Source organism: Gadus chalcogrammus, chromosome 9 (genome assembly GCF_026213295.1).
Source record: "Gadus chalcogrammus isolate NIFS_2021 chromosome 9, NIFS_Gcha_1.0, whole genome shotgun sequence".
Taxonomy (NCBI): Eukaryota; Metazoa; Chordata; class Actinopteri; order Gadiformes; family Gadidae; genus Gadus; species Gadus chalcogrammus.
The window spans coordinates 20,939,322-21,054,321 of record NC_079420.1 but is presented as its reverse complement, the minus strand read 5'-3'; the positions used below and the strand labels follow the sequence as shown (position 1 = coordinate 21,054,321).

At 47.4% G+C, this 115,000-nt stretch overlaps 2 protein-coding genes across 9 annotated transcripts; one reads left to right on the top strand and one right to left on the bottom strand.

The window, feature by feature from the left end:
• Positions 1-19,380: 19,380 nt before the first annotated feature.
• On the bottom strand, positions 19,381-25,321 carry c2cd4a (C2 calcium dependent domain containing 4A). 5 transcript variants are annotated; one of them, XM_056599450.1, is made up of 4 exons: positions 24,889-25,321; positions 24,468-24,546; positions 22,571-22,694; positions 19,381-22,397 (listed from the first exon to the last, which is right to left on the bottom strand). In XM_056599450.1, exon 4 carries the CDS (start codon positions 22,387-22,389, stop codon positions 21,061-21,063), a length of 1,329 nt encoding a protein of 442 aa, XP_056455425.1. In that variant the 5' UTR covers positions 22,390-22,397; positions 22,571-22,694; positions 24,468-24,546; positions 24,889-25,321; the 3' UTR covers positions 19,381-21,060. The 5 variants fall into 5 exon arrangements, with proteins under 5 accessions (XP_056455425.1, XP_056455427.1, XP_056455426.1 ...); XM_056599452.1 differs by having other exon boundaries at positions 23,152-25,321; XM_056599451.1 differs by having other exon boundaries at positions 24,468-25,321.
• Positions 25,322-25,459: 138 nt separating this feature from the next.
• On the top strand, positions 25,460-108,723 carry tln2b (talin 2b). 4 transcript variants are annotated; one of them, XM_056597983.1, is made up of 57 exons: positions 25,460-25,555; positions 47,669-47,834; positions 47,939-48,036; positions 48,178-48,307; positions 48,831-48,983; positions 49,514-49,656; positions 54,188-54,315; positions 54,694-54,757; positions 54,932-55,036; positions 57,237-57,392; positions 58,175-58,276; positions 59,265-59,341; positions 60,826-61,009; positions 61,962-62,075; positions 62,851-62,959; positions 63,934-64,142; positions 64,623-64,721; positions 65,305-65,472; positions 66,437-66,746; positions 68,472-68,638; positions 69,736-69,864; positions 71,245-71,358; positions 71,535-71,648; positions 71,754-71,888; positions 72,068-72,196; positions 72,696-72,798; positions 74,183-74,391; positions 74,834-74,953; positions 75,230-75,427; positions 76,096-76,235; positions 76,737-76,830; positions 77,583-77,672; positions 77,766-77,888; positions 78,341-78,484; positions 78,770-78,931; positions 79,256-79,396; positions 80,076-80,257; positions 80,475-80,607; positions 80,708-80,809; positions 81,011-81,181; positions 81,814-81,960; positions 83,711-83,812; positions 84,140-84,259; positions 86,130-86,276; positions 88,941-89,107; positions 90,257-90,440; positions 92,085-92,210; positions 93,552-93,668; positions 95,356-95,541; positions 98,277-98,381; positions 98,790-98,895; positions 100,751-100,875; positions 103,761-103,886; positions 104,472-104,534; positions 104,619-104,801; positions 105,629-105,754; positions 107,602-108,723. In XM_056597983.1, the coding sequence occupies exons 2-57, from the start codon at positions 47,699-47,701 to the stop codon at positions 107,728-107,730; spliced, it is 7,644 nt and encodes a 2,547-aa protein (XP_056453958.1). In that variant the 5' UTR covers positions 25,460-25,555; positions 47,669-47,698; the 3' UTR covers positions 107,731-108,723. The 4 variants fall into 4 exon arrangements, with proteins under 4 accessions (XP_056453958.1, XP_056453957.1, XP_056453955.1 ...); XM_056597982.1 differs by having other exon boundaries at positions 98,274-98,381; positions 103,764-103,886; XM_056597980.1 differs by having other exon boundaries at positions 98,274-98,381.
• Positions 108,724-115,000: the final 6,277 nt, after the last annotated feature.

The following is a 115,000-nucleotide window of genomic DNA, read 5'->3' as shown; positions in this document are numbered from 1 at the left end:
CCGCAGGCCTCTCACCCGGTCGCCGCTCCAGCCAGGGCACTGGGTGGTGTGAGGAGGTCCACGGAGGAGCGCTCGTTTTGGGGTGTTTGGAGAGCGCCGTGCCTGTGGCCTCCTTCCCTCCTTCCCAAGGATACTATGCGACGCCCAAGGAGACTTGAGAAAAATTGAGTTCCACCAAAATAAACCTGTCTTCTAAGATGCATGTGCTGCAAGCACAAATTGGCCTACTTAAAGGCATATCCATAGACAGACTTTGAATAATATTGACTTGCAAAGCGAGCTGTAGGTCAAGGACACCACGCGGCGCTGTGCTACTTGGAACAGAGGGAAGACAGAAGAAAGCTCAACAGGTAGAAAGGTCCAGAGCAAAGTTACGCACTGACATTCATTAATTTCCTGGGTGACTCTTATCAATTAATTTAATAACTTTCTGACAGCACTGTGGATTTGTTTTCCTAAAAACGTGTTTCACGCTTCAATGAGACGCACTTTCCTCGATATAATTAATTTTAAATTAAATGATTTGTCTAGAATCCATAACTCATTAAGTTCTTCAGACCAAAATCTCCTGATAATACTCAACACTTCATCTAGCTTGATTAATTGTTGTCAATGTCAGTCTTCTATTAGAACGATATATAGCGTGAATTATCTGCTAAATGAGTAGCCGACATACATTCAATACCCCCTTAACGGTGGTGATATAGGCCTATTTTAGCAAGCTCTCCAGAGCTCAAGAACCCCTCTTCAAATAGGTTTTTAAAATACATCAACCAGAGAATTCACATGGCGTCTAAAATGGGTAATTATTACACTACACTTCAGGCCTACCTATGTACCACACAGCTGATCACATAGCCAATGAGACGCAAATGTTTGCTTCACATTTGTATTCATTTAACTTTACTTGATAATTAATTACAGGGAATACCTTTATATATACGTGGATGAAACTGTATTTGAATAGTGGATGAAACTGTATTTGAATATTTTACCACAAGAAGAGGGAACAAATTATATTCTATTTACATGTTTTCATTGTGTGCTACGTTGTACATTTTACACATTGTGTCTTTTTTATTATTAAGGGCCTGGCAAGCATCACTTGAGCACAAGCTACAACATGGTGAGGGAGGAATGCTTATTGTGGGTTTGATATATCCTGAGCTTGATTGTTACTTAATCTTGATTATATTGTGGTGTTGTTGCTACTCCGGCCTTGTACTCATGTTTGGCCCTTTGTCTGCAGGTCCATTCCTTTAAATGTGTTGACATAATTGTGCCCTTCCTGTGTGGACTTAGATGCTGTTACAAACTAAATAAGGTAACCTGCTACTTTTACTTTGGCCCTTCGTCCTATTTACTGTAGACCCATAGGCCTACCTATTTCTGAATCACTCATCCAAGGTTGCCATCTATTACGGTCATATTCACTATTACGCAAACATTACGTGGCATTAACGAGGGGAAAACCTTCACCTCTCATTTCCATTAAGGTCACACTTTTTGTTGTTATTCGTAAAATAATGATTGAATGATTTCATGAAATAAGACCAGGATGTTACACCACCACCCCACGCTCAGTGTTCAGGCCTATCGGACTCACCGACCAACTGTCTGTCTGAATCACTGCTGTCTATCTGAATCATTGCTGTCACGCTGCAAACAACTGCGCACAGCCGAGCGCCATATCCATATTCATGCGCTTTTTCGGCCAGAAGGCATTTGTGTGGACTAAAAATAGCGCAGTGAGCGTACACGGCTCCGACACCGTGCGTCCCAGCATTCATGAGCTCGGTCCTCCGAGGAGCGATCGGCTGTAAACAAGCGTGTCCTCGCCGAGACCATCTCTCACGGTAGAGAGTAAACACACGTAAATAATGGCTGTCGGGCCAAAATAAAAGACATAACAGAGTTCCCACCGCATGAATCAACAAAGTTTGCATGCATTGGGGCCTCGGCGGAGATACGTTGATGTTTGTTTTGGTGAATATCTTCTAATGAGGAGATAATGAAGTGACCGCGCGTCCGTGCAAGTGCGCGTCGGGGAGGAGCGCATGTGCGCAAGTGCGTTTGTTCGGTGGATAACAGCACACAAGTAGGCTATACAAGGATTGGGATTGATTTAGTTTAATCTTAATTCAAAAGCTGCATTTTACACTACCTCAAAAAATCGAATGCCCTTTGTGGGTTTATAGTTTATTTGTTGATCTGATAATATCACATTTATTATTAATTATATTATTATAATCAATACTCTACGGTAACAAACATGTTAATAAGTTAACCTGTATTAATTGCCAATGTTGACCATTGTTGTACTAAATCTGCAAAATATAAATTTTGTGTATTTTAACAATTACTGTAATTTTTATATTTCCCAGCAGGTGGCAGTATCTTACACGCCAAGAGGTTTTAGTGAACCACAACAGGCGTAAGAATCACGACCATCTATTGTCCACACAAGTTTCCTTGTATGACATGATGCTTACTTTAAAATTAGCTTCAATTTCTTTGCAGTAGTCAAAAAAATATATACCATTATGTTGACACAGACAAACCATGTTTGGAGGCATGTTTTGAGGCATTCCAACAATCTCATTCAGTACAGATAGAACAGGGAGCCAAACAATATACCACTATAGGTGTCTTTGGGACATTTAAAGCAACACTTTACATATACCAAAATAACTTTACTTTCTATTCCTGGAATCTAAAAGGAGGTCTTTCAATATATGCGCCCTCAGATGAGTGAGGTGCAGGTCACTTCCGTTTGGCAGACTAATAGCTGAGATGCCTGGAGGCTCTGCTTCGACCGCTCCCACAACCACCATGACGACAAGACGTGGAAACTATGAGGCGCATTCCAGTGAGGCAGCGTGTGGGAAGAGGCCCTTTGAATGTGAACACGTGCAAGAAACACTTTTAATGCTGGAAGCAGGCACAAAGACGCCGGTGCCCAAGGAGTTTTCACAAGAAAATAATTCGATTAAATCTTGTAAAATCAATTAATCTTCCCTTAGTGCAGTCTAAGGGCACGCTAAAAGGATACAATGACACAATATTTGCACAGCAGAAAACACCTTGCAATGGCTGGCTTCCAGTTGGGTTTGAGTGTAGTTTAATCTCTTTCCCTCTGTTTACCTGCTATTTCTGTTCAGGGTCGTGACTTGCTACAGTTAGAGCCTGTGTTGAGTGCCAGCTGTCAGGGAGCCACACATACTCTGAATATTCACGTTATTAGATAGTGAGAACCATCAGGGGAATCAACTAGGTTGTGTGTTTCTCTAATGAGTCGTTTTAGATAACAGTCATAATACATTCCAGTATAAGCACCAAAGAATAAAAAAAAAAAAATGTGCCGTTCAAAATGAATAGCGTATAAATTGATATTAAAGTTAATATCAGTTAACTTAAAATTGTAGGTGTACCTAACTACTACAAAACATTATTGGGCACTATGTAAATATTCAATTTGTCAGACAGCAACAGGTCCATACAGAAGAGGTGGAGTGCTGCTATCAAGATTCGATTGATCGCAGCTGATAGAAAGGTTGTTCGGTTTTCTCTCTATAGTTCCAAGGCTAAGAGCGTATTTCAAACCAAACAGTCAACACTCATCATGCTGGTGTTGTGCTTCCACAAGCACAAGACCGGCTCACACCTAAAGAGGTGCAGTGAGGCGTTGCCAATGTTTTAGATACACTAAAGACATTGGCTGTTATATCAGGAAAGGTCAGCCTGATTCCCGGCACCACAGCAGACGTGTCAGGATTTCCATGACTTCACCCTGAAATTCATTAAGTCTGCTGCACGTCAGTTACACGTGATCGTGTAACGTGTCTCAATTACTTCTGTGAAGCATGCATAAACACACATACACGCACACACACACACACACACACACACACACACACACACACACACACCCACACACACACACACGCACACACACGCACACACACACACACACACGCACGCACACACACACACACACACACACACACACACACACACACACACACACACACACTTGCATCCTCCACACACACACACACACACACACACACACACACACACACACACACACACACACACACACACACACACACACACACACACACACACACACACACACACACACACATACACACACACACACACTTGCATCCTCCACTCACACACATAACAGGGACATGTGGCTAGACACACATGTGATCGCTCACATGGTGTAAAGGTGTGCACTGCTGAGGCCTGAGCCTAGTGGCCTTTACAAGACACACCTCCAGATTGTGCACAGTTGTGGACAAGCTGTAACAAAGTAACAACAACAACACGTGAAGGATTGACCCAGCATGCTACCTCTCTGGGATTAAAGTTTTATGATTCTGAGAGTCCGCACTTGTTGGTCGGGTAGCACTTTGAAATAACTTTAATCAAAAGTTAATTACAAAAAAATGATCAAGTAAATTGTGAAATTATAGTGAATTCAGCCTTTTTCTAACCAGTTGAATATTCAACTTTATTCAGTTATATTTTATTAAGATAATGAGAAAATGGTTTGTAAGATAATTTATGAAGCATAAGCTGCAATTCATGATAAGTTCAGGTAAAAACTCTTAGTCGTTTACTTGTGTGAGCTTATATAAAGTGAGTACCATATATGCCTTGCTCCTAACTTATAATTACTTGGTACTGCTGCAAAGATACCTAAGGCATGGCCAGCCTTTAAATGAGATTCATAAATACAGAGTAAACAAAAGATAGTCGCCAGTTTGATGAAATCAGACCCAAGACAATTGGATTGAAATAATCGATCCATGTCCTTTTTACCTGGTAAGGCATAGATTCACAGTATTCTTCACAGGCTCAAACTAAATACTAAACGCTTTTTCTAACGCTTTCTCACACACTATAATGATCACACATAAATTAATGAGGTATTCACTATTTACAGCTCTTTTATTAATGCTGTAAAGCTGCAGCTATTCTTAAATGCTTCTATAGTATTTATTGAGCCTTTTATCAAAGTACGTTATACCAGAATCTACATGAAACAACAGAAATATAATTAAGAACAGACTAACTGCACCTTTTCTTAAAACAAACAAAACTTAAAATGTGATCCATTTTCCTTTCTCACACAGCCAATAATTAATTATTCATTTTGAATAGCATAAACAATCTGAAATTGATCCAGGTGATTATATCTACCTGACTGCATTACAATCAGTTTTGTATCAGTATGTTGACTACTACCCTCAGCAAGGCCTGCCGACATTACTCTTACTGCTTCTGTTCACAAAATACGTGTGGGTGTGTATCACGAGGCCTGCTTCGTACAAGCTAATGTATGATGATATGATATCTACCTCTTAATGATGAATAAAATATGAGATCAAACCTAAACCCAAATAAAACAAATAAATAATAATAAATTATAAATATCACTATGTTGATCGTCAATAAAATCATCATCATGACCGATTTTGAAATGTGCATAAATAATGAACATTAGGGCACTTAATAACTCTGTTATTGACAACAAATAGAAAGATGCGTTGTCATTATGACCTGCTGACCAAAGTTTTTAATTATAATAACAAGCACATTTGAAGCTCATATTCCCTATGTTGAGCCACGAGGAGGTGTTGTACTGCTCACTCACAGAGCACCCTCCCTCAAACCCAGACGGGCCTGATCAACGCATGGGTCGGTACAAAAGGATGTCACACATGAAAGGCACCATCTCCATGGTATCGCTCACAGCGAGCCTGGTTGCCATGGGAGTGGAATGAGCCAAAGCAAACGGAAAAACACACGCACGCACGCACGCACACACACACACACACACACACACACACACACACACACACACACACACACACACACACACACACACACACACACACACACACACAATCCACCATCTAAAGCAAAGGACTTGTATCATATCTGTGCTGCCGCTGCGTTTAAGTTTATAGCACTGCTATATGTGAGCATGCTCTTATTGTGAAGGGAACTTTCAAATGATATTCTCCATATATGAAATTGTAGAGTATTAACCCTCTGGGAAAGTAACTCTATCATAAACCAAGGAGCCAGCGAGAAAGTTACATAACAGCATATTGTGTATTGACGTTAGACAGGGAAATGTGTGCCTTAAGGCGTATCCTCACGACTGTTCATGGATAATATTGTGAAATTCTGAAAGTCTTCATAATGGAATCAACCAAGCAAGCAGCCAGGACATAGAATGGTGGCTCGGATAATACTTAAACCCTCTTCTAAAACTCTAATGCCAGTAGGTCCTACCTGAGACCCACAGAAGATAAGCCTCCTTGTTTCAGTTATTAACGTCCCAGTCAAAAGGTTGTTAACCCTTGTTGTCTAACCCTTTTTCTCAAACATAATCCTAGCCATTGCCTCAGTAACTGTAAAATAAAATCCAATGAGTTCAAACCCATTTACCCCCTTGACCTCAGGTTGTTCAGATGTAAGGTAGCCATAGTGTGTATCAGGGCCGTACAGAGACCTTCAGAGGGGTGAGGAATAGGTAAATTAGTGTTGCCTCTAGGATGCAGTTGTAGTAGCCGAAGGGAAGCATGCCCGCAAACACTCGGTCTGTCGCTGAACACGGCCGTGTCGGGGGTCGTCTGTGTGAACGGGTCTGCTCACTGCGGTCATCTGCTGCAGGGGGACCCTGAGAAGGAAATATAACACGATACAACCAAGTGATTTTAAACACAAATGAAACGACCATGCGAACGTCACTGAGCGTCTGTCCACAGCGTCCCAGGGTTGCAGGTTCAACTCCGCAGGGAAGTTGGGTTCATCATGTGACGCAGCCTCACTGACGGCAGCCAGTTTGTTTTATTTAAAGCTAAATTAATGTTAAATTATTAAATGTTCTTCTTGATAAGGTCCTTTGAAAAACACATGTGACATCAAGGGGCAAAGGGGAAGTTTGCATCAAAGCCCCGCCCCCTCTTTGTGTGTGCACACTGTGCTAGCATGTGCGCTCGCTTGTGTTCTTGTGCGATTGTAAATAAACAACTATACTACCAAAAACTTTGTAGGGTTCTTCCTCCAGGCTTTTTTGTAAATTGAAAGTGTCAGAGATATTCAGGCTTGGCAAGGGTCAGCTACGTAATTAAAAAAAGAAGCATCCAGATACATTCTAGTGGACCTATTCAGAATGCAGTCATCAATGTATCAATGGCGATCGATTCAACAGATTGATGTCCTCCGGGGTTTGGGGGATCACAATCACGCAAGAACCCGTCTTGCCGGACTTTAAGTGACGCACCTGATGTCAAACCACAAGGATTTGGATCAATCTGCGTCCTGTGAGGAACTACCTGATCGCAGGGATAGATGATAGACGGTGATTGACAGATTGTTGTGCCAATCCCCTGCCAAGAATTATCTTCCAAGGAGGAGTTCCCAGATGGTTCTGTGTGACATACCATCTGGAGCGGCTGGTTAGCTGGAGGCATTCCTTACATGCATTCCCACTACAAGTGCAAAAATAATAGGAATCAAATTAATAAATACAATACGAATAAATAAAACTTGGTAAAACAGTCTACATACCAACTTGAGAGAGAAAATGATTTATGAAAAGTGGAGCGGGGGATTGTTACGACCCCAATTAGTATCCAGGGGGATAAGGGAAGCAACAAAGAATATTGTTTTTCTGGGGGGCAAAGAAGAGACACAGACAGAGGTAGAAGTAAACAAAAGGTTTATTAAATGAATCAAGATAACAAAGAATCTTTTTTCCCAAAAGGGAAAATCTCTAAACAAAAACAACTACTAATCATCCAAACTACAACTAAACACTATCTAACCAAAGTAGCTTATTCGACCACTTCCATGAAACAATACGAAACACAGCAGTGCATTCACTAGGTTCCACACACTGGCCCAGGGCCCCGTTTCCCGATAACGATGGATCTTCGCTCGTACGATCATTCTCCCGATGGATAATTTCTTTGTCGCGTTTCCCGAAACTCCTCTTATAACGTGAACGCGCATTCGCTGCACTCACGACGTCGTAGGATTGTAACTGTCTACTGACACGGTGCTGAAATGGGCTCCGTAGGAGGGGGAGACGCAGGAATGTATCAGGAAAATTGTGTTAAAAAGGGTTAAAATATATCAAGGACAACAGCAAAGTAGCCTACGAAAAAAATAGACTGCAATTATATGAATGCTAAAGACATTAAAACACAAATAGGCTTAAACCGACATATATCAGTCCTAATCCTGAATGCACTGTGCGTTTCACGGCATTTTCCCCCCTGAAATAATTCCATATGACAAAAAATTAAAAATAGCTTGTGTGACAACTACATTTATCTTAATGGGCTGATTTCTGAAACATGCTTTGCGCAGCAAAGAGAGCCGACTTAATCTGATTCCGCATAAGGGTTTCCTTGATTGATAATTTGATTGGCTATAAAAGCCCCTCCGGAAATAGGGTAAGGTATGTATTGATGAGGAATACAACGAAGCCCACCGTCTGGCCCGGTGCATCGTTGAGCGCACGATCGGGAGGTGGAAGTTGCGCTTTAGATGCCTTCACAAGTCAGGCGGAGGGCTCCAGTTTTCGCCGGCCAAGTCATGCGCCGTGATATGTGTGACGGCTATGTTGCACAACATTGCAGCTAAGGCTGGGGTGGCATTGCTTGAACCGGAGGACGCTGAGGACGATGACGACGAGGAAGATCGGTGTGAGGACAGCCTCCCTCATAACTACGCGGCTGGTTTTCATGCGCGTCGAAGAGTGATTGAGACTTTTTTTTAACCCCCTCCACCCTCCCACATGTCAGTAAACATTCCCGTCAACGTGACCAATCCCCACCATATCCCAGCCTTTTGCCTGCTCCTTTGCTTGTTTTTTATAATTTATTTTATTTCTTTATTTTTAATTTATTTTATTTTTTTTAATTTTATTTTATTTTTTACATTATTTTATGCTACGTTTTATGAGTAGCCTATGTCAGTCTGCACAAATCCCCCCACTTTCTCTCACACATTTTGAGTGCCCTGCCTGCGCAAACATTTTCTGGACTGTCCCGTTTTATTTTGGCCATTTTAACATCTTTGTTAATACATTAATTCATAATCTTTATTAATTACCAAACTAAGAACATAAAGGCGCAATGCGTTTTAATAAAACGCATCCAATAGACGGAATGTCCGATGGTGACGCCACTGAGGCTATAGCTGACGATGCTCTTAGCGTCCTACGAGTACCTACGAGCACCCCTGGAGTACTCGTTAGCTACGAGCGTTTTCAAGACGTTCGTTCCCAACGATGCTTTCGGGAAACGCGGTGAAACTCTACGATGCCCTTTCGACGCACTTCACGATCCACTTAGGCTAACGACGCTTTCGGGAAACGGGGCCCTGTGCTCCTCTCTGCTCCCAACTTCTATGTATCACACTCTGCTGAGCACAGGTGCACTCGATTACCTGATTGCTAGACTAGCAGGAAGGAGGGGGAAGGGCGGCAGAGAACACAGATAAAGACACTATGACCGTAACAGGGATTGTTTGCCTGTCAATAAGGTGGGGAGCCTTTAAACGTCGCCGTTCATAGAAATGTCGCCTTTTTGAGCCTTTGGATCTTCAAAAATCCACAAATAGTTTGATTGTTCAACTACCAATAGGAAAGATGAGTTGGTGTTTCAGTGTCCAGAGATGTTTTCGCTTTACGGCTGATCAGTAATTGGGGTGTGGGAGGGTTGTGTAGAAAAAATAAATAATAATAGCACGCATAAACATGACAACTGAAAATTGACAAATGCTTCTTTATTCAATAGACAGTGTTGAGCTCCGCTTGCCTGGGCTCAAAAACCTCTACTCCTGACATCCCCCCCAGGGTTGGAGCGGAACGGGTGTTACCGTATCAGCTGAGTGGGCCTTCAGCGCTGCGTGCTGACACTACTGCCTTCTTCACTACTGCCTTCTTGAGGCCTTGCCAGGGGACCCTCGCTTGAATGTGGTCCCTGTTTTTTCGTCCTCACCCCAAATGTGCCCCAAGGAGGTGATAATGTGCCAGCACTACCATGAGTTTTTGTCCACTACTTTCACTCAATTCCTCGCTTGTGTTAGCTTCCAATCCTAGATTTTCCTGTGCCAGCAGTTGCCTCTGGTCACCCCTTCTGGCCTGTCCTCACTTGGGACGAGTTTGCAAACCGATCACATCCCGTGGAGACATCCTGTCGTTTTAGGTGAAGGGCCATTTGGCCGACATCACTGTTTTTTTTTACTTTCGTTTTTTTAATTACTAGCCGCAAATAATTTCCGGTACACCGAGCAGACTCGTTCTAGCTGTAGAGGCAAACGTAAATTTGGCACAACCCCGGTGGTGAAAGGGCATTTACCCCCCTTTGTGGCAGTTAGCGGGAGCTGAGCCACAGAGGGTACGTTTTAGAACCTCCATGCGGACAGAGAAGGTAGCCAGACCTCTGCCAGACCACCAGGTGCAGCTGGACCGGTGCAATTAAGCTTCCCAAGTCTAGCAGCACCGAGGTGGCTTTACTGTTTAAATGCACCAGCAATAACAGTGTTTAAAATAATATGTAGCTTTGTCCTGCTGCACACCATGAAATATTTGTCTACTCCTGATATTTTCTTTATACCCAGACCCATTGTTTACGAGGTCCCACCATTCCTTAGAACTTTTCATTTTTTGGATCCTGGATTACATTTATTTTGTTTTTCTTTGCAGCTTTCATGAGTTTTTGCACTTTGTTTCTCTTCCCTTCTCCCTGCGTCCGTCTTTCCCTACCTACTGGATATTCACTTCCCTAAAGTGTGGTAGGTATTTTTTCCTCTTCATGTGCATGCAGAAATCATGGGCAATGGATAGAATGAAATCTCTCAAGCATCCAGTTGGTGCTGACTGTGCACCAGGCCAAAGCCTTCTTCATGTCCCTTCCTTCCCTATGTCTCTTCCTCCATCCCATTTTCCACTTTCCTGCTCTTTCTGTTTGATCATTTGAGGAAAGGTAATGCTAGCTGGAGCAAGGTGGAGCCAAAAAGGTGTAAGTGTAGGGTCTCTTGAGGTGGGTTATGATCCAAATCCAGGAGAGTCTCATCTGGATATTTAACCACCTGCTTCCTGTCCGGATGGGAGTTTTCAAACATCCTAACAGGCAAGTGGTCAAAACCTCAGCACAGAATAAGGCCCATTAGAGTGCGAGGCCGGTTTGATTATGGCTATGGTGTTGATAAGCTCACACATTCAGAGGAGGATGCTCTAGATCTTTGGAGGTCCATACATGTGCATAAATGCCGTTTGTGTGAATCCATATAACGGCCTAGCTGCATCCTGATCAACAGCCCTTGTGCAAATGCATGTAATCCACACCCTGACCACGTAGGAGGAGGTGGACAACCCAGAGGTGGAGGATCTACACAGGGGATCAGTGGAGGAGGAGTGGACCACCGAGGAGGAGAACGGAAGCCAGCTTACATAAAGAATTTATCTTTGGATGTCTTCGGAAACACAAATAGAAAAATGGACATTGCATGAATTAATTCTGATGCATTGTTTGTTTCCTCAAACAATTGGCTCATCCATCTGCTTCATCTGCTCTCGCTCAGCTCGGGTCAGGCGGCCTCTTTCACCAGCCAATGAGGGGAAACATGGAGGAAAAGCACCAGCATGTGCTGTAAAAAACAAACAAATGAACCCTCAATATTTCACTTATTTAAGTTTGACCAGGTTAAAGCCAGAGTTGCCGGTGCTACTAAGACGTTAAAATGCAACTTTCTGGTGCTTTCTCTACTGTCTGTCATCATCTTCAATTGAGCTCTTGTCAGCTGTGACTGCAAGCAGGTTGCTGCTCAAGGTGTGCCTTCCTTTACCTTCTGTCCATTCGACAGGTTGTGGGCAAAGTCATGTCTGCTGGGAAGATTCAGTGTTGAGACAGGATGGACTGAATGCCCACTGGTCTCCCTGTGTTGGCTCCCTGTCTCCCGGTTTTCTCCACAGACCTGGTGTTGTGGTCTGTCAGCAGGTTCTGGTGGTGCGGGTTCTGAAGGACCCTATGGGCTTGACGATTGGGTTTTCAGTTGTAAGGCCCAATGCAAATATGCGTTGCAAGCTCTTCCCCAAAATCCCCTGTTTATGGACTGTAGCCGTTATGTCTCCGGCACGTTTCTACTGGTTAAATGCGGATCAAACCACTAAAAGGTCAAGAATATAAAAAAGTTTAAAAAAAAAGAATATGTTGGCATCACGGCTAGTGTTCACCTCCAGCCAATTGATGCTCTGAGTTGATATATGGAGGGTTTTCTAACGCCACACAGGTGCAAACATGCTTACAGTTGACTTGGAAAATTCTGTACCGTTTTTTTTGTGTTTAAACCTCATTCACGCAAGATACATTACATCACAATATCTGACACTAATGTAATACAAACACCAGGAATGGCTTATAACATTTCTATGCCAAGAGCCATCTCATCATACAGCCACAATTTGGATTATATTGTTCTGTAAAGCACTTTGTGACCTGCTTTCGAAAGTTGAACACAAATAAAGTTATTTTTACACAGAGTTTGGATGTTGTGGTGATTAGAGACATGTATTTGTTGTTGAAATCACTACATCATCACGTGCTGCTTGGTTGGATGCTTCGTGCAAAGTGCAGCAGATTAAGTGTCTGACGTGTGTGGCTTGCAGGGTTAGCTTAAAAACAAAATCTCTATCTTCCGCCCTTTCAATCTTGCAATCTTAAATCAATAGAATCCAGTGACATTAGCGAATTGTGTATTTGCTTGTGCAATTGCTTACTGATGTGGCAACTCTCCCAGAAGGTGGATATTCTGTAAGACAGTGATCTGCTTTGAACATAACAAACTCACACCATCTGTCCATGCTATTTCAATGTTATTGCACTCATTGCAGCCAATGATTTGGCCCATATTTTATAGCACACCTTATCCTTAAGTATCGTTCATCACAGAACAATGAGCACCAGTTTTGGGCAATGAAATCACCACTGATCACCTTCAGAAATTGTGCCCAATATTTTGTTTCTGTGTGTTTTGTCTTGTAAATAACCGTTTTTGAAACATGTTTAATGCATGCAAAATGGAGGAATAATAATATTAATTCCAGGAAAATAAATCACAAAGTTCTGGTTCTATTTTATTACTTTTATTTTATTGTACTTTCTACTTGGTACCTGCACTTTCGAGGAGAGTTTAGAACACTGGAATTTCATTGCCAGCCATGACTGATACTGCATGTTTCTTGTGCATTTGATTAAATAAAGAACTTGAACTTGAACTTGAACTTACCATATGAGAACACAAGAAGGCTGAAGGTATATTCTAGCGAATACAGACTTCCTTTTTTTGGCCACAATTAAGAGGCCTGGTCAAACAAATTTCATGACAATCAACCTTGTTTAAAGGACTTTAGATTTGACTGGTCCAAATAAATTGTACTTGTTCTGTGGCTTCCAATACATGGTTACCATTGTGTTAAGATAGACAGAACATGTATGGGGGCCATCCAAATAAGACAAGCTGTTTAAATTGACAATCAATAAGATTGACAAACAATATATCACTAAAGGTGACTTTGCTGTGTTTTAAGCAACACTTTACGTATACCAAAATAACTTTTCTTTCTTTTCCCATTATCTAAAAGGAGGTCTTTCAATATATGCGGCCTCAGATGAGGGAGGTGCAGGTCACTTCCGTTTGGCAGACTAATAGCTGTGATGCCTGGAGGCTCTGCTTCGACCTCTCCCACAACCACCATGACGACAAGACGTGGAAACTATGAGGCGCATTCCAGTGAGGCAGCGTGTGGGAAGAGGCCCTTTGAATGTGAACACGAGTCTGAGAAAGGTTTCTATGCTGGAAGCAGGCACAAAGAGGCTGGGCCCAAGGAGTCTTCACAAGCAAACGACTCTATTCAATCCTTAAAAAAACATTGATGAAAGCAATTCCGATTTCCTACTGCAGAAGGACACAATATAAGGATACAATATTTGTACAACAAAAAACACCTTGCAATACATTCCTGTTCCGTTTGTGAGCCTATTTCTCTCTATTGACCTGCTATTGCTGTTCAGAGTTGTGGGTCCTGCTACAGTCTATATACTACTATAGCAGGACTATATATACTATAAAGTCTATAGTATATATAGTATATGATATAGAGCTTCCACAGTTGGATGCCAGCTGAATGTCGGTCAGTGGCAGGGAGAACATTTTTTACTTGGATAAACTACTTGGATTTATACTATCCAAGTAATAGTACATTTCAGTGATTCCAGTGATTTCTGTTGCCTATCAATGTATTTTGATAGTTGCTATTAGTTACAATTTTTGTCGTCAATAATAATTATAGTGAAATATACCTATTTAATTGTTAATATCAGTTAACTTGATGTTGTATGCATGACTAACCAACCACTTTAAAAAATATCTTTAATCTGGTATATGGTTCTGCCTATTGGGTATTATGTAAGCTTTCGATGTGTCAGACAGCAACAGGTTATTACAGAAGAGGTTGCTGCTATCAAGATTCGATTTATCGCAGCTGATAGAAAAGGTTGTTCGGTTTTCTCTCTATAGTTCCAAGGCTAAGAGCGTATTTCAAATCAAACAGTCAACACTCATCATGCTGGTGTTGTGCTTCCACAAGCACAAGACCGGCTCACACCTAAAGAGGTGCAACGAAGCGTTGCCAATGTTTAAGATACACTAAAGACATTGGCTGTTGTATCAGGAAAGGTCAGACTGTCCCCCGCCCAGTATTGTCAATGCACATGGTAGAAGGCAAGGTCGTGATTAATTTGAATTCTGGTTTGAATTGTAAGTGGTCGAAAAATAAAACAGGCAGAGAAATTAAACAACCAGACACCACATTAGACGTGTCAGGATAACCATGACTTCACCCTGAAATTCATTAAGTCAGATGCACGTCAGTTACACGTGATTGTGTAACATGTCTCAATTAGTTCTGTGAAGCAATCGTAAACAAACAAGCGCACACACACACACACACACACACACACACACACACACACCCACACACACACACACACACACACACACACACACACACACACACACACACACACACACACACACACACTTGCATCCTCCGCTCACACACATAACAGGGTCATGTGGCTAGACACATGTGATTTCTCACATGGAGTAAAAGGTGTGCGCTGCTGAGGCCTGAGCCTAGTGGCCATTATAAGACACACCTCCAGCTTGTCCACAGGCTGCATCATGTGGAGGGAAAAAGATGTGCGCAATTCTTCATTATTTAACAAGTAACAACAACATACGAAGGATTCTCTGGGTTCTCTCTGAAAGTGCTATGATTCTGAGAGTCCTCACCTGTCGGTGGTACATGCAAGAAGTATTTCTATAGCCTTCTTACAGAATATTAACCACTGAAAGGTCAAATCTGACAACACAGAGTAAATTAGTTTATTCCTGATAAACATGTGAAAACCATTTAGCTGCCAGCCAAAATGCGGGGATTCATTCATTCAAGTTCATGATGAGTTGGGTTCTTCATAGATTAATGTAATAAGTCATTCCTGGTGTTATGACATTAGTGTTAGATGTTGTATTGATGCATCTCCATGCATCTTGAATGAATTGGGGTTAAACACAAACTAACACACGCAAAATAGGTATCCTCCTTCCAATGAGGCATAAGGGCAATAGGCATTGAACAGACAAGGCATACATAATGGTAGCAAAAATCAATAAAACATTTTGCAGGTTAGACAAAAATATGATCAGGTCAGCCAGATTTCACCTTGATTTAAAAACACAGGGTTTTATCAATATATTACATGCTTCAGGCACTGTGGTTAAGTTTCAACACTATAGCTATAGAAACATTCATTAAAACAGATTAACTGGAATCTATTCTTAATCCTAACAAAACAGAACAAAACACGTTATCCCTTTAACTTCTGTATATTTAATTAAGCCTTTCACAGTGCATATACAATTGGAAATTGATACAGATGATTTTATCTGCCTGGATTGCATTAGCAAGTTTTGCCCCGGCATTTGTCCACAACTCTCCCTCTCTCATTTAGCCTGGGAACCAGACGGTTATCTCCCTGTACCAAGGCCAGAAGTCTCAGGCACAGCTCTATGTGGACCAGATGCTGCAGCTTGGCATGGACTACTCTGTCGAAGGCCTCTGACCTTTTGGCCAGCAGTGGTGTCTTTGGCTGTTTGATAAAAGTGTGCGGCTCGCACCAGAAAAGTTGAAGCACTGGATCGTGGCAGGTAGCCATATTGATTGTTGCACTCGGAAAACACTGTTGCATTGAGTTTCTTCACATGAATGAAACTCCCAGTAACTTGTATATGACACACATTGTTTTCCATGTTGCATAGTGTGGCAGATTGATACATTTTGTGTACTAATCGACCAAATGGGGATACAAGCACCACATTCTGCATATACAATTCATTTGGGTAAAAAAAAAACATTTGGGACACTTTGGGACACATCAAAAGAGAGGCCTTGATATGATATCTGCCGATGAAGATCATTCACAGGAGGTGTGACAAAAGTGCAACCTTGTTGGAGTCCAATACCGGCTCTGAACAGACTATAGGGTCAGCTCTCCCTCTTTGTGTACAAGGAACAAATGGTTTACACAAGTGGCCCCGGCGTACCTTACCTCAACAGTACCAAAGAATCTCACTGGGAATCTCACTTGCTGATATGCTTTCTCAAAATGTACAAAACACATTTCGACATTGCATTGGCGACCTCCAAGGCACCCTAAACATTCTGAGGGAGGATTTAGAGTTGGTCCACTGTCCCATGACCAATGACCACTATCAGCTGGAGCCTAGTCTTTCAGCATCCTGCCATAGACCTTCCTCTCCTCACCCTGCAGTATACCTTCCTCTCCTCACCCTAGAAGTTCCAGGGGCGGCTGAGGAGTAAGACTCTCTCCCTCCAGGGATTGCAGCCTCTCTGGGTGGATCTCGCCCCCTGCGACTGCAGAGCTTCCTCTCCGCAGTGACTTCTGCCAGAAGAGATTGGGTTTGACCCCTGGAAGCATTTCTCGGATTCAGTTCATACACACTTATAGGAGGCTCATTTAGCTATTCACAGTGGTGAACTTGTGTTATTTTATTGGAAAATAATAAATTGTTACAGCAGTGCTATATTTCGTTGATGGTATGTGAGGATACTGTCCGTAGCATAAGCTATGGCACGGTCAATACATAAAATTACATTTGTTCCATTTTTAGAGCCTTATATTTTATATAGCGTATTACAAACCAGAATGAATTTAACTGGCTTTTTAAAGAAAACATCTTGCCGCGACCGTGAGCCAAAGTTATGCGCACGTACAGCCTTTAATTTAGGTTGCCTTACATTTTCATATTTAATTGTATCACATTATATTTATTGAGCATCCAACCAAGCATTGTATGACGCTTGGTTGGATGCTTCGTCTAAGGTGCAGCAGATAAAGTAACTGACCAGGTATGGCTAGCAGGGGTTATCTTAAAAACAAAATCTCTATCCTACGCCTTTTAATCTTGCAATCTTAAATCAATAGAATCCAGTGACATTAGCGAATTGTGTATTTGCTTGTGCAACTGCTTACTGATGCAACTGTCTGCATATTCTGTAAGCCATATCTGCTTTGAACATAACAAAAACACACACAATCTGCACAAGCTATTTGCTTGTGCTACACTCTTAACAGCCAATGATGATGTAAATGACAACACAAAATGACAACATGAAACAACTTGGTTGTCATGATCAGAGTTAGCAAATTGCGATGAAGAATGCAGACATCTTTAATGCATTCAAAACTGAGGGAATTTGAATAACGGTTGCAATATCAATGCAATAATGAAATGTATTCCAGTAACATATATCACTGCAAGTCTTGCCATTAGTTTCTGACAATGAGAACATAACTAGGCTGAAGGTAAACGTAAGAGGCCATTGCAGGCTTCTTGTGGTTGGCCACCATTAAGTGGCCTGTTCAAACAGAATTCCTGATAATAACATTTATTTAATGGACTTATTTAACATTCGGCTGGTCCAAAACATACACAGAAGATAAGGGAGAGGAAAGGAAAAGCTCTGTTTTCTTTCCGATGTGCGACAGCAGGAAGGAGCAGGAACGCGTGTTCTGCGCAAGCGGACCACATCATGAAGGACAAACACTGGGGAGTGGAGCCCCAGGCCGAGCAGGGGGCCACGCCCGTCACTCCGTCCTTTGTATACCACTGCAATGTCTAACTGGAATGCTCACCAGATATTGTGTGTTTGCAGGTATTTTTTGTATTATTATTCTGTATTATTCTGTACAAATAATGGCTAAACTGACTAATATACACGATATTAACGTTTTCTACATCTAATTATTATGAACTCAATGTTTTGCTTTTGCACAGGGTAGGCAATTCTTTTTTTTTTTTGCTCATATTTGTTACAAATCTCGAAAATCTTCCATAAATCTTGTATCTGTATCTGTCGCAGGCCTGTACTAAGGCTGTCCACTCATTATTGGATGGCCTACCTGTCTGTCTACCCATCTACTTGGCTACCATGTATTCCAGAAGGCTGGGCACACCTAATGCTAAAGCACAGGACCAAGCAGGTAATGTGCTTCGGGGAGTGGCTTTAGAGGGAGGCCTGAAGGGAGGGGTACGATACTCTTCAGTACTATCCAAATCTAGCTTACTCTGGTTTCGGGCGGGTTTCTGCACATTGCCCACCCTAGCTTTTATATATCATGGGAAGAGTGTAAGGGTTAGGACATCAGAGGCTGACCCAAGGTATTCTCCCTGGTTCCCATTAACATTCACCATGTTGACCTCCAGGCATGAGATGCCCTGCAAAGGAAGAACATCGTTCATTCAATTCATTAATTCCTTCCTTTGTAGGGCATCTGATACCACAGAGATCCTAAAGGTCAACTTGGTGTTGAACTCTAGGCATGAGATGGCCTGCAAAGGAAGGAATTCATTGAAATAAATGTCTTAACCTATTAGAAATAGGGCAATATTAACTTACAAAAACACAAGCAGTCCAATATGTCACTATATATATATTAGATAATGATGGATTTATAGCAGGATTACATCTGGAGTGACAAATATATTGATATATATGATATGTAACCCGAATGGTATTGCATTCAATGACTGTGGGTATGCCTAATAAACACACACACACACACACATATATATATATATATATATATATATATATATATATATATATATATATATGTATAATATAACATCTGAGTCAACAAAGAATGTTCAATCTGCTTGTTGATCTCAGCCGTATTATTAAAGGAGTATTAACTAAAACATAATATGCACAGTGAAGGCTAAATGCTGCTACATGATCAAAATGGAGTCCTACCACTGTCACAAGTGGCCTGATGTTTATTGAGAAATGAACACCCCCTCAAATCGAGTGACGCACTCCAGCCATTGTGCTCTGCAGAGAGCCATTTTCTGTGGCTTTTTTCACAGAAAATAAATTAGAAAGCTTAGAATGTTATCAGGGGTTGACCAGAGAGGAGAATCCCTGGCTGTTCCTCTTTTATTGCAAGGCACGACACAGCTGAGTCAACACTCAAATACAAATTAATCCAGAGGCTTCAGAAGCACTCCTAACATAAAGGACAAAGAGCTAGCCTGGTTGTAATTACAAAAGAAAAGTAGGTGTTATCAACAAAATCTCTGCCTGGGAATTGGAGGGGACTCCCATTAAATAATGAATAAATACAAAAGATATACAGAGATGACTATTGATGATAGATGATTGTAATTATTTGTACTTTGTTTGTATTTATTTGTGTGTCAGATCAACCAACTGTCTGCAATTATTCTCATAATAGTTTCTATGTTTATTCTCTGAAGCACATGACATCAGTTATGGCTGATAGGCTATACCTGATGAACCTTTAGGCCTTGCATCATCACCACAGTAAGCATCGTTCTGCCTTTGAAAAAAAGAAAACCCAAAAAAATACAATTTGCATTACGCTACGCTGTCAGCCAATGTTATGGATGTCATTGTAAGTGAAAGTCATCAGCCCTTTTATCTCAGAGATTTTGTAAGCCCATGGAAATCTATTAATCTTTAACCAGGAGCAGTAGTGGAAACGGATGCTTTTAAGTCCCTTTTCTCGACCAGTGAGAAAAGCAGGATGTGATTGCCCAAGGTCAATCTCTGTGTAAACACTGACCTATATCATGCACCCTAAAGTCTATATTCTAGATATAATACCATTCATAAGATGTATAGTCAGTGTTCCTCAGGGCGTGCCTGGGAAATGACCTCTTTATCAGTTTGTTCATGCAGACCACGTTGGGCTGGAGCTGCTATAGTGCAGTTTATAAAACACACATCTATCACTTTGTATTTTCATGTCTTTTTACCAAACCACAACTGTTATGGTTGCAGTTCTTTGGGAGATCCACTTATTTAAACATTACAAATTTCAAAAGAGATAACATAGAAAATAAATAAAATAGAGTTAAAAAAAGAAAATATTCACATTGAACCACCAGGTTTGTTACAGCCTGATAAAGCTGGAATCATTTGTTTTTGCTGATTAAATGTATGCCATTGGGTCGAAGCTCGCATTGAAAGTCTCTGGTTGCCAGAAACATTTCATTAAAAGAAAGGTCACGAGGGAAGCAACAGGCTTAAGAGAAACAGCAGAAGGTGAATAATCAAATCCTGACAAATTGGCGGCCTTGTTGATGCTAAGAGATACAGAGGAAACCCAGGGAACCTAAAGACGTGTTTAGACCTCAGGGTTATTTTTGGCCTGACTAATGACATCTGCTTTGGCCCCTCATTTCTTAAAGAGCATTCACCACAATGCCAGGGAGATGTATTTAACTGACAGGTTAGGGATTGTTTAATTAAAAAAAGCGTAAAGTACAAGAAACGACAATGTTTCATATAATTTAATTCATATAAAACTGATGATATAAAACTTAGGTAATAAATAGTAAAAATAAAAAAGTTTAAAAAGTTACAAAGCTAGAGAGAGGCAGATCACAATCCCCCAAAATATAGTCCCTCTTCATGGACGACTTCTTGTTCACCACTTTGAACCGCAGCGAGCGCAGACAGAGGTCTTCTGCGGTGAGGCCGTCGAAGAAGAAGTCCTCGTTGAAAATGGGGTTACGGCTCTTCCGGATCACGGTGCTGCGCTGCTTCTGGAGCTTCCCGGGAATCAGCGAGAGGCTCACGCTGCAGTTAATGCCCTTGGTGTCCGAGCTGGCCGCATACAGCCCCTCTGCGCTGATCAGCCTCAGCCGCAGTCTCTGGTTGTCGGCCGAGTACTCGGCCGAGATTCGAAGGCTGCCGTTGTTCCCGAGCGGCACCGTGCTCTCCCGCATCGCCCTCTCCCGGCTAAGGGTGAGGTCCGAGGGGAAGAAGGCGGGGGGCGCCAGCCTGTAGCCGCTGGACAGGCCCTCCGTCGTCTCCTCGGACAGCCTCCTCATGACGTTGGGGCTGTTGTCGGTGGAGCTGCCTTCGTCCGTGGACAGGGAGTTGTTGCGTGAGGGCAGACCCCTCCTCTGGTTCTGGGTGAGCAGGCGCTCCTGGCTCAGTGTCTTGAAGATGGAAGGCTTGCCGGCCGCCCCGGGGCACCTGCCCAGCAGCGGCGAGCCAAAGGGAGAGGACTCGTTGGAGGAGGTGGTGTCGCTGTCCAGCGTGCTCTGCCGGCTCAGGGTGTAGCTCCGCGGGGACAGCCTGACGGCGAGGGCGTTCAGGCTGTAGGAGGACGGGGAGGTGGAGGGGCTGGGCCGGGGGGACGTCCTCTGGGTGTAGGTGTTGGACCGGCTCCGGGGCAGCAGCAGGGGCAGGGAGCCGGGCTCCACGTGGAACAGGGACTCTTTCCTCCGGGTGTGGGGGCTCTCCAGCAGCGTGCAGAAGCCGTAGCAGGTCTGCGCCCGGGCCACGTGCGGCAGCGACAGGGCCGCCTGGCTGCGGGGGTCGGCGTTGGTGGTCTCCTCTCCGTCGCTGCCCGCGTCCTCGTCGTCCGGTCCCTCCTCCACGCTCTCCACCTGGATGATGTGCGGGCGGGGGGGGGCGCCGGGGGCCTCCCAGGGCTTGGGGCTCCCCCCCTCGCAGGGGGACACCCTGATGCTTGGGGCGGCTCGGGCCTGATCCGAGGGCTTGGCCTTCTGGATGGGCTGGATCTGAGGCGGGATGAAGAAGTCCGGTATGGTGTCCGGGGTGATGACGTTGGGGCACAGCGTGATCCTTTGGGCTCCTTTGGCGGACTTCTCCCCAAACAGGATCATGCTCTTCCCCACCGACTCACAAATCTTTTCAGCCACCCACATGGGATCCCCTGCAGAGGATTAGATTAAAATGAACTGTGAATAAACGTCTGTGCAGGAATACACATGGGTGCATCCGGGTTGTTTGGGTCTCTTTACAAACAATGGTCTTACTAGACAAGTAATACATAAGTACGTATTCAAACCCTTTCAAATAGTGGACTAGAGCAGGGGATTTTCTTACCTTATAAGAATTGATATGCTGATAAATCCATGAATCTGTAGAATTTGTAGTGGAAAAGCGATGGTTCTCTACCGGTCTCCAAATGCCACCGTGAGGTGTTCTCCTGTGATGCTGAGCCGTACCTCTGGCATTAAGAGAGAGGCGGTCGGGTTTAAGTAAAGCCCACCCGCGGGGGAGGCAGCCACCAGGCCTAACACACACCCCCCCACTCCTCAGACAGAACCGTGGTTCCCATGGAAATACCGCAACCGTGTGAGGCAACAATGTCTCCGGCCAGATGTAAGGCACAAAAAGATAAGCCCACTCTTACACACAACTGGGTTCAACAAAAGGAGAAGCATTTTAATTTGTTTGTTTGAGTTTGCGCTCATGTTGGAGATAGTGTGAGCGCGAAGGAGAGACCTTGCTTTAGTTGAGTATAAACAAGGTTAAATTATATGATATGAAGTGTGTGGGACAGATTCGGTGGATGTGATCAGGCCCTGACCTATACGTGGTAAACATAACCTACATTGGCCTCAACTGGAGTTTTGAGTAATATGCCGTTATGTTGTTGTTAAAAGGCTGGTTGTTTAACTCACCTTCTCCTGACGTTGGCTGCTGTTTATTCAATGAAGTCAGTGCATTGTTCATAAATGTTACAGGGAATATTTATTGAACCCGGGCCCCAGGCATTTTATCAACGTGTTTCTTGTTGTCACAGCTAAACTGTGCGTCACTATGAACTCTAATAAGTCACTATAAGTGTCAAAAGGTATTCTGTACTCTTTTAAGTAGTGTTTAAGCACCGTTGTTTACTTTAACAACAGTCCAAAGCAAAGACAAGTCAGTTTGATCAATGGCAGATTCCATTTGACGCATGAGGTTCACGCAAAATGAAACCTGAAATTCTGTGTGAATGGGAAAATAGTTACCCTTATAACTCATAACACATCCAGGCTACAACTTGTTCTTATTTGTATAGGCTGATAATTAAAACGTTGGCTGTTAATATGTTTAACTAATCCAGATAACAAAGGGGTTAGCAGAGTTTAGATGCTACTACATGTTAATACTCCCCTCTTCTGGTGGGACCGTTTAAACTGCACATGGGCACAACCCCATAGCATAGATAGCCTCATACCACCACTATGACATAGAAAAAAATTACAAATATATAAAGCAAGTTGCTACACCTCAGTTTTTACAATGTTTTACGATATACTTTTTACTGTAATGACAATAGTTGACGCTTTACTGTGCTTTAAAAAAAAAAAAAAAAAAAGCCTGACGAGAGAAGAAACACAAGAGAAATATCCCTTTGATCAATCTCTCTGCTCTGCGGCGACCGAGGTTCAAGTGAAATGACTCGGTTGCTAAGTGACACCTTAACAGCCAATGAGGATGCAAGCACTTAGACAGCAGTATCCGAGAAAAAGGTGATTACTGAAAGCCTTTCCTCGTTCCCCGAAATGTTTTCCAAAATGCCCAACGCAAACAAGGACAGGGTGACTAAGATGGCATAATTATCATAAAATCCCATCATTAGGGAATCACCTAAGTAAGTAGCATGGAAAGGATAGGATGGATGGGATGTTTAGAACTAAAGGCCTAAACCTTAAACTAACGGACCATCAACTTAGAATAATTTGAATATAATTTGAATTTGAATACTTAAGGTCAGAGAATGAATTATTGTTGGTCATTTTGTCTTTTATAATAAACGTGTTAAGTAATTGTATTTGGACCGGGGAGCAAATGCAGGCCAATATGCTACCTTGAGGTTTACTTCACATGTTTGTCCATTAGATGGCAGTATACATTAAGAAGCACAAATGCATCCCGGGGGGCCAAAGAGGACTAGTTAAATCCCGTTGTACAGTTAAATCTCCTTCAGCGACTATAGTAGTGGGCCTACCCCATTCCACGGAGATTCACAGGAAGCCAGCATGTGCCTTGACATTCGATTTCTGAATTGATGTACTGTCGCCGCGTCCCTGGTTAGGAGATAATTAGTGAGTGTGAAAATGCAAACATTTGACTAAATGTCATATTCGTGTGCGATAGGTAAATGTTAAGGTTATGGTTGGTTGAAGTATTCGTATCCTTAACATGATTAAGCAGGGCCACAATGTAGGCCTGCACAATGACCTTCCTCTGCCTGTTCCTCATACGCTGCATGGTGACCTCCTGGTCGAGTGTGGACTAATTAGTGAACCCAGATGACGGAGTGTTGGAATGGACCACGCATACCTCTGAGAGTCAGGATTTCACACGGGTTTGTGCCACAGGTCTAGATAAACACGGTTCACCACGTGACATTACTAAACGGATCTAACCTGGTCTCATGTCTCGGGATGTGAGCTCTTGTTCGTATCGTTATTTGCTATCATCATACGGTTAGGCGTGCGGTGTGAGGTGGATGAAAACCGACCGCTAAATCTATATGGACACCGTCAGAACGAGTGTCAGTCGTAGAGCAGTGTCTATTTGGTTTAACTGACAGGCGCTTGGCAGGGAATGTTTCGCTGCCCAAATCAACCCCTGATAGGCGCTGCACGCACGCGGACACGCACGCGCCAGGAAACACTACAATTGGTTCGGCGCGAAAAAATTGACACGATATTCTCTCGGTACAAGACGAGCGCGGCGAAGTGTTAAATTGGGCACCGAATAACGTATCATTGCTTTTTTTTCGAAGCACCGTGAACTCATCGTGCCAACAGGCAGAAAGCCCATGTTCCTCGTGAAGCCCGTGACGCGCTTCCCTTCTCACTGCGCACAGCGACGTGCGCTCGTGTTCCTCCTGCGCTCTCCGCTGTACGGTAATGGGGCGGGGCTTGGTGGAGGCGGGGCTTGGTGGTGCCGTGGTGGAGGCGGGGCTTGGTGGTGCCGTGGTGGAGGCAGGGAGAGGAGCAGGAGTCGGAGGATCGCTTGCAGTGAGCGTAACGCCTACATCCAAGACAGCGTCCATGCAGTAGGACTAACGATTCAAACCAATATCAGGTAGGAATTTGCATTATTGGACCCTCGTGAAACGTTTCGGACAGTGACATCTCGCAGGTAGAAAGTGATGGTGGTCACATGTGATGATATCCAGAAAGGCATCGAAGGTTGTGTGTTAAACACTTGGATCTTTCGGCTTAGTAGTAGTAACGTTGAGACACTTTAGATGCACCATCACGAGACCATCCTTATTTTTGTTGAATAGCTACGTGTTTGACATGTTTTGATTTCTTGCAATTATTGAGCCATTGATTTTATGTATCTTGTGTATCATCCTACTGCCAACATTTGTTTTATCTCCCAGCGCGAGTTGCACCTGACATTGACTTCAGACGGCTATTCCGTTGACCTACATGTTCGTCCATCCTATTTGGGATATGAGTCAATCAATGTCACCCAAGCTCGTCGGTCCTTTACAACAATTACAGTGCAAACTTCAAACGGACAGGCTAGAACCAATGATATCTGTGTTCAAATGCCTAATGTATTGCCAGTGCTCTTTCATATCATACATCATACCGGATTAACGTTTCAGGGCAGCGGTGGTGATCGTCCAGGCAGATAGGCTAAGTCAATAATAATTAAATAGATGAATGAAATCATATATAGTATATCTGCTATAACTCTCAATACAAATCAATATAACGTAATATATTGGAATTTACATTGCCAACGCAGAAAAAAAATGTATATTTCCTTTTTTATTACAATGATAAATTAGCTATTGAAGACTGATTGAAATCACTGTGAAAACTGGACGGTTTGAGGGTATGTTTTTTCGATGATATAACGACATTTTTCGATACAATATCTTTATTCCCTATCACATTATGTACACATGGTTCCAGATTCTAAATTCAAATTATCCTGTGGATTACTATATATTATGATTAATTAATACATTTGATCAAGCAGCACCATATTCACGTAGGATCTAATGTCCAGAAAGAGAACTCATTAAAGATCGGAATAGAAATCTGTCTTGATTGTAATATGATACAAGCCAGTAGGCTTTATACATCTTACTACTGATTGCTTATAGGGTTGATCTGTTTTGGTCCTTGGTTTCAACACAAATTGACCTGATCATGTGATTAACTGATTATACGCATTTATGAATGCTGCAATTGTTCTTGGTAAGAAAATGAATCAAAAATCTGTTTCATTTATTTTATTTAGATATAGACGATATATACATTTCTTTCCGACCATATATGTTGTCAACTGGTCAGCATTTGGGTTAACCATAAGTGGAACATCTTGACTGTATTCATATGAACATGATAATGCAATATCTTACTGGAAGTACTAAGGCCTGACCATACTCTTGGGATTCATAAAAAACATATTCTCATTGTCAAACCAAGAAAACAAGCTGTTTCCAAACTGTAACTGGATTCAATACCAACATATTCAGAACAGTGTGTTCACCTTTGTGTACCAGCTGTTTGTTAGAAAGTGATCCAATGTCCAGTCGGCTGTTTCAGTTACTCAACAATCACAATCCTGGATGGAATTCTCCAGGAAATCTACCTTTTGACAGTTGAGAAGTTAGATTTTATAATACGTACTAGTGTGTGTGTGTGTGTGTGTGTGTGTGTGTGTGTGTGTGTGTGTGTGTGTGTGTGTGTGTGTGTGTGTGTGTGTGTGTGTGTGTGTGTGTGTGTGTGTGTGTGCCTGCTAGCCTGTGGTCTTTTGTGCTATGTTTACCAGTGAAAGCGATCTTCCCCTATGTATATTATCAGTATCTTTGTGATCACATCTCTATAGGGCCTCGCCCGCAGTCCTTTTCTTAGCAGACAGTAGCAGCTGTTCATTTGATACCCCATTGTTGTTGTCAATCATTTCTAACATCATTATGTGAACAAGAATAATAAAAGATGATTAATCATGAAAACCATCCATTCCGAGTGGTGTACTGCAAAACAGCCTTGCAGCCTATGCAAAGAACAGATCATAAATATTCACAAACTAGAAACTCTCATTTCATATATACAATGTCAATGATCAGATTCACCAACCAGACACTTTCATATGTACAATGCCAATGAAAGATCAGTTTAGGACGTTTGTGGAGAAACGTTGAGAACATAATATGATCAGATATTGTTGATGCAATGCCTTCAGTCTTTTTGGCAGGCGTTGAGATGTGTAATGGTATATTGTCTTTTAGTTACAGTAGAGGAGGAAATGGATATGCCAATCTTAATGTTATCATTTCACATCTGTTCTTGTTTCACATGTTTTTTTTATTTGTCTTTTTCCAAACGTTTATCCCACATGCCAGTTCTGATACATTATTTGAATGTCCTACAAGTCCATCGTTTGGCCAAAGAGAGAACTATCTGTCAGAGCAAGGATGAGCTAGCAAAGGCAACTACAAGTGTATTGCATAATGCCACTCGGGCTGACGAAGGTGGCATCAGAGTTTGTGTGACGCTGAGATATGTGGCCCTCACTGCAGGCTGTGGCGCCCGGTCTGAAGGATATTCAGGAAGTAGGTCACCTCATGCACAATTGTGTGGCTTATAGGACACAAATTATGTCACGGACCAGCCAGCCTGCTCATCTGGAGGTCAACTGAGTAGGAAGTCTGAGCCAGCTGCACTTTTGTCATTGTGACATTATCTACCAGACATGGTACCAGTCTTGGGTCCCGGCTTCAAGCATCTGTGGGGCCAAACGAGTGCAGAAGACATGCATGCTATTGGTGTTTGTTTGAATAATAGAAGGATCCTTCTAGTTTTTTCGATGGCTTTGATGATCTCATCAGATGTGAATTAATCCAAAATAAATACTGATGAACATCTCTTGGGTGAGCAGGACTCGTGGCAGCCTACGGTTGAATATATTCATTTCCATAATCGGGATGAACAAACACTCCCTGAAATAGGAATACTTGATCCTATGTTTTTTCGAGTTGGATTTGTTGACAGATTGTGTTGTATTGTCTCTTGTGGTTTCACTAACCATGCATGGTTAATACTGGGTTTAACTGTGCGTTAATGCAAATGGTCATTTTGGCACTGCCATTTACTACTGGAGTTAATAAGAGACTTGGTCATAGACCAGCGGTCGGCCCCGGGTACGGTCCTCGTTCACCTGGTTGGACGGCTGGCTGTGGTCATTGAATAATGGCCATCATGTTGCAACCCAGCCTGCGCTTTTATTTATTGGTTTGTTATCATTGTGTTGCTCAGAACATGATCTACTTGTTTATTTACTTAAAAAAACTTTAGAATTCCCTCCTGAAGGCCCAGACATAATCACATACACTTAATATAATTGGTTGTGCTGCTCTTTGGAAATAGCGGTACTTAGCTCAGACTTGATATCCTGGTACCCAGAGATATAACGAAGTGAGTCTGAGACAGAGGACTGTCGTCTCACTTGACCCGAGGCTCATTTTATTGTGCGTTTCCAGTGACTGCAAATGATCCGATTTCCATTCCCTGCTCAGAGTATGTAAATATGCGTGTACAACTTTGGCAAGGTTTCCATTGCGCCTATTCAAATCTGAGATTGGGCTGGCCTCCATTTTGATTCAGCCCTGGCAGTTCAGGCCTATATCGTGTTTCCCTTGGATTTTAAGCTGAAGGCAGGAAGCTGTCTTGGACAATGTGGGAACACCAGTATCCTAGTGTCGAATACATTAGCTAGAGTGCAGTCAGGTGTTCCAATTGCGATGGCTTCAATGACATGCAAATGACAAACCTCAAGTGACAAGTGTTTCCTGAATCCATATTCCTATAAATTATCCATCCATGCTTCACTATGAATGTGGTTATTCTTTGACCACAAGCAAATGAAAAGCATTCAAATTCCATTGGGTCTCATCTTGGATTGGTTTCCGCCTGTGTTGTTAGCTGTACCGTACAATCCTGATTTTGAACCAATACCAATGTCATTATCATTTGTAATTAATGTGTTGCACCCGATTAGTCAAAATCCTTTATAATATCTAGCCTGCTGTGATAATGCCAACAGCCACCCATGTTGAAGCCCTCACACTGCGTGAGTGTGTTTTGTGTTGACCGATGTCACAATGGGAGCACATAAGAGGCATTAGCGGCGCGCTCCTATCAGGCTGTGTTGATTACCCCGCCCTGTTCTCTCAGCGTGCTGCGAGTGCTCCTCCCTGCCAGCCAAACCTTCCAGCCCCCCAGGGAGCCATGGGGTCAACGGTGGTGGGGCGGAAAGCGTTGCGATGTTCCCACATCTGACAGATCTGCAGAATTGACATGGAACAGGCTAGCATTGCTAAATACGGCCGTGGAGTTATAGTCTGTGTAGTTGTTGGGGGGGGGGGGGGGGGGGGCAGCCATTGTTTACAGGCTCTAATAGGCAAAAGTCCAGAGTTAAGGAGGCTCAGCCACCTTTAGCAGGGTGGGAGGGCAGAGGCTTTGACTTCATTAGAACATGGGTCAGATGAAAACACAACATATCGATCAAACGGCAGGACCTCGTTGTTGAGGCATGCTGCTGCTTTATTTACAAAGTAAATGGAATAATCTGTGCTTTATCATCAAGGTTATTTGGGGCCAGGTAAGGGCTTTTCTGAGTACAGCAGCCTTTGGGTTGTTTCCATGGCTTCCTGGCCAGCAAATTAATGCCGTCCTCTGCTCTGATCCTCTGCATGTCACTGGTGTTGCTGATCGAGCAAAATTTCAAAGCTCTCCAAACCCCCAACCCCAACAGCCTCCCTCTCTCCCTTCCTCCCTCCCTTCCCATCACCCTCCCTCCCTCCCCATCACCCTCCCTCCCTCCCCATCCCCCTCCCTCCCCCTCAGTGCTGTAGCGGTTCTGTGAGAATGTGGATTGTCCTTACAGATTGTGGCCTAAATCCTTCCAAGCCGGACTAGAGGCAGTGCGTCAGGAAGATGCAGCAGGAGGCTGTGAAGCACGAGCCATTGTTACCTGAGCCGTGTTGGGCTCATCAGCGGTGACCTTGTCTTAGCGGCACAGAGACTCTCCAGTTACCCTTGGCCAAGGAAGATAAGATTACAACATGGATCACTATGGCCTTTTTGTTTGGTTTCTTCTTCTGCAGTATGTGTTGCAAATGCTGACACTGTGGTCGGCGCTCTAACATTTTGCATCATAGCATTTCTGGATATGAGGACGGATGAAGGGAACTCAAATAAGGCCCCTCAGTGCAGGACGCAGGGTGCAGTTCTTAATTGGATTGCCGGGCCGCTCGCCTGACTCCCTCGCCAGCACGCGACAGGCCTTACACAACCCGGCTCGTTACTTTACGTTAGAGTCGATGGCAATGACGTGGAGTAATTCACAGCTCTGCCCTGGCCGGCCGCAATCTAATCTCTCATCCCTCCAACCATCCGCTCACGACGCCGCCATCCCAGGATCTCCGGCTGCTGTTTGTGACGTCGCGTGTTGGGTAATGCGGGTCGATCTCTCGACATGCATCGGAGAACCCCGGATTTAGCCCTAATCTGTCCACTTTTGCCTTGGATCCTGTTCATTTCATTCATCAAGGATTGTGTGTTTCACTCACCAAAATAGGCATCTGCAACAGCTAGAAAGATAGTTGCTATCAGAAAATCTGTATTTTAACGCTGAGTATAATAAGGAGCCAGAATGATATGATACCATCAGACTTCTTATGGGCAGCAGATAAAACAACTAGAAGGTAGAGTTTAAGGGTTTAGTTCACTAATTACTGTATAGTCAAATCAATGAGACTGTTATCCCTATCGACCTAGAGATGCATGGCTTTAGGAAGCAGGCATGGGTGACAGTGCTAAGCATGTGGCTGAGGATTCCTCATAAGCTATGGACAGTTAGCTACACCCAAGCTCCTTCGCTACCCTTTCCCTGTAAAAGTCCAGACAACAATGTTATTATAGCTAATCATTTGTGACTGTCATTTAGTGCAATGGTTTCAGAAGGACAGTGACTCACTCGAGCATGTAGTTACCTGTTTTTTGTAGTCTGCAGTTATTTATTGAAAATCAATTGAGTTATTCTAGCAATAAACCCTGTTTCAGGCAATGTAGCCGAGCACAGATGGGAAATTGGAGAACTGATAATGCAATCAGGTGATGTTTAATTGAATGATGCAGTGATTCTGTCTGTATGTAGTCTTGCACCTGTTGGGAACATGTGGGTTCCTCTGGGTACTCCTCTTTCCACCCATCACTCAAAACATGCATGTTAAGATAATTGGATACCCTCAATTGCCCTTGTTGTGGTTGAGAATGGGGTGTGTGTCTGTCTGTCAGTCTCTTCGCTCCTATAGTCAGCAGAGATTGGCTTCAGGCTCCTGTGATCCAGGAATGAATTGCACATCATATTTCTCAACAAAAAACAATTGTCTTGAGTTGACTTCTTTGTCTATTTATAATGATACTGTCATCATTTTTTCGCTGTCGCTCTGCTTGGCTCACAACCAGCCTGCGGGCCTTCCCTGTTCACACAGGTGATTGATGGACCATGAGGTGACACAGGTTGAGCAGCCCACCCACTGCGACTTGCTTTACCCAGGAGGATATTACTAGTTTGTGGGATGCTGATGGTGTAATATAACCCGGCTAAGCTGATGGGCCAGCCTGCGGTCAAAGGTTACACTCACACTGACCACCATCTCCAGATTGTGTCCATGTTGGGCAATGTATCACTGCGCATACGTGTGTCTTGCATTTGTGTCATGTCATGTGTGTTGTGTGTGTGTGTGTGTGTGTGTGTTTGAGAGACGGTGAAAGCTGCGTCTCAGCCATGAATCTTCTTGAACTTATTTTGACCTTTCTTTCAATCTAAACACAGTTTCTGCAGACCTTTCTTTGCCAACCCCAGTCCTGCCCCTCTAGTTTGCCTGTGCCGGACTGAATCTACTCCACCCTTCCTACTACAACCAGCTTTGCTCCATGAAGATTGAGCTAATTTCATTACAACCCCCCCCCCCCCCCTCCCTCTGCTGGCCCTTTTCCCATGGACAGCAAAACTAATGTGGTTAGGAGAGTCTCTGTGTCTCTTTTTTTTCAGGAATGGAGGTGGGGGGCATTGGGCTGTGTCACATAGCTCGTCTCTAGGAAAGGGCGGATGTCTGTGTCCATCGAGGTTGCCCTTCCTAACTTATATCCATATAGATTGGATGAGATGGCATCACACCAGACGTTTCCTCACCCCCTAACCCCTGGATGGCTCTGTCGGACGACAGCTGCTCCCCAGATGTACCCCGCCCCCGCCGCCGCCGCCGCCGCGGTGTATGCGGCTCGTTAATTAGATAAGAGGTCTGTTCAGAAAGTCTGCCTGATGACCTTTAAGCGCATTACTTGATTGAGATGACTTCCACGTTTCACCAAGCGAGATGCCGCGCCTTGACATCACCACCCCTCCCGTGTTCCTTGGCAGGCGAGCTGTGACAAAAAAATCCGTAATGACGTTGTTTTTTCATACGTTTCGGTTGACAGGTGACAAAGCACACCGAAAAATGTGGGTTTGTGTTTAATGTGTGCTGTGTTGAGCAACGCAGCGGAGAATATGGGCGGGCCCCCCGTGTGCCCCCCGTGTGCCCCTCCCTTTCCTAAGCACCCTTTTAGAATGATGGCTCAATTGATTTTTCTGTAGGCTCCTTAGCTTATCAGTTCCCTCTAATTAGAAAATCGGTTACTTTAGTAGAAAATTATTTCCAAGTCACAAGCTTAAAGTATGGGTTCATAAATTACAACACTGTATCGCATTCTGCCTGGGCCCCAAAACCGGGAGGAGATGGGCATGGAATCTGATCCCCTTGTCTGTCCTCTGTCCAAACATTGGTAAATGCGGAAGCGGGGCACAGCGCATTTTTAGTGCCCCTGTCATCCGCAGCTGAATGAATTTCCCTGTCTCTCTGCGGTGCTATCATTGTCGCTCCTTTCATAAATCAGATTTATTGCTACATCTGTAGCGCCCATACTAATGAAGTAACGCCCAGTAATGAGAGCCCGCATTGATTTCATTTCCTGCTTCTCTCTGCAATGTTCTGTGGCTGACGGTGGTGGTGGTGGTGGTGGTGGTGGGGGGGGGGGGGAGGTGAAGGGGAGTGGAGTGGTGTTACAGCAGCAGTGTCCCCAGTACATTGGAGATGCTCTCTTACCATGTGCATGCCATGTAGATCTTCCGAAGCACAGCCTCGGCCTTATTAGCTGCTGCTAGTTGTGCAGGACGACAGGCGCTTGGCGACCCTATTCCCCGCCGTCGGGGAGTCTGTTGATGCCATCCTCGTCAGATGTTGCACAGAGTGGCAGCAGAGGAGCTGGATAGGCTGTGTTTATTGTTCAAGGAGTGGAGGAGCCCATGCAGCAGCATCTGTCCAATAAGGGGAACAAACCTGTTGAGAATTACGACATCCTCCCCTCCTTATGCGGTCTGATGACATATTTTTTTTAATCAGGGGACAGCATGCTTCATGGGAGCTCAATATATAAATAAATAGTTTAAATTAATTGTGTTTTCTTAAGTGGCCATTTAAGATGCAATTTGGACTGCATATTTGTTTTCATGAGCATATGCTGTGCTGGTGTCAAATAAAGAAAAAGTAATAATTATGATGATAAAAAAAGTGCTGTTGCCTTTTTAGAGATGAAGAATTTAATAATAATAATAATAATGTTTATAATTTAATTCTAATAAAATTCACTCTGTTTCTCGTAACATTATGAATATAATTTCCTGGTCTTCATTCAAATAAAATGGCAACATTTACAGAGCTTATTAGACTATTTAAGACGTGTGAAATGAACAGTGACTGATTGGTGATCGCTAATATTTCCATTAGAATATTGATACTCATAACGACACACAACGTAAATATGTATTGATTTTGATTCTGCCAATTTAAGCCTGGAACATCTCTTATATCTCTCAACCTTCTCCGTACTAGCTACTTGATACCTGCTTCTTTAGCACCACTAGAAGGTTGACCTCATACACCCACCCACATTGGACTGACTAATACATCATTTTCCAGCACTCCCAGCATGTCTGCTTAAGCACTGTTGAATGATGCACGAGGATATGAATCACGACTGGATTAAGGTCAATGCAACAGTGATATTTATTGATTAAACAGAGGTCCATGAGATTGTTTTGTAGAAATAAAAAAACATCTACCTAATACAATGCCAATACGTTATATTGCCTGACTATTTGTCGCTTATTTTAATTTGAAAGAGTGCCGAGTTAAGGCATTTGAGGATAGAAGAGCATTTGAGGATAGAAGAGCATTTTCTTGCGTTGTTGATGGATTTAGGCTGGGGTGATGTAAATACCCTGGAAAATTGCATCACTAATAAAACAGATCCATTGTTTTGTATTCTTGGATTTGATCATAATGCATTGAGTTAAAACAGATTATATGTAGCATTAAATCCTTCTTCAGAATCTTTATTGATTATTTAACCTCTTTTTTTCGACCCTTCTATTGAAAAAGAGGGCTTGTAAAACATGTATAACATCCTCCGTTTATATAAGTGCCGAAAGGTTTTGATTGTTGAACAATTCCTTTTAGATAAGAATTTCTTTAGGCCTTTATTATAACCTATTGATTTATGAGGCTCTGCTTCTTGTTTCTTTTCTTGTGTAACGTCTCGGGCTGGTAGACTGAATGCCCCCACTTTACTAATTATAATCCTGTGTCAGCATTAATCAGTTGTGGTATGGTAGTAAAAGAATCGAGTCAATTAACCGATTTCTTGGCACGGCACAGATACCTGCCGTATAAACTTTGGTTTATCATGATGAAGAATGTATAGGCCTATACATAATAAATATATGCAAACAATAAGGCACTTTTGTCTCTAGTAAAGACGTGGATCAGAATATGAATCAGAGTGAAGAGATACTATAAAGATATTGTATCCACAAATATGCTTCTAAATGTAATCTGGCTTTTCAATATGACCATACAACATGTGGTAATCCCATGACGTTGAAATAAACTATTAGTGTTTTTCCGACGTGAACTACTTCACAAGTGTTTTTATCACACTTGCAGAGAGACAGGAGGCACTGGAGTTTTAAGGACTCCTTGGATATCCTGTATGCAATCAGATGACTCATAAAGGAAATAAAAGAAATTGTCCCAGGACAGTACATTAATGCCAAGCAAATAATAGGAATTGTTAGCTAGTATAACAACAGGAAGGGCAAACCCAGAGTGATGGTTACAACTGTGGCAGAATCATTTCTGATTGCCCCCTGGTGAAAAATAAAGACTTAATGCAATTCAATTGTTTTTGTTTATGTGAGTGCGTAGCTACAGCTATTTGACTACTATACATGCTAGACATCTGCTTTAAGCAGTGTAGGGCTGCTTGACGTCATTGTTCATTTTGTGTTGCCTTCTGCTGAAGTATGACACATTAATCCTCACGTTGGCTGGGAATGTGTTCATGGTGACGTGAATCTAGTAGATGCTGGTAGACGCAAGCTAACACATGTTCACTCTTCTCAAACAAATAAATGGTAGAATATTTAACCATTGTACCATCCATAGTCTATAAGGAAGTTGGAGATGTGTCAATTGTGGTTTTCAGGGCAATGTGTCAATTATACATTTATGTTAACATTGTCAATACAGTGGATAGGCCTACAGATAGGCTTCAATGTCCATATAGCAGTTGCAGAAAATGAAATTAGTATTTGGAGAAAAAGACTGATAATGTAAATGGAGTCGATCCCATTTGGGAGCATTTCAGACTCTCCCCAACGGAGATGAAAGAATGCCATGCAGTCAATGATTGCTGGGAGAATTGAACCGTGTCACCAACGGAGACAAAAGGATCTTTTATCTCAGCGGGGCTTCAATAAGGTTACCCTCGAGATGCAGTGTCACATGTACAGAGCCTGAATTCCATCCACTCAGTGCTGCTATCTGGCACAGATAACAGCACAGCTTTTTACTTTTACTTTAAACCACCTTCAGAGGACTACGGAGAGGAAGCCTGCTCTTCTATACCCAAGGTTAGTAACACGAAAACGGGCTCGTTTTCAGGGAGTGCGGCGACACTTTAGTATCGACGACGGCTGCCGAGCACTTGATTAAAAGGGAGGTGGAGACTCAAAATGGGAGTTGCACATCGCTGTTTGTGAGAGTTGAGAACATCTGTCACGGCTGGGCTGCCTTGGGGAGCACCTCTGGGGACGCTCCATACATCACAGGCATAACGGAGCCGCAGCCCACGTCAGGAATGATGCGCTGCTTGTCCACGCTAGAAGCAAGCCATCATTTCAACCGCTCCCAAAATACATTTGTGGAAGCGGTTCTTTCCATCACTAACAACTATATATTTCAAAGGGGAACGGTGGTAGCATGAGCTACTGCGGTGTTGTATTGTGACCCTACGCGTACATTTCTACCCTGGGATGAATATAGGTCAATAACACAAGAAGTTGCTTTCTCTTTTCCCATTGATTTCAAGAGTCCTTCACTTGTAATTGCTTTTATTATTGAAAACCAATGTACAAAACGTATTGATCCTCCGAGGGCTAGCTCGACACCAGCTATTTCTGCCATAAAGCCCCTGGTTCAGATAATTAAAAAAGATCTCTGCACAGCCTCGAGATAGTACCGTTCTTTATTTATGAAGGTCACACATCAAAAGCCGTGAGTTTCTTGAAAAAAAAAAAGACACAATAAACCAATATTTCCCAGCTCCGTTCTACTGTCACAAGCGTTGGCAACTTGATCTGGGTGAAGTATGACTTCCCCTACCCGTATTAAACTAAGTAACTCGCCTCTTTAACCTTCTCATCCACTGAACTGTCCCTAGTGGACAGCCCTGCCTAATGAGCCACGCGGATATGCGTGAGATCTGAGGCTGACGATGCAGTTTGCATTCATCATCGTCCCAGCAAGAGCCGGCGAGCGGCTAATGGAGTAAGCGAAGCAGCCCGTCGTGCTGCATGTGTGTTTGATGCTGGGCAGTCAACAGCCTCTATAAGCATATGAACGTAATCAGGTGGAGGGCGGAACTGTGCCTGGGGGTTGGCCTTGCTCAGGGGCAGGCTCCCTCTGGCGTCTGCCCACGTGAGATACAGAGAGCTCTGGTTGTGTGACTGGGATCCACCCACTCATCGTCGCTTCTCGCCGGTCCTCTGTTTGTACAAATCATCCCATGCTATCATAACGACTGGCTTGTAATTGCAGGGTCTATTCAGATCTGACGCCCCCACCCCTCACTATCTATGCATCCCACTGACACTAAACATGCCCCTCTCATCTCAATCATTCCCCTAATGTCTCTTCACTGATGAACACTGCTATGCAAAGGCGTACGCCAAGCCCCCTTTTTAGAAGGAACGTTGTACGTATACATGTCATATTCCTTAACGCTCAGACACACAGAGCTCATTCAAGCCAGCATGGCTTCGGGAGATCGTTCCTGAAAGGGGGGTTGTCATGGCAACCGGGCGGACATGGTGGCACATGGAACAGTGCGGCAGCCGTGCGGCTCCACACACGCATCACTCCTAATCCCATCCCCGTCCTGTTTTATGGGGACGTGTGTCCAGGAGCTGCAGGAGAGGGCCTGGCTACAACGGGAGCCGGGCAGATATACATGCAGCAGGGGTACCATCACCACCACCACCACCACCACCAGGCTAGCTTTGTGGCTCTGTACGCCAGGCAGTGCTCTCCGTGTATCTGGGCCACCAGTCTCTGAGGCGAAAAGTGTTGTGTTGGAGCAGATCTTAACAACAGCATGAGTGTCATAATAAGAACCATTTGGGAAGGGGAGGGGAAATGGCCTTTAAGGGAATACAGTTTGACGACACCAGTACTTTTAAAATATCTGATTTATAAACAGCTGCATCCAGTACAGCATTTTATGTACAAAGGCGAACTTGTGTAAACAACCGAAAACAAAAGGGTTCCGGAGTGGACATAAGACCCAAACACAGTCGGTTTAGAAGATTCCGGATGTCATTGTTTCAAATGCATATGCATGCATGCAGATGGGGGCTTTGGCAATGTTATGTCATCACAATCTGTTGTTTGCTTGGTGTAATGTTAGCTTTTTGCCACCAAGTGTATTTCGTGTGTTCACCCAAACCTTTTAGAGGGGAGGCAATGATTGAAGACAGGGTGTAATCAGCTGTAGCCCTCACAGAGTGACTGCATTGTGGGACGTCTTAATATCAAATATGTTCATCTGTCACATCTGGACTAGCTTTTGAAAGACATTCTTGCCAAATTGTCTCTGGGCCTAATGCTGGGGAGGAACCAGCGTGGTTTGATGTGTTGGTTGAGGCACTGTGGTCGTATACAGCTTTCAATGATTTCTGTTTTATTCTTCAATAAATGTAGTTCGAGCTGAAAGAACAAGGCAAGAGAAAAAGGGGCTAACGAGAGTCATTTTTTGTTCATATATACTCCAAAGAATATGGCCAATCACGTCTCAGCTTTTTGCTAATGAAAAATCGTCTTGGAGTCGGGCATCTTCATTGCAAATGAAGAGCATGGAGTGAGACTTGCATTAGCGCTATCGCTTTAGCCTTTGTCCCGCTGATATGATAAGCTTCGGGCTACCTCTGTACTAGGAGAATAGCATCGTCCAGGAATTCACCAGGGGCTAATTAACAGCCCCATTACATTCTTAGTGATTTTGTTCAGGTGATCTGTCCTTTGGCAAACAATTACTTTCACGTACAGCCCTTTTGGTTAAAGAATGGTGTTGTCCTTCAAACCACCTTAAAAGGAATTGTAAGAGGCTGCAGTGTAATGCCTGCTATTCAGAGAGTTATAGTGCGGATACACTCGCTGTTTTTTCTCCCCTCTCCTGTGCATTCACATGCACTGAATACCCTCTTTAATCTTTTATTTAGGTAAAACCTGCCAACCTGCTTCTGATGATGAATTGTCTGAGAAGAGAGCATGGTTCTGCTATTGAATCTGTTATTTTAAAACAGTTTTAAGGCTCATTCACTCGGTTGCTAACAGCAACAACGTTTTTGGTGAACAACGACCACCTCTATTAAAGTCAGCACCCAAGTTCTGTTGCCCGCCTCTACCTCGAACAGTTAACAACAGGGCTTCATTTTTTTTAGGGCAGTATTTCATCCAGAAATTCTCGCCCATACTAAAACTACTGCCAAGTGACATTTCACTGCCAGTTCCTTCTACTTTTACTAAAGGGGTTGCCATTTGCAATTGGAAAAGAAAATGTGTGGTTGGCCCTTGAAGGAACATCAAAATGGTTCACCAAAGAAAGCAGCCTTAAATTGCGGCAGCCATCTCTGACCTTCTCCACGTGACATTTGAAAGGTGGCTCATCCCCCATGAAGCTGACCTTGAAACGGGGAGGGCAGCTAGGGAGAACTTGGCTGCAGCCGCCGTGCAGCCTTATATGTCCAGGAAAAGGTGGGCATGATGTCAGCAGCCAAGCGACTGTGAGCAGGCTCACTGACCAGGATTGAACGGGCAGACAGGCACGTCCTCTCCATGAACCGCTTCGACACTGCGCTGAGAGAGGTCCATACTTCCTTCCTGTGCACACTTCAATAATAGATGTGCTACCAGGTGTCACTGAGCCAACAAAAGATCCATCAAACCGCACACGTCTTTACGTTCCACCGAAATAACAAAAAGCTGCCAACGTCTGTGATGCTTAGCCACTAACTGAAGGCCTGCAATTTGTTCTTGGAGTGACAAAAAGGGATAAAAAAAGAAGCGAACATCGATTCTCTTTAATTGTTTTTATCTTTGAATTATGACATTGTTCGATCCAACACTTGGTGGTGGATATCCCACTCACCCGGGCCTGTCAGGGCACAGCACCTTGGAGCGTGGCCAGCTTCTGTTCCGTCCCACTGCTCCTGATACTGTAATCAGCATCCCAGTGTCAGGTGGTGGTAGGAGGCAGACTACAGAGGCCTACTGGGGCATGGGTAGTTCTGCGTGTGGCTCAGCAGCAGTGCCGAGGCGAGAGAGATCGCCCGGACAGGAGATTGCAGTCACCTGATTTAGTAGACATGACCCTCAAGGCAGGATTTATGTGGTCGCTGTGGGGGCTGTGAGCGTGCTGTTTAGTGCTACTGCTTACAGGCCGCCCCACCGCAAGATCATCCATAATGACTACAGATGTGAATGAAAAACATGTTATGGTTGTGTCTTTTTGTGCATGCATGTGTCTGTGTGTGTCTGTGTCTGTGCATGTGTTTGTTTGTGTGTCTGTTGTAAACGCTTCATTTGATTAATCTATCCTGGGTTTATAAATACACCCTATTGGTGTTATCCACAGTGGCAGGATCGGGCTACATGTTTTGTGGTTTGCTTATGTAAAACAGAATCAGGGAAGTAAAGAGTTTCAGACATCCCATAATACCGATGGAAAACCTTATGACACATGAAGGATTTCAACTGATTTGAAAAATAAATATCCAAATGATTATAATTTAATGAAATTGTTGTGTGTGTGTGGTTGGTAAATAATGAAGAGAAAATAACGGGATAACAGCATAACAAACATGGAACAAAAAGGCGTCTTCTGTGAGCCTGCCTGCTGGTTTCCAGGATATGGCTGAAAGAGCATTGACCGTAATTTGATTTCACTTTGCAGAATAATCTCATTGTCTCCCGACATGATGCATTTTAATGGATACAAATATTGTTCTTCTGACGGGTAAATATGCCTGCTACTGCTGGCTGAGCCATCTTGTCAATGCTATGAAAGATCCTCATTAGATATTTCTGTTTTAATTTGATGAGACACAGATACGTATAATGGACACATGGCTTGACGAGCTACATCTTTTCACAGATTCACTATTCTGTTAATTACAGATTCTGATCCCACATTACATTAAAGGGCTGCTGGTTCATTTGATGAGTATTACTGTTATTATATTTAAAGTGACTAAAACTTAAAAACTGCAAAGGCGACATTTAATAAAAATGGTCTTTCTGTTGAAGATTATCTACAATTTCTAATTAATGGGAAACACAATAGTATTGGTAGCCAAGTGTCAGTCAGTATGTATTGAAGAAGATCTTTTGGTTTATCTGCCTGCATGGCACAGTCTGTAGTTTCCCCAGTTGCACATGATTAATGACACATTTCAGCCAATGATCTCAATGAGTCAGACTTGAGTCAGACTGCTGAAAACTGACACTTAGTTGGTTATGAAAAAGTTAACTTTGACCATAAAACCATGCCTCTGGCTGTTCCAATGCCAGAGCGAGATGTAGGCTATATATTTTACAATGTGCAACAAATCAAATGTTTTCCTCCGTATTTGATGGCTTGTTATCTAGAAAACTCCAGGGACTCTCTGCAAAGCTCCAAGATGGAGCTGAAATCTAAATGCTAGCTGTGTGCATCTTGTGTGTGGAGAGTTCCCACAAACAGGGCATCTGGACAGAGTGCTCCTCATGTTGCTGCCACCCACATAGCTGTGGCAATAGATCTTTTAGAAGAGCTAGTGTATCCCGGCTATGCAAAGCGCTGCATGCAATACATTTTATCTCACTTTCTTGTTTATTCATGCTCTTATCTTCAGATATTTGGTTGATGAAAAATAATTATGGATTAATAATTGATTGATTCATTATGAATTGCAAGAGATTAGTACAACCATATTATGTAGTTTTTTTTTACCTTTCTGCAGCTAAAACCTTCAGTCTCCACATCAAACTTTACCATCTTACACCTACGTCAGTATAAGAAGTACCGCACAAGAAAAGCAGATGTATAAATAAAGGTTGTGTAAAATGATACTCTTCTGACAGATGGCGGTAATGGTGAAGAGACTCTTAATGGTAGAGTCGTATGTTTGAGACAGATCAGCATCCATCTCACAGCTCAACCACCAACGACGAATACCACAGCCACCGGTCGCCTCTCTCCCTGGCTGATATATTGTTGCTTTTGGGTGGAGGAATGTAAACCCTTGAGTGCAATAAATATTTCATCCTAGATAACTTATTCTGCTCGGCCACATGCAATTTATCTTTCAAGTCATCGAACCGTTTTACCCTCAAGAATTAGCATTTTCAGAATTTTGGGGCATAAGATGCTGCATTTGTGTTTCAACCAACAAACACCGGATTCAGATGGAAATGTTCTGTTTGGGGTCTTCTGCTGCACTGTTGGCTCATGTTCATGGCTTGATATTAAAACCATGCAGCAGGAGAGCTTAATCTATCCCTTCTTTGGACAAGAATTGCCTTTGTAATTGCTGTGCGTTTGTACCACTCAATAGCAAGAAAACATAAAGCTTCTCCATAATGTTTGTCTGGTGTGGGATGGGTTGGGGTTCATTGAATTGAACAGATGACTATTGTTTTATCCATTTCCCTTAAATGCACAGGATTAACAATTCCTTGTATTCGAGGCAATTTAAAGCCTATGGGTAGAATTATCTCTTGTAAAAATAGATAAATAGCAGACCATGATAGCAATTCACATCTTCGGTTGTAAGCTGAATCGGACAAAGCGATTTACAGTGCCTTTTTAAATAACGAAAAGAGGAAATTATGTTGAATATGCAATGGTTATGGCATATATTACCCTCATTTACCCTCAAATGCACAACAAGGAAAAATGGGACAGGGAAATCTTGATAGGAACACATTTAAGCTGTACCAACGTAATCACGTGATATATGTTAATGACCTACGTGATGCATGCTAACGAGCTGATCGATTGGACGATAAATAGGGTTATTTAAACTTTTCCAATTCACATATCCTATCTTTCAGATGTTGGAGAGTGATAGATTGTATGCTCCTTCTTTGTGTGTGCTGATGAATGCAGTGGATAACTTTCTGAATCCAATCAACACCTCAGATTAGCACCCCGGGCGTGCTGCGGCAGTGCGTCCCCCTCCGATGTGCAGGTGTAATTGAACTCCATCCAAGTGTCTTCGCCAGCCTGCCTAAAAATTGCCAGGCCGGATACGACGCACGTGAAGCAAACGTCGTATTCACAAACTCAACAACGGAGGGAAGAGGAGGAGTTAATTTTCCCTGCTTCTCTCGTGGCCATGTTCTGTGCCTTGCCCAAAGGCACTCAGAAGCGATGTCGGATACCCGCCGCCTTCTCCTGGCTCACAACCAGATGTGTATCCCCCCGTCCTGTCCTCAATAGACCTGGCGTAAGCCGACCTGTAGTTTCTGGGCGGACTCCCTTCTCCCGGGCCATCACTCTTCGGGGTCCGGAGCTAAACGGTGGGCTTGAGTCTGTGTGTATCTTCACCGCAGGCCGCGGCCCTTATCGCCTGCTCACCTGGCCGTTACCTAGACCTGCAGGAAACCACTCCTGCTCTCACTCATGCCGGCGCCTTCAGAGGCTAATGCTTCGTTTTCCCTAGATGGAGCTGAGATGAGGATTAAAGCAATAGAGTAGAGGAGACATTTAGCTCATTAGCATGTTTTCAGTAAACACACTCTTTCATCCCGCGGTGTTCCGCCCCCCTGACTTCTTCTGAGGCCGGATTTTGTCAGGGATCTCCCATCAGTGTTATTGAGGTTATACGTGCTTATACATTTTAACGGTGTTCCGCATGCATAGTTATACACTTTTTGAATGATCATTGATGTGATACTAGGCCAGTCACTGTGGCCCTGAGATTGCTAGGGTACAAATGTGAGGCCGTGTGAGGGTTGGAGGGTTTGGCTGTCATTTGAAGTTAGTTTGTAGTTCTGTAGTAGGAGGCTCAGTGGATTCGCCAGTTATATCGCCACTCAATATTAATTGACCAGAGATTAGATTTGATCCTATAGCTCTTGTCCTGAAATCTTTCCCCATTTCCAATTATCTAGCTGATTTGCTGACTTATGCACTAGTGGGTCGTTTGCTATTGTACTGCATTCAGACTATTGCTGCCTTCCATCCATCCTTCATTCCAACCTTGCTTCAGTATCAAAGTAGGTACAATTCATTCTACATTTCATTTGAAAATGTATTGTTGAAATGAATAGCTTGACATTTCCCTTGATAAAGGGGAATTTAGTTAGTTGTAGTGAGACACACAGTATTATGTTATACGATCACCCCCTCAGATCATTTCATTCCGGTCTTAACACGGCCAAGGAGTGCTTTTGTCATTTGCAGCTATCAGTCACTTGAATATGCATCGGTGTGCTCACTCACGTACCGTGTTCATCTTGTTGTTAGCCGTAATTGAGGAATCTCCAGGGAACAAGTGCTGTTATGTGTTTCCTGAAATGATGCATCACAATATGCTGCCACTGACGACAGTAAGGATTGCTTTGCTGCAGAGTGACTCTGCCTCCCTGACAAACGCCAAGCAGCTGTGGGAGAGTGTTTACCCTGGTCCAGCTGGAGGCATGATCGTGGGTGTCTTCTAACCACGGAGCGAAGACATTTCATTTTCCTGCTGATTGTAGCCTGCGCTGTGCTCTGCCTGTTCATCTCCTCATGCCCACACAGACCGAAACCACAGAGCAAGCAGTCACCATCAAAAACCACCATGCGTAGGAATATGTTAGACGTCGCAAATAAGGACCCTTATCTTCCTTATTCACAAGCAGGCGCCATGTTCATGCGTGGGGAGCAGTCTGGTAGAAGCCTTCGTGATGAGCCTTCCTGGCTTTGCCCGTGTCTTTTTGAACAAGGCTCCCTTGGTCGGGGTGTGACGGACTGCTCTGGTAATCAGACCAGTGGTTTTTCTCGGGGCTGCTGCTGTGTCTTATTATTCACACCCCTTCATTAGAACCGTCACCCTTCCAGATGGCTTCTGCCTTCCTTGGCCTCAATTGAATTCCGTGTTCAGATGGCCCTCCAAGCTGTACTCTAGGGCCATTTTCACAGCCCATCGACTGGACTGGTAAACAAATGTAATCCAATGCAGGAGGCGCTCTGGTGGACCCGCGATGAGCCATTAGTCGAGGTTGTGTGTATCTTCTACACACACACGCTGGGGCCATGATAAACAGGCCTGAGCTGGGGCTCATGTGCCATCTGAGATAGTTCCAGCGGTGCTTGAAGGCTAAGCTAATGAGGAGCTCCCTTCGTCGAGCCTGGCGCTCGCTGCAAGGGCTGTGGCAAAGAAGAAGTAAAAGCTTCCTTCGCACCCCTGTAAGATTAGCGGGATTACAATGATCCCCTCCAGTCGATTCTTACTTTTTTTAAAAAGGTTGGATCTTTACGCACAAACGGAAACTTAAAGATAGCATGGTTCAATTGTTTGACGTTATTTTTACACCTGTCCTTATCTGGTAGGTCTGGTGGGCAAGAAATCTACGCCAATGGTTGACCTGTTGCTTCTTGCTATTGAAATGGTCTGAGAAGGCTACGCCTATGGTTTATACATACTCGATGCGGTACCCCTGTGTGCACATACACGTCCATGTGTTTCGGGGCTTTTTTGATTTTGTATTCTGTCTTAACAAGCCGGTGGCCTACGGTGCGGCCAGCTGGAGCCGTCCAGCTGCCCGTGACTGCATGGGGGGGGGTGAGAGCGCTGCGGCGGGGCTCTCTCTCCGCTGGCTGTGAGCAGTAGGGCCCATGCAGTGCCATTATGTGCCCTGCATTGTGTAAGTGTCTGTCACTTTGCGTGGAGGGGATTGCAGGCGGGCAGAGATCCCCTTGCAGGCTTTCGCCATCCATGGAAAAATCCCAATCATTGCAGACCTGCTCATTCATGGTTCTGGCTTAGAGGGAACTTTGCAATGTTCTCCCAACGACGGCGGCTTCTGCTGAAAGAGGGGCCGGTCTGTGTGATGAATCGGGATGACAAGGTGTATAAACGCCGGGAATCTCGTCAACAACCGGTTCCCATGGAGAATTTAAACTTTGTACAGGAACAGACAATATTTCTGTCTTTATATTTAAGAAGAAGACTTACTTTTTGTCTCTTAATATTTTCTGCTGACGGCACCCAGCAGGACTTGAGGCATGAGGGAAATTCTCTATTTTTTCAGGTGGATTGGTTATGCTGCTACTGTCAATAAATACTCTCTGGTTTAATGAAAAGATCGCAAGGTCACTGCTCATCCTGCACACCAATTACACTTCTCATTCCAACCAGGGCAGGGTTTTCCCCACCGCAGTGTGACCCATCAGCGCCTCTTGACCCTGCGATTCCTCTCCCTGCACGCTAAGTGACAGAGACAGATGCAGATGTAATGGAATCACATTGGCCATAGGACACACACAGGTGGACATAAACCTCACCACACCCGACTCTTTCATCATCTCCTGGCGGCCCTTTTGCTGCCACGCTCTTTTTCTGCTCTAATGCCATCATGGGAGCTTTAATGGGAAGGATTGTGGTCAAAGCATGTATTTTATTAATGTAAGCACTTTAAGGTTTTTATATTTTTCGTTTTTACGTGACATTTGAAAGAGATGGTTGTAGAGGTACAATCGATGCAGTTGTACAATGGAAAAGGCTAGACTTACTGAGGATTCACGGGCTGTGGATGGCTCCCTTTGAACAGCTCGCGCCCCGTTTATCCTCACCGCGGCGCTTGCCAAGTACAATAGCACTTGGCAAGAAGAACAATTACAATGCAGTATGCATTGTTCTCGCACTTTTTTCCATGCAGAAGATTAAAGACTACCGGTAGATGAATTTTCCCCCCAATTACCTCAAGTGAGAAAACAGCCAGAGGCTTATCTCAGTGCTCTGTCTGCTGGGTGGAACTGGACACAGCCGAGGAGAGATTATTTCGCAACCGGTTATTTACTTACTATTTTGATGCTTCTCCTATTTTTACTCGCAATTAGAGCCTGGCTACAATTTCTTTTGGGTTGAAGTGGTATGTTGGGCACCTTGTTACACCTCGGATAAGAGCGCTGTTATGATGAAGAACTGATTACACAGACTCCATGTCTGTATGCCAGCGGGGATGAAATGGCAGCTTATTGATTCAAAGCTCTTATAAAACACTTCCTCCTCAATAAGTCTTTCAGAGCCTTTTTATGCAAATGTTTTTTCTGCTTACATCACTGGTTACAGATCTTGTATTCCGATTAAAATACAAACCTCTGTTCCTTTCTCATAGTTTTTTTATTTGATCACTGTATTTGCATAAAGTCGTGGTGCCACTGAGGTTAATGGAAATGGTGCACTTTGGGACAACTCTATGTATTTAATATATCCAATTTGCATTACTCCCTCCTGTCATGTTCCCTTGTTGTGCAGGTTGGTGAGGCTGATATACCACACGCCAAAATGGTGGCCCTGTCACTCAAGATCTGCGTGCGCCAGTGCAACGTGGTGAAAACCATGCAGTTCGAGCCGTCCACGCCCGTGTATGACGCCTGCAGGATCATCAGAGAGAGGGTTCCGGAAGCGCAGAGCGGACAAGGTACTAGCGAGTAGAGTCTGTCTCGACACACCTTTGCTGCCTCACATGGAGAAATGCATAAAGGATGAGCCATGAGCACGTAACCGATTGTTTAATGTTTCCAGCCTCTGACTACGGCCTCTTCCTGTCCGACGAAGACCCGAGGAAAGGAATCTGGTTGGAGTCGGGCCGGACCTTGGACTACTACATGCTCCGAAACGGGGTAGGAACGGGGGGGGACGATCCTGGACAGAGAACCATCACGTCGTCCACATCATTTATCACTGGCTTAACCTCAACTGGCATAATCTAACTGACTCAGAGGTGTGGTTCGTTGTTGTTCGCTGATCGTTCTTTCCGTCAGGATGTTCTGGAGTACAAGAAGAAGCAGAGGCCCCAGAAGATCAAGATGCTGGACGGCGCGGTGAAGACCATCATGGTGGACGACTCGAAGACAGTGGGGGAGCTGCTTGTCACCATATGCAGCCGGATCGGTGAGTAATTCCCCTCCCTCTATGCGCTGCACATTATTCTACTCAACCCACATCCTAGGGTTCAATTATTCATCCTCTGTGGTATTTTTAGGTCCTTGGCAAACGCTTCATTATATTCTATGCGGTGTCTTGGCTCTTAACTAGTTCCTTGGAGCAACGAATCCCGGGTTGAACACGAACAGTGCATCGGGCTTCGCTCTCAATATCTTTTTTTTCTGTACAGCCCTCGGTGGGCATTACTTATCAACATCAACGCAGCTTGTTTTTGCCCGCAGAGTAAGGCGATGTTGAAACATATTACCGAATAGGCGGAGAGTGGGTGCCAGGCACACTTGTCGTGGAAGTGTTCCCTCTGCCGTGTGTTTCAAACGTCTCTGGCCAAGGGCCGAGCTGAATCGGAGGCTGACGTGTGTCTGGCGTCCGTCTTTATTGGGGATTGAAGTGGGCCTTGTGTGTGTGCTTGGCTTCCATTATGTTTTTGACAATGGGAGCTTGAGAAATCTTCCTCTCTCCTCCCTTCCAGGAATCACTAACTACGAGGAGTACTCGGTCATCCAGGAGCTGACGGAGGAGAAGAAGGAGGAGGGCACGGGCACACTGAAGAAGGACCGCACTCTGCTCCGCGACGAGAGGAAGATGGAGAAGCTGAAGGCCAAGCTCCACACGGACGATGACCGTGAGTGGTCAGGGCTCTCAGACCTCTGGTCAATACATGCACATCTCCCTTCCAAACGCGGTGTTATATATGAATACCCAGGACAGTCATAAAAGGGTAAAGGCCTTTTATTGCTTAAGTCAAATTGATAGCTGGGGGACATAAACGTTTAATGAAATTTACACTGCTATCATTTTGGCCCACGGGACTCCGTTTAACAATTTTCAATGTAGGAATTTATAAAATGACCCTCCAGCGACGGCAGATAACCATCGCTCGTCTCATCATAGGCTGAGTCAGAATTTCTCAATGCAGGCTAAAGATGACATTCAATTTGAATCTATTTAGTAGGTTCAGCTGTCGTCCTGTTCGGCTAATGCGATGCAGCTCTCCCCCTACTAACCAGTGAAGGGTCCTCTGCTAGGAGGGGCTATGGAAGGCTCTCGATTGTGATGGGCACCGTGTGTGTGTGTGTGTGTGTGTGTGTGTGTGTGTGTGTGTGTGTGTGTGTGTGTGTGTGTGTGTGTGTGTGTGTGTGTGTGGTTGGACAGTGAACTGGTTGGACCACAGCAGGACCTTCAGAGAGCAAGGTGTGGAGGAGAGCGAGACACTTCTGCTCAGGAGGAAGTTCTTCTACTCAGACCAGAACGTGGACTCCCGGGATCCGGTCCAGCTCAACCTGCTCTACGTACAGGTATAGGTTTACACACGCACATGCACATGCACACGCACACGCACATGCACACTTTTCTTTACATGATCTAATTTCTTCATATCAGATTTTGAAGGAAAATGGTAAATTCAATACAGACTGAAAATACTTTTCTCATACTTATGAGCAAAATAACCTTCATCGATTGATATCATGAGGATTATCCACTCGACTGAGTGTGAAAGAGTTACCGACAATAATCAATGTTATTGATCTAGCCAGACAACACAAAGCTTCATCACCGCAGGGGAAGCCTAAGCTTTTACCGTTTGAAGGGTAAACTGAATACACAATATGTATCTCCTCCTCTTTGCTGTCACTATGATGTCTCTCTGCAGCTCACACACACATATGCTCTCTGTGATATCTCTGTCTCTCCTCTCTCCGATCCGATCCCTCTCCCCCTCCCCTGTCTATCTCTGCATACCCTTACCCCCGTTCTCCCAACGCGATACGTGTGCTGCGTAATCGTGTGTATCCATGTGTGCTTGTGTGTGTGTGTGTGTGTGTGTTTGTGGGTTGAGCAAAGCCGGTCGGGCTAGTGTTGTGAACATAAGGATGCCCGCTGGTCTCAGAGTGGGGTCACATGAGTCAGGCACCCCCCCACTGCCCACGAACACACACACACACATACACAGACGCACACGTTCACACACACACACACAGACATACACACACACACACACACAGCAGGCAAGCTTTTCTAAATGTGATGTCATCCTGGGTGGGGAGGCCTCTATTAAAAACAGGGCTGGATTTTGCGGGGGGGGGGGCTTTACATACCCAAGCGCACAAGGGTTTACTCATGTACACACACACACACACACACCACAAACACACACACACACACACTCTCTCTCTCATCGCTGATGCCAGCACATTGTAAGTAGGATAGTGATTAGGAGAGATGGAGAGGCCGGGAGAGAATGAAAGCAAAGCTAATATTCAGAAAGGTACGTACGGGAACTGCCAAGCAATCTCTATATGTGCTAGAGACGAACTCAATTAAATCGCTGGAAGTCTGCGCTTTAAAACAGAGCGGAGATAGCGATGGTGCGACACAAGGGCTCTCTTGCCGAGAGAGAGCATGTCTAAAATATGAGCAGTTGCTCATACTTGACTTTGCCTTTCATCTTTTTTTTTTTTTTCGGATCCAGCTGCGTTGGGAGTTCCTGAAAGTATCCACAAGCCAGCACGTCCACCCAGAGTTGACTCTCTTCCTCGCTCCCCTCCCCCCCGCTCCCTGTCTGTCTCTCTCTTGATGGTGCTCTCTCTCTTGTCCTCGTTTTGCTCCTCTTGTGTTCCCTCCCGGTAGAAGCCTCAGCGCTACGCACGCTGACATCATCACACACGGCGCCTCCTCTTACACTGCTTGGCACCAGAGGGGGCCGTGCGTCATGTGATCTCCCCCACACTGCACAGTCACACGCCCCTTTTACTAAATAAAATCCCCCATCAACCTTATTCCCTCCTCCATGCTTTGCACGCATCATTCTCTCTCTCTCTCTCTCTCTCTCTCTCCATTCTCTCTCTCCTCTCTCTCTCTCTCTCTCTCTCTCCCTCTCTCTCTCTAACACACACACACCACACACACACACACACACACACACACACACACACACACACACACACACACACACACACACACACACACACACACACACACACACACACACACACACGCGCGCGCGCACTCTCCCTCCCACACATTATTGCCCAGGCTTATCACAGAGGCTCCTCACATCGCGGCGGCGGCGTGCTGGCTGAGATGTGGCCGCTGTGTTCAGAAGGCCAGCGGGAGCCAGAAGAGAGACTTCATTCTTCAGCGGGAGGGAACACAACCCCAGGCCTCCCATGTTTAGACCTCTATTCTGTCTGCGGCACGATACTCCTACCCCTCTCCTCCGTCTCCTTCCTGCTACATTCCCTAATAAGCAGCACTTTTCCAACCCTCTCCTTCCCCGGCTCCTACGCTCCTACCTCCTGCAATTTCTTTCCCGCTCCTCCTCTCTCTCCTTCTCTTTCTCTCTGTCTCTCTCTCGCTTTCTCTCTCTCTCTCTCTCTCTCTCTCTCTCTCTCTCTCTCTCTCTCTCTCTCTCTCTCTCTCTCTCTCTCTCTCTCTCTCTGTCTCTCTTCTTTCTCTCTCTCTCTCTGTCTCTCTTCTTTCTCTCTCTCTCTCTGTCTCTCTCTCTCTCTCTCTCTCTCTCTCTCTCTCTCTCTCTCTCTCTCTCTCTCCTCTCTCTCTCTCTCTCTCTCTCTCTCTCTTTCACTCCCTCTCTGTCTCTGTCTCTGTCTCTCTCTCTCTCTCTCTCTCTCTGTCTCTGTCTCTGTCCTCTCTCTGTCTCTGTCTCTCTCTCTCTCTCTCCTCTTTGCCTCGCTCTTCCTCTGTCTTTCGGTTGTATCTCCAAGAAGCGCCTTACAGTGCAGTCAGAGACAATCTTCACACTTCAGCCTCACACCAAAAAGCAATAATCTCACTCTATTCACTACAATAGATCTCCGAAAGTCTGTTGGCGGGTTTCTACAGATGAGATAGACATTCCTTTGGGGCAGCATCACTGCAAAGAGCTCAAATGTTTATTAATGATGTGGAGCTTCCATGATCTCAACACACCCCCCACACACACTCACGCACACACATGCCCACACACACACACACACACACACACACACACACACACACACACACACACACACACACACACAGTCATTGGGGGATGCTCCGCCAGAAATAGACAAATCTCTTTTACTACACACAGACACTCCCTTTCTGCTGGCAGCCCATACACAATACACTGAGCACACGGTGGGCTGCTGTTGCGACAGGGTTTAGCCGGCTCTCATTTAGCTCAACGTTCAACAAATGAGCAACAAATTGTTCTATTCTGCCCTTGCAGTAGCAACATCAACCCGCTGCAGGATGAGACTCGAGTGTTCGTTACAAAAGCACTTCAGTGCCATTTGCTCTGGAGTAGAAACATGACCTCGACACGCTGGCCTATTCAGTTTAGCATGTTTATCGTAGCTTATCGTCCGGTCCGTACATGCATCATTTACACACTGGACGTACCTCTTCCTTTTTCCTCCTTAGAGGAAACATGTCTGTTGTGCAAGCTCCTGGAACTGCCACCGTTGATTGGTCGGCTCTAATGATTTAACAGTTACCCCGTCGATCGATGCCTTGCGTCTGCGGGCTGGGCGGTCGCCTCGCCGTATCCCCTTCCTCAGCGTTTATTTCCGTCCTGGTATTATGTGAAGTGCCTCAGCACGAGGCCACGGTGGACGGGCCGACCTCGCTGAGTGCAGCCGGAGGCGGTCAGTGTCAGAGCTTTTGATGTTTCGCGGTTCATTTCCACTACGCAGCTGAGCGCTCTTGAACGAGTGGCCTAGTATCAGCGTCCGCCGTGAGAGGGGATCTCCTGAGCGCTGGAACGGGTTTAGTCTGCTTGACTTCGAGTGAGTCAAACATGCCCCGATTCCACGGTCAGCATTGTCCATTTTGAACCGACTGTATTCATTTGTTAAAGGAAAGGGAGTAAATGTATATGTAAAAGAAAAAATGATGGTTAATGAATAATAATCCAACTAAATAAACTCATGTTTGATGTGATCCAATATAATGTTATTTATGAAACTTGTCATGTATTCCTTTAAACGCTATACTTCCTTCATACTGGGGACTGAGCTGCATAATCACCGCACATGTGAGTGAGAGAGAGGCCGCGGATTTGAGTTAAGATGATTCTTGTTCCGATTGAGGCAATAAGCATCTGCCTAGTTTGGCGTTAATGTAACAGGACATTGCAGTGAGCCGAGCCGGGGGTTGCACGGCAATATGGCGAGGCTGAGAGCTCTGGTGGAGGCTCTCTTGTCAGCTTGCTTTCCTATCTTAGTGAGCTATTAATCTTGGAAGAGTGAAGGAGAGGCGTGCAGAGAGTGTACGTGTAAGAGTGAGAGAGGTGGGGCGGGGGCGAGAGAGGGCGCGAACAAGAACCGAATGCCCTCCAGATAAAAAAAAACGAATACACTGGCAACTATTTTTGAGCCGGCAACAAAGACTCGCACTAGTTTCTTCTCTCTCCGAGCGACTAAATGGCCCAGTGACAACAGACAGCCCGCGGTTGCTCCCTGAGAACGCAGCGCCCGAGCAGAACCCCCCGTAATTAATAGGAAGTGTGTCCACCGCGTTCTGAGTACCACACACTCGGCAACGATGTGATATTGCATCTTTTTCGTTTATTGCAACAAACAAGTCGTCTCTGGTCCCGCCGAGTGTGTTTGTCACGCGGTAATATTTGATGAATGCACCGTTCCGCAAACACTCTCTCTAAAAGCAGCCTTGAATGGGGGTTTAATCCCGGCGCTGTGTTCGGAGGGGAGTTCCCACAACGTGCAGTGCACAGTCGCAGACTGAGTGGTTTTTGGTTTATCCGTGCGTGTGTGCGCCCGTGCTTGTGTGTGTCTTTCTCTTACCCACGCTTCCTTCCTGTGCTCCGTCCCCCCCCCGCTGCAGGCCAGGGATGACATACTCAACGGCTCCCACCCCGTGTCCTTCGATAAGGCCTGCGAGTTTGCCGGCATCCAGGCTTACATCCAGTTCGGGCCCCATGTGGAACACAAACATAAGCCAGGATTCCTGGAGTAAGTCCTCCTTATCGGACAACACACACATTTAACACCCCGACCGGCCGCACCTGGGTCGCTTTTCAGTGGCCGTGCTCCAGCGCTGATTTGGTGCGTGTGTTTGTTCAAACAGTTCCCAAGCCGCACTGCTCTTCCTGTGTGTGTGTGTGTGTTTTTGTGTGTGTGTGTTGGTGATTCCTTCCAGGGATTTTCCAATCTGAAAGGCTCAGGGCTTGCTCACGTCAGCTGCTAGAACTGTTGCTGTTGATCAGCAGGCACCGTGGCAGGAATGACCTCATCTGTAGAAGTATGTTTGCAGAAGAGGAAACGCCGGCGGCACAATTTGTAACCTTGTAAAAATGTCCTGTTCTTGCCCCCCCCTCTGCACCCCCACAGCCTGAAGGAGTTCCTACCCAAAGAGTACATTAAGCAGAGGGGATCAGAGAAGAAAATATTCCAAGTATGTTAAGTATTAGGAGGATTTGCCCGACATTCTTAGCACTGTTATGTTAAACTGTCCCTGCATTAACTGGCATGTAACACGACCGAGATAACATTGTTCACAGCACATTGCTGAAGGTCCTGTAATCTGTCACAGGAGTCTTGACACGTGTGTGTGTTCTTTCTGATGCAGGATCATAAGAACTGTGGGGAAATGACGGAGATCGAGGCCAAGGTCAAGTACGTCAAGCTGGCCCGGTCCCTGCCAACCTACGGAGTGTCCTTCTTCCTGGTCAAGGTGAGATCCCTCAGCTCCTCACCTCCCCAGGCAGGTGGTGCGCCATGCAAGAGCCCCACGGCGGGCGAGAACATGCAAAGAAGTTCCATGGATAAATCCTGATTCAAGATTGGATATTACGGTATTGGTCCCAGTGTCGTTCCGGGGAGGTATAAAAAGAAAAGATCAATGCAAGCCTTACTATTAGAAGCGATTTGTGTGCCATGAAGGGAAGCTCCTTAATGAGGGGCTGTAGTTACAGCAACAGACTGGCTCCCCTCCAGCATTAACGAGCAACAGCAGCTGTGTACTAACCGAGTGTAGCCCTACTGTCAAGTGCTGTCGCACATTTATGACTTTGATGAAGCCATCGAAACATGAAACGTGGTTCCGGTTTCACAGCACAAAGCAATATCTTTCAACAGTAAGGGGTTCACTGCACTTCTGGAAGCACGTTTGAGACCATGATAATTTGGGCTTCGGGCTGGACCGGCAGAGTGAGAGTGCAGTCTTGCCGGCATGATGAGAGACAGCAGGGACTCTGATAAGAGCTTTTCGGCGGAGGACCATTTGGGTTCTAAACCGTGTTGGAAATGGGGAGAGAGTCTCTCGCCCGCTATTGTGCTCCTAATGGACAACAATATGCAATGTTTTCGCAAGCATCTGAGGCAGGGAATCCAAGGTCAGGATTCATTTTGGTGTGTGTGTGTGTGTGTGTGTGTGTGTGTGTGTGTGTGTGTGTGTGTGTGTGTGTGTGTGTGTGTGTGTGTGTGTGTGTGTGTGTGTGTGTGTGTGTGTGTGTGTGTGTGTGTGTCTGTGCGCCCGCGCGCGTGCCTGTGCGTGCGTGTCATGAGGTGAAGCGATTGAGATTTTAAGACACTGTTAAATAATTCACTCCGTAGCCACTTTCTCTTGCAGCTGAAAGAGGCAGAGAGACAAGATGCGTGATCGCTGTAGAACTGGAGCACGTTCTATGAATCTCTGTCTGACTTCATCCTGGAGAGCTCATGGTTAGCTTAATTCACGTCAAAAATATTTAATTTAGGTCAAACAATATGTAGTGAAAGAGGGATGATTTCCACCCGATAGTGGGTTTGCGTGCGCATGTGTATGCGTGTGTGAGTGTGCATACATGTGAGTGTAAGAGTGTGTGAGTGCATACCTGTGTGCGCTGGTACGTGTCTGGAGCCAATTAAAGACTCTTTTGACATTGATTCAACCTTCTCTTTGGCTCCTTCCTGCCAGATATCTTCCCAGGGACGTTGGATTAAAAATAAATGTATGAAACTGTCTAAAAAAAAAGCACAGAACCACTTAAGATAGAAATACTTCCTGACTTGAATTCAAACCTTGCACACTGTCACACAAAGCAGTTGATTTAAAACAATGGATGGCTCCTTCCAACCCTGGGAAACCATTGTACTTGTCACTTTAAGCTCATTTGTCCTTGTGAGAAAGAACATTGAAACGCAGGGATCCAGCGCCTTCGTTCCTACCTCTTCATTTTGACCATGAGCTGCACAGCGCCCCCGCCTTATGGATCTACGACGCCTGGTCGACTCCCTCGCTCCTCCAAACCTGTAATCTCCTCTGTCGTGCCGTCATACGTTCCTGGAGGCGGGCCAAGAGGGCCTTCAACCCAACAGCCAGACATTATAGATTTGCATCGAGCGACGGGTTCGCAGCAGAGCCATTGGTGCAGAGAGCCCCACGCTGGGGGGCTGACAGTGAGTGCAACCTGGGTAGACTGGGGCCCAGTGGGTACAGCGGTTTAACAAGACCCGGCTCGGCAGGGTTCACAGCCAGAGTCCCTCGCCTCACCGCCGGCCGTGAACCCACAGACTGTCTAAAGGTCGGGAGAACCGATGAGGAAGGGGAGCATTATTAAGACGGCTCTGCCCAAGCAACGTTTGGTTACCTTTTTTACTGCCGTGTCTGAATCATTTCTGTAGGTGGGGGACACTCGCATGGTCTTCATGTCTTTCTTTCTTTCTTTCTTTCTTTCTTTCTTTCTTTCTTTCTTTCTTTCTTTCTTTCTCTCCTTCTTTGATTCTTTATTTATTTATGTATTCCTTTCTTTCCTTCCTTATTTCTTTCCTTCTTTTTTTCCTATTTTCTTTCTTTCCTTCTTCCTTTCTTTTTCTTTGATCCTTCCTTCTTTCCTTCTTTCTCTCTATCCTTCCTTCCTCCTTCCTGTCCTTCCTTCTTTCCCCAACCTCAGGAGAAGATGAAGAGCAAGAACAAGCTGGTTCCCCGGCTGCTTGGCATCACCAAGGAGTCGGTGATGCGGGTGGAGGAGAAGACCAAGGACGTGGTGCAGGAGTGGCCCCTCACCACCGTCAAGAGATGGGCCGCCTCGCCCAAGAGCTTCACCCTGGTAGCGCCTCGCCGTCCCAAACTACACACTACATGATACACACATGGGGACACCAAGCTACTGCTCCGTACAGGAACGCATAGGCCTCCTAATGGACCGCGTTTAACCACAGCTCCCACACGAGTTGTCCTCCAACACGAGTCTTGCATTGATTGGGCTTTAAAGGGAGCTGTATGTGGTTTACTTTGAGGCCTTTTAACCTGCACTTTCCTCCCAGAATATAATAGATTCTATAGGGGGAGAAATGGGAGAGATCAATGTTTTATTCATTCGAGAGCTATTTCCATTCTGTAACAGCGGCTGTTGTTGACAGCACAGTATCTTTCCCCACTCAATCGTCTTATTAGGCTGGTCTGCTCCCCGCTAGAAAGGAACACTGCATTTAAAGATTAAATAGGATGTGCCCATTCGGAATTAGAAAAAACGAGGAAAAAACGGATTGCGTGTGTTTACCAGCACTGATTTGAAAGAATTATTGTATTTCTCTATGGAACGCTTTGAAGTGAACAGTGGAGAGATTTCCCACTGAAAACGTCTAGCTGTAAATCAGCAACTAGAAGATGCTGGGACAAGCGTGAAAGCCAGTCAATTTTCTCCTTTTATCCGTTGAAGGAATGATGGCGGTTTGAGTTGGCGGTTTTATCGAACCACCTCATCTTGTGAGGAAACCACAAGTCACCGGAGCAGAAATAACCACTGGACTTTGAAAAAGTAATGGTATTTTAAAAGCTGCTAAATTTATCTGAGACCCCTTTTGCTTTGTCTTCTGTTGTGCTCTGAAGGATTTTGGGGAGTACCAGGAGAGTTACTACTCGGTTCAGACCACAGAGGGAGAGCAGATATCTCAGCTAATCGCCGGATACATCGACATCATCCTCAAAAAGGCAAGACATCATCTCCAGGCCTGTTGAAAAGACTTGCCGGCTTTACATTCTACTATGCGCACCATTCTTACCATGCTATGGGTCGTTAACGTTAGCCATGTTGTGCTAACCATGCTAGTGGTTGTTAATGCTAACCATATCGTGCTAACCATGTAATGCTAACCATGCTCTTGTGTACCTGGATCTTACCAGGCTGGTGTACGTTAAGGCTTACCATGTCATGCTAACTATGCTAGTGTAGATTATTGCTAACCATGCTCGTGTACGTTAAAGGAAACTTTGATATTTTCCACCTGGACCCTATTTTTGGATCATTTTGGGTCCAAGGGACTAATGCAGACAATCCTTTGGGAAATAGGTCCAGCATTGAGAGAGAACACTGCTTCCGTAATCTAAGGAAACGGGCTAATACTGGCTGTAATCCTTTGGGGCCATAGAGCCACGCCAATGTATCCTCTAAGGGACTTTTTTGCCCCTCACAGGCTCAGATTGTATCCTAACATTATGGAAGGGATCCCTACAGGGAATGAAACTTGTTTCTTTACCTTTCACTTGATCACGTCTGTTTGGTATTATATCCACACAAGTCTTCCGCAAAGAGAAGTCTTGCGAGGGTTGAATTGTTGCAGGAAGAGAAGAGTAGAAGCGGGAGTGAACTGGAGAGAGCAGAGTTTGTTGTGTTGGCCTACAGAAAGCTTAGTGTTATCTCAAAGATTTGGGTGAAGGAAAGTTGAGAGGGTAATGACATAGGGAACATCCTGCAGACATTCCAGAGAGAGACTTCTCCTTGAGAGAGACTTCGTTGGTCACAATAACAAACATAGCAGATCCGCAAGACCCAAAATAATCGAAAATAGCGTCCAGGTTGACCCTTGAATGTTTTTCCTTGAATGATAACCATGTCATGCTATCCATGCTAGTGTGCATTGATGCTAACCATGTCATGCTAACCATGCTTGTGTATGTTGATGGTCTTTCATTTCAACAGAAGCAGAGCAAGGATCGCTTTGGCCTTGAGGGGGATGAGGAGTCCACCATGCTGGAGGAGTCGGTCTCTCCAAAGAAGTGAGGGATTACCTCTGTGTGTGTGTGTGTGTGTGTGTGTGTGTGTGTGTGTGTGTGTGTGTGTGTGTGTGTGTGTGTGTGTGTGTGTGTGTGTGTGTGTGTGTGTGTGTGTGTGTGTGTGTGTGTGTGTGTGTGTGTGTGCGTGTGTGTGTTTGCGTGTAGAGTGCTCATGCTAGCCCCTGTGGGGTCCATACTGGGCTAAACACAAGCGTCTGCTGACCATTCATATTCAGGCTCTGAAGGCTGGTTCCCCCTCATGTGAATTCAGCCCTCACTGTTTAATTGTGCATGTAATTAAAATTGTAGATGGCCAGGCACAGTAACCACAAGAGGAGTCATGTAAAAGTAAAACACACACAAACGTCGTGGAAGTACTCAAACGTAAGTGTTAGTTTACCGAAATATATATATTTTGACAAACTAACTGTCCCCCAATGGGACAGTGAAGCTGCTTGATTATCATATTTATTTTGCTCATGAAGATATCTTCTTCTTGAAAACATTTCATTTGCATCTTGCCTCTGTAATGATTTCACCATTGGGGGCCTGTCACTCCTGGTTTGTGCGGCTGGTGTCTCGGTGTGGGGAGTCAGATGAGGGCTGACGGGCTGGTGTTCTGTCGCACCGCACTGCCGGGCCATTCGTCACTGTATATATACGTGTCCTTTTCTTCTGCTGAACACGCCAAGCCGTCCCCTCCCCGCCCGGCGACAGATGCAGAACGGCAGGATGCGTGCTGCTGCCCTCCCGATTCATGTTTTGGCTCTCACAAAATCATAATTGCTGCCTCTCAAAACAAGCCATAATTAACAATTAGATTTGGTGTCATCTGTTGAACATGACAGCGTAGCCACTCGTGCGTGCGTCTGTGTTTCTGCGTGCTTGCGTGTGTGTGTTTGTGCACTTGTGCTTTTGCTGTTGCCAACAAATAGTGGATGTCTTGTTCATCAACTTCTTTCCCTTTGTATATCCTCCATTGTGTTTCTTATTCGTTAAACAAAAAGTAATTCAAAAGGTTTTGCTAGTTTTGCGGTTAAACCATAACTGGGAAGGCGATTCCGCTCTAAAGTGAAATCTTACACCTAGAGACAGAGAGCTGCATGCCACATCAATTTATAGAGAAGCAGTGTCTTAAGGCCTGCACGGCACTTGTACAGTTGCCCTGACGTGTTTCATTCACATCAATAAAAGAGACAAAGAGGCTCTCTGAGGCCTCAGTATACTGGGAGTGTGTTTCTGATGCTCTGTAGAGATAACTTCTGGGACTAGCCAGATAATGTTGTGCAGCAAGCGAATCCACCGTCCTTGATCGGGGTCACGAACCGTCTCTTTAGCAAAATGCACCGAATTGATTCCCCTGTTCCTCCCAGGAACGTTCCTCATACAACAGCTCCCCTGTTCATCAGTACAGAAACGTTCACTTTGTTTAAGGGCAGGGGAAGCAGCTCTCCTCACACCCTCCCCACCGCCCTGTGTTGCTGCAGGTCCACCATCCTGCAGCAGCAGTTCAACCGCGTGGGCCACGTGGAGCACGGCTCGGTGGCGCTGCCCGGCATCATCCGGTCCGGCTCGGTCGGCGGGCCGGAGAACTTCAACCTGGGCTCCATGCCCTCGGGCCAGCAGCAGATCACCACGGGCCAGATGCACCGGGGCCACATGCCCCCTCTGGTAGGTGTTACAGATGGTCTGGAGCTTAAGACGATAACGGCGGGAACCAGGGATTCATTACTAGGCTGGCTCTCGTTTAGACGGTACCGGCTTAGTGTCCGATCGGGACTCGTTTCCTTTTGAAGCTATTTAGTGTAAGGGTATTTTAAGCAGGGTTAGGATGGTGTTGTAGATATGGTGTTGGACCCCCAGCTTCCATGAGCCAGGTTTGATCCCCTGTGTCTACAGCCTTATCTGCAGGCATCCTTTAAGCAGATGCCTAACCTCCACCTACCTAGTGGATTTTATCCGTGGCTTTCTTCAATACCACTGGATATGGATGTTTCAAAGAAACGTAGCCCTCCGTTACATGACCCATAGAAGAGAGTGGATCTTCAAAGTCCAACGAGGTCTTTGTGAGCATGGATGAGGAATGGTGAACTCCCTCCTGCCAATGGGAGTTGGATTCAGATGCTCTGCGAAGATAACGGCGAGCCAGAAAATGTTGTGCAGCGAGCCAATACACCGTCCATGAAAATTGGTCAAGAATCGTATTTTTAGCAAACAGGTTGTGCTAAACGGACTGAGTTAATGTACCTGCTGCTGACAAGAACATTCCTCATATAACAGGTCTTATAAACAGAAATACAAAATCGTTAACTTTCAAATTAGACGTGATGTGTGCTATGAGGATACACAAAAACATTGAGTATTTACATGTATTTGCACAAAAATATCATAATCAGGGAATCCTCCACTGATTAGAGAAACATCAAAGATGCCCTTTCATTTTTATGTCTCACCTCACCTGTCTTAGCTTGCCGTATGTTCCACCACCTGTGTTTTTATCGGTGTTTCTGTGTCTGTGTGTGCGTGCGCCTGTGTGTTTGTGTGTGTGCGCCTGTCTGTGTGTGTGTGTGTGTGTTTGCGTGCCTGTGTGTGTGTGTGTGTGTGCGTGATCTCGTCCTGCCAGAGCTTGGCCCAGCAGGCCTTGATGGGGACCATCAACAGCAGCATGCACGCAGTGCAGCAGGCTCAGTCTGACCTGGGCCACGTGGGAGACCTGCCCCCGCTCGGTCACGACCTGGTGAGCTCAGTGCGCCCCCACAACATGGACACACTCAATATCGGGATTACATTTTACAAATATTAAATAGTTTCCTGGGCTAATTTTCGAATTTTCAATTATTTATTTTTTTCTAAATATTATATTTGGATCCATGGAGCTTTTGTATCAGTGTTCAAGTTAACCCATGGTTTATGGCGGTATTACTGGCTTCATTATCGAGAACTGGTTGTCATGTCATTGTATTTGTCTCTACTATGGCGATATCTCTCCTACAGAGATTAAGTATTGTGATCAGAGGTAAGCCCATCAGTCAATAGGATGTACATTCATTTTATACAAAGGAACTGCAATGGATGACATTACGAAAGGATTGCAATATATCGCAATTTATTGAATGGGGACCACTGTATTGAATTGTAGTTTTAGATTCTTGCCCAAAACAACCCCAATACAGAAAAGCAGTAACAAGGTACAATATGCATTAAGGCCTAACATATAGTCAAACGTCTTGAATTCTTCTCTTACATTTTGAAGGGCTGTACGGTTCCAGATATGCTCATTATTTAATATTGCTCTTTGATCGTCAGATCTCACGATAATTATGTGGAAGGTTCAGCAACCAAAGTAACATGTATTTAATTTCTGGGGCCAAGCTCCCACAATGCAGTGGGAGTAGTACAGCTTTAGCCCTGTAATCCTCTACAAAGAGAATAAGTTGATATGAGCGGGAAAATCTCCCAGCGGGATCAAAGCCGATAGCCAGTCTTTGTTTCTGTCTCTCGCCCACTCAAAGGCGTCCAGGGTTTGGGTGCAGAACAAAGTGGATGAATCCAAACACGAAATCCACTCTCAAGTCGATGCCATCACCGCCGGCACAGCGTCCGTCGTCAATCTCACCGCAGGTGAGTGTGCAACGAGTGCTCCATCGATACCCAATGAAATCATGCTTCTGCATTACTCTCAGCTATCAGCGGTGGTGAGAACCTGCCGTGGTGAAAGCAGACCTAAAAGTCGACTCCACCGGCCCTGATAAGGTTGTCCTTCGATGCCAAAAGTCTTGAGAAAAAACGGTTGTCTTTCAAGCAAACCAAAACAATGAGAGCGTTGCAGCGGTTCCCCTGGTGCTTGGCCCGGGGCCAGCCCACTTCCTGTCCACCTCTCGCTGCGTTTTAATCTCTCGCAGCCATCTGCTCGGACACTCCGTCCCGCTCACTTGCTCCGTCTTGATTGGCCCGTCCCTGCGTAACCATGCCAAATGGCCCCTAATTATGACACTAACGTTCCTGTCTCGGTGCACGTGTGTGGGTGTATCTATGTGTGTGTGTAGGGGGGGGGGGGGGGGGTTATACCTGACACCTGCACGCCTTCACTAAGCTTTGTAAATCGATGCGGCAGAACATTGGGTCTAGTCCTGAAAGAGGGGCTGGCGGATGTGTGCTTTATCAGGAGAGTGAGTGTGATGGCCAGGTGGTTAGGATCGCTTCCCTGCCCAGCGGTAGCCGGGATCCAGCCCGTGTCCACCGTCTACCTGTATGAGTAATCCCAGGGCAGGATACCAGCTCAGAAGTTGCTTTTAAGCCTGTGATAAACGACTTAAAGGGGAACCGCCACGCTCTGCTATTTTTTGGAGTTTAAGAGAGTTCTGCTTCATACACCTGTAGTGGTGAAGTGTAGTGTAGTGAAATTATCACGGCCCGCAACATCGAGTCCATCCCTGTGTAAACGTGGTGGGAAATGAGCCCCATTGGGTTCTTTTCTGAAATCCGCCTAAAGCCAAGCCCCGGACCAAAAACGTAAACCGTTTGCGATTTGGTCGCAGAAACACCAAAGAAGCGGTGCTCTCTTATCGTGGAAAATATGAATCCACCCCCTGCAGGAGAGCCGGCCGAGACGGACTTCTCCGCGGTGGGCTGCGCCATCACCACCATCTCCTCCAACCTGACGGAAATGTCCAAGGGCGTCAGGCTGCTGGCGGCGCTGATGGACGACGAGGTGGGCAGCGGGCACAAGTTGATGGGCGCTGCCAGGACTCTGGCGGGGGCCGTGTCAGATCTGCTCAGGTCTGTGGAGCCCGCCGCCGCAGAGGTGAGGAGAACGCCGTCTCAGTGCACACGCTCACAGCCAGCGGCTGAGGCCGTTTCAACCTTGAGTTTGTTGTTGTTGCTGAAACCTTTTTTCTTTATATATATATATATATATCCTCTCTTCTAAAGCTCATGTTTGCAGAGCCTGAAGCGAAGGCAGTCGATACACTTTCTCAACAGTTGGATTGCGTATTATTTCCGTTTCCTTTAATCCTGCCGTCGGTATCTCATGTTTATTCGGTGCTGGGACGGTGGATACACGATCCAGAGCTGGAGTGTGTTTTAGTTTTTTTTACCTTACTTCCTTTTGATCCGACGAGTGTGATATGATTGACCCGGTTCGCACTGCACCAGGAGCCCGCCCCTCCCCCAGCACATGTTGTGCACGGTCGGGCCCGGGGCGGGGGGAGGGGCGGGCTGCGTGGGAGAGGTACGGGGTCAGTGGCGGCGTAGTGAATGCGATGATGTAATCCCCATGCAGCCCAGACAGACGGTGCTGAGCGCAGCCGGAAGCATCGGCCAGGCCAGCGGGGACCTGCTCCGCCACATGGGGGAGGGCGAGACCGACGAGAGGTTCCAGGTTGTGCACCCACCCACGCACGCACGCATGTACACGCGCACACACATACACGCATACACACGCGCAGGCACACACTCACACACACCGCCGTTGCTATGGCAGCCCTGCCAAACAGGAAGGGACTACACTTGGTTACAGGCAATTGTTTTTAAAACACATATACAGTTGGGCCATTGTTGTGGAACACGATTGTACTGTAACGCTGTTGTCATGTCTGTCAATGTCGTTTGCCCTCTTTACTTTTTATCTTCTGCTTCCGTTAATTATTATCATTTTCTTTCAAAGATTCCCCTACCTTCGTGATCTGTCTAAGTCAATCTCTGCTAAATGCTGTTCCTATGCTAATACCCTTCCAACCTTTTTAAAATGTTTTCAACCTTCACCTACTGCAGCAGCACCGTCGTCTCATCAACAGCTCTATGAATTGGCATCATGAGTCGATTTAACTGAAGAATACACAAAACATACTCAGAAGTACTCACATACTCACATACTCCAGAACCAGAACATTCCGGGGTTCCCTGAGGGCCCCGGTGCGAGGCAGCTGGGCCCGTGGTCACGGCAGTTTGGGTTGTTTCCCCAGGACATCCTGATGAACCTGGCCAAGGCGGTGGCCAACGCGGCCGCCATGTTGGTGCTGAAGGCCAAGAACGTGGCGCAGGTGGCGGAGGACACGGTGCTGCAGAACCGCGTGATCGCGGCTGCCACGCGCTGCGCCCTGTCCACCTCCCAGCTGGTGGCCTGCACCAAGGTACGGACCGGGGGCGCGGGGGTGGGAACGAGGTACAGACCAGGGGGGGGGGCGAGAGGGAGGGAACGAGGTACGGACCGGGGGGGAACGAGGTACGGACCAGGGGGGGTACGGACCACGACGCGAGCGGTCTTCAGCAGCTCGTGTCGTGTTTTAGGTGTCACACACTCAAGAAGTTTTTTTATTTTTATTTTTTTTTACAAAGACAACTGTTACGTAATGTTCTTCAAATATACCTTGTGTAATGAATATGCCATTGAGTGAGGTATATTGTTGTGGATATTAATTCAATGGTTGTTACATACGGGTAAAGCTGTGGGTGGAACTTGTGTTAGCTTACTGCTAAACGTACAGATATCATAAAGAATTTACATATTTACACAGACCACCAAACAACACTCACATAAATGTAATTAAATAAGACACATATTACACTTTTAATTGTCACAGATAGTCATTGAGCACCAGGACTGTAGATGAAAGAAACAAACCATGAAGGGCTTTCCTGTCATTGGGAGATAATGGGAGGTGCTTCCCACCACGGAGGTGATTAAACACAGGGTATGAATTACTCTGATTGACATTAATGTTTTTTATCCACTCAATCATCGGAAATTAAAATCTTTGTCTGTGGCGCTTTCGGCATAGTGTTTTTGCGTAGTCACGCAACAGCTGGGCCATAGCTGTGTGTAACCGCCGTTGTTCGTGTAATGTTTATAGCGCAGTGCATAGGAACCGCGAGCAGGAAGAGGTGTCCTGTTAGTGGACGATAATGTACACCCCTGGAACGTTATCGGCTTTTCTATTGGCTCTATTGGCTCTTCTATCGGCTCTTGTATTGGCTCTTCTATTGGCTAATCTGAATCCAGTATTGAACCATGCGGCGGTATAAAGACATATCTGAATCCAGTATTGTACCAGGCGGCGGTATAAAGACGTGTCCATCCTGCCCGCCCCCCCCTAGGTCGTGAGCCCCACCATCAGCTCCCCCGTGTGCCAGGAGCAGCTGGTAGAGGCGGGCAAGCTGGTGGAGCGCTCAGTGGAGACGTGCGTGCGGGCGTGCCGCACGGCCTCGGAGGACGGCGGCGGTGGCGGCGGGGAGCTGCTGGCCCAGGTGGGCGGGGCGGCGGGCACGGTCAGCCAGGCACTGGGCGACCTGCTGCAGCACGTCCGGCGCTACGCCAGCCGCGGCGAGCCCATCGGCCGCTACGACCAGGCCACCGACACCATCATGAACGTGACGGAGAACATCTTCACCTCCATGGGCGACGCCGGTGAGCCAGGGAGGGAGGAGGGAGGGAGGGAGGGAGGGAAGAGTTGGGGGGGAGAGGGAGAGGGAGGGAGAGAGGGAAAGGGAGGAGGTGGGGGGAGACGGACGGAGGGAGAGGGAGGAGGTGGGGGAGAGAGGGAGGGAGGGAGGAGGTGGGGGGAGACGGACGGAGGGAGAGGGAGGAGGTGGGGGAGAGAGGGAGGGAGGGAGGAGGTGGGGGGGAGAGGGAGGAGGGAGGGAAGAGGTGGGGGGAGAGGGAGGAGGTGGGGGGGGGGAGGGAGGGAAGAGGTGGGGGGAGACGGACGGAGGGAGAGGGAGGAGGTTGGGGGAGACGGACGGACGGAGGGAGGGAGGGAGAGGGTGGAGGTGGATGGAGATGGAGGGAAGGAAGGGGCGAGAGAAGGGAGGGAGAATGACTTGGCACAATTAGCGTTCACATTGTGAGCAGTGACTCTGCAGATTTTTATGTTTGATTCATATATAAACATATAAAATGTTAATGTACTTTATGACAACATTATTTGTATAAATTCAGTATATGCATCTACATGTATCTATCATTTATACATTTTATATATGTATATATTAAATGGTAATTAGTAGTCTTGGAAAACATGTAAGTTCATGTTTTTCCCAGAAATGTATATAGTATATTCAAGACGTCGTAAGAATTTTGTTATACCTCATTCACATGGTTCTTCTGGACGAGACTCAAATCTCTTTAACACAAGAGACCTATTTTACTTTACTTAAGAAGTACTCAAATTTCCCAAGGGCAGCTGGCTGTTATACTATTTACAAGTTTCATGGAGCCCTTTGAGTATTTTCATATTCATGTGAAATCAATATGGAAACATTTCTTTCATCATCAGCCGCCTGTGAGTTTGTGAGACCTCCATAATAACTGTCTGCCTGGTGGTGTGACAAACACAGTGTCACAATGTCAGAACCCATCCTCCACTCCAGGGTGGTAGAAAGCATGCCATCCAGAATGGCTACAGCTTTTACAATCTGGCTTCAATCTGCATCAGGCTTTGAAACCTAAGAAGAAACACATGACCTTGGCTTTCCTGTTTCTTTTCAAAGACAAACTAAATTGTCGACAAGGTATTACCACTAGCTTGGAGAAAGGTAGAACAGCTAGACAGAACAAAGCTAGAACATATCTTGAACATATCTTGAACAAAGCTAGAACAAAGCTAGAACGCCTAGCTAGAACAAAGCTAGAACACCTAGCTAGAACAAAGCTAGAACACCTAGCTAGAACAAAGCTAGGACACCTAGCCAGAACAAAGGTTTAACCCCTCGCTAGAACAAAGCTAGATAAAGGTGGAACAGCTCACTGAGGAGCTCCGGTCTGAGCCGGTGCGAGGTGTGGCCGTGTAGCAGCCTGGATGTGTTGTCAGTGTGTGAGTGAGGGTTATTTATAGATGCTAGTGGGTGTTTGGGAAAAACTGCTCATTATGGCTATCGCAATCATCGTCACCTGCTAGAATGGATGTTCAGTATCTGTCGAACTGTAATTTATGTGAAAGTGAATAGCCAGCGATTTCTGGCTATCCAGAACAATTACAGTTGGTATTCTTACGATAATCATAGTTATTGAGCTCATGTTCATTCATGGGTGCATGTCTGAACACTGTCTGTGGGTGGGTGTGTGTCCGTGCATATGTATGTGGACGTTTGTTTTTGTGTGTGTGTGTGTGTGTGCGTGATTGTGTGTGAACAGGGGAGATGGTGCGTCAGGCCCGGGTGCTGGCCCAGGCGACCTCTGACCTGGTGAACGCCATGCGGTCGGACGCGGAGGCGGAGGTGGACGTCGACAACTCAAAGAAGCTGCTGGCCGCCGCCAAGCTGCTGGCGGACGCCACAGCGCGCATGGTGGAGGCGGCCAAGGTGGGGCGGGCCGGGCCCGCACGGCGGCCACGACGGCGCTCAGTAGAACAGGATTCAGGGCGACATTAACGCTGCTGCCCGAACCCATGGGGAGGGATAGTGTAGTGAGTAGCGAGGGGGTTTGAGACGTCACAAACACGTAGCCAGTGTAACTCTACCCTGTGTGCTCCTTAATGACGTGCGTCTCCAATGACTTGCTTTGGATCAAAGGGTCCGCTAAATGTCCAAATAGTCAAAAGTGTTTCAGTTTTTGTATTTGATTTCGTTCCCCATGAAACACAAACACAATCTGTGCTCCGAGAAATATTCGATTAGAACATACGGATTATTGTTTATTGCAGTGTGAAATAAGCCGTTATTTTAAACTCCCGATAATTATGTACGGCATCAGTGGTTTTTAATAAGCCCCTGGCAGCATTGGCTGCTATAAATGAGCAGGATATTATTATAACCAATGTGATTTTCTTGTCCAAGTGCAAGCATTGCGTGCAACTCATTAGATGTATTTGATCTATGACACATTAATCACCACATCACTGGGATCCTGATGGAGAAATATAATGCTGCCGAGGCTGGTCTCCTTGGCAACAGTGACAAAACACTGCTACATGCATCCCATCGCTCACGTAGCCGGGGCAGACATTCAGATGTGACGAGATTGCACTATTTTTTTCCGTCATTCAATATGTTAATTATAAGTCTGTGTGTGTGTGTGCATGTGTTTGTGTCAATGGTGTCTTGATGTGTGTGTGTGTGTGTGTGTGTGTGTTTCAATCCACATGCATGTATCTGTTTGAATCTGTGTGTGGGTGTGTGTGTCTACGTGTCTGTCTGTCTGACTGACTGACTGACTGACTGACTGACTGACTGACTGACTGACTGACTCTGTGTGGTTCTGAATGTTTGTGTGTGTGTGTGTGTGTGTGTGTGTGTGTGTGTGTGTGTGTTTCTGCCTGCATGTGTGCATGTGTGTTTCTGCATGCATGTGTGCATGTGTCTGTTTGTGTGTGTGTGTGTGTGTGTGTTTCTGCATGTGTGTGTGTGTGTGTGTGTGTGTGTGTGTGTGTGTGTGTGTGTGTGTGTGTGTGTGTGTCCAGGGGGCGGCGGCCTACCCGGACAACGAGGACCAGCAGCAGCGTCTGCGGGAGGCGGCGGAGGGGCTGCGCGTGGCCACCAACGCCGCCGCGCAGAACGCCATCAAGAAGAAGCTCATCAACAGACTGGAGGTGAGACGCCAGCCCCCCCCGCCGCCCCCACGGCCCCGTCGCCCCCACGCCCCCCCCTCCCTCCCTCCCCACGCCCCCGTCAGAACACAGACACATTAGAGACGCTGCTTCACTCATCAGCCGCCCCCGTGCGGCGCTCCGTAATGGGACTGCGCCCGAGGACAAGTCCCAGAGATCGATCAGGGCTGCACTGCACAAACACCGCCCCCCCCCCCAACCCCACCTGCTGGGCCCCTGGGGGTAATGGGAGTCTGAGTCAAAAAATGCAGAAATAATTTTGTATTGATTTTGTGCAAACGAGGCGATGTGGGATATCCTCTTTTCTCCGGGCCGCTGTCGCAAAGGGCAGCGTGTCTCGTTAGCTCGCTAAATGAGCCGGTCTAAGTATGATAATAGATGGACGGTTCTCCCCCTCTGGTACCTGCTGCAGAACTCATTATGCTGACACACTCAACGCACATAAACATCACCTCTTGCTCATTACCTTTTTTACGGTTATAAAAACAGTGCTAATAGAGTCTGCATATTGATGAGGAATGTCTGAGTGTAAAGTGTGTGGGACAAAAAGTGGATCTTAGATGGTTGATCTTTTGCGTACATTTAGTTGTGAGTTAAACAATGTATACGAGATGAGCCTAAATATAGAATTACCTAGCTATATACTGACATTTGTAAAGAGGAGATCGAAAAGGAAACTATACGCACTCCCAACCATGACGAGTTGCATATGATCACCATGCAGCCCATACATTTTACGAGATGCATGTTGTAATGCTTTCCTGCTGCTGACATTCTACTTAACTCTATTCTCCCAACATTCAAGCGTTGAAAGGATGAGTCACTGAACATTGTTATTAAATCCTTTTTTTGCTGCAGTCCTCTGCGGGTATATATGATAGGATTTCTGTTAGTTTCACAGCCAACTCTATTCAGCTTCTTAACTGACTTCAAATAGTACTGTCATCATGTTTGTTTTCCCCAGGACAAAAGACAGCATTGTTGATCAGCTCCCTTCCCATTGTTTCCTCTCATCCACTCAACTAGGACCGTCTCCCCCCTCTATTTTCCCTTATTTCCTCTTTTCAAAGTCAGCCTTGTGTTTGCTTGTGTGGACATTTGACAGCCGAGGGAAAATGTTTTCAGTGCAGCCCTGTTAAACGGCTGTAAAGTCAGACCAGTCCCCGCACGACGCCGCAGCGAGTGCAGCAATCTCCTGGTTAAGTGATGGACTCGTAAAAGAACATTGACATCCCAAAGACATTGTCTTTGGGACCGGCGCGTGGCAGATTAACACTTCACAGAGAGCATTGGCTCTGTCATCCTGTCCGAGCGGCGCTGGTTGAGCCCTGACGCTGTCCACGGGTTTCCCCCCCCCCACAGATAGCGTCCAAGCAGGCGGCCGCAGCCGCGACCCAGACCATCGCAGCTGCTCAGAACGCCGCGGCGTCCAACAAAAACACTGCGTCCCACCAGCAGCTAGTGCACAGCTGCAAGGTACGCACTCACACGCAAAACACGAAACCCACGCACACATGTACATCCCGATCGCACCACCGGGACACGGCGCTCACATGAAGCCCGGCTGTGGTGAAGGAGGTGCGGTGTGCTTTCTGAGCAGATTGCACTCCGTTGATTAGAATCTGGGCCATCCTCTGCTTTTTCCCCCTCAGTTGGTCGCAGACTGCATCCCCCAGCTGGTCCAGGGGATGAGGAGTAGCCAGGCCCAGCCGGACGAGCTCAGTGCCCAGCTTGCCCTCATTATGGCCAGCCAGAGCTTCCTGCAGGTACACGAGGCACCCCTCTCGCCCATTAGCATATGGAGCCAAAGCCGCCTTCTCGTGTGACATGCGACCGCATCCTGTTGTGTTCCCATTACCCTGCCCTTTTAGCCCTGCAGCAAGATGGTGACATCTGCCAAGGCGGCGGTTCCCACGGTGACGGACCAGGCCGCCGCAATGCAACTGGGCCAGTGTTCCAAGAACCTGGCCACCTGCCTGGCTGAACTCAGGACCGCCACCCAGAAGGTTTGTTTATTCAAAACAACCGTAGTACCGCCGTTTGTCAACCTGAGGCCCACCTGTTCCACTCGGCCGGGCTGCACAGATGATGGGGGGGGGGGGGTTTGTCCGTCCCCGCCCACCAGTGGAGGGGAGAGACGTTCTTATTGTAACGCCAGATCCTCTTCCACCGCTCACCACCACAGGCCCATGAAGCGTGCGGGCCCTTGGAGATCGACTCGGCCCTGAAGACGGTCCACACCCTCCGGAGCGAGCTGCAGGACGCCAAGATGTCGGTCATCGACGGGCAGCTGAGGCCCCTCCCCGGGGAGTCGGTCAGTACCACACCGGGACCCCCCCCCCCTAGCTCTCAGAACACACTGCTCCTTCATGTCCGTTCCCGCGTCACGGGGCGTTGGGCCCAGACGCTTGCTCTGGTTATTAGATCATCCTGCATTATGTCTAATAACAGGACGTCCTGCCCGTGCGGTTTATTCCACTTGTACCGCAGTTGCCAACAATAATTACATATTGGATACTTTCAACTTTAATGTTATTGTGTTTTATCGAATCAGATGACATTTAAATATTAAAGCGGTGCTTTGACCGTCCACAAACATCTGGTGGATAGTTGGTAGTTTATTGTTGGATTCGTAGCAAATTGATTGTGAACATTTAAACGGCAGAGGAGTCCCGTTAGTGAGGAACAACCATTGGAACGTTATTGACCAATCGGTATCAAGTATTTAACAAGGCTGGGGTGTTATACGAGATGGGTACAGTAGCTCATGTGTGCTGCTGTTGTTGTGTGCCCCCCCCCCCCCCCCCCCCCAGCTGGGGAAGTGTGCCCAGGACCTGGGCAGCACCTCCAAGGCGGTGGGCTCCTCTATGGCCCAGCTGCTCACCTGCGCCGCGCAGGGCAACGAACACTACACAGGTGAGGGGAGCGTCGGCCAATCACAGCTCTGCAATGACTGCCTCTTCTGGTTTTCTGTGTTTGTTTTTTTTTGCCAGATTTTGTAGAATTGATTATGCTGTAATGCTTTTTTTGTTGTGTAATTGTAGACAAGACAAACGTACCGGTCACTCCCGCCATACAGTGTCTAGTGTAAACAGGGGCAGAAGTCGGGCGATGTTGTTGGTTGTGGTTTTAGTCTGATCTCCTCAGAGTGAACCCGGCTGGGGCCGGCTATCTGTCTCCGAGTCAAGCTGAATTGGTGCTCGCGGGAGAGGGGAGAGGAGACGGCGAGTGAATAGTGGATCCGTAGCGCCACGGCTCTGGGGCGCTGGGAGGCCCTGGGTGCTGCCGGCCGCTCGTTCCTCTTCTTTTCATTTGATTTAATGTTATTTCAGCCAACCGCCCGGCGAGGTCGGATGAGCCAAGGGCAGCTCTCGGGCAGCGTTTCAACATATTAGCCGATGGGTTTAAATAATTAGCCTGCCACACTTTATAATTATTCAAAGTCGTAATACCTGGTGCGTGGGTGATGCCTTGCTATTCGATACTGGGTTAATAAATGAGAAGAGATAATGTGTTCAGCGGGCTGCTTTGTCCGCAGACGGCAGGTAATGCAATGAAATGATGGCGGCAAAATACTCAATTGGTTATTCAATGAATAAAGCGCTGTTTCCCTGTCCCAATCAATTGCCCAGACCCAGCCAGACAAAATCTGTGGCTTCTGGAGTGCAGGAGAATAGTGGCTGATGAGAACATTCTAGCTAGCTGCTGTGTGGATGATTTCAGAGCTGTAAAGCCAGAAAACAGAAAAGAGCCTTAGAGAGCAAGATTCAGAAACTAAATCACCCAAAAATACCTCCCCTTCCTCCCTGCACCCCCCCCCGTGTTGCTGCCGCATGGAGAGTGTCTCATTTCACCCACCTGGGACTGACAGGCATAATGTATTCCCCGAACCAATCAGAGAAGAAATTCCCATGATTGGTCAGAAATGAGCCGGGAGCATATCTGCAATCCAAATTGGCTGGTGCAGATTCAGGCGCGCAGTCGACCAGAACGGGTTTTCTCAGAGAGCGTTTTACCCGCTAATAGCTGGCGGATGGCTGTGGCATTTCTAACTAATTACGCTCAAATGATAGCTCTTTAATCTTACCCACAGCACCTTTTAATCTCAGACGGCAGGCAATTCAATGTCATTATGACAGAAGATTACTCATTAATTGAATGCTGAAATAAAATATGCCGTTACCCTGACGTAACCCCAACCGGAGCAGAACGCGTCGGGCCTATAACTCAGTGGTGTGGACACTCTGGATAGGACCCTGCGTCCACTGACTCCCCTGCCCGGCGCCCCCTCTCTCCCCAGGGGTAGCGGCCAGGGAGACGGCCCAGGCGCTGCGGACGCTGGCCCAGGCGGCCCGCGGTGTGGCGGCCAGCACCATGGAGCCCCAGGCCTCGGCCGCCATGCTGGACTCGGCCCAGTGTGTGATGGAGGGCTCGGCCATGCTGATCCACGAGGCCCACCAGGCCCTGCTGCACCCGGGGGACGCCGAGAGCCAGCAGAGACTGGCGCAGGTGAGCCCCCTGTCCCGGTCCTCGACCGCAGCACGGCCACAGTGCGTCCCATCGGGGGATAGTCCCACAATAACCTTCTCCTGCTCCTTCTTCAAGACGATCCTGCACTTGTTAGCGCTGTGATCGCCTTTCCCTCCCATCTCCTCTGGTGTTAGAGGTCTCTCCCTCTCAGCAGTGCAGTAACATGGTCAAAGCTGTTTGCATGTAGCTGGCGCTGCTCCAGCGGGATGCCTCTGTTGTTTGGCATGTGTCGGCGACAGCAGCCATTACATTAGCGACATGGATCGCAGTTAGCCGGGAGTGTAATTTGCATTGAGGAGCTGTTGTGTTTTTGTCTCTCTCGCCTCAAGCACTGCCCTGGGACCGCGCGTGCCTAGCCGGGGGTTGTTAAGCTGATGAAGGAGGGCCTACTTACGGAGAGCGATGTGCCAATGTGTTTCAGGTGGCCAAGGCTGTGTCCCACTCCCTGAATAACTGTGTGAACTGCCTGCCGGGCCAGAAGGACGTGGACATGGCCCTGCGGAGCATCGGGGAGGCCAGCAAGAAGCTGCTGGTGGACACGGTGAGTCCAGGCGCATCACGCCATGAGCGTTCAACTCTTCTCGGACGCCTTGTAATCCCGCATGCTGTTATTAATAGAGAATCCTCTATCGCTGTATTTGGTCGTCGATCCAAAGTTTTGCACGCCTCCACTTCCCTCTGGGCTTTCTGACAACAAGAACCCGAACCTTGTCGTCGTTTCTCATTAACGGTGTGTTTATTTCTTTATATATAAGCTGCTACATGTCATGATGGTCACCTTGTCGTCCCCCCCCCCCCCCCCCCCACCGCGGTGCAGCTACCCTCCTGCGGGAAGTCGTACCAGGAGGCCCAGACGGAGCTGAACCACACGGCGGCCGAGCTGAACCACTCGGCGGGGGAGGTGGTGCACTCCTCGCGGGGCACCAGCAGCCAGCTGGCCATGGCCTCGGGGAAGTTCAGCCAGGACTTTGACGAGTTCCTGGACGCCGGCATCGAGATGGCGGGCCACACTCAGGTAGGCCCCATCATCCTGGTTCCTGAAGCCCCCCCCCCCTCCAACATTAGAGTTTTTCTTTGGTCTTTTTACCAGTACAAAAGGCTTTTCAATGTAACCCAGGTTTGACATGCTCAAATCGACCAAGTGTTTGTTGGTGGTATGGGTTCATTTTGGACTCTGCAGACATCAGAGGGTTAATATCAAGTGGGTTGATACTTGATGACCTCCTTCCTGTCGGTGGGAGCGCCGTGAGGGGCTGGGACGCGTTCGGTGATGACGGCTAACGGACTCATTCTCTTAACAGGCACGCGCTTGTCCCTCCGAGTATTAGCACAATGAGACGTAACGAGATCCGCGATGATGTTCTGGTTATTCTGCTCGTTAATTTGCTCTGATCATCAGGGAGTAGGGAGGCTGTGTGTGTAGCACAACAGGCGGAGTGGTCGGGAGGGGATAGACGGGGGGGGAAATGAGCACGTTCATTGTCCTACTCTTCGTTAACCCTTAAACCATGGCTGGGAGATCAGTTTCATTGCTCTTGTTTTTTTGCATACGTAATACAATGAAAGAAAGATCTACAAGGGGGAAGGGATGTTTGACACATCCGTCCGCAGCGATGGTGATTCATCACTGTGGACGGAACCCAGACTGAAAACAGGTGTGCCTCTGTCGTTCGGATTCCGCAGAGTTGCGACGATCAGATCCAAGTCATCGGTAATCTGAAGAACATCTCCATGGCGTCCAGTAAGCTGCTCCTGGCCGCCAAGTCTCTGTCCGTGGACCCCGGCGCCGCCAACGCCAAGAACCTCCTCGCCGTGGCCGCCAGGTAAGAGAGAACGCCGTAGATGCAATCGAGATACAACACGCGGGAAACCTGTCTGCATCGGACAAAACGCTCCAGTTCAGGGCTACATCTCGGGGCCGCTCCCCGTCCGTCTCGCAACACCGTCCGTCCGTGGCGTGATCTTCCTCTTTCTGCCGCGTCTGTCGGCCGGGGCTGGAGGAGAAGGAACCTTTTTTTCTCAGTGGAGAGGAGCCAAGTCCCGCAGCCAGCCCCAGAGGACCACTGCGGGCCTGGCTGCCTCCTCTCTGTCCAATTAGGAAGATGGAAGCGCTGGCTGGAGCCCATCCGTGCTCAGCAAGGCACGACGCAGGCATGCTTCAACACAGCCTCATCGCTCCTGTGTGTTGCGGGCGGGCGGCTCTTGTAGGGAGAACGCGCGTGTGTATGTGTGGGTGGGTGGGTGGGTGGGTGTGTGTGTTTCTGTGTGTACAAGTGGGTTTGGGAAAGAGAGTGAAGGGTAAAAGGTATATGTTGTGTTTCCAGGGCAGTGACAGAGAGCATCAACCAGCTGATAACACTGTGCACACAGCAGGCCACTGGACAGAAGGAGTGTGACAACGCCTTGAGGGAGTTGGAGGTAGGGCACTTTGGTGTCACGCACCGTCATGCACTCTGCCTATTAAACCCGGACCTGGCACTCATCTACTGCAGCCTTTTACTGCGAAATATCTGAACTCGACAGTTTCTCAGGAATATACCGGCCCTTCCAGGAGTCAGTCCATCCAGGGATTGTTTTTCTTTAAATCGTTGAAATCCAGTCCACTTTAGCCCCCTATAGCTATAACTGTACAGGTTTAGGTATAGATACGGAACACAACCGATTATAATCCGCTTGGCATGCGGGAATCCACAGTGTTTTGCTGTTGCACTGCCGTGCACCGTCTCCATGGGAATTAATCAGCCAATCATTTACCCCCGCTGAGCTTCTAGGGCCTGTAGCTCGTCCCCCTGCCTCTCGGATGAATCAACTGCCATTCATCAGCCGCCATGTTGTCTGCAGAGCCCATGAACATCTAATGGCAGCAATTTCTGCCTTTTCGAAGAAAAACACAGACTCTGTTTGTTTGGTCGACACACACCCATACATTAAGTTTAGTATAAACACTTAGTTACATACATTAAATTCATGACGTTTCTATACTATATTCATAATTTTATTTCTATTTTCTACATGTAAATTACCCATTTTCTGTTATCGCTGTCTCAGTGTAACTTATCCGACCTTGTACGAAACAAACCTCGCTATAATACAGTTCTGTGTGTGTGTGTGTGTGTGTGTGTGTGTGTGTGTGTGTGTGTGTGTGTGTGTGTGCGTGTGCGTGTGTCCAGGCCGTGCGAGGGCTACTCGACAACCCTAACGAGCCGGTGAACGAGCTCTCCTACTTTGACTGCATCGAGAGCGTCATGGAGAACTCCAAGGTGACAGGAACACCTCTCCCCCTGTTTATACACCCGGCCAGCCGCTCAAGGCCCCCCATGTCAACCCCTGATCTCCATCCCCGCCACCCGCAGGTCCTTGGGGAGTCCATGGCCGGCATCTCTCAGCACTGCAAGACGGGCGACGTGGCCGCCTTCGGGGAGAGCGTGGGCGTCGCCTCCAAGGCCCTGTGCGGGCTGACGGAGGCTGCCGGACAGGTGAGATCACAGCCCCGCTCTCTCCCCCCCACACAGATGAATCCCCCTTCTCCTTTCATCTCCTCCTCGCCCCCTCACTGTCCTCCTCCTCCTCCTCCTCCTCCTCCTCCTCGTCACGAGTCCTTCGGAAGGCTTTGTAGTTTGCAGACTCCCCAGAAGAAGAAAGCAGAACCACTGTGCCGCTCCCTTTAAACAAGGCACCAGCCAAACTCTCCTTGTTATTTTTGTACTCTTCTTAATAATAGCCCTATTAACCTTTTAATGCATCACTTTTTTTAATTAATTTTACAAAGTGCGTGTTCTTACCTTTCTACTACTTTTATTTAAGGCCAGGTTAACAAAGTGCTTGTCGTGTTCTTCGTTTATTAATCATAATAATAATGATAACAGTAGAAACCCGTCTACTACCCTTATTAAGAGCCAGGTAAACAAAGGGCATTCTGTTCCTGCAGGCCTCGTATCTGGTGGGCGTCTCGGACACCAACAGCCTCTCCGGCCAGGTGGGCCTGGTGGATCCCATTCAGTTTGCGCGGGCCAACCAGGCCATACAGATGGCCTGTCAGAACCTGGTGGACCCAGCCAGCAGTCCCTCGCAGGTGGGTCCGGGGTCCGCGAGGAACCGCTCATACCAGTGCTGTTGTTATTATACCCGGAGGCGACTGCAGAGTTTGCTGTTTTAAGTTTTCAAAATGTCCTCATATCTGCTTTGAGAGAAATGGCACAGTACGGGGTTTGTGGAAAAGTTTTGCTTGGTCTGGTATCCTATTTACAGTAGTTCATGGACAGTTATGGACAGCATTGCACATTTGTTCTTTTTTATAACCTTGCTATATTAACCTGACTATTTCCTTGTGACTACACCTTTGTTTCTGTTTGTCCAGGTCCTGTCTTCAGCGACCATCGTGGCCAAGCACACCTCTGCCCTCTGCAACGCCTGCCGCCTGGCCTCCTCCAAGACCTCCAACCCGGTGGCGCGGAGGCAGTTCGTCCAGTCGGCCAAGGAGGTGGCCAACACCACCGCCAACCTGGTCAAGACCATCAAGGTCGGACCCACCGCCACACTCCACAAGACACTGGGCCTACTCTACATCACATTTATATTGTGATATACATAGTATACGTCTCTTCCAATCTCACTGGCATTGATTTCATAATTCTAATAATAAATCATCATAAATATCGTCGTTGTGTAATATAGTATCAAGTCAGCATCTAAAGATGTGTAGTTGTATTCTTATTCGTATGAGATTGTTAGCATGGCTGAACTATTGGCGGGATCTCTCGGTTCTCAGTGCTGTTCTCTTAGTTGTGAGCCGTGTTAGTGGGGAGCATCAGAGCTGAGCGCCGGTGTGGTTCCTCTGCCACAGGCCCTAGACGGTGACTTCTCAGAGGAGAACCGGAACAAGTGCCACGTGGCCACCAGCCCCCTCATCCAGGCCGTGGAGAACCTCTCCACCTTCGCCAACAACCCAGAGTTCGCTAGCATTCCTGCTCAGATCAGCCACGAGGTAGGTGTTCAGGGGGGCTGTCGCGTTGCCTGTGTGGGCGCTGTGGGAGAATCATTATTTTTTTATCGTAGAAATGATTGGGAAAAACGATTAAAATCAGCTTTATTCCTTCTCATCCAAATCCCCAGTGGAGTTTGGTTCAAAGACATGAAGGGAAGGTATTTGTGATGAATCGGTGCGTTCAGTTCCCTGAAAACGGTCCCAGCCTGTAGCAGGGTGTGCACAAGCAACTCGGGCATGAATCGGCTGCATGTGTGATTTTCACTCTTTTAAAGGCATAAGGGCTGATGGAAAACAGGCTGGATTTTCTTTCCTCGAACAATGTGAGCAGCAGCAGCAGCAGAGCCGTCGCGCCCACCTCAAGGTTGTACGACTGTTATCGGTTGCCGGGCGGTGTTAACCCAACGCTCATGTGCAGCTGCTCTAATTCACACCTTGTTAATCTAATCACGAGGGACGCCCGCATCGTAAAGACCCGCACGTTCCGTCTTTTACCTGCCGCTGAGCCAAAAGAACCCTTTCAATTTGTGATTAAACCTTGTGATCCCTCTGAGGAAGCGTAAGAACAATTTCTCTCCTTGTACCAGTGTGCTTTTGCCTTTTACCGCTCCAAAGGACCAATGTGATTTTACCGTAACACGTTGTGCTCGTGTTTGTTCCTCCATGTCCCGCCCTAAAGGGGTCCGCGGCTCAGGAGCCCATCGTGCGCTCGGCCCGGTGCATGCTCGACAGCTCCACCTACCTGCTGGAGACCGCCCGCTCATTGGTCCTTAACCCCAAGGACCCGCCGACCTGGTCGGTGCTGGCGGGCCACTCCCGGACGGTGTCCGATTCCATCAAGAGTCTGATCACCTCCATCAGGTCAGTGCCCCCCCCCCCCCTGACCTCATCCTCTGGAGGATTACCACAGAGAACACACTTCAGCACGCTGACCCCTAATCGAATTGAACCATTAGAGCAACGATACGACGTAAGAGGATGCCTCTCGCCGGGCGATCTCCTCCCCAGTAGGTCCTCTACGCGTGTCCCCAGGGGACGTTCCCCCTTCCCTCCCTGAGTCAGTGTTCGGTCCTTTCAGGGACAAAGCACCGGGTCAGAGGCAGTGCGACTACTCCATCGACAACATCAACAAGTGCATCCGGGACATCGAGCACGCCTCGCTGGCCGCCGTGGACCTGACCCTGCCCTGCCGTGACGACATCTCCATGGAGGTGAGCCCCCCCCCCCCCACCCCGCCGCTGACAGCCCCGCGGTGCGGTGCCCCCCCCCCTGGTGCTGAGTGCTTCGATGTGTGTGTGCTCCTCTGCACAGGCCCTCCAGGACCAGCTGACCTCCTCGGTGCAGGAGATCGGCTACCTCATCGACCCCGTGTCCACCTCGGCCCGCGGGGAGGCGGCCCAGCTGGGACACAAGGTGCGGCCCCCCCGACCGCGTCTCTCACACGGTGCTATTAACCCTTTACCCTCTGGTCAGACCGTTCCCACCACCGCAGACAATAGAAAGGCAGTTTGGAAGCTGTAGTGCGTCTGTTACAAACCGGTCAAACCTTAGCCCCTTGTTGAGGGCCATAGACAAGTATTCAGGCTCCGTTCAACCCTAACCCCCCCCCCTCAGGTGACCCGTCTGGCCAGCTACTTTGAGCCTCTGATCGTGGCCTCTGTGGGCCTGGCCTCCAAGCTGCTGGACCAGCAGCAGCAGATGACCATCCTGGACCAGAGCAAGACCCTGTCCGAGTCGGCCCTGCAGATGCTCTACGCTGCCAAAGAAGGGGGCGGGAACCCCAAGGTGGGGCACACTCGTGCACACGCACATGCACCCACCCACGCACAAACGCACACGCACACTCTCCTTCTCTCTCCCTGTCTGTCTGTCTGTCTGTCTGTGTGTCTGTCTGTGTGTCTGTCTTGTCTGTCTGTCTGTCTGTCTGTCTGTCTGTCTGTCTGTCTGTCTGTCTGTCTGTCTGTCTGTCTGTGTCCGTCTGTCCGTCTGTCTGTGTCTGTCTCTCTCCCACACACTGACTCACTCACTGCCTCACTTACTCACTCAAACACAAACAAACAGACGCACAAACACACACACACACACACACACACACACACACACACACACACACACGCACACACTCTATGTTTTGAGTCCTCAACCTCCATTTTGACTGTTGACGGTCCAAAATAAAGCTGAAGAAATACATTTCTGCTATTGGTAGGCATTACGGGAGAACGGCAAAAACAAAAACAAAAAACCAAATGCCTCCAGAAAGCACAGCGGCTGTCGTCTGTCGGGTCCACGGCCATGGCCCCCACCCAGCAGCTCCCTCAGCGGCCCCCCTCCCTCTGCAGAGACACAGCGGGAGGATAAACACGGGTAATGCGGTCACGCTTGTTTACGTCTGCCTCTCTCTCCTCCCCTCCCTCCAGGCGGCGCACACCCACGACGCCATCTCGGAGGCGGCCCAGCTGATGAAGGAGGCGGTGGAGGACCTCATGGTGACGCTGAACGAGGCGGCCAGCGAGGGCGGGATGGTGGGCGGCATGGTGGAGGCCATCACCGAGTCCATGTACAGGGTGAGTGGGGGGAGGGCGGGGCCAGGGGGAGGGCGGGGCCAGGGTGAGTGGGGGGGAGGGCGGGGCCAGGGGGGGTGGGGGGCAGGGCGGGGCCAGGGGGGGTGAGGGCGGGGCCAGGGGGAGGGCGGGGCCAGGGGGGTAGGGCGGGGCCAGGGTGAGTGGGGGGGAGGGCGGGGCCAGGGGGGGTGGGGGGAGAGCGGGGCCAGGGGGAGTGGGGGGGGGAGGGCAGGGCCAGGGGGAGTGGGGGGAGGGCGGGGCCAGGGGGGGGGGGGGTGTGAGCCTTTCGATCCTATCCGAATTGAATAGGATCGTTATTTAATCTTTTAAGGTTAAGTTTGTGTGTGTGTGTGTGTGTGTGTTCGTGTGTTTGTTTTAAACTTGTGAATATCTGATTTCTGATTTCGTAGTGTTTCGTTCTAATCGTTTAACCGTGTGTGTGTGTGTGTGTGTGTGTGTGTGTGTGTGTGTGTGTGTGTGTGTGTGTGTGTGTGTGTGTGTGTGTGTGTGTGTGTGTGTGTGTGTGTTTTGCGTGTGTTTGTGTTCTAAACCTCTTAATGGGGAGAGCTTCTACTCCTAATCCATCAATATTAATGGGGTGTGTTTGTGTGTTTGTGTGTGTGTGTGCACGCACGTGAACATCTTTTGTGCTGACTATTTTCTTTGGCTCACGACGTATCCCTCTCTCTCTCTCTCTCTCGGCCCGTCGAGGTGGAGGGGAGCCAGAGTCCTCATTAACTTTAGACTTTCAGTGGAGGGGAGACACTCGCACTGGCAGTGCTGACGCTGCTCAACGGACGGAGCGTGTCTGTCTTTGCGCTGCTCATTAGGCTAATGCATGGCACGGGCCCAGTCCGCTGCCCACTGGTGGTGTTAGCTGTCACTCGACGTCGCTGCAGGACAGGCTCCGCCCCCAGCCGGCGGCTAGCTGTGTTAATAATAGCGACAGGATGCTGCAGATGTAGCTACCAACGTCACTGACGCCGTACAGTGAACCAGACGTCGGCAGTGAGGGGGATGTGCTGCCTGTTGAGTGGAGTCCTCCTCCTATGTGTTAGGACAGAACGCAGAACAAGACAGGACGAACCTCTCATAAGGATAAGGATAACCCATGAAAGGTGTCGTGTCAGTGTAGGATCCTGTGTGATGGGGGTGTTGACGCTGACGGGGCTCAGCCGAGATTGCTTACAACATTATATTTTATTCGGGGGACACGCCAGAGTGGTTTATTTAGCTTTCATCCCCTTTGCCGACGAGGATTAGATATTCGTTGCTTAGATCCACAAGGTTATTGGTGTTTTATCGAATTTACCAGCTTCAATTTAAATATTGCTCCCCACTGCTTCGGGCATACTGCTTCTGCGTTGCCACTCCACAGCTGGTCGATCGTTGTATCTGAGCCTTGTTGTTAATGTTGGATTTGTAGCACCTTGATTTTAAACTGTTGGTGTCCTTGTGTTATTACACTACACTATTGACCAATCAGGATGCAGTATTAAACAAGACTAGTGGGGAGCAGGTTTAACGCATCCATACACTAGATATGACCTGCTGGTTATTGCACAGGCATCTAGGCACATGCACTTCAAACCAATCAGGCGCGTGAACATTGAGCTATTCAGCATGAGGTGTTATGAACACCCGTCACCGGTGTCCTACAACAATGAGGTGAACCACAGTGAAAGGGATCACGTTGGGATGGACGGATCGTGTGTATTGACACCAGAATACTGTTCTGTTTTGCGGACTGCAGTTGGACGAAGGAACCCCCCCAGACCCGCGCGGCTCCTTCGTGGACTACCAGACCACCATGGTGAAGTTCTCCAAGGCCATCGCCATCACCGCCCAAGAGATGGTGAAGCCCCGAGCTCTGCTCCCCCCGTCCCCGTCCCCGTCCCCGTCCCCGTCCCTGTCCCCGTCTCATTCCACCCATTCTGCACAACCTGCCATCTCATAGCAGTATCGGCACCTCCCGCACATCTGTGTGTGTGTGTGTGTGTGTGTGTGTGTGTGTGTGTGTGTGTGTGTGTGTGTGTGTGTGTGTGTGTGTGTGTGTGTGTGTGTGTGTGTGTGTGTGTGTGTGTGTGTGTGTGTGTGTGTGTGTGCGTGCGTGCGTGCGTGCGTGCGTGTGCTTTGACCTATGTCTCTCTGTGCCCCCCCCCCCCACCACCACCACCACCAGATGACCAAGTCGGTGGCGTGCACGGAGGAACTGGGTGGCCTGGCGTCCCAGGTGACCGGGGAGTACGGACAGCTGGCGCAGCAAGGCCGCCTGGCAGCTGCCACCGCCGAGCCAGAGGAGGTAGGAGAGGTCTGGGGAAGGGCCAGAGGGCTGAGGGGAGGGATCCAGAGAGGGCCGGGGCTCTGTGTGTTTGTGGGTGTGGGTCTGTCTGTCTGTGTGTCTGTGTGTCTGTGTGTCTGTCTGTGTGTGTGTGTGTGTGTGTGTGTGTGTGTGTGTGTGTGTGTGTGTGTGTGTGTGTGTGTGTGTGTGTGTGTCTGTTGTTTGAGTTTGCCAGTGAAATGTCTGGGATATCAATCTGCGGTCTCAGGATTGTTTGCTTTGTCTTCTGTAAACACAATCTGCTGTGTGTAGGCACACACACACACACACATGCTCATGTAAATAAACACAAACACTTATGGACAAGCACACGCACACACACTGTCACGCACATAAATAAACACACACAGACACTAAAGAAACATAGACACACATACACACATAGACTCTCACACACATACCCACAGTCACCATGAAAAACACAACCACAGGACACACACATAGACGCTCAAACACATTGAAGTTCACAGACATTGACGTAAACACACACAAACACATTCACACTGACACTGCTACATACAGATACATGCAGCCACATAACCCATGAACACAGACACTGATACACACAGAGTCAGCTCACACAGCCACACACAGCTATACAGAGGCAGAAAAACACTAAGACAGATACAGGGAGAGAGGGACACTAACCTACAGTGTCAGAGAGAGAGACGCCAACATGCAGAGAGAGAGAGAAAGAGAGAGAGAGAGAGAGATTAACCTGCAGAGAGAGAGAGAGAGAGAGAGAGAGACAGAGAGAGACAGAGAGATTAACCTGCAGAGAGAGAGAGGGGGAGAGAGAGAGAGAGAGAGAGAGAGAGAGAGAGAGAGAGAGAGAGAGAGAGAGAGAGAGAGAGATTAACCTGCAGAGAGAGAGAGGGGGAGAGAGAGAGAGAGAGAGATTAACCTGCAGAGAGAGAGAGGGAGAGAGAGAGATTAACCTGCAGAGAGAGAGAGAAAGAGAGAGACTAACCTGCAGAGAGAGAGAGAGAGACACTAACATGCAGAGAGAGAGAGAGAGAGAGACTTACCTGCAGAGAGAGAGAGACTAACATGCAGAGAGAGAGCGAGAGAGACTAACATACAGAGAGAGAGAGAGAGAGAGACACTAACATGCAGAGAGAGAGAGAGAGACTAACATACAGAGGCAGATGTTTTGTTATTTGACCTGGCGCCTTCCCCGAAGGCTGTTCAGTTTTTTTCCCGTCTGAAGTCAAACAGAAATCTATTCTCTCCCTCCCCGCCCACGCCGCGTTGTCTCCCAGCTCCGTGATGAGCAGGGAACGGGAACATAAACAGAGAAAAAGGCCCTCGAAACAAAACACACCGCTCTTATCAATACCTCTCGTTATACGCTGAGCTGCAGAGAAACAAATAGAGGATAGAAACCGTCCGGTAACCATGGCGACGTCGCTCCCCCAGAAGCCTCAAAAAGGCTGTAGTGGCTGTTGTAATGAAGTTCCACCCACCCGTCGATCCATCAGGAAATGAAAGGTGCAGTGCCGCCACTACACCACCCACGACCACCCTCTAGCCTCCACCCCCACCCACCCCTCCGAAACCCCTCCACCCCTCCGAAACAAGCTCAGTCGTCCAGAGCCCACCCAGCTGATCAGAGCGCACCAGCCTTGGTCCGTGGTGGGGGTGGCCTGGTACGAAGAAGGAGGAGGTGGAGGGGTTGGAGGAGAAGGTGGAGGAGGAAGTAGAAGTGGGGAAGGAGGAGCTGGAGGAGGAGGGGGGGACGGGGTTGACGGGGAGGGAGGAGGTGGAGGAGGGTTGGGTGTAGGAAGACGGGTCTGATTGAGCTGCCGCTGCCTGACGCGTGTGCCTGCAGGTGGGGTTCCAGATAAAGACCCGGGTGCAGGAGCTGGGCCATGGCTGCATCCACCTGGTCCAGAAGGCAGGCGCCCTGCAGGTCAGCCCCACGGACAGCTTCTCCAAGAAGGAGCTCATCGATTGTGCCCGCGCCGTCACCGAGAAGGTAAGCCCACCGGGGGGGGGGGGACACGGGGGGACATGTGGTATTATACCACAGTCTTGTGGGAGAGGTGATAGTAATTGGTCGATAAGGTTCCAAGTGGGCATTCTTTTTTAATAACCGGACACCTCTGCCTTTGGCACCCCTGTCCAAGTCTATTATCAATAAGATGTTTCCATGACAACCCAAGGACAACATGCTCAAAGCACCGCGGATTCGGTCAACAGACATCGATGAAAGCAGCTCATATCTGGTGATTGTTGGTTACCGTGGTGTAAGTGGAACAGACCTCTTACGATAAGGTGCCCCGGCGCTGGGAGGAGATCTCGGCTCTCCTCGTCCGCTCTCCTTCCGTAGTATCACCGGAATGATCTTCTCTCAGTTCAGCTTTTCCGGTCCTCTCCAAAGTAGTAGTTTTTCTCGCGTTGACATCGGCGCTAACTGAAAGAGATGTTCCCGCGCTCTGTTTGTTAGCGCCGCCGCCGCCGCCGCCTCGGCACACCCGCTACACGTTTCCAATTAGTGCTTAAAGTGAACCGACACGGTCACTCAGCGGGAACACGGCTTTAATTCCCCTGCATAAGAGCAAGAGCAAGAGCTTATGTTTCTGGCCCCCCCCTACCTACGGGCCCGTGAAGCGTGCGACGGCAGCACCCCTCCCCCCCCCCCCCCCCCCCAACGTGTCCCCCCACATTACCATTCCGCTCCCCTCCCCGGCGACGTAATTCGATTTCCGTCTCCCACAGCTCAAGTCTGACCTGAATAAAAGGCGTCCTCATGTATATGGATTAGCGAGCCTCATTGCCATGTGCGTCACGGAGAGCCCTGGCTTCTTTACCATGAGGGAGGGGCTGTACCACCCCCCCCCCCCCCCCCCCCGCCCCCCCTTCCCAGACAGATCGGGGTGGGAGGATGCGGTGCGACTCGTCGGGTCTAGACGGATGTCATTCGGCAGAGTGTGGGAAGGAACACTAAAGCGTGGTTAACCCTAGTCTCCCCTCCTGCTCTGTTCAGCTGAGCAGGATACCTGAGTGATGCTAGCGACTGATGTCGTCGACGGATGTAAGCGATGACTGATCTTCGTGATGACTGATGTTGATTACAGTCGGCCACAGCTGCTGTCTGAATAATTATCATACCGGTGAGGGTACCTCGACACATGTGGTAGAAAAGCACCGGCTCGGCAAGGTGTACAAGCAGTGAGTCGGCACGACATAGCGGTGGAGCTCGCTGTGGCGGTGGAGAAACGCTTTGGTTTCCTGCATCCTGGGCTTCTCAGTATCTGGCGGAAGATAAGACATCCCTTTTATCTCTGCACCCAAGTGCAGCCCGGGTGATATAGCAGCAGAAATAACACCAAACACAACACAGAAGATACAAACACCTAAACAACTGCTATATATATATATATACAGTGTTGGGAAGGTTACTTTCAAAATGTATCCAGTTACAGAATATATAATACATGCCCAAAAATGTAACATGTAACGTATTCCGTTTCATCACTAATTCTGAGTATTGTATTCTGAATACTTGGATTACTTCCACATTGAATTGAATTTTATAAGTGTAGGAATGCGGCATCAAATCCTGCTTACTAAACAGGCCTATTCTAGTGTGTTCTTCTTCTGTGTTAGGCCCAAGTCTCCCTGAAAGTGAACTATTTTATATAATTTGCTGTAGTTGAACAAAGACTATAAGGGTATGTTCATGCGAAAGATATTTGCTATTGCATCTAAAAAAGAATTCACTGAGCTAAGTGCATAGGTGTTGCCTGCTATGTCCAAAGAGGCATATGCTTTGTAGAACTGGATCGGACCGAGGTGCGTTCGCTTTCACATCTCAAGCGAACCGTACCAGGGTTCGTTTGGAAGCGAACCGAGACCAGCTGTTCAGGGAGGTCTCGGTCGGCTGATCCGAAGTGAGATGGTTGCATTCACACCAACGCAAACGTACCAAACCAAGGAGACCAAACTCGTTTAGTGCGCACTAAATGCTGTTGGTGTGAAAGCACGAATAAACCGCTGAAACAGAAGTATCGTCATGTAATCCATTGATTTCAACAATGCAACTGTATTCTAAATATCAATTATTTAAATTGTAACTCTAACGGAATACAGTTAGCTATAATTTGTATTCTGAATACGTAACGCCGATACATGTATTACGTTACTCCCCAACACTGTATATATATATATATTTAAGCAATAGATCACGCCAGGCTGTGGTATGTGCTCATTATATCACTGTTAAGGGGCGTTGTCCGGCCCCGACGCGCAGCGGAGGGCCGGCGACCCCCTTCACAGTGGTATAATGAGCACATGCCACTGACTGAAGTGATCTATTGCTTTTATACAACGGTTACTGTTATGGCGAAACGAAAGTCATAGACACACTACATTTAAAAAGAAACCAAGAAAGTCAAAGTAGCCGTTTTATTAAAGACTACCAAAAAGTAGTCCCTCCTGGCTGCCTTCAAAATGCACGACGGTCGCTATGCAACACACTTTAGCGTCCCTCCGAGAGAACGGTTGAAACGGTTTCCCCTTCAAGGCGCGGAGTGATACTTTCACAAAATGATCATCAACAACATCAGTATACGGTGGGAGCACCTCGATGACCTAGGTTCATGGTCATCCTGACGTGTCTGTGTTGTGCGCCCCGCAGGTGTCCCTGGTCCTGTCCGCGCTGCAGGCGGGGAACAGGGGCACGCAGGCCTGCATCACGGCCGCCAGCGCCGTGTCGGGCATCATCGCCGACCTGGACACCACCATCATGTTCGCCTCGGCCGGCACGCTGAACCCCGAGGACGACGAGTGCTTCGCCGACCACAGGTAGGAACAAACAGGGACAAACAGCGCCTGTAGGAGGACGGGGAGTCCTCCACATCAGAGGGAAAGGCGTACGCTGCACTTTAATGTTGGGAATAACATGTTGTCTGGAATAACATGGTGTATATATATTCAATCTATTTTTATTATATATATCTATACATATATATACAGTAAATAGTATATTTGTTTTATATCATATTTATATCAAAAATATATCTTGATTAAGAAGTAAGGTGTATGTATCCTATGCATATATTTCACTATTTTCACTACGTTAAGCATTTATCGGGAGTGATTTAACGGTGGCCTCTGATCCGTTTTGTTAAGGAGCAGGTAAAGTCTGGGCATTTTGCTCTAGGTGCCTACAGGTAGACCGCAGCCTTTGGGATCATCTTACGTCTCGAACTCCAACACCCCCACCTCGACACACTATCCTCATTACACACACATTGGAACTTGACCTCATCGAAGAGCTCTTTCACCCAACATTCTGCGAGGGAGTACCACGAGTTCAGCAGAAACCAATTTGCTAAGCTTTAACCTAAAACCCCCAGAAAACAAATTGTTGTCGTGCAGTTATCTCATCATAACAACAGTCTTTCATTCTTTATCTGTATTTTAAATAACAGGGCAAGTGCTGTTATTTCAGACTAAACACTGTATTTGCAAGCCGTTGTGATAAGGAAACGCAAATGCAGAGCAACCATTAGTGTCATTGCCTGCCCTATTCCAGAGATGAAGGCACTTTTATTCATTCCGATGGCTGCTGGGATGGGGATGTGTGTTGGGGGCCAGATTGGGTTTTAAACCCCACATGGTTCTGTTCCCCACAGGGTGACACTGCTGTGATGGGAGGTGAAGTCAAGATGCATTCGCTAAGTGTTTTTAAGGTGGTCGTCCGATCAATTTGAGGATACCCTGAAATGAAAAGTCCTAGCTCACGGGGGTAGGCTTGAGGCGTGGTTCATGGGGAGAGCAAACGAAAGGGAAACGGCTCATGAAAGGGAAACATACCATTCATGTGGGTCTGTGTGTGTGTGTGTGTGTGTGTGTGTGTGTGTGTGTGTGTGTGTGTGTGTGTGTGTGTGTGTGTGTGTGTGTGTGTGTGTGTGTGTGTGTGTGTGTGTGTGTGTGTGTGTGTGTGTGCAGGGAAAGCATCCTGAAGACGGCCAAGGCCCTGGTGGAAGACACCAAGCTGCTGGTGGCGGGCGCGGCCTCCAGCCAGGACCGGCTGGCCCAGGCCGCCCAGTCCTCCGCCCAGACCATCACCCAGCTCACCGAGGTGGTCAAACTGGGAGCCACCAGCATGGGCTCTGACGACCCAGAGACACAGGTGGGCGTCTGGTGGTCTCTCTCTCTTTGTCTAGCTGTCTGTCTCTTGTCTGGCTGTCTGCCTGGCTGTCTGACTCCTTGTCTTCTGGCTGGCTGTCCCTCTCTTTATCTGGCTGTCTGTCTCTTGGTCTGCCTGGCTGTCTCTTGGTCTGTCTCTTTGTGTGGCTGTCTGTCTCTTTGTCTCGCTGTCTCACTTGTCTGTCTCCTTGGCTGGCTGTCTATCTAGCTATCTCTGCTATCTGTTTAGCTATATATCATCAATCTATCTGTTTGTCTGTCTGTTTATTCGTCTCTCTCTCTCTCTCTCTCTCTCTCTCTCTCTCTCTCTCTCTCTCTCTCTCTCTCTTTTTCTCTGATGCGATTTGTGCCGAAAAATAGAGGATGTTTCAAAACGTCTAAATTCCTCACTGCATTTGCAGGAGTACTTCAATACTTTTTTTTTGTATTCAACTCATCAAGTAGCCTGGTGCAATACTTACACTCTAGAAGCCTATCTTGAGCATTACTCATGCGGACACATAGAGGCTCCATAAGGCACAAAACACGCAAGAATTTAATCCATCTTCCCATACCAGGGATAGTGCCACCGGGCCAGGCATGCCAAACACTTCATTATGAACTTATACAATATTCAATAGAGAATGATCTCAAAATGATGTCATCTATTGTGTCACGAACTACAGCGCTGAAGGTTCCGTTTGGGATGTGATCACTCTATCGCGCCATAGACTGTTGACGTTTCAGCGCTTTACTTCGTTTTAAACACTGTTTGAGGTATTTTATTGGTGAATTGGTGAGGTATCATTGATCACTTTGAGGGGGGGGAATTCTGTCTCCACCTGGGAAAAACATAATTCAGCACAGGCAGGGATATATAGACCAGAAAGGGGGAAATCCCACACACCCCCCGGCAAATCACACCTTGTATATATATATATATATATATATCTCACTGACTCACTTACTCACTTACTCACTTTCCCACTCCCAGTCTTTCTCTTTCACCCTGTCTCTCTCTCTGTCTCTCTCTCTCCTATCTCTGTCTCTGTCTCTGTCTCTGTCTCTGTCTCTCTCTCTCTCTCTCTCTCTCTCTCTCTCTCTCTCTCTCTCTCTCTCTCTGTCTCTCTCTCTCTCAGTGGCTGTGTCTGTGTCGGTCGGTCTCCCTGTATCCATCTATCTGTCCATGTATCCATCTGTCCACCCATATGTCCGTCTGTCTGCCGTGTCCTGTGGGCTGCACTGATGCTAAAAACAACTATGTGCTTGATCAATCAGCCGTGTAGGAGTGCAGATTGACCCCGTATTGTATGACGGCGTCATGAAACAGTGAAACAACACACTCAAACGGGACGGCGCCATCCATCATGGTTAGCTATCTCTCCCCGCCGCACGCCCGGGGAGACACCTCCCCCGTTGTAATTACAGCCTCTATCTTCCTCCTCCTCCCCCTCTCTGTGTGTGTCAGCCCCTTGTCTCCCCTCCATGTCAGGGCCTGGGTAGGGGGGGGGGGGGGGGTGATAAGCACCGCGTGTCAGAGTGCTGTCTCCCCAGGGAGGAAGGGAGGCCGGGTCGAGGGGAGCGGCTGATAAACCCATGCAGCCGCGGCCGGTGTGTCCTATTGATTCTCCTCCCCCCCCCCCCGCAGGTGGTTCTGATCAACGCCGTACGCGACGTGGCCAAGGCGCTCGCCGAGCTCATCAGCGCCACCAAGTGTGCGGCGGGGAAGCCAGCCGACGACCCATCCATGTACCAGCTGAAGAGCGCCGCCAAGGTGGGGATGGTGTCACACACACACACATGTATGTAGACTCACGCGCACACACACACATGTGTATGTAGGTAGGGTCGCGGATGTTGTGAACGCGTCAACGGTGGCAGCAACGGCGCCACCGGCGGTCGTGGAGTTCTGTTTGTTGGTTTCCGTCAAGGTTTGTTCTGTGAGAGGAGGGTGGGCGGACATCTTGGAATCCTAGCTCGGTTCAATGAGTGGTCTTGTTGGGAGGGGGGGGGGGGGGGGGGGCTGTTTTATTTTGTGTCGTTGCGTAACACCGCAGTGCTGTGTTGTAACCGTAACCTCTTGGTCTTTGCTCTGCCGTTCAATAGACCCTGAGATATTTTTACTTGATTGTGTGTGTGTGTGTGTGTGTGTGTGTGTGTGTGTGTGTGTGTGTGTGTGTGTGTGTGTGTGTTGTCTGTGTGTCGCTGTCACCAGTTGAACGTCTGTAGACCTTCCTATTAACCTTGCACATAACTCTCACAGGCCACGTTTCTTCCCAGCGGCAGATCATGCATCGGTATGAAGGCTAAAACCAGCCCCTTCAAACAACTATTCAACAACAACGTTATTATATATGCTCTCAGAAGGACTCACTTTCCTTACCGCAGCAAATGTACTTTGCTTGGAACGTGTGCGTGCATGAGTGTGTGTGTGTTTGTGTGTGTGTCTGCGTGCGTGTGTGAGTGTGTACAGTAAGAGATTGGCTCCATGTCTTAAAGCGGGCCTGTCCGTTATCACACCATAGCCAATCAAAGGCTTGTTTTCCAGCCGCTGCTTGGAGACCTGGACCCTCTGCTTTTGTTTACTCTGGAGCTCTTCCCTCGCCGGCCGTCCGGCCCCAGCTTGAATCCATAACGCTCGGCGGCCTCCCTCATTGAAATGGAATGGGGGCCGCGCATGGGGCCCCCCAAGCACACACTGACAGATTGGTTCTCTACCTCCAACACATGGCGGCCCCTGACCGCTCCGAGGGCCATGGCGTCTCAGGTTCCTGAAGCCTTTGCCGGTCCGCAGCCTGGCGTAACCTCTTGTAACCGATCAGCTCATTAGAGCGCAGCGATACAGAGCCGTGCTGTATCCATGCACCGGACTAGACCAGCTCCTTCCAGTGAAATAACACTCCCTCCTTTTTCCTGTGTGCAAAATTTCTCCTTTCCCTTTTTTAAATATTATGCAACGTGTTGAGCCATCCGATCACTATTTACTACCAACAAGGTCATGTTGAGAAACAACTTGGCAACGTTTTGTTTGGATAGTGTTGAACAGAATAGGGGTGGAGGAGAGAGGGCTCCCCCTGCTGGTCTGACCGTGTTCTGCGCCCTCTGCTCCCCGCAGGTCATGGTCACCAACGTGACGTCGCTGCTGAAGACGGTGAAGGCGGTGGAGGACGAAGCGACCCGCGGCACGCGCGCTCTGGAGGCCACCATCGAGTGCATCAAGCAGGAGCTGACGGTGAGGAGGGGGGGGGGAGGAGGGGGAGGTGGGGGAGGAGGAGATTGGGAGGAGGTGGGGTTGGAGGAGGAGCTGAGGGAAGAGGAGGGGAGGAGGGGGAGAAGGAGGTGGGGAAGGAGATAAAGAGGTAGAGGTAGGGGAGTAAGGGGGAGGAGGAGGAGAGGGAGGATGAAGGGGAGAAGGAGGCGTGGGAGGAGGGGTAACAGAAGGCGGTGGAGGATGAGGAGGGGGTGAAGGAGGTGGGGGAGGAGGAGGAGGTGACGAAGGAGATGGGGGAGGAGGGGGAGAAGGAGGACGGGAGGAGGTGGGGTAGGAGGAGGAAGACACTGGGGAGGAGGAGGAGGTTGGAAAAGAGGAGGGGGGGAAAGGAAGAGGTGAAGGAGGTCTAAACATCTATAGCAGGTGGCGGCGGGCTGTGGAGGCTGTATTATAGTCGCCACGCTCAGTGGGTGTCTCTGCCGGTTCTTGCATACATGTGTGTCTGTGATTGTGTGCGTCGACCGGTGAAAAGGGACACTCGCCCCATAAATCAGTGACACAAGCAATCTCTATAATGTGGAAAAGTGTCTCTAATCCGCTCTACGCCGGTTTAACTGTTGACCAAGAGATCCGGGAGCCACCTAGCAGCCTCAGAGTCCCTGTGTCCCTCCGCCGTGGCGTTCCACTTTTAGAGGGGTGCAGGTAAGCCGCGTGGCAGCCCGCGAGCGGCACCAGCTGCCGGGCATAAATCATCCTTAAGGCCCCGTCTGGCAGCGGGGCCCAGAGCAGGTCACAGGTGTATGGATGTCCTCATTGCTAAACAACAACTGGAGCATCCCAGCTCCCGTCCCCCTGGTACTCAGTGGCCCGGGGTCTTTTATTCTTCATCTTATCAGTGATTGGCCAGCATGTATGACGGAGTGGATCACGCAACCGGTTGTTGTTTTTTCTTTTCTTTTTTTATTTTGCAAATGTTTGCTAATTCTTATCAGCAGGCGGCCAGCGTCCGATCGGACCGGGCCAACTACAACACAGCCCACGCTTAGCTTAAAGCAAAGCACAACAAAATGTCCTCTTTGTATTGAGGTCACGCTCGGACCGCCCCCCTTCTCCCCGTACCGTCAGCCCAGGATCATTGTCCTGTATCTGTGTCTGCGTGTGTGTATCAGTGTTACATACGTGTGTGTGTGTGTGTGTGTGTGTGTGTCAGTGCTGTGTGTATTTGTGTGCATGTGTGTGTCAGTGCTGTGTGTGTGTGTATCAGTGCTATGTGTGTGTGTATGTGTGTGTGGGTGTGTATCAGTGCTGCCAATGTGTGTGTGTGTGTGTGTGTGTGTGTGTGTGTTTCAGTGCTGTGTGTGTTCAGTGCTTTGTGTGTATAAGTGCTGTGTGTGTGTGTGTGTGTGTGTGTGTGTGTGTGTGTGTGTGTGAGTGTGAGTGTATGTGAGTGTGTATCAGTGATTTGTGCATGTTTGTCTGTGTACCAGGAGGTCTGTGTGTGTGTGTCAGTTCTGCGTGTGTGTGTGGGTGTTTGGTTGTGTGTGTGTTTGGTTGTGTGTGTGTGTGTGTGTGTGTGTGTGTGTGTGTGTGTGTGTGTGTGTGTGTGTGTGTGTGTGTGTGTGTGTGTGTGTGTGTGTGTGTGTGTGTGTGTGTGTGTGTATCAGTGCTGTGTGAGTGTACTGACCCCCCCCCATGTGTCCTCTGCCAGGTGTTCCAGTCCAAGGCGGTCCCGGACAAGTCCACCACGCCTGAGGAGTTCATCCGCATGACCAAGGGCATCACCAAGGCAACGGCCAAGGCCGTGGCGGCGGGGAACTCCACCCAGCAGGAGGACGTGATCGCCACCGCCAACCTCAGCCGCAAAGTCGTCTCCGACATGCTGGCCACCTGCAAGGTGCCGCTCCTACGCCTTCCCAGCATGCCCTGCTGCCCACACACACACGCATAGCACTGATACACACATGCATGCACGCAGGCACGCGCACACAAACACACTGATACAGTCACGCACTCACGCACGCACGCACACTCACACTAACACACACACACATACCAATGATACAAACACCCATACACACACACACACACACACACACACACACACAGCACTGAGATACACACACGCATACACACAAACACACACACCTACACATCACGCCTGCGGCCACACCTCGGCCTGCAGGGGTCTTGGTGTCGTGTGTGTTTAAAGACCACTGTGCCCCCACTGTTTACCACTAGCGGCACTGACTCTTTCAGTTTTTCAAAGCCAGGTCATTTGAGGCCGTAGGGGGTGTGGGGGGGGGGGGGGTCCCCTTGAATAAGAGAGTAAACAGACACACAAATGCAACAAGATGACGTGGGATCTGTTAAATCACTGTTTTTTACGTGAAGATAGAGTGCAATACGATGTTCTACTGCTAAGAAGCTGGTGTCTGATTTGTTTCCTGTTTGTGGTGAGATAATATGTCTGCTAGGGCTGTAACGATTTACTCTGTGGCTTCCTTAAACCTTTAATTAGACACACGCTCACACACACACAGTCCCCTTCAACGGAAGCCTTCATGCAGAGCTCTATTAATAGTGTATTGCAGCCATTGAGAATCATAATAAAGTGACCCCTCAAATGTAATCAAGATTTCCTCGAAAAATCTGTGTGATTTTTAATGACCACATTGAATCAATCTCTGTTACTCTATTTAACCAGAGTTAAACACAGTACTTCACCCTCCAAAACTTCGACCTTGAGTCCACGGCCAGTGTCAAGCAGCTTCACTCTCTTTAAACCCAAAGTAGCAAACCAAATAATATTCCTATCCAAAGTAGGGGTGGGAATCGAAGGGTACCTCAAGATACGCAATACACGGCCCGCGATACCGATAATATTGCGATACAGCGATTCTGCGATAATCTAAATATTGTTAAACAATCATGTAACAATACCAACATCACAATATATGTCTCACTATCAGGGGTGATGGGTCAATAGAGGGCACTAGGGCGCCGCCCCTCCGTGAAATATTCACTGGAACATATCTGCCAACTATGATGAATAAACCAATACAAATACGAAATAAATCAACAAACAAACATAGCGTTTCTTTGATTGTGTGATGGACAGTACTTGCCTTGCCTGCAACCATTTAAATGCTTCTGAACGAGAATTCTTTGGGCTAGGCTTGTTATTGGTATTTGAGATAAAGCCCTCTTTCAAGTCAGGGGCGCCGGTAACGATGAAGTCCATGTGAGCTCACAAACTTTTTGCTGTCTATCAAGCAGAGACAGCTTTTCATTGGCGCATGAAAATTTGACTTCAGGTCGCAATTTTGTGTGCCAAGATCAATGTCATTGTTTTCCATATTTTTGCTACCTCCCTCAGCAGCATTCGTGCTACACAACTACATGCATAGAAGAGATAGATAGCTAACTAGCAGAAAGATGTAAAAGTACTTTCCAACCATTTCAGTGGAGGAATTGGACTCACCAAGCAGTTTTATGCTTAAAATTAGCAAGTAAATAATTATTAATTTAGTCTTTTGGCCTGTACTATATCAACAAAATGAAGCAACTGTCCAATATTTCTAACTGCATTTGAAATATACCTTGAGACTCACAAAAAATGGATGCTATAGGACAGTGATCATGATTTGCCTCAATATCAGAATAACAACCATGGGTCCAAAAGCAATGGCTAGGGGGATGGCCATAAAGTAGGTCTGTATATGCAGTGTAAGCTGGTCCAGGCCCTGCAAGTCAGGATGAAGCCTATGAATCTGAATGAATTTCTAGGCTGTGGCCATCCCCAAAACGATCCAGAAAACAGGAAATCAAATCTACCAAATTCTACAATTTCAGGGGGAGAACCCCCAGGACCCCCGTCCATTACTGCGCCCATGCAATTTTTATCACCAGCCGCCACTGCTCACTATGAATACAAAATGAGCGTGAAGAGACAAAGAGCTAGATTTATTTTGTCTTTAGTCATGGTCCAAACCTATTTTATTAGATATCGATATTTGGCCACCCCGATGGTTCGCCTGGTATAGCGCGTACTATTAAGGCTCAGTTGTTTACCACCAACAACCCGGGTTTTTGGTGCATGTCCTCCCCTCTCCCGCTCCCATATCTTCCTGTCTAACTCTTCATGAATAAAGCATAAAAATGCAGAAGAAAATCTTTAAAAGAAATATTCTGTAACATTTTATATTAAGGTCCTTGTAATAAGCCTTTGTTAATATCTAATAAGAACCTTATTATATGCTTATTAACAATCATTTGTGCTAATTAGACTATGGTTCCCGCTTTAGATCCCGTACCTGCAAAATGCATAATTAGCAGTTTAATAAAGGATTTATTCACCTTAATAAGCATAACAAATGCTCAGTAAAGGTTTAACAATGACATAATAGGTACATTTGTAAGACTCAATAAATGGATTGGTGATGCTTTTATTAACAACTATAAGAAACTCATAAGACTATTATGAATGTTATTAAGCAATCGATAAATAGTTTCTTATCCAAAGCCCTGCTGCGTGGTGTGCTCTGCTCGGTCTGAAGCCAGCGCTTGTGTTCCTCTGCGGGGTCGCGCTACACATACTGAGCAGCCCGCGTCTTGTGGTCCCTGCAGCAGGCGGCGTGCCACAGCGAGGTGAGCGAGGAGGTGAGGCACCAGGCCCTGCAGTACGGCTCAGAGTGCACCCTGGGGTACATAGACCTGCTGGAGCAGGTGCTGCAGGTGAGGACACGGCAGCACACCTCGCCATGCATAGACAATAGGAGTGTGTGTGTGTGTGTGTGTGTGTGTGTGTGTGTGTGTGTGTGTGTGTGTGTGTGTGTGTGTGTGTGTGTGTGTGTGTGGGTGTGTGTGTGTGTGTGTGTGTGTGTGTGTGTGCACGTGCGTTACCAGAAAAGTGTGTGTGTGTGTGCACGTGCGTTACCAGAAAAGTGTGTGTATTCAAACATTTGTGTGGACATTCTTTTAAATATCAGTTGGATCTGTATTTGATTCTTATCATCTTACCCTCATTATAGTGCTGTGAATCGCACACAAGTGTGGGTGTGTGTATGTGTCATGTAATGAGGGATTCTTTTCCAGCGACAATGTGTTCTATAAAAGAGTGTGTTTGTCTGCGTGTGTGTTCAGGTTCTCCAGCGGCCGACTGGAGAGCAGAAGCAGCAGCTGGTGGTGCACTCCAAGCGGGTGGCAGCGTGTGTGACGGAGCTCATCCAGACAGCGGAGGCAATGAAGGGTAGGGCCACACACACACACACACACACACACACACAAACAGGCACACACACACATACACACTAGACACACAAACACATGTAGAAACACTCTCAGAAACACATGCATGTAGACACACACATACACTCTTGAGCACACTGCTACCACACTGTCCCCTTTATTCTCTAGTACTTGGTACTTTGTACCTGGTACTTAACAGAAACACATCTCAACTGCTAAAAGCTCATCTCAGCCCTTTTGATTGGGGAACGCAGAACATTCGTGCTGTTCGTGTCGTGTGTCGGCCTGGTGCACGCACTCCCTAATCAAGGAGGCTTTATGGAAATCACCTCACCAGAATGTGCTGTAGGGCAGTTGCAGTGGAAATGGCTCCAAATTGAGCGCTGCCGGCCGGGTATGACTGGCCGACGCGGGCGCTGTTGCCTCTGGAAGCGATATCCCTGACAGCCGTAATGGATTGTGTTTGGGAGGAAGATTAGATTTCACTGTATAGCCAGGGACCCACCGGGGCTATCCACCTCACCCCTTTAATGTCCCTTGTGCTCTCTCTCTCTCTCTCTCTCTCTTTCTGTCTCCCGCTCTCTCTCCCTCTCTCCCTCGCTATGGCCTCAGATGGAGGTAAGTAGGATATGGTGTGTTTTTTTCCCCTCCGTGCCAGATCATCTTTCTCAGAGTCTCTAGGGGAGGGGGGGGGGGGGGGGTATGGAGGGGGGGTTCTGGTGCAGGGAGAGCAGATTTCCCCCGGGCTCCACCGAATCCATGAAAACATCTTTCCATCTGCGACCCCAAGCTGTTCCAAAAACAGCTCAATTTATTTTACGGCCACTTTAGAAATCGATAAAATGACGGAGAGCCATCAAACGTGCGATGTACACCAAATTGTTTTTAGCAAGCCTTGGTTAACTTCGAGGCCTGAGACCGAAGACGCTCCGTTTGAATGAATCGGGTGTAGAAACTCCGACCACCGGAGCGTTTTTTTTTACTCCATGAGCTCCATCGCCTCAACAGAGACGTTTTCAGTGACGAAACAGATATGTTTTCGGGCATGGTTCAGTCTTGTTTTCTCCCTCCCGTCCCTCCGCCCATCATCTTCCTCATCGGCCTGGATCCAGATCAGGGTCAAGGTAGATAGGACTGGTTTTGTGTTGTTGTGGTTGCTGTTTTTGCTGTGAGGTGTTGTTGTGAAGTGGCACATCATTGTTATGTCCCCCACCTCCACCATCAGACTGCTCAGTGAACTGATTTGATCTACCTCGCTGGACCCCTGTGCTGCATGTTGGACCTGACTTGGACCTTTCTGACTGCTTTATACCCGCTCTCGTTGAATCTCTTGTAATCGCAAGTCGTCTGTCTCACATGTCCTCAAAGCACTGGAACTTGTGTCTCACATGTCTTCAATGCACTTCAATGCACTGTACATTGTGTCTCACACGTGTCTTCAATGCACTGGAACTTGTCTTCAATGCACTGTAAATTGTGTCTCACATGTGTCTTCAATGCACTGGAACTTGTGTTACACGTGTCTTCAATGCACTGGAACTTGTGTCTCACATGTCTTCAATGCCCTTCAATGCACTGTAAATTGTGTCTCCAAGTGTCTTCAATGCACTGGAACTTGTGTTACACATGTCTTCAATGCACTGTAACATGTGCCATGCGAACTGGGTTCGCATGGCACATGTTACAGTGCATTGAAGACATGTGAGAGACATGTAACCTTGTGCCATGCAAACCAGGTTGAAGGTTAACAAGGTTACTGTAACAAGGTTACAGTGCGTTGAAGACATGTGAGAGCATCAAGTGATCTGAACCGAGTGGGCCCCGCGCACCACAGACTCACCAGCCCTCCCCTACAGGCTCCGAGTGGGTGGACCCCGAGGACCCAACCGTCATCGCAGAGACGGAGCTGCTTGGCGCCGCGGCGTCCATCGAGGCGGCCGCCAAGAAGCTGGAGCAGCTCAAGCCACGGGCCAAGCCCAAGGTACCGTCAACCCTAACCCTAACCCTAGCCGGCCATACCCCGACGCACGCCACACACAGGCCTGAACCACACACAGGCCTCCGGACGTTGGGTGTTGGTTAGCCGGTGGAGCCGGCAGGGGCTGAAGCTACGGGAAAGAATGTGAGGCATGAGGAGGGACATCTGCAATATTAAATTACTCTTAGTGGTTGTGTTGCCTCGCCGTTTACGTCGGTATCGCCACCTGAGCCACGTGGCTCTGTCCACAATATTCCGGTGGCGTCGGTCCGTGAACACAATTACACGGCGAGGTCCCGAGGTTTACGTTGGAACGAGGACACAATGAGCACTGGAGATGGTGTTGCCCTCTTTCGCGAGGGGAGGTCAGCACTGTCATTGAACAGAGCGCCGCGCTTGTAAAATAGAACGCAGTGCAATCCTGAACTCAACGAACCCTCGCATTAAACCATAACAAACAACAGCGGTGTGGAAATGAAATTGAAACACGGCCGCATGCGTTGTGTGTGTCTTTGTTTTAGCGCGTAGGACGTTTACCTGTTCGCCTATCTCCGACGACCAAATAGAAAGACTCCCTGTCTGCCACTAGAGTCCCTCTGTTCCCCTCTCCTCACTCCCCCCATTCAATCTGGCTGTGTTTGTGCTGGATTCAGACGCCTCAGAGACATAAGTTTAGCACGTAGCATGGAAGCTACTCCCTCCACTGCTATGTTCATATGTTGAATGGAAGCTTATGAGTATGTAGTGTTTGTATTTGTGTTAGTGTTGGGGTAGCCTGGCTCCGCCCGCCTAAGTACTTCCGCTCAATTTGTATTTCCCTTCAGTATTACATCTGGGTCTGCGGTATGTTAGAGGGTTTTCTCCGTCCAAATCTTGTGCATCCAATCAGCGAAAAGAGGGAGTGGCTGAGAACAATGACGTTAAATTCAGCTCTCCTCTTCAAGCACGGTGTTTGGTTTGTTTACAGGCCCAAACGTTAGCGTTTGGTTATGGCAGATCCAGAGTGGCACTGGGCAGATCCAATAGTTTTAAACTTCAACAGACTTCAAGTGAGTTAACGTGTGTAAATTGAGTGGGTCCAGACTCTCTGTGCAAATGAGATGAAGTACGAGAGTCTGGTAGGACCAGGCTAGTGTTAGGGTTAGTATGAGCATGAACTTAGTGTTAGGGTTAGTATTAGCATGACATTTATGTTAGGGTTAGTAGCAGCATGAAACTAGTATTGGGGTTATTATTAGTACGAAATCAAACGACACAGCTTTTCAAATAAGTTAGAAATGTGTGTTTCTCCAAAAAGCGCATGTGTATGTGTATGTGACTCTGAAGACGGTGTACACTGTATCAGGGGTGATTCACCGCTGAGATAGGGGCTATTCAAGACCTCCTATGGATGTGAGTCAGCAGCATAGCGGGAACGGCCGCGGGTGTTCCTGCTGAGGCCCAGAGCTGACCAGCGTTTTCCCTCTTATTTTAGCTGCCGTCCAGGGGCGGCACTGCGCTACACGGCGCCGGGGGCGGCTCTCCGGGGCCCCCCAAATATGCCCCCTGTCGCCTGATCAAAAGTGTGGCTATTTGTGAAATAGCTGATGGTTGAAAGGCCGTTGTAGGTTAACAGGCCTGTCGACCGCGGGGAAGTTTTTCTTGCTGTGATGATTTTTGTTTTACACATGCGTAGTTGTTTTGTTGAGGGGTGATTTTTTGTTCAAAGGTTTCTCAAAAGTGAGTTACAGCACAGAAATGTACCATGATTACCTGTCAAGATGAGGATTCTCCATATTGGATGTATATCTTCAACATGCTGACGTTTAAATAGCTGAACTTTATTATTAATCAGCTAGGGTAAGAGTGGTAGCCACCACTCGTATTGTGATGACCGCCTAGTCTAGGATACAGAGGGGATAGAGGAGACAACATGAAGCTGACTGAAAAACAGACAGAATTACACAAATTAAACAGGTGCATGTTTCGCCTCCAAGGCCAATACTAAACATCAGGTTCGTCAGGGAGGCTAAAAGACCTTCTTGATCACCTCATCGGTGATTGATCATAGATACCTGATGCAGTTCATGCATGATTCTGGAAGATGTAACTAATCATCAGTCTGACTCTATGCCTAACACTTCTATCTGTGAGACCTCAAGACTAATCCCCATCTTCTCCCCCTGCTCCCCTCCCTCCCCCTCATGTGTTCCTCCTCCACCTCCCACTGTGGCCTCTCCCCCGCTTCCTGTTCGGCCCACTCCCCTCCTGTCCAGCAGGGGGCGATCACCTCCTCCTCTGACCCAGCATGCCTCCCCCTGTGCCCCCCCGTCCCCCTCTCTCTGAGCCGTGGAGGCCTGGAAGCCTTCGCTGCAGGGCTCTGTCTGATATGTTTGATATATTAGGTTGTTATTCAGTCCAACTATATATCAAACATATTCCTACAGTGTCCCGCCCTGTCTCCAAGACGCTGTGGCCTTGTGTGTTTCACTCGTGATCTGTGCTATGAACCTGTTACTGTCTGAGGCACCATATATATAAATATATACATATATATACAATATATATATATATATATTAGGGCTGGAACGTTTCACAAAATCCACGCTTCGGTTTTGTGTTCGCGGTTTTCAGTTTGGTGCGGTACGTTTTTCGTAAGGCAGGGGATGACATTGTGTCAAGGGCAAATAATTGTTTTAAGGCAATTTTTATATTATATGTATGCATTTTTTATATATGTACATATATAATGATATATACATATGCAGACAGCTCTATTTCTCAACTATGTTGGATGGCCCACGTGGCACCAGGATTCCGATTCTCACCGGGGGTGTGTGTGTTGAGTCTGAGCCTCAACGAGGGGTGTGTGTTGAATCTCACCGGGTGGGTTCATCTTCTGTCCCCAGCAGGCGGACGAGAGCCTGGACTTCGAGGAGCAGATCGTGGAGGCGGCCAAGTCCATCGCCGCGGCGACCAGCGCCCTGGTCAAGTCTGCGTCGGCAGCTCAGAGGGAACTGGTGGCGCAGGGAAAGGTCAGCCCGGGGTTTCCTCACACACACGCGTTCACACACTCCTGCGCGCTCACGGTATCGTGAGGAGCAGGGACGCTGATGATGTCACAGCCAGAACCACTGCACTGCGCACGCAACGTCTGTGTTGTACCTTGCTGTGTCGCTGCCCTGCGGAGTATTATCCCTCATATTCCACCAATGGATCCCTTGGAAAAACTAAGACTAGCTTATGTTATTTATTGTTGTTAAAGGTGTAGTTATTGTTATTAAAACGATTTAAAAGCTGTTAATTTAGTGTCATTTTTTAGAAATGGCATAGCCGTCGGTCAGCTGTTAGTGAGTGAAGCTGTTAGTACGAGCCAATTTTGTTTTTTGGACATTTCTGGGCATATCTTGTTTCTGGGAATTCATCTTACTGTTAAATCAGCGGTGTAATGCAACACTTCTCAATGCCGCAGAAAAGCAGCGAGGGAAGGGGACGTTTTCCGGGGTTGCTTAGATTCAAAGTCTCGCTCCCTTGAGCTCTCTCCCCCGCCCTGTGTCGTCACCTCCCTCACCCCTCTCCCCTACACCACCGCCCACTGACGTCTGCGCTCCTCCGTCCAGGTCGGCTCCAACCTGGCCAACGCAGTGGACGACGGCCAGTGGTCGCAGGGCCTCATCTCTGCCGTGAGTACTCCCGTTAAGTCTTGAGCCCCGTTCCGTGTAGCCACGCCCCGCTCACGCTCTAACCCCGCCCCCCTCGGCCCGCAGGCCCGCATGGTGGCGGCGGCCACCAGCAACCTGTGCGAGGCGGCCAACGCGTCGGTGCAGGGCCACGCCAGCGAGGAGAAGCTCATCTCCTCGGCCAAGCAGGTGGCGGCGTCCACCGCCCAGCTGCTGGTGGCCTGCAAGGTGCGGGCCGACCAGGACTCAGAGGCCATGAGGAGACTGCAGGTACGCCCCGGGGATACACCCACTCATCCACCAACCCCTCCACCTGGGTAGGAGGGGTAGCGTAGCCCATAAGGAGGAGAGAGGTGGCTAAGAGACATGAGGTCGAGCGCATTGCCACAGGGTGTTCGTTGTTCTGCGTGGAAGCTGCTCCCCCTAGTGCTAGTTTGATGAATGGCCGTGTTCAGTGTTTGTACTGGTGTTGGTATCAGGGTTAGTTTTAGTATAAAATTAAACGACACAGCATTTCAAATAAGGTAAAAATGTGTGTTTTTTTTAAAGCGTGAGTGACTGTGAATTTGAGTCTGAGGATAGTGTAGACTGTATCAGGGTAGGGATAATTCAGTGCAATAAAATGTGGCGAGGGCGTAAGAAGAAAATGAGGGAATGGTGGAGGAAACAAACGTGTACCTCGTTGATTAGTCAGAATAGCACGGCCGGGGTTGCTTTGATCTGATTCCCCATCTCCATGGAGATCCAACTGGTCTGAACTAATGAGCGAAATTAAGCCTAATTTAGTACAAATGCAAAGGACTTCTTCTGTCTTGACCAGCAGAAATAAAATTAACTTATTTTTAAGTATCCTTCCCTAATTTACTCGCACAGATTGGCCAGGGTCTTCTATCTAACAGAGATAGATGAGTCCTCTAACTCTCTGTCATGGTGCTTTAAAGACAATAGCTTAGTGTTCCTTATCTTTCTGTTGTGGTGCTTTATCAGAGATAGATGAGTATTCCGACTTGAGCCATCTCTCTCTCTCTCTGTGTGTGAGACACAGAGAGAGAGACAGACATGGCTGACTGTTCTCTCTCTCTCTTGTGGTGCCGCAGGGTGCAGGCAACGCTGTGAAGCGAGCGTCTGACAACCTGGTGAAGGCGGCCCAGAAGGCGGCCTTCGACAAGGCGGACGACGCCAACGTGGTGGTGAAGACCCGGTTTGTCGGTGGCATCGCCCAGGTGAGACTACAGCCAGGGGCGATTCTAGGGAGTGTGGGGGCCCTAGGCAAAGGATTGTTGACGGGGGGGGGGGGTATGGAGCGATTGTTGACGGGGGGGGGGGGGGGGGAGGTATGGAGCGATTGTTGACGGGTGGGGGGGGGGGGAGGAGGGGGGTATGGAGCGATTATTATTATTATTATTTATTTATTTTTGGCTCTAGGGAGCCCCCTAGTAGTGGCCCGGAGCCCCAGGCAATTGCCTGGTATGCCTAATGGGATGCAGCGCCTCTGACTACAGCTTGGACTGAATGACTCTGGGGGGGGGGGGGGGGGGGGGGTGGATTATCGTTTTGGTACGTTCTCATTACTGTTCTCAACCCTGACGCTGGAGACTGCTGGATCCCACACAGAATTATAAATAATAATAAAATGGCTGTTTGACTTTGGTAGGGGGGGGGACTTTAGACCTGTGGTCTACAGTCCCCCCCCCCTACCAAAGTCAAACAGTCATTTTGCAGGCTGAGGGTGTTCCTTCGCAGCTGAATAAACATGAGATCCTCTAGATCTTTTATTTCTGCCCCCAGCTGCATGCATGCGCCATGTGCATGCACGGCTGTGGATATGAGGATATGTATGCACAGGGAAATATAATCTCATCTGGGAACCCCTTTCAGCAGCAGTGCTCTTAAGCCTTCCCAGTCCTGCAGACTGTAAAGTAGGCCAGTCATAACAATGCACCAAGATACAATATGCCAGAATCTAGACATTAATATAAATAGCAACCCAGTTAAAATACCAACCCAACACACACACACAAGCACACACACACATTAGCGCACACACACACGCGCGCACACACACACACACACACGCACGCACGCACGCACGCACATACACACGCACACATACATACATGTACACACGTACACATACATACGCACACACGCACACATCCACATATGCACACACATATGCACACGCACATACATGCACACACAGGCACACATACACACACGCACATATGCACACGCACTTACACGTATACACACAGACAGACAGACAGAGGCACACACACACACGCACACACACAGACGGCTCATTCCTTTAGACTCCAGAGATTCTCTATTTATATTCCTGCTCTCTGTAGAACTCCTGGGGTGAATGTTCAACATCCCAGTGTTGTAAGTGGGTCCTTTATTCTGCTCTCTCCCTCTATGTTTAATTATGTTATCACCAGTCAAATGTCAGAGAGCTGCTTACTAGAGGTTTCCATGACATTATGCAAACCCTCTTTATTCACCATAATTTTAATCGATGGTGCTTTATCAATCCCAGAAGTTTGAATGTCAGTCAAATGTTACGCGACTGCAGTATCAAGGAAAATAGATAACAAGTCAATGTAACGTCACAGTGTCATATTGTTATACATTACTGACCATGATAAATAGGTGTCTTAAGTAACATGCTTCATTGAGGAGTGACAATCGCATAGAAAACAACCACAAATATTTGATTTTATTGATTTCGAAAAAAACAAAGTTCCCAGCTTCACAACCGCATTGTGGGTTTGAATTCAGCAAGCCCCACTGGAAAGTAAATAGCAAGGAGAATTATCTCCTTTATGCATGTCCTCCAACCAAAATATAAATAACACAAAATGAAAAAAAATAATAATAGGATACAATAAAACAAAACAAATATAAATTTAACCAAGTAGTTCTATCCACATTATCTAGGGATAAAGTGTGGAGGTGTTCTAACACCACTACATCTTAAAGAGCGTTGTCTTGATCCTCTGTGATGGTTGACCTTCCAATGGTCCTCGTACCACGTGTACGTGTGAACCCTCCCTCTGTGGCCCTGCAGATCATCGCCGCCCAGGAGGAGATGCTGAGGAAGGAGCGGGAGCTGGACGAGGCGCGCAAGAAGCTGGCCCAGATCAGACAGCAGCAGTACAAGTTCCTGCCCAGCGAGCTGAGGGAGGACCACAGCTGATTGGCTGCCCAGGGCCCCGCCCACAGCCTGTTGGATGGAACCCGTCGGGAGCACAGAGTACCGCTGGCCAGCGCCAAGTCGGTCTCCACTCCCAAATAATTATAATTAAGGAATATATAGGACTTGAAACAGGCCTGTTTGAAAAGTAAAAGTGCCTGTGCTCTATATTATGTATGTGTGTGTGCGTGTGTGTCTGTGTGTGTGTATGTGTGTGTGTGTACCCGTGACTGAATGGGAGTTGGCTTTCAAACAAAACAACAAAAAAAAATCCTGGTTGTTTGTGTACTTACTATAAGAAAAGTTAAGACGATGTATCTAAAAAATATATATCGTACTCTTACCACTCGCCACTTGTTCCTGAGCGGAGAGAGTCTAAAGCAATCCTGGACCTCGCTGGGGGATGCTGGGGGAACTGGACCGGGGAGGAGAGGGGGCTGCTCTGCGTCTCCACATGGGACGGTGATTCGGGGGGCCATGGGTTCAGCCCCGCCCTCCACAGGCAGCCATCTCCACGGCCCATCCCACGGCGGGACCCCATCGCCCCGTGTTACCATCCGCCCGCAGCGACCAGCGACGGTCCTCCTATATACATATCATTTCAGCTACCGACCAATAGAGTAGCAGGACAGGAACGGCACTTGTACTTTACTAACACGAAGATGAACTCGGGTCTCCGCGCTCTTAATGTGAAGGAGGAGTTGGTGAGAATGGTTCTGAACGCTTCCGCTCAACTCGCTGGCGGTGTGGCTCTGGTCCGACGTGGTGGACAACAAAAAAATACACGAACAGCGGGATGGTCATCTCTAGGGTCGCTGTTTGTCGAGCGAGACTCAACTCTCAATAATAATAATAATATATTTTTTATTTCTCACATCTGTCTGAAGAAAATGCTGGTGCTTAAAAAGTGAACAGGTCACACTATGTTGCTTTCGATAACAAAAAAAAGAAAAAGTGTTTGTCATGCTGCTTATGAACTTGAACCCCACCCCCCACTGCCCCCGGCCCTCTGCCCCCCCACCCCCCCCCCCGGCCCCTTGGCCGTCGGCCCCTCATGCGTGTTCGAGAGAATCTGTTTACATACCGCACCGTGTTTGTCCTAGCTTGTCCTAATGTTTTACTTCCAGCCCTGTCAACAGGAGCCAGGTATGATTTGAGGCACTAAATACCCTACACACATTCCCTCCCTGGCTCTGTCCTGGTCCAGACGCTCGCCCGCGTCCAGACCGTCTACAGCAATACCGAACCCGCCGACGGGCCCCCCTGAATAGCGATCGCGCTGTGTCCTTTTAGACGAGGGCAGCAGCGCACGGAGACGGCCACCATGACACTTATGCACTGAGGAAGGCGTCTGATAGGCTGCTGGGAGCGTCCTTGCAGGCCGCGTCCCCCACACACGAGGAGGAGGGGCCCTGGGCCGACTGTGTTTCTGTGTTCTATATCCTAAGTATAATCTATTCTGTATCTCTCTCTGTCCTCTTCTGCGTCTGCTCCACATTTTGTACTAGTGCCTTACATGAGTCTGCAGCATGGGGCATGCGGTGGGATAGGGGGCTGGTCTTCTACCCCCGGATCAGAACCATCAACGCCAATGTATCCCCCCTCACCCAAGTCGGGCTCTGATGTTACCATCCCCTATAGTCTTCTAAACATCCGATTTGAATGCCTTGCCCGATGGTCTGATGAGGCCGCCGTCTCCACGGTGGCCGTGGTGAGGGGCAGCCCGGACGCTGGGGTTTGAACTAACATGACTAACACTACATTGCATTCCGTCAGCATGAGGCTACGACTTATATCAACACATTGTTCTGCCTTGGAGGTGGCTAGGAAGCCTGGTCCCTCATCCAAGGGCAGAGCCGAATCAACTTTTTTGTTTTCGTCCTTAAAACCACTATAAAGTTTGTATTGATATAAATGTATGAATTATCACAAAATATATTGTCTAAACTATTTGTCCAAATATTAACTGGAATAGCAAAAGTTAGTAGTACTCTTCTGAATAGGTGTTGTGCTTTCTTCAATATTAGTTATATTATTTCATGAAATATGTTTATTTATCTGGTCCCAAAGGTATTTTTTGTATTCACCAAAAATTAAAAAAGTGTGAAACAATCACGTCACCGTTTGTTAGTTTTTTCGTTTTTTTTGTTGTATTTACCTTGATTTCACAATGTCATCTTTTGAAAATAAATACACAGACATTCGATGTTTCGTTCCTCGTTTATTTAGCTTATGTGTTTTGCTCTGAGCTCTGAACATTTGCCACAGGAAATCAGTTGCTATTGCAGAATATCTCCAGTAGGTGGCAGTGTTTCCTACACGGTTCAGTGTCTGGGATCGCCCTGGCCTTTGGAGAACTATGCTGTGGTGGAATCCTTGGCAGACCAAGCCACACCAAATATGGTCAGCGTGTCATATACTTTTTTCCATCCGTTTTGGAAATCAGAAATATTTTTACGTAATGAGACCTTATGTTGTGCTGGTTTGACGGATACACACAATGCAAACAGATTTAATCTAAATATCTGGAGTACCGGTATTCTATAAGTATAGAAAAGCATGGGGTACAAATGCATCATTATTGCCGATAAAATGTAAGACCCATTTGGCCTGACGGTAAAGTCATATTTGTGGCTTGGTTCTTTGGCCCAAGAGGTACCCACTTTATTTAAAACTAGTTATCGCTGTTCCGTATACATCAACGTGCTGGGAACTTTTAAGGCCTGAGTTGATGCTAGATGGTTCAGAGGTGCTGAGTACAATAGCTTCTCCTAATGAAGACCATATTTGGTTTGCTGAGAGTTTGAGTCTCATGCAAAGCCAGGCCACACAGTGGAGCAGGGAATTCAGGCCATGCATTTAACAAGGAGTGTCCTTACACTTACCACTATATCTCTGTTTCTCCTTACTGCTCTCTCTCTCTCTCTCTCTCTCTCTCTCTCTCTCTCTCTCTGTCTCTGTCTCTGCCTCTGTCTCTGTCTCTCACTGTGGTGTTTCCCTGTTGTTTATTTATTTCTTTAATCACTTTCTCTCCATTTCCCCTCTCACAGACTGGGACAACAAGAGGGCATTCTGGGGGATTAATTTGGCACATGTTTTGGTTCTTTCGAAATCCCTCACTAGGTTGAAATTATTAAGTGGTCCCTGGTCCTGCACAACCACTATCTGATCATTAGCTTTGTGTTTGGAGGCTAGTTAGTGGAACAGTGTAAGATAGCTGCAATCAGGGCCTACCACCGTGCCAATGCATTTTGGGTCTCGCTCATCCAGAACAAGATGTGGCGCCAGTGGGTTCATTCATACCCCCATGCCAGCATTAGCCCATATGTTGTTTTGGATGACTTGTTTTCATTGATCATTCTCACCATACTCTAACCTTTAGCCCTCGTAGACTTGAAGTCGATATGTTTGAAGTGCAAGTTTAATTTTCTAACTAATTTGTCTCACCAGATGAAAGTTGGCAACGCACCTTTTTGATGCAAAGTCTCACGAGTGGCCACACATGTCATCAATAACAGACCAATGAGTCTCCTTTCCAAGGCTTTCCGGTGTTCCATGTGGCGAGCAGTGACCCGTGGTCGCTCAGCCCAGCACTGGCGTGTAAATGAGTTGTGTTGGTTAGGACCAGAGTTTGTACTGCAGAACTCCAGGACTCTGCCTTGCCACACTTAATCCACAAGGCCTGGCACGTATTCCATCTCCCTGCTTTGTTCTGGGCTTCAGTTCATAAGCAATGCTCAGCGACCTCACAGCATCCAGCCTGGTTCTGTTTGACCATGATCAGCTTCATCCATTTTGTAAGCCGTTACAAAGCCTTCATAAAAGGCATATTATAATAGATTTAATTGAATCTAAAAATTGAGGTTTTGACTCTTAATTGGACATTTTCTGTGTGTGTGTGTGTGTGTGTGTGTGTGTGTGTGTGTGTGTGCGTGTGCGTGTGCGTGTGTGTGTGTGGGTGTGTACAGTAGAAGTATTGGAGTTTGTGGTTCTGCTTACGACAGTTTGAGTTTGGGTTAGAAAGTGGATGTGTGTTGTTATGCTGTTATGAATCCAACATGGTGAAACGGGGATACATCTGTTTCTCTATTGATCTTTCCTGGGAGCTGCTTTTACAGCTCTTTGACCAGACTAAACAGCAGTGGTCTATATATAAGTACTTCTCTCGCATTCCTTCACACCAAAACTCCACTGTTGTGTGTACAGTATATGTGTGTGTATATTCATTGTGCCTGTATATGTGTTAAGCTTAAGATTGTGTCTCTTGTCTGGATGCTATACCAAAAATCTGAAAGCCTGGTGTTATTATAATTTGGATAAAATCCTCAAAGTCAGAATGCCCTGAGATATGTTCCTGGGAGGTTGTTGAAACCCTAATGTTTTCCTCATGCTTTTCTTCTGGCGTGTGATTCATGTGTTGAAATGGAGTCTACATTGGCGATTGTGTTACAGATAGTCTTGTCTGTCTGTCTGGTGTCCTGTGGACACTGTCGATGCTCAGAGAGAAGCAGCTCTAAATGAGGGTAATTGGCTCCATTCTGTTGAGGTAAAACTGAAGCACAACTTATTCTGACTCACATAAAACGTATAGCTGTTATATTCTCAATCTAATCCATTCATTTGTATAACTGCGATTATTTTTATGTTATACCACTGGGAAAACTGATTTCGAATTCTATTTCAAATTATTTGAAACTTTGTTTTTGCATTTTATACACAGTCATGACCTGAGAGCCCTGCCTAAGCCAGTGAGATCTGTGTGTTAACCACCTATCGCTCTGTGGCCGACATTCCAGAAGGCAGCTGGATTCTCCGTGACACCAGAAGATAAACGCGCTCTAAGAGCCAGCAATGCTTCGTAACGTAAACATGGAGGACAGGAGCAGGATGGATCAGAGAGGGAGCCTCCTTTTAACGCACTGGCCCCTGAGAATACATGACTATTTTAGGCCAACAGCGGTTCTCCCCTCAGCCTGCTGGCCATCTCAGGCTGCAGGCCCACCGTGTGTCTTCTCCAGTAAACAGGCGTGTCCTGTGGCTCCATAATGCCCTCTCCTATAAGGTTAATCGATATGGTTTGAGCAGTTTTATGAAAAAACTAGACTTTTGTCTTTCCTTTACTCCATGGAAGAGTTTCTTTGTCAAAGAAAAGTCTATTTTTCCCCCATTTAATATTAAAAAGCAGACAACAAACAAGTCAATACAAAATAATAATTAGACAAACAAATAAATGAATGACTAAATATCAACATGATTAGTAGCTGAACCGGAATAAGTCCTGGGGGGCAGAACCACTATTTGGTTCATTATATAATCGAATATTATGCAGGGAGAGACGTGCTTTCTGAAAGGATAATTATCGTCTGGTAGGTAGGCCCATACATCTTCAAGAACCTGTCTGTGGTTTGGGAGGATGTGTGGGAAATTTGAATCAGACTGAATCTCATGGCTGCCTGGCCACATTTAAAAAAAAACAATATTGTATAAAGTGTCCGCTTTCAGGAAATGGCCTACATTCCAGTCATTATGTAAGGGCCCTCGTTATCCAGCCCTTTTCATCAGATATACATGAGGGTAAGGTGGTCTGCCATTAGCTCCTCGCCGCGCCCGCGTTTTAGCGGCGGCTAGCTTACGACCCTCTGTGCGAGCTGTAAGGATTGAATGTCTGTCGCTCAGAGGAGGGCAACTTCCTGGGCCATGGTGTAAGGGAGGTATGGTCTTAGTCAGCAGTAGCAAGGCAAGGGGGGCTATATTGGGTTGGAGCTGAGACTTAAGGTTTGCGGGCTAATTTTGGACGACTCCACCAGTAACAGAAGGTGAACCTATTAAATGAACGCGGTGGGAGACACAACGCCCACATTTCTTCTTCGGGGTCTCCAACGGTTTCGCTGGTGTTTGTTCCTCCGTGGAAGTGTTGGAGAGGGGAGCGAGGTGGAAGCTAGGGGGCTCTCGTTAGGCTGTAGATAGGAAATGCACTCAGGCTCCCAGGACACAGGCAGTCTACAGTGAAATTAAACGCTGCTCTTCTCTCAGTCTTAATAAGGAAGGTTTGCCGAACACTATAGCTAGATGACCGGCCGCATCTCTGGAAATTTCATTGGAGAGGTATTTTCTCTCTCTCTCTCTCTCTCTCTCTCTCTCTCTCTCTCTCTCTCTCTCTCTCTCTCTCTCTCTCTCTCTCTCTCTCTCTCTTCCACCTTTGTAAGATCCCCACCACTGTGTTAAAGCTGAACAAACAGCTTGGCTGGATTCTCCCCAGATTCTCCCTATACTCTGCGGCCTGATACCCAGGGCTGTGAGTGAGTTTAGACTGAACAACCGCCAGTTGCTCAGTGACCTCTACCACCTCTCCCCCCCCCCCCCCCCCCTTCCATCCCCCTCTGCTCCAGTAACCCAGCCAGGCCTGATACATAGCTTTCACCTGGAGTTCATTCAGGCTGATTGAAACTGAAGCACTGGAAGAACAAATCAAAGCTTAATATTCTCTCTCTTATCTTGCCTTTCTTTTTCTTCATTGTGTGTAATTGTGTGTAAACTAGAGAAACTAATTTCCCTGTTCCTACTGGGTCAACAGGGCGTCAGACATCCTATCATATAAGGGCACCTGGTGAGGCCTTCCAAAGCTCTGTGTTCAGACAGCTATGGTGGATAGTCTAGTGGTTGGGGTGTTTGATCCATGATTACGGTGTTAATCCTCCGTTTCAACCCAAAGGCCAGTGCACCGGTAGACATACTGGAGCAAGACGCCCCGACCATCAACCTGCCATTGGACGTCATGTCTCTGAACTCACTGCAGCTCTCCTTGGTTCAGCGTCTCCTCAAGAACTCAATGGTAATCATGGATGTGCACTGAGACGGCCTTTTCAATGGGAGCTTGTGGCTCACTATCTGAGTGCTGCTGGCAGAAGGGGGGGGGGGGGGGTTCAGGAGGTTTGAGCGTGCGCAGGAGGGGGGGGGGGGAAGCGAGTCATGGCGTCTGAAGAAACATGGGGGTACGCCGCGCTACACTTCAGTCATAGAATGCAGGTAACGACGCCGGGACGGGTTTGGCATTCCTCACGCTCGCGGAGTGACGGGAGACAGAGTCCACGGACCACGCAGACCGGCAGGCAGCTCGCAAACAGTCGGTCAGAAGAAAGCCACACTGGAATGCCTGATCATCGTAGATCTCACACAGGCTCAAAATTGCAGCCTGGCTCCAGCCAAACCGACGGTCATTTGTGGGTTTTAACTTCATTCTTCCTAAAGTACAGTCAGACTCTTGTTTTCTAAT

Excerpts from the sequence above, each read along its gene's own strand:
- c2cd4a (XM_056599452.1), bottom strand. The coding sequence starts at position 22,389 with ATGTGGGTGGCTGAAAAGATTTGTGAGTCGGTGGGGAAGAGCATGATC.
- tln2b (XM_056597980.1), top strand. The coding sequence starts at position 47,699 with ATGGTGGCCCTGTCACTCAAGATCTGCGTGCGCCAGTGCAACGTGGTG. Across the intron at positions 78,932-79,255 it reads ACCTGGTCAAGACCATCAAG|GCCCTAGACGGTGACTTCTC; the intron begins GTCGGACCCACC and ends CCTCTGCCACAG. Across the intron at positions 83,813-84,139 it reads CCATCACCGCCCAAGAGATG|ATGACCAAGTCGGTGGCGTG; the intron begins GTGAAGCCCCGA and ends CACCACCACCAG.